General features: G+C 45.5%; 1 protein-coding gene across 1 annotated transcript; it reads right to left on the bottom strand.

The window, feature by feature from the left end:
• Positions 1 to 24,677: 24,677 nt before the first annotated feature.
• SAMTOR (S-adenosylmethionine sensor upstream of mTORC1) lies at positions 24,678 to 125,614 on the bottom strand. The gene is made up of 6 exons (XM_082254453.1): positions 125,409 to 125,614; positions 119,005 to 119,064; positions 78,765 to 78,906; positions 60,556 to 60,708; positions 50,106 to 50,217; positions 24,678 to 26,306 (listed from the first exon to the last, which is right to left on the bottom strand). The coding sequence occupies exons 1-6, from the start codon at positions 125,596 to 125,598 to the stop codon at positions 25,680 to 25,682; spliced, it is 1,284 nt and encodes a 427-aa protein (XP_082110579.1). The 5' UTR covers positions 125,599 to 125,614; the 3' UTR covers positions 24,678 to 25,679.
• Between the last annotated feature and the right edge of the window lie 18,565 nt (positions 125,615 to 144,179).

Genomic DNA, 144,179 nt, shown 5'->3' with positions numbered 1-144,179 from the left:
AACATCAGGTCCTCCATGATCAGATAAAGCTCCCAATGGTCACATATATTATTAGTGCCCATCAGTGCTCATCAATGCAGCCTCACCAGTGCACATCAATGCAGGCTGATCAGTGCCCATCAATGGAGCCTAATCAGTGCCCTTCAGCTCAGCCTCACCAGTGCCCATCAATGCAGCCCAATCAGTGCAGCCTCACCAGTGCCCATCAATGCAGAATCACCTGTGCATGGTGATTAGAGAGAGGAGTGCCCCCGCCAGATCACACAGAGCAGGGATCTCCCGCTGTGGCACAGCATGGATTTATTTGAATTGCTGAAGTCCCACCTCCTGGATCAGCTCCTATGATAGAATTCACACTACTTCAATTTCCCAGCATTGGACCAGTGCGCTGTCTATCATAGGTGGCAGGACTTTGTTTGACTGTGGCCGCCCAGTAGTTCAAATCCCTGCAGTGTCACGGCTGGAGATCTCCACTCTGTGTTATCTGGCAGGGCTCGTCTCTCTAATCCCTGTACACTGGTGAGGCTGCTTGTTTAAATACCAGCCTGGGCGACAACCATGGCTCACATCACAGACACAGTAGAGGTAGCTACCCGGGGCAGGAGTTGTGTTATTTGTAGGATGTCCAGGTAAAAATGAAGGGGGAAAAACTCTACAACGCTACAATAAACCCTGCTCAAAAAAAAAATTAAAAGGAACACCTTTCAATCAGGAGTAAAGCAGCAAGTCAATTAAACTCCTGGGATATTGATCCGGTCAGTTAAGCAGCAGAGGGGGTTGTTAATCAGTTTTAGCTGCTTCGGTGTTAATGAAATTAACAACATGTGTACTAGATGGGCAACGAGACAACATCCAAAACAGGAATGGGTTTACAGGTGAAGGCCACTGACATTTTTTTCCCTAATAATCTTTTTTGACGGTTTTTCATTAGTTTTGCATTTGGCTAGGGTCGGTGTCACTAGTGGTAGCATGAGGCGATACTTGGACCCTATAGAGGTTGCACAGGCAGTCCAACTCCTCCAGGATGGCACATCAATACCTGCCATTGCCAAAAGTTTGCGGTGTCTCCCAGCACATTCTCAAGGGGATGGAGGAAATTGCAGAAGACAGGCAGTTACTTTAGGAGAGCTGGACAGGGCTGTAGAAGGTCTTTAACTTTAACAGGACCGGTATCTTCTCCTTTTTGCAAGGAGGAACAGGATGAGCACTGCCAGAGCCCTCCAAAATGACTTCCAGCAGGCCACTGGTGTAAATGTCTGACAAAACAATCGGAAAAAGACTTCATGGGGGGGGGGGGGGGGCCTGAGGGCCCAACGTCCTCTAGTGGGCCCTGTGCTCAATACCCAGCACCGTGGAGCTCAATTGGAATTTGCCATTGAACACCAGAATTGGCAGGTCTGTGATTTTCACATACACCCTGTTCCAAATGATTATGCAAATGATATTTTTCTCCTTTGCCCAAATAAATGATGTAAATAATAGTCAGCATAATTCACATGTTATCAACTATTAAGAGAACAATTCTAATTTTATTGAACAAACCTCCTAATGATAACAGTATTTTTTTTAAACATAAAAAACTTAACAATGCACTGTTCTAAATTATTACGCACGGTAAGTTTCAAAACACTTTATAGGTTGTAAAGAACTGAAAATTGTAATTTGTTTTGTTTGAAGCATATTTACCGAAATCAAAAGCTATTTTAATCAAACTTATAACAACATTTTAACGTTTTAAACATTTTAACAGGTCACGTTACATTTTAACATAGGACCCCTTATTTGATAGCAGCTTCACAAGTCTTGCCTTCATTGAACTTGTGAGCTTTTGGACAGTTTCTGCTTGAATTTGTTTGCAAGATGTCAGAATAGCCTCCCAGAGCTGCTGTTTGGATGTAAACTGCCTCCCACCCTCATAGATCTTTTGCTTGAGGATGCTCCAAAGGTTCTCAATAGGATTGAGGTCAGGGGAGGATGGAGGCCACACCATGACTTTCTCTCCTTTTATCCCCATAGCAGCCATTGATGCAGAGGTATTCTTTGTAGCATGAGATGGTCAGTGTTGGTCATCTTACTTTAAAAAAGTAATTAGTTACAGTTACAAATTACTTCTCCCAAAAAGTAATTGAGTTACTGACTCAGTTACCACATTGAAAAAGTAATTAGTTACTCAGCAAAGTAACTGAGACTTTTTTTTTTTTTACTATTTTATAATGCAATTACATTCTATAAGACCTTTAATAGTGGTGGCGGTGTGGCACACTGTGGGGGTCTGAGTCCTCCTGACTGTGTGAGTAACTGTATTTTTGTTTTTTTTTGTTTTTTGGTACCTGCTGCCTGGAGTGGCTGGCTGGTGGTGGTGTGGCACACTGGTGGTGGTGGCGGTGTGGCACACTGGTGGGGGCGTGGCACAATGGTGGTGACGTGGCACACTGGTGGTGGCGTGGCACAATAGTGATGACGTGGCACAATAGTGGTGACGTGGCACAATAGTGGTGACGTGGCACACTGGTTGTGGGGGTCTGAGTCCTCCTGACCTGACTTAATTTTTTTTTTGGTATCTGCTGGCTGCTGGTGGTGGTGTCGGTGGCACACTGCCTGGTGGTGGGTGGGTGGCTGTGGCTGGTGGGGGTCCTGACTGTGTCTGTGACTTTTTTTTTTTTTGGGACAAAAACAATCAGCGCAGACAGGTAAATAAAGCTTAGATGAGGACGGAAATGCCAGCTGGACACCGACCCGGTATACACAGCAACTTCCCAGACAGAAATTACAAACAAAATGGTGCAGCGCAAATCCTGTAAACACAATATATTAAGTGTACACGAAGGGCAAAAGTCCCAAAGAAACTGCAGAAAAGTCCTTGGATCCACTAGGTGTTGAAAAGGATGTAGGAGACAGCAACTTTAAACCAGTGATCACCCTGCACCAGACAGCACACATATGCCCTCACCTCATAATTAGACCCCTGTTTTACACATCAATCAGCGGGCTCCAGGTGTATAGGCAAGTAGCACTTAGAGGCTAAGGACCAGGCAGAGAACATATATCAAAAGGCCCAAGTCATTGACAGAAGCTCCGTGGGATATATGTAAAAAAAGAGAGAAGCGGGACCTCTAATGGCAGACTGTAAATAGTTGAAAGCTTTAATAGATGGAAATGCACTTACAATTGCGAGGCTTTAAACAGGCACATCAGCGTCACCAGACGGATGAGACTCCACCTCCCGCACGTCACCCGCTGCTGCTGTCTCGAGCGTGAGCCTGCCCTCTAATTGCGCGCTTCCTGTTGCTGTCCTGCTGTGAGCCTGTGACTGACTGTCCCCGACGAGACGATCGTGAGTTTCCTCCTCTTCTCTCTCCACTCCAGTGCCGCGGACAGCGGTCATAGAGGAGAGGGGGAATACAATTACATCTACTGCCACCTAGTGGCGGTAGATGTAATTGCAGTAACGCAGCCGAAAGTAGCGGCAACGGCGTTACAGGGAAAGGACGAGTAATCTGATAGATTACTCGTTACCCTGAAAAGTAACTGCGTTAAGTAACGCCGTTTACTTAAACGCAGTTACTTACAACACTGGAGATGGTGCATTCTCATGCATGAAGATGATTTTATTACAGAAAGCATAGTTCTACCTTCTGTACCAGGGAAGAAAGTGGTCAGTCAGAAACTCCACATACTTTGCAGAGGTTGTCTTTACACCTTCGGGACCCTAAAAGGGGTCGACCAGCTCTCTTCCCATGATTCCGGCCCAGAACATGACTCCACCACCACCGTCCACCAAACATCCACTACTCAATTCATCGGGACCATCCAGGGTTGCACGGCACCCATCAGTGAACAGGACTGTTTGAAAATTAGTCTTCATGTATTTTTCTGCCCAATGCAGCGGTTTCTGCTTGTGAGCATTGGTTAGTGGTGGCCGAATAGAAGGTTTATGCGCAGTTGCAAGACACTGGAGAACTCTACACCTTGATGTTCGTGGGACTCCAGAAGCACCAGCAGCATCAAATATCTGTTTGCTGCTATGTAATGGTATTTAAGTAGCTGCTCTCTTGATCCGATGCATGGATCGCTGGATAGTGCGATGATCACGCTTAAGTTTTCGTGAAATATCTAATGTTTTCATACCCCATCCAAGGCATTGAACTATTTCACTCTTTTCGGCAGCAGAGAGATCCTTTTTCTTCCCCATATTGCATGAAAATGGTGCTCTGCTTAATAATGTGGAACACCCTTCTTTAGTAGTTTTTCCTTACGTAAATTGGGCTCACCTGGCAATCAAATTATCCCAGGTGTCCGATTGTTTTCAGTGATGAAAAGAGCTCTGATTCACAAAGCCATCCATGAGTTAAACTGAAAAACAAAATATTTAATCTTTGTGACACTTAAATAGAATTTGCATAATAATTTGGAACAGGGTGTATGAGAGCAGGTTCACCCTGAGCACATGTGACCAACACAAAAGGGTCTGGAGAAGCTATGGAGAAGTTTATGCTGCCTGTAACATTGTTCGGTGGTGGGTCAGTGATGGTCTGTGTAGGCATATCCATGGAGGGAATAAATAAAATAAAAAATGCAGTGCTAAACCAAATAAATATGTGACCATGTGTAAATAAAGCATCCAGTGGACATAGGCATATAATACAGAATTTTTATTTTTGGTGGTGGTGTAAAGGCAATGGCATTGTTGTCATGCATTACTAGTTTATGCCAATAGTAAGTTTTGGAGCGAGGAGTGCGAGATCGTATGAGGTTTGTTTTTTCCCTACTCTGCTCCGGCTTAGGAGGAAGCGTTCAGCGTTGCCTGGGTAACTGGTGATGATCTCCTCTCTTCCGGATGCCGTCTTGTGGGTGGGTGGAGAGTGTCCTGCTAGCTACACAGCGGGACTGACTCCCGGAAGTGACGCCGCCCCCATGACTAGCTTCCGTTTTGAGAGCGAGGCTTGGAATGCACGCCGACGCCATTTTGGAGGAAGTGGCGGTGCATTCACAAGTGTTCCTAATGCCTGATTAGAATAGTGGATTAGATAAAGTATTTAACACGCCGGAGAGAGCTATATTATATGGCAGCTTCCTATGATTATGTCTGCTTAGAGGAAACGCATCAGTAACATCATTTATGCCATCAGTTTCTGTATTATATGCCTATGTCCAATGGATGCTTGTAATGCCCCATACACACGTGCAGATTATCTGCAGACTTTTGTCTGCAGACTTACCAAACCGTATAATATGAGGTCAAATCTAAACACTTTCAATTTGTATGCAATCCGGCAGGCCCTTGCACTACATAGAAAAGGTAAGTCTGCAGATAATCTGCACGTGTGTATGGGGCATAAGTGTTTCTTTGGCTTTTTACCATTAAAGTTTTAGCAGTTTTACACTATGTCAGTTTTGTCTGGCTTGTTCCTCCATGTATGACTGTGAGAGATCCACGGCTTCCACTTGAGATGCTCTGGCTACCTTCCTGATCATCCGGTGTTCCAGCCTTTTCTTGGAAGTATACATCAATACCAGCTTGTATGGCCCATATACTATAGGGTATTTTGGGTCCATACCCTCCGGTGAGCGCATTTATTGATCTTTGGTGTGGGGTCCCCTAGCACGGTTCACCATCACCTATGAATTTGGATGCACATTTGTTTCTGTTTTCACTTGAGACTCATTTCATGGATTTTTTATTCTGTATATGTGGCAACACATTTGATCACTATTAGTCACGTTTGGTTACAGATATGATATATCTGATCAATTTATGTATGTCCACTTATTTACACATGGTCACATACGTATTTATTTATTTGGTTTAGTGCTGCATTTTTTATTTTATTTATTCACAACGTATGTCAGTTGATGTGCTGGCAGCTTTTTTTCCTTGTTTTTTTATAGCCTTGGTTAGCGCAGTTTGATATAACGGAATTTTTGTAAAATCTTACCCTAAAATTCCTTTCTCTGAGTCCTCTGACAGTCGCCGCCCACTCATACAGTCTTCACCAATGGGTATTGACCTCTTATCCATAGGAGCAAGCTAGGCATAAGACTTGTTAGAAACAAAGCAATTTACATAGACACACCTGTAGGGGGCTGTCCCACTGGTCCAATACCCCCCTGCTATCAGCATTCCCAACTCAGTTTGGTAGCAAGCAGTTGAAGTCCAAATGAACCCCAAAAGAGGGGCAGGGTCGGCGACTGTCAGAGGACTCAGAGAAAGGAGAAGATTTTACAAAAATTCAGTTTTCTCTTACGTCCTCTGACAGTCGTCGCCCACTCATACAGTCTTCACCAATGGGATGTTCCAAAGCAGTGTAGGACATGAGGGGTGGGAAGCACAACCGTCACAAAGGCAACGCAGCACCCAGGTCAGAGAAAAGAACCTTATCTGAACAGAAAAGGTAAAAACTCTGAGTAACAGAAAAGCTCAACTGGAGCAAACAACCCAGGAAAGCAAATAAACAAGGGGGAAAACACCCCAACAGACAGGGACCAGCCAACACAATGGCCCCCTCAAGGCACTGCCGCACATAGAACTTTGCGGCCAAAGGAGGCATCTGCTGATGCCAAAACATCAAGTTTGTAGAATTTGGAAAAGGTGTGCAGAGACGACCAAGTCGCTGCCTTGCACACCTGGGCCACCGAAGCCTGATGTCAGAAAGCCCATGACGCACTCACCGCTCTGGTAGAGTGCACCTTGACAGGGAAGGGTGGCACCCGCTCCCTAATAGAATAGGCCTGTACAAACGCCTGCCTGATCCATTTTGAAATGGTTGCCGCAGATGCAGCCATACCCTTCCGAGGTCCCTCGGGAAGGACAAAAAGGGAATCCGACTTTCTGAAGGATTCAGTAGATAACAGGTACACACTGATCGCCCGGACTACATCCAAGGAATGCAAGGCAAACTCCTTAGGATGCTTAGGATTCGCACACAGTGAAGGCAAGACAATATCCTCCTTCAGGTGAAAATCTGGAACCACCTTAGGAAGGAAAGCTTGGTTAGGTCGCAGTATCCCTATGAACAACCAGGTAAGGGGAGCGGCATGACAGGGCCGCCAACTCCGACACTCTGGGCAGATGTGATCGCCACCAGGAAGGCAACCTTCCGAGACAGCACAGGCAGAAGAATCTCCCGGATGCTCTCAAAGGGAAGACGTTGCAAAATGGACAGGACCAAATTCAAGTCCCAAGGAGGTAAAGGCGTTCTCCTTAGAGGAGCCAAATGACGCACCCCTTGAATAAAGGTGCGTACCAAAGAGTTTGATGCCAAGGGGCGCTGGAAAAGGATTGCCAGTGCAGACCACTGGCCCTTAATCGTGGTCAGCGCAAGACGCTGGTCCACACCAGTTTGCAGGAAGGCCAACACCCTTGCCACCGAAAAGGAGCGAGGATGGATACAACTGGATTCACACCAAGCAAAATAAGCCTTCCAGGTACGGTAATAGATCTTACCAGATGAGGCCTTCCTAGCCTTAAGCAGGGTAGGAATGACCGCCGACGAGAGACCCCCATCTCTCAGGACCTGGCTTTCAACAGCCATGCCGTTAAAGCCAGCGACCGTATAGCAGGATGGAAATCGGCCCCTGAGACAGCAAGGAGGCTTGACGACCAGTTGTATGATGTCCGCGTACCAAGACCGGCGCGGCCAGTCCAGGGCCACCAGAATCACCAACTTTGGTTCCGAGACCAACCTGCGAAGGAACCTGGACAACAACTGAATCGGGGGGGGGGAAGGCATAAATCAGTCGATACTGATTCCAAGGCCCCACCAGCGCATCCGAGGCGTCTGCCAGAGGATCGCGCGTTCTTGCCACGAACCTTCCTACCTTGTTGTTTAGCCGGGACGCAAACAGATCCACATCCGGGGATCCCCATCACGCACACAGCATCTGAAACACCTCCGGGTGTAGGGACCATTCCCCCTGGTCCAGGGTCTGGCGGCTCAGATAATGGCCTGCCAATTCTCCACACCCTGAATGTGAACTGCCGAAATCGCCGGGACGTGTGTCTCGGCCCAAGACAGAATCTTGGTCACTTCCTGGGCTGCCCGGGCACTCCTGGTGCCCCCTTGGTGATTGATGTAAGCCACCACAGTGGCGTTGTCCGTCTGCACCTGCACAGGACAGCCACGAAGATGATCCGACCAACGGAGCAAGCACAGTCTGATCGCTCGCAGTTCCAAGATGTTTATCGGCAAGGAGGATTCCTCCTCCGACCAAGTGCCCTGGGCAGACAGAGTGCCCAGAACGCCACCCCAGCCCGATAGGCTGGCGTCCGTGGTGATCACCGTCCACAACGGCCGGAAGGACTTCCCCTCCATCATAGCCAGAGACTGGAGCCACCACAGAAGATCCTCTCTGGCTTGGCGACTCAAAGATATCCTCCTTTCCAAAGATTGAGGAAGCCTGTCCCACCTGGCTAGGATCTCCGCTTGGAGAGATCGCGTGTGGAACTGTGCAAACGGTATCGCCTCGAAAGCTGACACCATCAATCCCAGTGACCACATGCAGGTCCTGAGTGACGAGGATTCGCTGTCCCTGAGGGACCTGACCTCGTTCTGCAGAGGCCGGAGCTTGTCCTCCGGCAGAAAGACTTTTGCTTGGGCGGAATCCAGGACCATCCCCAAATAAGGGAGGCTCTGACTGGCACTCGACCTTAACAGGAGATCGTCCAGATATCCCAAGATCGCAACTCCCTGCGCCCGTAACAGGGCTAGAACAGGAGTCAGCACTTTGGTAAACACCTTTGGAGCCGAAGCGAGACCGAAAGGTAACGCCACAAACTGATAGTGTTCCTCCGCGATAGCGAATCGGAGGTACCTCTGATGACCCTCGAAGATGGGGATGTGTAAATACACATCCTTGAGGTCTATGGAAGCCAGGAAATCTCCCGGGCTCAGGGAGGCTACCACCGAACGGAGGGATTCCATGCAGAATTTTTGAACCCGCACGAAGCGGTTCAGAGCTTTCAAGTCTAGAATTGGACGTACCTTGCCCTCCTTTCTGGGCACAGTGAACAGATTTGAGTAAAACCCCCGAAATCTGTCCCGATGTGGCACCGGGACGATTACCCCCTGGGCGAGAAGATCCTGAACTGCCCGATGAAGATCTGACGTCCCCCCACCCCTGGAACGGGTGAGGGCATCCCTTCAGGTCGAGGCGGACTGGGCCGCCGCGCCAGATTGGGCGGCTTTTGACTTGGCCGCCCAAGGCTTCCTTTGGCCGCCATGGCCTTTGAAGGGTTTGCCCTTGTCCTGTGCCTTGAAGGCATGAAAGGACCCCTGATTTGGTTTAAAGGAAGGGCCCCCCTTACCGCAGAAAAACTTACCCTTGGGATTCTGGGGCAACAGAGTGCTCTTGCCCCCAGTGACCCCTTTTACCAATTCGTCCAGGGAGTCCCCAAAAAGGCGATTCCCCGCATAAGGGATGTCAGACACCATCTTTCTGGAAGTCTGGTTAGCCGACCAGCTCTTCAGCCACACCAAACGACGGGTTATCACTGCGACAACAGACAGTCGTGCGGCTAAAGGGGCCTCATCCCAGGCCACGTCACACAGGTACAGGACAGCCTGAATAATCTGGTCCACCACCTCCAAAGTAGTAGGAGGCGCGGAATCAGCCACAAGGGTGCGCCTGAGCACCTTAGTCCAATCCACCACAGCCTGAGAGACCATCACTGAGGCGAAAATAGGTTTCATCAAGGAACCCGCCACCATATAGGAGTGGTGAGCAAGAGATTCCATCCGCCTATCCATAGGGTCCCTGAATACCGGAGAATCCTCCGTGGGCATAAGAGTGGCCTTGTTCAATCTGGACACCGTATGATCCACTTTAGGGGCCACGGACCAACGCAAATCCATAGGAGACGCAAAGGGATAACTGAGCTAAAACAGTTTTGATACCACAAAATTGCGCTTCAAATTGCGCCATTGCTCGTTCACCGTTTCCTGAAACTCAGCAGGACAAGGAAACACCTGTGCCGCCTTCTGGGTTCTACGGGTCTCAAAGGAAGACTGCTTACCCGGTGGGTTGGGCTCATCCTCTAAATGTAATGTATCTTTAACAGTGGTAATAAGCGCAGACATAGCAGCGCGTTCTCTGGTCGTCCCAGGGGGGAATCATCCCCCTCCTCATCCCCCGCCTCCCCATCCGAGTGAGAAGACTGAGACCCTTCAGGGGGTACACTGTCTATGGCAACCATATCAGACTCTGAATCAGAGGAGAGAGAAAGCCTAGGCCTTTTTCTAGAATCCCATTCAGACATCAATAGATCCACCTTGGATGCTAAAGTCGCAAGTGCAGCAGTAATCGCAGAGGATTCAGACATACCCGTATCATCCACCAAAGCTGGGGGGAATTTTCTGTCCTGGGACTCCATAAAAGCTTTTATGATGCTGGCCCTTTAAATCGCAATAGCGGCGATCCCACCGCAATAGGGACTAGACTGAAATACCCCACAGGTAGGAATAAAACTGATAGCCAGGAGATATACCCCAAAAAACAGCAATAAAAGACCCCCAGGAGTGTTACCACGCTTGCTGACGATCTCTCTGCATGAGGAAAGGAAGTGATGTCACACCGCTAGAGGCTAAACAGGACTCGGACTAAAGAAAAATGGCTGCCCATAGGAATCAATGGGAGGCTTCGGGAAAATGGCCGCCAAACACATGTATAAAAGCAAACCGCCACACACAAGATGGCGCCCAAAGGGCGCGATACACTACTAAAGAAAATGGCTGCTGAAGTGCCCATAGTGAAGCCAGAGCAGCCGCCCATACCCAAAATGGCAGCCCCACGGTTTTTCACCGATGCGGGCCGCCCACACATCTGTACCCCAGTAAAAAACACACTAATAGTGCCACAGGGTTTAGGGACCCCAACAACCCCCCTCAGAGCATCCTGGACACGGTAGAGCCCCCACAGGGACCAGGAGGAATGCGAGCCACAGACACACAGACATGAGGGGAGAGAGACACCAGCAGACTGTCATCCCCAGACAGAGGCCCCACACAGAATGTACTCACCGTACCATGATGGCGTGGGCGCCTCTCTGCCACGGGAAGCCTCCCACCCCAGGTGGCGGGGGTGCCGTCAACCAAAACAGGACTCTAGCAACGCACGGAACCGCGGTTGAGGCGTCCTAGCGAGGTGGCCACCTCGCTGGCTTTTGTCCTGGAGCACAGGGACAGGTAGTTTGCGAGGCCAGGGCGTACTCATAGCCTGCTAACCGCTCGATGGCGGGCTGGGATTCCATAAGGTTCCCTGTCCTGGGACACCAGGACAACCAGTCCGATTCCCAGCTCCGCAAATGCTGTAGTCTTCCGACGATCCGACTAACTAAGCGCAGGAACAAATAAAAAGCTAGTAGTGCAAGAAAACACTTGCAGAAAATAAAAGTAATAAAACAGAAAAAAGGCTGAGACTGTAGCCCCAGCACAGGGATAGCCTATCTTACTCCTAACTAGGCAGAAGACAAACTGAGTTGGGAATGCTGATAGCAGGGGGTATTGGACCAGTGGGACAGCCCCCTACAGGTGTGTCTATGTAAATTGCTTTGTTTCTATCAAGTCTTATGCCTAGCTTGCTCCTATGTATAAGAGGTCAATACCCATTGGTGAAGACTGTATGAGTGGGCGGCGACTGTCAAAGGACGTAAGAGAAACTATATTTTTTATATCCATGGAGGGACAAACAGATCTCTACAGGCTAGACAATGGCACCCTGACTGCCATTAGATATAGTTTTAAAATCCTTGGACCAATTGTCCGACCCTACACTGGTGCAGTGGGTCCTTGGCTCCTCCTGGTGCACGACAATGCCCGGCCTCATGTGCTGAGAGTATGCAGCCAGTTCTTGGAGGAGTTGATACCATTGAATGGCCCCATGCTTGCCTGACCTAAATCCAGTAGAACACCTCTGAAACATTATGTTTTGGTCCATCCGACGCTGCTAGGTTATACCTCAGTCTGTTCACCAGCACTCAGTGATGCCCTGGTTCAGATCTGGGAGGAAATACCCCAGAACACTATCCGTCGTCTCAACATTGTCAGGCATGCATACAAGAATACGGGGCCATACAGACTACTAAGTACCATTTTGAGTTGCTGCAATAACATTTCAGAAAAATGGACTAGCCTGCTGCATCATTTTTTCACTTTGCTTTTTGGGGCGTCTTCGAATTCATCCCTCTGTAGGTTGATAATTTTAATTTCCATCAAATAATGTGACATCCCTTTGCTCTTAACACATTACCCAATCAAATAATGTGGCATCATATTGTTCCTAACACATTACCCAGTCCATATCAGTATAGATATCCAGCATTATATTTTTCCCCATTAAAATCTGATGTGTTTTCAAAGTGTTCCTTTCATTTTTTTTTGAGCAGTGTATTACATTTTTGTTTCTGAGTTTATATACCTTTGACATAGCTTTTCCTTACCTTTTGAATAGTAGGACCACATTAAAACAGAAGCATTTGAGGCTAGACTGAAAAGAAAATGTAGGATATATCTTCTGGTTTTACAGAATTTGCACTACATTTTGTATATACAAAACTAAAGAGGCCTAAAAAATGTAAATAATAGTACTTAACTCAGTGAAGGTGTCTGCTGACATCTGGATGACTTGCCGTTTGAATGTAAAGTATTATACTTTTATCCTGAAGAGGGTAGCTTTGATCTTCAAATGCCTGTGCAACTAAAAATTCAAATTAAAAATGGGCTCCTCCTTATCAAAGAAGAGGGAATTGAGTAATTTTTTTTTTTTTTTTGCCGCACGTAGAAAAATTGCATGATTCAAGAGGGAGAAAAATGTGGGCTTCGGTGCGAGTGACTGCAATATCACTGTCTTTCTTTTAAATATGCGCAAGACCTTCTTCTGTGTGTGATGAACTTAAAGTAGTTCTAAAGGCAGGTTTTTCTTTATCTTAATGCATTTTATGCATTAAGATAAACAACAAACATTCTGTGAACAGCAGCCCCCCTCTTACTTACCTTACCCTAAGCCCCTATATCGATCCAGCGATGTTGCACAAGAGTCTTGGCGGTCCAGTACTCTCCCTCCTCATAGGTGAAGAGAACAGCAGGTGGCTTTTTTTCAATCAGGAGAGTAACATAATGTGAAGTCAGCCAACTATCAAATTTTAGGGGACCTCCAAGACTAAAACCGACAGATGCTCAAAAAGGATAGTTTGTGGGGGTCTTTTTTTTTTAACCCCTATGCATTACTAAAGAAAATCTACCACTCTATTCAAACATAATTGGGTTGATTTGATAAGAGGCAAATTGGCGATTAATTTGCAAGATAATTTTCCCTTAGCTTATTGAATGTGGTGAAGCAAAAAAAAAAAAAAAAAAGCAGGAATTTTTTTTTACATACCTTAGGCCAGGTTCACACCTATGCAGGTTGCGGATGATGCGTTTTTTAGGGATGCTTTTTCACATATGTTTTGCATTTTTGGAAGGTTTGTCTGGCAAGAGAAACCAGCAAAAATGCATCAAAAATGAAAGCACTGTGTTAATGCGTTTCTATTGAAGTCTATGACACCAAAATCAATCTGCTGAGGGAAAAAAGGTCCCCAACCCTTTTCAAAAAATGCACAGGTATAAAAGCACAGTTGGGAATGTGACCCAAAGCAAACCATGTTAAATGGACTGTAGTGCTATTCTGCAAAACTGTTAAACTAAAAAACAAATAGGTGTGAAACAGGCCTTAACCACTTAAGCCCCGGAAGATTTTCCCCTTTCCGACCAGGGGGTTTTTTGCGATTCGGCACTGCGTGACTTTAACGGACAATTGCGCGGTCGTGCGACGCTGTACCTAAACGAATTTGACGTCCTTTTTTTCCCACAAACAGAGCTTTCTTTTGGTGGTATTTGATCACCTGTGCGATTTTTTGATCATGCGCTATAAACAAAAAAAGAGCGTCAATTTTGCAAAAATAACTATTTTTCACATTTTTTTTATATGAAATTCCCCCAAAAAATGTAAAAATCAAAATTTTTTTAACATTTTCGGCCAATTTGTTTTATGCTACATATGTTTGGTAAAAAAAAAAAAAAAAAAAATCGCAAAAAGCGTATTTTGATTGGTTTGCGCAAAAGTTATCGCGTTTACTAACAAAGGGAAAGATTGTCATTTTTGTTTTTATTTGTAACGCTTAATGGCGGCGATCTGCAATTTTTTTGCGGTACTGCGACATTGCGGAGGACAGATCGGACCCTTGACTGACATTTTTTGACACTTTTGGGCTATACATATGCACTGTTACTGTAAAATGACACTGGCAGTGAAGGGGTTAACTTTGAGAGGGAGGGGTTGTGTGTCCCTAGGGGCGTGATTCTAACTGTGATTGGCTGTGGCTTGAGGTGTAGGAACAGTGATCAACGGTCCTACATAGTAGAACCGTATGATCACGATTTCTACACAGGGGAGAATGACAGGCGCCTTGTTTAAATCAGCCACCTGCCTTTCTCCCTCTGCACCGACGATCACCGAGTGACCGGCGGACATCGGGTCCGCCGGTCACACGCAAGGGGGAGTCTGTGACCGCGCGGAGCGCACGCTCGCTCCCTAGACTCTTACAGGCTAGCGACATAGTACTACGTCCCTCTGCCTGTGAGGGGCTGACTGCCGCAGTAAATAGTCGTGCGGCGGTCGGCAAGCGGTTAAAGGCTGCATCCTGCAGGACAGTAGAGGACACAGAAGTCAATTCATAGGGCAGGATATACAGAACATGCCAGTTGATTATATCTGGTGAAAAAAATAATAGGAGGCAACTATCACCTAAAAACATTATCATGAAACCGTAGCCTCATGGGGTGGGCAGGGTTATATGGAGACACTAGGGGGCAGGCACAACAAAGCTTTGGCCATTATCCAACCACCTGAGGGTAGTGGCATATAACACATGGTCTATGAACTTGTGTCCTGTATAATGTTTTTTTTCTTTTCTCTTTAATTTCCTTGCATGTGATGGGGTATTCTTTGCGTAGGGAATTTTTAACATATGCCCTAGGCTAAGGAAAAATTCCCCTACAAATTGACCAGACCATTTGTCCTTAGTAAATCAACCTCTTATCAAATTGTTAGTACCCAAGATGAATTCCTGCAGTGGAGCAGTGATGTCAGCTTACTTCTACTGCTGCTCAAATGCAGCACAAGTCATGGTTTGGGAAAGGGTATCCATACTGGTAGGTCAGTCAATTTCCGGTGCCATTTAAGTACATATTCCACTGATTCATTTGAAATACAGTCAGGTCTATAAATATTGGGACATCGACACAATTCTAATCTTTTTGGCTCTATACACCGCCACAATGGATTTGAAATGAAACAATATGTGCTTTAACTGCAGGCTTTCAGCTTTAATTTGAGGCTATTTACATCCACATCAGGTGAAAGGTGTAGGAATTACAACAGTTTGTATATGTGCCTCCCACTTTTTAACCACTTGCCGACCGCCGCATGTACATTTACTGCGACGGTCAGCCCCTCCTGGGCAAAGTGACGTATATATACACGTCACTCGCCCGCGACCCAAAAGCGGGCGAGTGCGCGCCGCCCCCGCTCGTTCCTGCACATCCCCGCGCGTGTGACCGGCGGACCCGATGTCTGTCGGTCACTCGCGATCGTCCGCTGCAGAGGGAGAAAGGCAGGTGGCTGATGTAAACAAAGCCGCCTGTCATTCTCCCTGGTGTAACTGCAGAGACTATACGATCCTGCTATGTAGGATCGTATGTCTCTGTGGTTACATGAAAAAGCCACACCCCTTTACAGTTAGAAGCACGCCCCTAGGGACACATAAAAAAAAAATAAAAATGACAAAAATATTTCCCTTAGTTAGTAAACGCAATAACTTTTGCGCAAACCAATCAAAATAGGCGTATTGCGATTTTTTTTACCAAACATATGTAGCAGAAAACAAATTGGCCTAAAATGTTAAAAAAAATTTTTGGGGAATTTCATATAAAAAAAAGTGAAAAATATTTTTTTCAAAATTGTCGCTCTTTTTTTGTTTATAGCGCAAAATGTAAAAATCACACAGGTGATCAAATACCACCAAAAAAAAGCCCGGTTTGTGGGGAAAAAAAGGACGTCAATTTAATTTGGGTACAGCGTTGCACGACCTCGCAATCGTCCGTTAAAGTCACGCAGTGCCGAATCGCAAAATACCCTCTGCCCCCTGGTCTTTGAGCAGCCAAATCCTCCGGGGCTTAAGTGGTTAAGGGACCAAAAGTAATGAGACAATTGGCTGCTCAGCTGTTCCATGGCCAGGCATGTGTTCTTCCCTCATTATCCCATTTACAAGGAGCAGATAAAAAAGGTCCAGAGTTCATTTCAAGTGTGCTATTTGCATTTGGAATCTGTTGCTGTCAACTCTCAATATGAGATCCAAAGAGCTGTCCTTATCAGTGAAGCAAGCCATCATAAGGCTGAAAAAACAAAACAAACCCAGATAGCAAAAAGATTAGGTGTGGCCAAATCAACTGTTTGGAACATCCTTAAAAAGAAAGAACGCACCAGTGAGCTCAGCAACACCAAAAGACCTGGAAGTGTCCACTGTGGTGGATGACCGAATAATTCTTTCCCTGGTGAAGAAAACACCCTTCACAACAGTTGACCAGATCAAGAACACTCTCCAGGAGGTAGGTGTATGTGTGTCAAAGTCAACAATTAAGAGAAGACTTCACCAGAGTGATTACAGAGGGTTCACCACAAAATGTAAACCATTGGTGAGCCTCAAAAACAGATTAGAGTTTGCCAAACAACATCTAAAAAAGCCTTCACAGTTCTGAAACAACATCCTATGGACAGATGAGACCAAGAACAACTTGTACCAGAGTGATGGGAAGAAAAGAGTATGGAGAGGGAAAGGAAATGTTCATGATCCAAAGCATACCACCTTATCAGTGAAGCATGGTGGTGGTAGTGTCATGGCGTGGGCATGTATGGCTGCCAATGGAACTGGTTATATTGTATTTATTGATGATGTGACTGCTGACAAAAGCAGCAGGATGAATTCTGAAGCATTTCGGGCAATATTATCTGCTCATATTCAGCCAAATGCTTCAGAACTCATTGGACGGTGCTTCATAGTGCAGATGAACAATGACCCGAAGCCTACTGCGAAAGTAACCAAAGAGTTTTTTAAGGGAAAGAAGTGGAATGTTATGCAATGGCCAAGTCAATAACCAGACCTGAATCCAATTCAGCATGCATTTCACTTGCTGAAGACAAAACTGAAGGGAAAATGCGCCCAAGAACAAGCAGGAACTGAAGACAGTTGCAGTAGAGGCCTGGCAGAGCATCACCGGGGATGAAATCCAGCATCTGGTGATGTCTAGGTGCTCCAGACTCCAGGCTGCAATTGACTGCAAAGGATTTGCAACCAAGTATTAAAAAGTGAAAGTTTGATTTATGATTGTTAATCTGTCCCATTAACTTTGGTCCCTTAAAAAGTGGGAGGCACATATACAAACTGTTGTAATTCCTACACCGCTCACATGATTTGGATGTAAATACCCTCAAATTAAAGCTGAAAGTCATTTCAAATCCATTGTGGTGGTGTATAGAGCCAAAAAGATTAGAATTTTGTTGATGTCCAATATTTATGGACCTGACTGTATATAAAGCCATCTCTGCTTTGGGAGCAAATATCTCTCTTTCTCATATGTCGTGCTAGAAATACCTGGGTACCTTTCATTTAAACTTTAACATTTTTACTAAGTTTACTAAATTACAAAGTCTGATTATACTCTGCAGTAACATCACACCCCAGTTTTAACCCATCTGGCTTTTACCGTGTGCTGGTTTATGGACAATTCCCTTTTTCTAAAACAGGCTTATCCAGCTTGCACCAACACACAACCTGGGTCGCCACACTACAATGTATCCCAATCACTTTGGTTTTCACCTAGGTTAGCATGTCTTCATCTTTGAGTATCCCTTCCTTAAACTGCAAGGCAGCACTTGATTCACTGTTGGGGCCAAGTTTCCAGGTCACAATAAAAACTGAATTTTTGTAAAATCTTACCTGTAAAATTCCTTTCTCTGAGTCCTCCGACAGTCGCCGCCATCTTCATATTCGTCACAATGGGGTATTAGACTTTGCTCCGAAGGAGTAGCTAGGCAACAGAATATGTTAATATAAAAACTTTTAACATATCCCACCCCCAGGGGGTGGTCCCCTCAGTCAATACCCTCCTACTTCCTGTATCCATACTTCAGTTTCAGTGGAATAGCAGTAGAGTATACAACCAACCCCAAAAGAGGGGCGGGGGCGGCGACTGTCGGAGGACTCAGAGAAAGGAATTTTACAGGTAAGATTTTACAAAAATTCCGTTTTCTCTTACGTCCTCCGACAGTCGCCGCCATCTTCATATTCGTCACAATGGGGACGTCCCAAAGCAGTGCAAACATGAGGGGTGGGAAACGCAGCCGCGCCTAAGGCAACGCAGTCTCCACATCAAAGAAAGGAACCTTACCAAAAGGAAGGAAACCAGCTGGGCAACATGAGAAAAACTTGCTCAACAGAAGCAATAACCCAGGAAAACAAATAACCTAGGGATAAAAACATATATCCCAAACAGCCAAGGAGCCCAATACAAGAGGCTCTAAGGAACCGCCGCACTAAGAACCTTGCGGCCAAAGGAAGCATCTGCCGATGCCTGAACATCCACTCTGTAGAATTTTGTGAAGGTGTGCACGGTCGACCAAGTCGCCGCCTTACACACCTGGGCCACAGAAGCCCCATGATGACAGGCCCAAGACGTACTCAGAGATCTGGTAGAGTGCGCCTTCACAGGCACAGGGGGAACTTTCCCCTTCAAAGCATAGGACTGTTCAACAGTCTGTCTGATCCATTTGGCGATGGTAGAAGCCGACGCCGCCATGCCCTTCCGAGGTCCCTCAGGAAGGACAAACAAGGAATCCGACTTGCGGAAAGATTCAGTCGATTTCAGGTAAACCCTAATCGCCCGAACAACATCCAAGGAATGCAGCTCCACCTCCTTCGGATGTTTGGGCTTCGCGCAGAGCGAAGGCAGGACAATATCCTCATTTAGGTGAAAAGCCGAAACTCTTTTTGGAAGAAAAGAAGGGTTAGGACTCAAGACCACCTTATCTAGATGGATGACCAGATACGGAGACTTGCAGGACAAAGCTGCCAGCTCCGAAACCCTGCGAGCCGAAGTGATCGCCACCAAAAAGGCGACTTTTTTGGACAACATGGACAACGAGATCTTCCTGATCTGTTCAAAGGGAGCATGTTGTAGCACGGACAGAACAAGATTCAAGTCCCAAGGAGGCAGAGGTTCCCTCCTAGGAGGTACCAGATGTCGCACCCCTTGAATAAAAGTACTAACCAAGGAGTTAGACGCCACAGGACGTTGAAAAAGAACGGCCAGCGCAGACACCTGACCCTTGACCGTAGCCAGCGCCAAACGCTGGTCGACACCCGTTTGAAGGAAAGACAACACCCTAGACACCGAGTATGTGCGAGGTGAAAACCCCCTGGACTCACAACAGGCAAAATAGGCCTTCCAAGTACGGTAATAGACCTTCCCCGAGGAAGATTTCCTCGCGTTGATCAAAGTGTGAATGACCTCCGGGGAGAGACCCCTATCCTTCAGGACCTTGGTCTCAACAGCCAGGCCGTCAAAGCCAGCGACTGTAAAGCAGGATGGAATATCGGCCCTTGAGACAGGAGATCGTCTCAAAGAGGCAGACGCCACGGGGCGTCGACCGCCAGATTCACGAGGTCCGCGTACCAGGACCGGCGAGGCCAGTCCGGCGCCACTAGAATCACCGTGCTGCGTTCCGAGTGCAACCTGCGAAGGAACCTGGACAGCAATTGAATCGGTGGAAACGCATACATCAGTCGGTACTGATGCCACGGAGCTACCAACGCGTCTGACCGAGGATCGTGAGACCTTGCCACGAACCTTTTCACCTTGTTGTTCAGACGAGACGCGAACAGGTCCACATCTGGAAGACCCCACTTCGCGCACAACTTCTGAAAGACATCCGGGTGGAGAGACCATTCCCCCTTGTCCAGGGTCTGGCGGCTCAGATAATCCGCCTGCCAGTTCTCCACCCCAGGAATGTGAACTGCCGATATCACCGGGACGTGAGTCTCGGCCCAAGACAGAATGTCGGCTACTTCCCGAGCCGCACGGGCACTCCTGGTGCCCCCTTGGTGGTTGATGTAAGCCACCGCCGTGGCATTGTCCGTCTGCACCCGAACCGGACAGCCCTGTAGTCTGTCCGTCCAATGTTGAAAGCAGAGATTTATCACCCGCAATTCCAGAATGTTGATCGGAAGGGAGGATTCCTCCTCCGACCAAGTCCCCTGGGCGGACAGAACGCCCAGAACACCACCCCAGCCCGACAGGCTGGCATCCGTGGTGATCACCGTCCAAGAAAGAGGACGAAAAGACTTGCCCCCCAACACCGTCGGGGACTGGAGCCACCACAGAAGATCCCTTCTGGTGCGATGGCTCAATGAAATCTGAAGATCCAGAGATTGTGGTCCCCCGTCCCACCTGGACAGGATCTCCGCTTGGAGACCCCGCGTGTGAAACTGGGCTGGGGATGGAATCGCCTCGAAAGCCGAGACCATCAACCCCAGACATCTCATGCACGTCCGGAGTGACGAGCACGGAACGTCCCTGAGGGACCTGACTTCCTCCTGAAGAGTCCCGAGCTTGTCGTCCGGCAAGAAGACCTTCGCCTGGACTGTCCAGATACCCCAGGATCGAGATGCCCTGGGCTCTCAACAAAGCCAGAACCGGCGCAAGCACCTTGGTGAAAACCCGCGGAGCCGAGGCGAGACCAAAGGGCAACGCCACGAATTGGTAGTGATCCTCCGCAATGGCGAATCGAAGGTACTGCTGGTAAATGGGGATGTGAAGGTACGCATCCTTCAAGTCGATGGAGGCCATGAATTCCCCCGGAACCAGGGCAGCCACCACCGAGCGCAGGGATTCCATGCGGAACTTGCGAACCCGCACAAAGCGGTTCAGAGCTTTCAAGTCCAGAATCAGATGTACCTTGCCCTCCTTTCTGGGCACAGTGAACAGATTTGAATAGAACTCCCGAAATCTGTCCCGACGAGGCACCGGAATCACCACTCCCTGAGCCCGCAGGTCCCGCACCGCCAGGTGCAGATCCCGCAAGCGCTCCGGAGACAGCTGAAGATTTGAGGGAAAAAATCTGCCCGCCGGCCGAGAGAGAAACTCGATCTTGTATCCAGATCGAACGATTTCCTGAACCCACCTGTCCCGAACGCGGGCCAGCCAGGGTTGAAGAAAACAGAGCAAACGTCCCCCCACCCCAGAACTGGGTGAGGGCGCCCCTTCAGGCTGCATTGTTATGGGCAGCGGACCCGGACTGGCCGGACTTCTGCTTACCTGCCCACGGCTTTTTCTGGGAGCCTTGTCCCTTGAAGGGCTTACCCTTATAGTGCGACCGAAAGGCACGAAAGGACCCCTGAGAGGGTCTAAACGAAGCATTCTTCTTACCGCGAACAAACAGACTTGTGAGTCTGGGGCAAAGAGTACTCTTACCCCCAGAAACACCCTTGATCAGAGTATCCAAGGAGTCGCCAAAAAGGCGAGAACCTGCGTAAGGCAAATTAGCCAAAGTCTTGCGAGAAGATTGGTCAACAGACCAACATTTCAGCCAGATCAGGCGACGGTTCAACACCGCCACACTCTGCAGACGCGCAGCCAAAGGGACCAGATCTAGGGCCGCATCACACAAATACATGACACCCTGATGAATCTGATCCACCATAGCCAATGTCGACGGCGAAGCAGAGTCAGCCACCAGAGTGCGCCTGAGCACCTGCGTCCAATCGGCAATAGCCTGGGCTGCCATAATGGAAGCAAAAATAGGCTGCAGCCTAGAGCACGCAACCGTATAAGAGTGACGGGCCAGAGACTCCAATCTCCTGTCTGTAGGGTCCCGGAACACAGGGGTATCCTCAGCAGGAATCGCAGTGGATTTATTCAAAATCGCCACCGCTTGATCCACCTGAGGCGGCACACACCAACGCTCATCAGTAGCTGGTGTAAAAGGATAACGCAGCTTGAACCTACTCGGCACAGCAAAAGGCTTCTTTATGTTGCGCCATTGCTCCTCAACAGCGCGCTGAAATTCCGTAGAGCAAGGAAAAACCTGCGACGTTTTGCGTTTTCTCTGCGTCCCATAAGGAGGACATAAAAGCAGGAGGACATGGTTCATCCTCCAAATGCAGCGTTTGTTTGATAGAAGCAACCAACTCATCCAAGCTCTGTGCAAGCTCTTCAGACGAGCCAGGGGGAGAATTATCAACCCCTTCCACCTCAGCCTCCCCTTCAGACCCCGCAAGGTCTAGAGAAGAACGAGACCCTGAGAAGGGCACTCCAGCCATAGCATCCCCATCGCCCTCTGAATCAGAGGAACTGGACACCCTGGGCCTTTTTGTGGATCGATCAGCCACCAGCATCTGCACCTGAGCAGCAAGGTTAGCCACAATAGTAGCCAGATCAGCCCCCTCGGGGGAAGCAGCAGCAGCCCCCTGGCCCCCTACCAAGGAGGGAGGAAACTTGCTTTCCTGAGAATCCATGCCCCAGTAACTTAGGAAAAAAAGAAGTACTGCCCCTTTAAGGTCGCGGCGATCGCAGCCCACCGCACTCACAAAACACACTGACCCACCGGGCTAGGAATACAAAGGCAAGGAATACAGGAATGGAAGGTAAAACCTGGAGAGGTCACACAGGCTGCTGCTTCATCGATCGCTGTCCTCAGAGCAAAAGGAAGTGATGCGAGACTGACCGCCCCCATAAAGCCTATGTAAGGCTACACAAACATGGCCGCCGGCCGAGGCTGTAGAGGCAGAAACACTGACATGTGGCCCGTGCGATCGCCGCCAAAATGGCGACGTTTGGCGCCAAAACGGCGCTCTCACCACACAGGATCGGCCACCACAAAAAACTGTCACAAAAAAATGGCGGACCGCAGCAGCGGTCGCCACACAGTATGCCCACAACATGTCTCACAATCATGTCCTTCACAGCACACAGCATGTCACACAGCCTGTTACACAGAGCAGAGCAGGAGAGCCCCCCCCTTGCAGCCCACAGAGAGCAGCTATACTGACAGGGAGCTCAACATTATGCACAGACATGCAGGGTCCCACAGTCCCAGATTGACACCCAAGACAGACAGGTCCCCACACAGAAATACACTTACCATCCGGATGGCGTGGGGAGCCTGCACAAGCGATCAAACCGCTACACTAAGGACAGGGAGAGTCGCAGCCAGGACGCAGTGGAATTGCGGTGCGAAACCGCATGGCATCCAGTGAGGTAGCCACCTCACCGCAGCATCCCCGCAGCGGACAGGGATGGGTCGTTCATATTTGCCAGGGAAACCTAGCTGAACGCTCGATGGCAGGCTGGGAAGCCACTGGCCCTGAACCCCGGATAACCAGGGAGGCCAGCCCGAGACCCAGCACCGCACGATCATCTTCATCAGAAGACCTAACTAGAGCTGAAAATAAACAGCTAAGTAAAGAAAGAGAAAAAAACTCAAAATAAAACCAAAAAGAGAAAAGAAGCTGAGACTGAAAAGCCCCAGCACAGGAAACGTCTAACCTACTCCTGAGCTAGACAAATGAAACTGAGGTAGGAATGCAGGAAGCAGGAGGGTATTGACTGAGGGGACCACCCCCTGGGGGTGGGGTACGCTAAAAGCTTTGATATTAACATATTCTGTTGTCTAGCCACTCCTACGGAGCAAAGGTCAATAACCCTATTGTGACGAATATGAAGGGGCGGCGACTGTCGGAGGACGTAAGAGAAAGGTACGTTTAAGCATTTTCCATCTACAGGGTGGTTAGAATAGAAGATAAGAAGGGGATGGGAGCAGTTTTAAGCTTAGTTAGTTGTAACCTGGACTTTAAGTTACGATTTTGACTTTGTAAAAGTGCAATGTGAACACCATGAGATTATTAAACCCATTTTGTACTCAAAGAAAGTGAAATATAGGTGTCTTGGATGCAAAACTTTATATTTTTCTGCTATTAGACTGCCGTTTTTAAAAGAAAGCACACCTGTAACTGGTCTCCGCAGCAAGGAGCATTGGAAGGGCAACGCATATTACAAGACACAAAAAAAGGCCGGGTGTTCAGTGTTCCCCTGTGCCTTTAGGAAGGGGTGGGCTCCCTTCAGGTATATCTGCCCTAACACCTGTCCATTTAAATGCATGTGCTTTCATTTTTGGGGACTCACAGAATTTATTTAGAGTTAGGACCACAGATAATGGGGTGCCTTTTCGGGGCTCTGTGGCTTACGCATGTATTTAGAAATGTGTGCAACTAAACCCGGTTTTTATGCATACTGTCGAACAGATCAATTTGGTTGGTAGCAGACTGGTCGGTAAGAAGAGCTTGGAATCTTTTTGTGTCTGGTTATATGCATTTTTAAAAAAGAAACACCTTTTTAAAACATTGCTGTGAATATTCAACAAATGATGGAATTGATGAAAAATATTTCTATTTTCATTAAATTATTGTACCATATTAGCATTGTTTGATGCCATATTACAGATCACAACTTAAAAAGGCATGTCAACATAAAACTCACGCAGTAACATTTTTATTAAATTGTCATATGCGCCTGACAATTAACATATTACTTCCAGCAATTAGATGATATCAAGTAAAAAGGCAGGCACTTACTTGCTTCGAATTTCCTAACCACTCCAAAATGATTTTTTTTTTTTAATTAAAGAAAAACAAAAACAAAAAAATACAATTGTTTTACATGGCCTACAGTTTTATTAGGAAGACAAACATTTCTGCAAAGCATAATACTGGCATAAACAAAATAAAGTGATTTCTGGATTGTGGTGTTAATACTTGATGTTTTCATAACAAGAAATATCAAGCATTTACAATAATTGTTCGCCACGTGTACTTCAACCGAGAAAAAAAACAAAAAAAAAAAAAAAACTAAAATCATACCAAGAATAAAATGAATAAGTTATTTAGCTTAGAAGAACAGACCAACCAATACTCAGTGCAAATCTCATAACGAGGTATTAAGATGAAAAAAAATAAAAAATAAACAAATCACAAGTACACAACAGATGATAAAACCTTATGTGCAATATACTTCTCCCAAAAACTGTTACAGTTACTAGTTGTGCAATATTATTATTATTGATAGAAACTTACACAAGTTATGTGTAGAAAAAAAAAAAGAAACATTGTTTTTGATACTGTGGAATTTCCTTCCATCAAAAAGGCATTACCCAAAAGGATAGACAAAATATTGCTTTTACTCCAAAACTGAATAGTGCACAAACAATGTACAAAAAAGGTGAACAAAAAAAAAAATAAAAAAAAAAGGAAAAAATAAAGAATGCAAATGTTTTTGCAATAAAAATACTAGTCTTCAACACTACCCAAAGAATAATTATATATACACACAGTTGGTACCTTGAAGGAAAAAAAAAAAAAAACAAGAACTGTTAAACCATTACTACAAAGTATCCAGTTTTCCGCAGCAGTAAAAATTTCTAAAATACAGGAGTAAGAAAATAGCAAACTTTGTAAACGTTTTTTTTTTTCTGGTTCAAGTCTGTATCTTGCTATTGGCAATACAGCCATATTGGCAATGGAAATATTTAGGACCAGGTTAGCTTAGGAGGAGAATAGGATCTTCAAACTCGTAGAAAGACATTGAGCTGGTTTGACTCTCTCCAGAATCGGAATCGTAAGGAGCCTCCGGTAGCTCAGAGAATGTGTATGCTAACTGTTCATCTTCCAGTTCAGATCTGGCACATGAAGGGCTGGAGTTTTCCTCTTCTCCAACATAATTGAAGTCTTGAGGGATGTAAAGCATATCTGGATAGTTCCTTGTAATCAGATCACTTGTAGTTTTTAGTGATGTTTTTCTAAATGCCATAAGATGCATGTGGGAAAATTTGGAGTACGTCATACGCTTAAAACCAAGAGATTCAATGGCAATTTTCCAGCTCTTCATCATCATTGCATGACGATTCTGATGAGAAGAATCTGGGGTAATAATGAGCAGCAAGCCATTCAATGCAAGTAGTTCATGAGCTTTCTTACAGCAAAGCCATCGCTGGTAATGTGATGGGAAATAAGACAGTAGAAGGGAAAAGACAACTACATGGAACAGTTCAGCAGGTAGATAATCTATTGGGTTTTTCAGCTGCCTAAGGAAGGCCTCAATGGCATCAGGTGCAAGCTGAAGTGGTCTCTGGATTTGCAAGTTCAGGAAGTCGCATTTGTAGACCGTCTATTAAATGTAGAAAAAAAAAATCTATTAAAATACCAAGGCATTTGTTCTCACTACCTGCACTGTCGTTCATTTTATGGTATTTCACAACACAAGCATGGGAAGACCCTGCATGGACTCTAGAAAGTAAATAGTTTCCAGTTGGATTCCTTACCAAAGTGACAAACAGAACACTGGTAAGAACAAGGCCTGCAAGATGCCTCTGTATGTATTGTGCTCTATTTTGCCATTCAAGTAATTGGCAATCCTTCCAAAACACAGTACAACACATGTGAAAATAAATGTGCATTTCTATTTGGATTTCAGCAAGAATTAACTTTAATTTAAACCTGTCACAAGCAATTCAGAGAATAGGATATAAAAATGCCTCTGCCACATCTAAAAATTCTAAAATCTGTCCCTTTCAGTGAAGGCAAGACTAAATGATCAATAAGGGAGGCTTGGGACATGAAAATGGTAAGACAAGACATTCTTTGCTAGGAAAAGTCGAGATTTGCATACAACCTTAGCTGCCTGCAGCAGCTTCGGCCTTTTACTTTGTCATGCACGTTTACTAAAAGTTCCACTGATATGCATTTGATCTTTATAAGCGAAGTAGGAATTCACAAGCTTGTGAAAGGCCTTAGTACTTTAACCCACTTGCCTACCGGGCTATATACACACACAAACTACATATATATATATACACATACACACACACACATACATATACACACACACATATATATATATATATATACACACATATACATAATATATATATATATATATATATATACACACACACATATATACACACACACAGTGCCTTGTGAAAGTATTCGGCCCCCTTGAACTTTGCGACCTTTTGCCACATTTCAGGCTTCAAACAAAGATATAAAACTGTAATTTTTTTATTTTTGGTGAATAATCAACTACAAGTGGGACACAATCATGAAGTGGAACGAAATGTATTGGATATTTCAAACTTAGTTAACAAATAAAAAACTGAAAAATTGGGCGTGCAAAATTATTCAGCCCCTTTACTTTCAGTGCAGCAAACTCTCTCCAGAAGTTCAGTGAGGATCTCTGAATGATCCAATGTTGACCTAAATGACTAATGATGATAAATAGAATCCACCTGTGTGTAATCAAGTATCTGTATAAATGCACCTGCACTGTGATAGTCTCAGAGGTCTGTTTAAAGCGCAGAGAGCATCATGAAGAACAAGGAACACACCAGGCAGGTCTGAGATACTGTTGTGGAGAAGTTTAAACCCGGATTCGGATACAAAAAGATTTCCCAAGCTTTAAACATCCCAAGGAACACTGTGCAAGCGATAATATTGAAATGGAAGGAGTACCAGACCACTGCAAATCTACGAAGACCTGGCCGTCCCTCTAAACTTTCAGCTCATACAAGGAGAAGACTGATCAGAGAAGCAGCCAAGAGGCCCATGATCACTCTGGATGAACTGCAAAGTCAAAGTCCAGACCTGAATCAAATCGAGAATCTGTGGAAGAACTGAAAACTGCTGTTCACAAATGCTCTCGCTCCAACCTCATTGAGCTCGAGCTGTTTTGCAAGGAGGAATGGGAAAAAATTTCAGTCTCTCAATGTGCAAAACTGATAGAGACATACCCCAAGCGACTTACAGCTCTAATCGCAGCAAAAGGTGGCGCTACAAAGTATTAACTTAAGGGGGCTGAATAATTTTGCTCGCCCAATTTTTCAGTTTTTTATTTGTTAAAAAGGTTTGAAATATCCAATAAATTTCATTCCACTTCATAATTGTGTCCCACTTGTTGTTGATTCTTCACAAACAATTACAGTTTTACATCTTTATGTTTGAAGCCTGAAATGTGGCAAAAGGTCGCAAAGTTCAAGGGGGCTGAATACTTTCGCAAGGCACTGTGTATATATACATATACACACACACACACACACACACACACACACACACACACACACACACACACACATACATACATATATATATATATATATATATATATATATATATATATATATATATATATATATATATATATATACACACACACAGCTCAAAAAAAATTAAAGGAACACTTTGTAAGCACATCAGATCTCAAAGGGAAAAAATATCATGCTGGATATCTAAACTGACATGGACTGGGTCAGGGCTTGACAAATTTGCTATGAATCTAGGAGCCAGCTAAAAAAAGTCAGGAGACAGTTTTTTTTGGTATCCTTGGTGGTCAGCCCCAGGGAAGGGCATGTAATTTGTGCCTCCTAACCCTAACTTACAGCAGAGTGGCCAGTCAATAACTTCAATGTAACGCTGTTACGTCAGGGTTATAGGGTGGCCAGAAAGAATGACACTAAAAACCTGTTGTTATAGGGAAAACTCCTTATTATGTGAATGAATCATGACTGTGGCATGTAAAATACCCATCTGCTGCCTTTAGTAGCTTAAGGGTGGCCATTGGTGGGTGGCAAAAACATGTCTCTACTGCACATTTTAAGTAAGAAGGGGGGGAGGTGTGGGACTTTAAATGAGGTGCATGGTGGGAGTGCCGTGCGTCCCCATCCCTATTCAATGGATAAAAAGAGAAAAGGTTGGGACTTTGCGTGAGAGACATGAAGCTGGCATTGAACAGTTTACACATTTATTGGTACACATAATCAGAACAGGACATATAAAATTGTTCAATAGTCAAGATATTGAGAGAGCTGATATAGTCCCCAAGTCCAAATACATAAAAATCAGCAAGGCAAAATTCCAAATAGTAATAGTCAAATTATATTCACAGTAACACATATTCCATTTCAAGTAGCAGTGGAGTATTTGGTGTATTCAAAACATTGTAACCTCAACGCGTTTCGTGGCCCATCGCCACTTCATCAGGAAAGAAAGTATGAAAAACTCTAAAAAAAAAAATAAGAAAAAAATGGCACAATGATGATAAATAAGAAAAAAAAGTAGGGGGAAGGGGAGAAAAAGCCTCTACATACCCAAACTTGCATATCAGCTCAGATAGTATGTGGTATGGGAAATGGATATGGCCCCGAATGTCCTCCCCGGGAGCTGAGGGCACACAAAGCAGGCGGACCGGGCAGAGCACGCCGCACACATGGTGAGTGTGGGCTGGGATGAACAAGATGGAAAATGAAGCATGTGGCAGTGTGGAAGGATATCAAAAAAATATTATTGTGAAAAAATATCTATATAGTAGTGATAAAGCATATATTTTGTTGAAGTACCATGGTGCTGCTTACAAGGTGGAGATTGAACAAGTGAGAGAAATAAGGGTGTGCATCAGAGTGGCATGAATGGATAAGAGTCTATACAGCCGACATCAGAGGAGTGAGTGAGAAGCCACATGACAAAGTTGAAAACCGCAAATAAATCCAAAGAGGAGGATAAGGAAAGGTGAGGCCAATGTGGAAACTTGAAAACAGGAAGAAAAGCCAGGGGAAGGACCTGGAGGTAGTGGGGAAACAGGAAGATGAAAGTCAGAAAGGAGATAAACAGAAAGTAGTACCAAAGTGTGGGGCCCAGACTCAAATACGTTGCCTGGTGGTTTCCTGGCGGATGCGCGGCACAGAGTGAGCCAAACGTCACGCCAGTGCATCGAGGAGACAGCTCGAGAACGGTCCACGCCAGCAGGCATGGCCGTCCCGTATGCTGCCAAATATGCACTGAGGGAGGAATCCAGCCGTCGGCGTGATGGCGTCAGAAAGATAGATTTTATTTGTGGTTTTCCACTTTGTCACGTGGCTTCTCACTCACTCCTCTGATGTCAGCTGTATAGACTGTTATCCATTCATGCCACTCTGATGCACACCCTTATTTCTCTCACTTGTTCAATCTCCACCTTGTAAGCAGCACCATGGTACTTCAACAAAATATATGCTTTATCACTACGATAATAAAATTATTATATATATATATATTTTTTTTTTTTTTTTCTTTTCACAATATTTTTTTGATCGATATCCTTCCACGTTGCCACATGCTTCATTTTCCACTCACCATGTGTGCGGCGCGCTCTGCCCGGTCCGCCTGCTTTGTGTGCCATCAGCTCCCGGGGAGGACATTCGGGGCCATTTCCAATACCACATACTATCTGAGCTGATATGCAAGTTTGGGTATGTAGAGGCTTTTTCTCCCCTTCCCTTCCCCTCCTTTTTTTCTTATTGATCATCATTGTGCCATTATTTCTCATATGTTTTTTAGAGTTTTTCATACATCTACTCCTGATGAAGTGGCGATGGGCCATGAAACACGTTGAGGCTACGATGTTTTGAATACACCAAATACTCCACTACTACTTGAAATTGAATATGTGTTACTGTAAATATAATTTATCACTATTACTATTTGGAATTTTGCCTTGCTGATTTTTATGTATTTGGACTTGGGGACTATTTATCAGCTCTCTCAATATCTTGACTATGGAACAATTTTATATGTCATGTTCTGATTATGTGTACCAATAAATGTGTAAACTGTTCCATGCCAGCTTCGTCATGTCTCTCACACAAAGTCCCAACCTTTCTCTTTTTATCTATTGCACATTTTTACCACCCAACTGCACATCCAAATAAAGCCTTCGTGACACTTAAAGGAAGAAATAAGTATCTCAGCACTGCTGATCTTCTGCTGCCTCTTTGCAGCTACTGCCTGCCTATGTGTGTATGTCCCAGGGTGACTCCACTGTGGTGGAGTTGTTGATAATACACAGGGCTTTATCAGAGGACATAAAATGATTCTTTTTTTTTTATATTTCTTTATTAATTTTTCCAAGTAAAAAAAAATTTACAACACTCCAATCACTGGAGAAATTATCCATACACATAATAATAAAATGATTCTTCTAAAGCATACCTGCCTCATCTCCCCTATCTACCTCCCAGCACACCGTAAATAACTTTCCAAGAAGTGCACTATTTGACAGAACACCAGCTCAGCGTTTACCAGCATGGATACAGGAACACACAGCCTAGGCAGCCCCCGTCCTCCACCAGAAAACTTCCCGCTATCTCCAACAGTAGCGACAGTCTGCCTGCTAGTTCGGGTAAAGCACAAAGAGAGAAAACAGGCGCCTGAGTAAAGACTAACATTTAATGAGCAAGGTACATTTAGAAACTTACATCAGAGTAAGTAAATGTGGGTGGATTGGTCCTCCGGCATCCATGTTTGGCATGGGGCGACCGCTGATGGTCAGTAATCCTCTGTGTCCATCCGGTTCCTGTCTCGCAGGAAGTAGGGTGGTGTGTCTGAAGTCAGAATGAGGCTAGGACCGCAGGGTGAGCTGCAGTCACTGTCTATGGATTTTCTGGCATGCTGAGGACACGTTTCGGAGCATGCGCACTGCGGTGGAATACCAGCGCGCGCTCCTTTTTCAAGTTAGATCCAACTTGAAAAAGGAGCGCGCGCTGGTATTCCACCGCAGTGTGCATGCTTTGAAACGCGTCAGCACGCCGGAAGATCCAAAGACGGCGAGTGCGGCTCACCCTGTGTCTGATCCTGCAGTCCTAGCCTCAGTCTGACTTCAGACACACCACCCCACTTCCTGCGGGACAGGAACCGGAAGGACACAGAGGATTACTGACCATCAACGGTGGCCCTATGCCGAACATGGATGCCGGAGGACCCATCCACCCACATTTACTTACTCTGATGTAAGTTTTTAAATGTACCTTGCTCATTAAATGTTATAGTCTTTACTCAGAGGCACCCGGTTTCTCTCTTTGTGTCTTGCATGTCTGGAGATTGCTTCCGCTCCCCACTAGGCTTGCCCTGAGTCCATGGACTGTTTCTCTTCCCACATCAAAGACTATTAGGGCAGCCTACATGGCTACCCCACAGATTTTTTTTAATTTTTTTAAATTTTTAGGGCCTTGTTTACATTGGGTCAGAATCATGACGTTCTGGTCCTCCTAGACCAGTGATGGCGACCCTTGGCACCCCAGATGTTTTGGAACTACATTTTTCATGATGCTCAGCTACAGCACAGAGTGCATGAGCATCATGGGAAATATAGTTCCAAAACACCTGGGGTGCCAAGGTTTAACATCACTGTCCTAGACCATAGAGATGAGCGGAAGCCATCTTTCCTCTACGCATCTCTGTTAGCAGCAGCCGTAACCACCAGATCGGTTCTCGGGGTTACTGATTATCTAGGCAAGCCCAAGAACCACCAGGAAGCAGCAGATCGGAAACTTGCATGAAACTAAGCACAACTTAAAGAGGAGGAAAGAGTTTGTAGCCTCTGCAACTGGAAAAAAAAAATCGATTTTTGTTTTACCATAAAATCCTTTTTGGTTTTTTTTTATGTTCATTGACAGACAGCCCCAGAATCTTCTTGACCATTGGGTTATGCTGCCCCCTACAGGTGTAGGACACTAGGCAGGGAAAAGCTTTACCACACCTATGGGTCAGTCCCAGGGGTATACTCCCACTTCCTGCTATAGGCATCCAGTTTTGTTGCAAGTAGTGTCAGAAGAAAAAATAACTTAATAGAGGGGTGGGTGCTGTGTCCGTCAATGAACATCAGAGAAAAGGATTTTTTTTTTTTTTTTTTTAGGGTAAGCCAAAAATCCAATTTTCTCTTTCGTTCATTGACGGCACAGCTCCAGAATCTTCTTGAACATTGGGACATCCCAAAGCAGTGTCAAACATGAGGGGTGGGAAAAAACAGCAGAAAAAATTCTCAAAGGCTAAACCTAGCCAACCAGGTAACATGGAGCTCAACCAGGAACAACTGGGGCTCACCTGAAATTAATCCACCTATAAAGAGGACCACGTCCTCTCAAACAGCAGCCTACAAAATTTTGCGGCCAAAAGCAGCATCCGCAAATGCCAACACATCTACTTTGTAAAATTTTATGAAAGTTCGCACAGACGACCAGGTGGCCACCTTGCAAACCTGCATCACTGACACCCGACGACGGAAGGCCCAAGAGGCACTGAATGCCCATGTAGAATGTGCCTTAACAGGGAAAGGAGTAACCTGAATCTTGATTGAACAGGCCTGCACTACAGTCTGCTGCGACCATTTCCAGATGGATCAGACAGACTCGGCCAACCCCTTGCGTGGTCCATCCGTAAGGACAAAAAGCGAGCCAAATTTCCTAAATGACTCTGTTGCCGCCAGGTATACCCTGATCGTCCGAACCACATCCAGAAAACACAAGGCAACCTCCTTAGGATGCTTAGGACACAGGGAAGGCAACACAATGTCTTCACTCAGATGGAAACCAGAGACAGTCTTAAGAAGGAACGACTGACAAAGGGAGCGAAGCACCACTTTATCTCTGCGAACCACCAGCTCGGACACCCTGCGTGCGGAAGTAATCGCCACAAAGGATACCTTCTGGAACAATGTAAGCAAGGAATCTCGCAAATATTTTCAAAAGGTAGTTTCTGAAGAACCGACAGTACCAAATTGAGGTCCCACGGAGGCAACGGAGACCACACAGGCGGAGTCAAGTGGCGAACCCCCTGAACAAAGGTGCGACCCAAGGAATGAGTAGCTAAAGGACGTTGAAAGAAAATCGCCAAGGCCGAAACCTGGCCATAGATGGTACCCAAGGCCAGATGCTGTTCCACACCTCTTTGGAGGAATGCCAAAATTCAAGCCACCGAAAAGGAACGGGGAGAAACCCCCAGAGACTCACACCACACAATGTACGACTTCCAGACGCGATGGTAAATCTTCCTAGAGGTAGACTTCCTAGCTTTTACCAGGGTGGGAATTGCAGAGTCAGAAAACCCCCTATCCTTCAGCACCTGGCTTTCAACAGCCAAGCCATTAAAAGCCAGTGACTGTAAAGCAAGATGGAAGATCGGCCCTTGGGCCAACAGGTCTTCCCTGAAAGGGAATCGCCAAGGGACATCGGCGACCAGCCATACCAGGTCGGCGTACCAAGACTGGTGAGGCCAGTCTGGGGCCACAAGGATGACCGTAATTCCTTCTGCCTCGATCCTTCGCAGAAGTCTCGGCAGAAGTTTGGGAGGGGGGAAAGGTGTATATCAGACTGTACTGCCCCCAAGGAGCCACCAGTGGCATCGGCTAGAGGATCTCGACACCTTTCCATGAATCTCTGCACCTTCCCGTTGAGACGAGAGGCCAACAGATCCACCTCAGGAGTCCCCCACCGAAGACACAGTTGATGTATCGCCTCCGGATAAAGTGACCATTCTCCTTGGTCCAAGGCCTGTCGACTGAGGTAATCCACCTGCCAATTTTCCACCCCTGGAATAGGCACAGCCGAGAGAGCTGGAATGGAAATGTTTCACCCACCTTAGAATGCCGGCTACTTCCCGAGCCCCAAGGACACTTTTTGTGCCCCCTTGATGACTGACATATTCCACAGCCCTGGCATTGTCCGATTGAATGTGTACTCGACACCCCTGAAGATGAACCGTCCAATGGGCCAGACAAAGACTAATTGCCCAAAGTTCCAGTACATTGATTGGTAGCCTGGACTCCTCCAGAGTCCAAACCCCCTAAGCACAGTCCATGCCCCAAACACCTCCCCACCTGTACAGGCTGGCATCCGTGGTGATCACCGTCCAATACAGGGCAAGGATAGATTTTCCCTGTCGAAGAGCCAGAGAGCGAAGCCACCAAATCAGGGACACTCTTGTACCCCGGCTCAACAGGATCAGATTGTCCAGAGACTGGATTCTTGTCCCACTTGGCAAGAATCTCCCTTTGCAGAGGTCTCATATGGAACTGCGCAAACAGAACCGCCTCAAAAGGTAGGCACCATCAGGCCCAGCGCCAGCATGCAAGTTCGGAGAGACGACCGACTGCTAAACAGGAGAAGCCGAATTACATCCTGCAGCTTCTGGAACTTGTCCAGCAGGAGAAACACCCTGGTTGAGGCCAAGTCCAGAGTCAGACCCTGATAGTCCAACTTGGTGGACGGAACCAGAGCAGAGTTCTGAAAATTCAGAGTCCACCCGAACTCCTGCCGAGTCTGCACAGTGATGTCCATGTTGCCCTGGAGAGCAGTCAGACTCTGCTCGTAAAAGATGATCGTCCAGGTACCCCAGCACCACAATCCCCTGCTGCATCAACAATACTAACACCGGGTCCAACACTTTTGTGAACACCCGAGGAGCCGAGGCGAGACTGAAGGGTAACACCACGAATTGATCATGCTCCTCGCCCATGACAAAGCGAAGAAAACGATGATGCTTGACATATATTGGGATATGAAGGTAAGCGTCCTTGATATCGATAGAGGCCAGAAGATCCCCTTGATGAAGGGATGCCACTACCATGCAAATGAATTCCATCCATGTACCCCCACAAAGCGGTTCAAGGCCTTGAGGTCCAAGATTGGACGAACTTTGCCTTCCTTCCTGGGAACAGTAAATAGGTTTGAATAAAAACCTCTGAAAGCGTTCCGATTTTGGAACCGGTACAATGAACCCCTTGTAAGAGCAGATGTTGCACTGCCCCGAGGAGACCTTGCAGGCGATCTGGGGACAAACGCAGGTTGGAAGGGAAGGACCTTGCCGGAGGCTAAGATCGAAGCCCCTAAGATCCAAACTCGATCATGTAGCCGGACCGAATTAGCTTGTGGACCCACCTGTCTGGAGAGACCCGCTCTTGGCTTACCAGACCACGGCTTCTTTGATCCTCCTGAGAGGGTTTGAACTGGTTTCGATGATCCCTTGTCCCGAGATCCTGAGGAACAAAAGGGTCACTTGTGAGCCGAGAAGAAAAGGGCCACATTTGCGATGAGACTCCTTGCTCCTGGTAGCCTGCGGGAGAAGAGTACTCTTCCCCCCCCTGTAAGACCCTTAATCTCGTCCATGGAAGCTCCGAACAGGCGATTACCTAAAAAAGAGAGATCAGACAGGACCTTCTTGGAAGCCTGGTCCACAGACCAGTATTTGAGCCATATCATGCGCCAAAGGATCACGGCTGTGACAGAAACCCTGCAGACTAAGGGAGCTGGATCCAGAGAGGCATCACAGATTCAGCTAGGGGTGCCGAATATAAATTGCTGAATTGATGCATCGCGATTCATCCGTCTGCGATTCTGCATCGATGCTATGACCGGCCTAATTCGTGGACGACGTCATCCGGTGCCCTGCCTCTCCTCAAAGCAAGAGGAGCATTTTGAAAGAGGAGCCGTGGGCGTTAGCCGCACCCTCTTTTTTTCCTGCCTCCTGCCTATCCGTTGTTCCTGTGTTGCAGGCTGCTGTGGGAGACCTGAGTAAGCGTCACGACTCCCGGAATACTGGACGCGCTTGTCCTCAGTCCTCCCCACACTCTCTCAGACTGTCATCGGGTACTTGGCAGGTACTAAGGATATTAACCTCCCACGGGTGTCTTTCAATTTAACAATGGCAATATAACAACTGTCATTTACCCAAGGATATGGTAGCAATGGCAAGTAGGTGCAAAACTATCAGCTAAATATTTTAATGCAATTGTTTTTCTCTATCAGCAACATATTTATTTCCAGTAGCAAATACCCAATAGTATATCTACTCAACAGAAATTAATTTACTTTTAGCTGCATACGGTATATCCCCCCCCTTTTCAGTGTATATACTGTACTTCCAGGAGAATATGTACCTTTTTTATTATTATAGTGGGATTTCTTAAGATACTAAAGGCTATTTTTTTCTTGAAAATAAAAGCATATCTTGACCGTCTCCTGTAGTGGGTCCGCAGCCTCTGACCGTCTCCTGTAGTGGGTCCGCAGCCTCTGGCCGTCTCCTGTAGTGGGTCCGCAGCCTCTGGCCGTCTCCTGCAGTGGGTCCGCAGCCTCTGGCCGTCTCCTGCAGTGGGTCCGCAGCCTCTGGCCGTCTCCTGCAGTGGGTCCGCAGCCTCTGGCCGTCTCCTGCAGTGGGTCCGCAGCCTCTGGCCGTCTCCTGCAGTGGGTCCGCAGCCTCTGGCCGTCTCCTGTAGTGGGTCCGCAGCCTCTGGCCGTCTCCTGTAGTGGGTCCGCAGCCTCTGGCCGTCTCCTGTAGTATTTTGGGGGGAGCCTAGAGCTCCTCTTTAAGTTGTTGCCTGCTGTGTTTAGACTTTGCTACATGCAGGGAGTGTAGTCATTTTTTAGAAACCGTTAAAATAAAATAAAAATTAGTTCTTCTGACTGCTTGGATTTTTTGATGAAAACCATGGGCAGTAATCGTGATGCATCTCGGAATTGAATCGTTGACATGATAATCGTAATCAAATCAAATTGCGAGACCAGTGAAGATGCACACCTCTAGATTCATCTCTCTTGTCAAAGGGGTCTTTAAAATGATGGAGAGTCCTCCGCCGGGAGAAGGGGGGCTTTATTTACCCTGGAAACCTGAGAATACACCACAGGCTGTATGGTTACTTTTTTTAATAGGAACTCTTCAAAAAGGATACCTTCTAGCGAAACGCTTAGGCATCCCGACAGAACGTTTAGGGAAACCCCACTGACTCACGACAATGTTGTCAAAATAAGCGGGAAAGGGGAAAACCTTTGCCGCCTTTGAGGATCTGCGGGTACTGAAATGTACTGGCGTTTTGAACGCAGCAGCATCCTCCAGTTTTACAGTTTCCCGCACCAATACAATTAGTGCATCCACTAGCGCTTTTTCATGCGCTGCCGTAGTGGAAAAGGAATTATCCTCACTATCAGAGCACTCAGGCTGCGTGGACATAGACCCAGTAGGGAGACTCACGTCCGCAGTGGCAAGATCAACCTCAGAATCTGAGACAGAGGATGCTTTTTGCCCATCCTGTTTTGCAGGACCATATCTATCTTGGACACTAGTGACTCTAGGACCACTGTCGTAGTAGACAAAGCAGACTGGGACCCAGGGGGCTACGCAGCCTCAGAGGGGGTAAGGTGGTAAGACATGCTCCATGGAATCCATGGGTTAACCCGCGGACCACTAGCAAAAAAAGAAAAAAATACTGTTTAAAACTCCCTACTGCTGCACAAGCGGCACCACAAGTCCCAGCGCACCAAGTTGCTGCTATAGGAGAAAGAGGGAGGCCGTTTTGCACCCACAGGGACTCAACACTCCTGACAACAACCCCCTTATAGAGCAGAATGCCAAAGCTGCACGCCGTGTGGCAATCAGAGTGAAAGAGAAAGTCCAGGAAAGAACACTAGAGCTCTATCGTCGAATCACTGCCCCATAGGCTATAAAAACATTGCCGCCGCTTTATATCAATGGGAAACTACAAGAAAATGGCTGCCGGACTAGACAAACATGGCCGCTAGAATTTACAGCAGCCATCCACGACAAAATAGCGGCTACACGCGGCGCCCGTGCGGCTCCCAGAACCACCAGAAACGAATGGGCAGTAAGGAGGGGCTCTGGCAGGAGCCCCCACCAGGACCACCCCCCACCCCCAAAAAAAACGTGTTTTTAACAGCCGGCGACTGTAACATGTATGGCCAGGAGGTGGGAGCTAGGTGTGGGTAAATGGGGGTTTGTCCACAGGGGGGGCCCGATAAATGGGGGATGCTATGTTGGAAGGAAGGGAATCAGTGGTCCGAACGTCCTAGGGAGGGGCCCAAGTCCACCCCAAAAGGCAACCAGTGGAGGGGGGGGACACTACATGCCACACCATGGAAACCAGGTGGGCACCACTCCAGACAGACCACCGCACCATTGGAATGGGGGTGCTTCAGGCCAGAAGCACTCTGTGGCTCAGGTCATGACCAGGTCTATGCGTCCTCGCGAGACGTTTAAACCACCAGCCACCATCCAGTGAGGCTATGTCGCCATCGACCTAGCCCTAAGCCGAGTACGGGTCACGCTCGCTGGCCGGACTGAGACCATAAGGATCTAGAATATCCAGTCAGTTGCCCAGTCCAGCAGTTGATTGGTAGTTCTCACAGGAACAGAAAATACCTTGAAAAGGAAAAAAAAAAAATCAGTTTAAAAAAAAAAAAAAGACAAAAATGTTAGGACCAGAGATCCCAGCAAGGAACTAAGTCCTTACTCCTGGGTAGGCAGAAAAAAAAACTGAATGTCTATAGCAGGAAGAAGGAGTATATCCCCTGGGACTGCCCCATAGGCGTGGTAAAGCTTTTTCCTGCCTAGTGTCCTACTACTGTAGGGGGCAGTATAACCCAATGGTCAAGAAAATTCTGGAGCTGTGTCCATCAAACAGAAGAGAAAACATTTTTTTTGTTTAAATCTCGTGCATTAGAAGGGGTAGTGTGCGCTGTATTGGAGTGCCCTTGTGGCCTCCAATATGGGGGACGTACCTCTGGGAGCCTCTCAAAACACATGAGAAATACACGCGCACACACATGCATACTATATCAAAAGGGGCTACATGAAAGATAGTGTGTCCAAACATTTCAAGCTGGCTCATGACCGGACCTAGTAAGCTGCAGTTTTGGCAGGTGGATAAGGAGAAGAAAAATTTGAACAGAGGCAATTTTACCATGCAGTTGAGCAAAAAAGAATCATGGCAGATAATTACAAAGCCTCTCAGGGCCTAAATATCGACTCCACTTCTTTATTAGTAATGCTGAAAGTGTTTTCACAAACCCAGGACCCTGCATTCACTAAACCTGGTCTCTCACAATACACAACATGAAAATGCAATAATTATATATATATATATATATATATATATATATATATACACACACACACACACATACATACATACATACATACATACATACGCTATAAAATACCTTTTCTCATCAGCGGTATATAGCAGTCTTGTGACTTCTATTATCAGTGTCTCATTAAAGCTTGTAGGAGGAGTTTTCATTCTACTCTGACTGTCCTATGAGGCTGCATGTCCCCTGACCCTCTGTCTGGACAGTGATCACATGCACCCTCCCAAGAAAAAAAAAAAAAAAAACTCTAGCAATACACACCAAACTGAGCATGAGCAGAGTGCCCCCAAGGCTCGGTACTGTCAAAAGATGGATTGGGGACTGTGGAAGGAGAGGATCAGAGAAGACAGGATCTAACAGCCTTCTTACATAATGCAGGGGATTAACCCCTTAGGTCCCACAGTGGGTATAACAAGCATGCTTTACTGCATATACAGACTGATTTTACTGTTGTGGGTTTAGTAACACTTTAATATGTATGTCAGTTATATACACTATATTATAAAAAGTATTGGGACGTCTGCCTTTACACACACACACACACACACACACACACACACACACACACGCACGCACACACACACACACACACACACACACACACGCACACACACACACACGCACACACACGCACTTTTATGGCATCCCATTCTTAGTCCGTAGGGTTTAATATTAAGTTGGCCCACCCTTTGCAGCTACAGTGGATATGAAAAGTCTACACACCCCTGTTCAAATGTCAGGTTTCTGTGATGTAAAAAAATGAGACAAAGATAAATCATTTCAGAACTTTTTCCACCTTTAATGTGACCTATAAACAGTACAACAAACTTAAATCTTTTGGGTGGAGGGAAGTAAAACTAAAATATGGTTGCATAAGTGTGCACACCCTTAAACTAATATTTTGTTAAAGCACCTTTAGATTTTATTACAGCCCTCTTCAGATCACCCCACAGATTTTCAATCGGATTCAGGTCTGGGCTCTGGCTGGGCCATTCCAAAACTCTGGTGAAGCCATTCCTTTGTGGATTTGGATGTATGCTTTGTGTCGTGGTCATGCTGAAAGATGAAGTTCCTTTTCATGTTCAGCTTTCTAGCAGAATCCTGAAGGTTTTGTGCCAATATTGACTGGTGATTGGGACTGTTCATAATTCCCTCTACCTTGACTCAGGTCCCTGTTCCAGGTGAAGAAAAACAGCCCCAAAGCATGATGCTGCTACCACCATGCTTCACTGTGGGTATGGTGTTCTGTTGGTTATGTGCAGTGTTGTTTATGCCGCAAACATATCTTTTGGAATTATGGCCAAAGTTCAACCTTGGTTTCATCTGACCAGAACACATTTTCCCACATGCTTTTGGGAGACTTTAGAGGTGTTTTTGCAACATTTACCTGGGCTTGGCTGTTTTTCTTCGTAAGAAAAGGCTTCCATCTTGCCACTCTACCCCAAGGCTCAGACATATAAAGAATACGGGAAATTGTTGTCACGTGTACCACACAGACAGTACTTGCCAGATATTCCTGCAGCTCCTTTAATGTTGCTGTAGGCCTCTTAGCAGCCTCCCTGACCAGTTCTCATCTTTTTTGAAGGGATGTCCAGTTGTTGGTAATGTCGCTGTTGTACCATATTTTCTCCACTTGATGACTGTCTTCACTGTGCTCGTTGGTATATCGAATGCCTTGGAAATCCTTTTGTACCCTTCCCCTGACTGATACCTTTTAACAATGAGATCCCTCTGATGCTTTGGAAGCTCTCTGCAGACCATGACTTTTGCTGTAGGATGCGACTAAGAAAATGTCAGGAAAGACCTACTAGAACAGCTGAACTTTATTTGGGGTTAATCAGAGGCACATTAAATGATGGCAGGTGTGTACTGACTCCTATTTAACATTAGTTTGAATGTGATTGCTTAATTCTGAACACAGCTACATCCCCAGTTATATATACTTCTAAAACATTTTCGCTTTTTATTTTTCCTCCTGCGCCCCCCCCCAAAAAAAAAAAAAAAAAAAAAAAAAAGATTTTTAGTTTGTCTTTCAATTGAGTGGAAACAGTTCTGAAATTATTTATCTTTGTCTCTTTTTTTACATCACAGAAACCTGATGATATTTTAAACAGGGGTGTGTAGACTTTTTATATCCACTGTATAACAGCTTCAACTCTTCTGGAAAGGCTGTCGACAAGGTTTTGGAGTGAGTCTATGAAAAGGTTTGACCGTTTTTCCAGAAGCGCATTTGTGAGGTTAGGCACGGATGTTTGACGAAAGGCCTGGCTGGAAGTCTCTGCTCAAATTCATCCCAAAGGTGTTAGATCGGGTTGAGGTTAGGACTCTGTGCAGGTCAGTCAAGTTCATCCACCCCAAACTTGCTAATCCATGTCTTTATGGACCTTTCTTTGTGCACTGGTCCAAATCATTTGGTGGAGGGGGGATTATGGTGTGGGGTTGTTTTTCAGGGGTTGGGCTTGGCCCCTTAGTTCCAGTAAAGCATCAGCATACCAAGACATTTTGGACAATTTCATGCTCCCAGCTTTGTGGGAACAGTTTGGGGATGGCCCTTTCTGTTCCAACATGACTGTCCACCAATGCATAAAGCAAGGTCGAAAAAGACATGGATGAGCAGGTTTTGGGTGGAGGAACTTGACCGGCCTGCACAGAGTCCTGACCTCAACCTGACAGAACATCTTTGGGATAAATTAGAGTGGAGACTGCGAGCCAGGCCTTCTCTCCATCATCAGTGCCTGACCTGTACAAATGCGCTTCTGGAAGAATAGTCAAACATTCCCATAGACACTCCTAAACCTTGTGGACAGCCTTCAAAGAAGAGTTGAAGTTGTTAAAGTTGCAAAGGGCGGCCAACTCAATATTGAACCCAATGGACTAAGATGCCATTAAGGTACAGTATGCGTAGTGTCCCAATACTTTTCTGCTAGTAGGTAGAATTTTATGATTGTATTAATGGCTTAGTTTTTCCAGGATAATTTTTTTCCGCCCATTTTTTGTAGTTTTCCATATACATACCCCATATCCATTCACATAGGGAGGGGGTCTGGGATCTTGGGGGGCCCGCTTGTTAAAGGGGGCTTCCAGATTCCGATAAGCCCCCTGCCGCAGACCCCCACAACCACCGCCCAGGGCTGTCGGGAAGAGGCCCTTGTCCTCATTAACATAGGGGCAAGGTGCTTTGGGGTGGGGGGGGGTGCGATCGTCGGGGGAGAGGGAGAATGTCAGGCAGCTTGTGTAAACAAGCCACCTGTCATTCTCCTCGGTGTAAAGACACTGATCACACGGATCTACTATGTAGATCCGTTGATCAGTGTCCTTACAGCTCAAGCCACAGCCAATCACAGTAGAAAGCACGCCCCTAGGGACACACACAGCCCCTCCCTCCCAAATAAAGTTAACCCCTTCACTACCAGTGTATTTTTACAGTAACAGTGCATATGTATAGCACTGATTACTGTAGAAATGTCACTGGTAACCCCAAAAGTGTCAAAAATGTCAGTCAAGGGTCCGATCTGTCCGCCGCAATGTCGCAGTACCGCAAAAAAAAAAAAAAAAAAAAAAAAAAAAAAAAAAAAAAAAACAATTTTTGTAAAATCTTACCTGTAAAATACCTTTCTCTGAGTCCTCCGACAGTCGCCGCCTCTTCATATTCGTCACATATGGGGTATTAGACTTTGCTCCGAAGGAGTAGCTAGGCAACAGAATATGTTAACATTAAAGCTTTTAACATATCCCACCCTCAAGGGGTGGTCCCCTCAGTCAATACCCTCCTACTTCCTGCAACCATATCTCAGTTTTAGTGGAATAGCAGTAGAGTATACAACCAAACCCCAAAAGAGGGGCGGGGGCGGCGACTGTCGGAGGACTCAGAGAAAGGAATTTTACAGGTAAGATTTTACAAAAATTCCGTTTTCTCTTACGTCCTCCGACAGTCGCCGCCTCTTCATATTCGTCACATATGGGGACGTCCCAAAGCAGTGCAAACATGAGGGGTGGGAAACGCATCCGCGCCGAAAGGCAACGCAGTCTCCGCATCAAAGAAAGGAACCTTACCAAAGGAAGGAAACCAGCTGGGCAACAGGAAAAAACAAGTGCTCAACAGGAGCAACAACCCAGGAAAAGACAAAAAACCAGGGAATGCAAAACGTATCCCAACAGCCAGAGGTCCCCAACAAGGGACCCTAGGAAATTGCCGCACTAAGAACCTTGCGGCCAAAGGAAGCATCCGCCGATGCCTGAACATCTACTTTGTAGAATCTTGTGAACGTGTGAACGGTCGACCAGGTCGCCGCCTTACACACCTGGGCTACAGAAGCCCCATGACGACAGGCCCAAGACGTACTCAAAGATCTAGTAGAGTGCGCCTTCACAGGCACAGGGGGAACCTTCCCCTGCAAGGCATAGGCCTGTTCAATGGTCTGCCTGATCCATTTGGCAATGGTAGAGGCCGAAGCCGCCATGCCCTTCCGAGGACCCTCTGGAAGAACAAACAAGGAGTCCGTCTTTCGAAAAGACTCAGTCGATTTAAGGTAAACCCTAATCGCCCGAACAACATCCAGAGAATGCAATCTCACCTCCTTTGGATGTTTAGGCTTCGCGCACAGCGAAGGTAAGACAATATCCTCATTAAGATGGAATTCCGAAACTCGTTTCGGAAGAAAAGGATTAGGTCGCAAGACCACCTTATCCAAATGAACAACCAGGTACGGAGACTTGCAGGACAAAGCTGCCAGCTCCGACACTCTGCGAGCCGAAGTGATCGCCACCAAAAAGGCGACCTTTTTGGACAACATAGACAACGAGATCTCCCTGATCTGTTCAAAAGGAGCACGTTGCAACACAGACAGAACGAGATTCAAGTCCCAAGGGGGCAAAGGATCCCTCCTAGGAGGAACCAGATGCCGCACACCCTGAACAAAAGTGCCAACCAAGGAGTTGGAAGCCACGGGACGTTGAAACAGAACGGCCAGTGCAGACACCTGACCCTTTATCGTAGCCAGCGCCAAACGCTGATCAACTCCCGTTTGAAGGAAAGACAGCACACGGGAAACCGAGTACGTGCGGGGTGAAAACCCCCTGGACTCACACCAGGCAAAATAGGCCTTCCAAGTACGGTAATAAACCTTTCCCGAGGAAGACTTCCTCGCGTTGATCAAAGTATGAACGACCTCCGGAGAGAGACCCTTCTCCTTCAGGACCTCGGTCTCAACAGCCAGGCCGTCAAAGCCAGCGACTGTAAAGCAGGATGGTATATCGGTCCTTGAGACAGTAGATCGTCTCGAAGAGGCAGACGCCACGGGGCGTCGACCGCCAGATTCACGAGGTCTGCGTACCAGGACCGGCGAGGCCAGTCCGGTGTCACCAGAATCACCGTGCTGCGTTCCGAGTGTAACCTGCGAAGGAACCTGGACAGCAACTGAATCGGTGGAAACGCATACATCAGCCTGTACTGATGCCACGGGGCCACTAACGCGTCCGACGCGTCTGCCCGAGGGTCGCGCGTCCTTGCCACGAACCTTTTCACCTTGTTGTTGAGACGAGACGCGAACAGGTCCACATCTGGAAGACCCCACTTCGCGCACAACATCTGGAAGACAGCCGGGTGGAGAGACCATTCCCCCTGATCCAGGGTCTGGCGACTCAGATAGTCCGCCTGCCAGTTCTCCACCCCTGGAATGTGAACCGCCGTTATCGCCGGGACATGAGTCTCGGCCCAAGACAGAATGTCGGCCACTTCCCGAGCTGCTCGGGCACTCTTGGTGCCCCCTTGGTGGTTGATGTAGGCCACCGCCGTGGCATTGTCCGTCTGCACCCGAACCGGGCAGCCCTGCAGCCGGTCCGTCCAGCGATGAAGACAGAGACTTATCGCACGCAATTCCAGAATGTTGATCGGAAGGGAAGACTCCCCCTCCGACCAAGTTCCCTGGGCGGACAGAACGCCCAGAACACCACCCCAGCCCGACAGGCTGGCATCCGTGGTGATCACCGTCCACGAGACAGGACGAAACGACTTGCCCCCGGACACCAACGGGGACTGGAGCCACCACAGAAGGTTTCTTCTGGTGCGATGACTCAACGAGATTTGAAGATCCAGAGATTGAGGTCGCCCGTCCCACCTGGACAGGATCTCCGCTTGGAGACCCCGCGTGTGAAACTGGGCGAAGGGAATCGCCTCGAAGGCCGAGACCATCAATCCCAGACATCTCATGCACGTCCGCAGAGACGAGTGCGGAACGTCCCTGAGGGACCTGACTTCCTCCTGAAGAGTTCTGAGTTTGTCTTCCGGCAGGAAGACCTTCGCCTGCACCGAGTCCAGAATCATTCCCAGGTAGGGAAGACGAACCGACGGACTCAGTGTCGACTTTGGAAAATTTATCGTCCAACCAAACTCCTGCAGAGTTTGCATCATTACAGACAGGTCCTCCTCCAGACCCTGGCTGGTCGCAGACCAAACCAGAATGTCGTCCAGATACCCCAGGACAGAAAAGCCCTGGGCCCTCAATAATGCCAGAACCGGTGCAAGCACCTTGGTGAAGACCCGCGGAGCCGAGGCGAGACCAAAAGGCAACGCCACGAACTGGTAGTGATCCTCCGCAATGGCAAATCGAAGGAACCTCTGGTGACCCTCGAAAATGGGGATGTGAAGATACGCATCCTTCAAATCGATGGAGGCCATGAATTCCCCCGGAACCAGGGCAGCCACCACCGACCGCAGGGATTCCATGCGGAACTTGCGAACCCGCACAGAGTGGTTCAGAGCCTTCAAGTCCAGAATTGGACGAACCTTGCCCTCCTTTCTGGGCACGGTGAACAGATTGGAATAAAACCCCCCAAATCTGTCCCGATGAGGCACCGGAACCACCACTCCCTGAGCCCTCAGGTCCCGCACCGCCAGGTGCAGGTCCCGCAAACGCTCTGGAGACAGTTGAAGATTTGAGGGAAAAAAATCTGCTCTCCGGCCGAGAGAGAAACTCGATCTTGTAACCAGACCGAACGATTTCCTGAACCCATCTGTCCCGCACACGGGCCAACCAGGGCTGAAGAAAACCGAGCAAGCGTCCCCCCACCCCAAAACTGGGTGAGGGCGCCCCTTCAGGCCGAACTGTTATGGGCTGCAGATCCGGATTGACCGGACTTCTGTTTCCCAGACCAGGGCTTCTTCTGAGAGCCTTGACCTTTGAACGGCTTGCCCTTGTAGTGCGGCCGGAAGGCACGAAAGGACCCCTGAGGGGGCCGAAAATTAGCATGCTTCTTCCCAGAAGCCCCCTTAGCCTTGGGGAAATGGGGCAAGAGAGTGCTCTTACCCCCGGTGATCCCCTTAATCAACACATCCAAGGACTCCCCAAAAAGGCGAGACCCATCATAAGGTAGATTGGCTAAGGTCTTACGTGAGGACTGGTCCACCGACCAACATTTTAACCAAACCAGGCGGCGAGACAACACCGCCACGCTGTGCACACGTGCAGCCAACGGAACCAGGTCCAGATCACACAGATACATGACACCCTGGTGGATTTGATCCACCATATCCAGGGTCGCCGGCGAGGCCGAATCGGCCACTAGGACGCGCCTAAGCATCTGCGTCCAACTTGCGATCGCCTGGGCCGCCATGAGAGAAGCAAACAGAGCCTTAAGCATAGAACCCATAACAGAATAAGTATGACGGGCAAGAGACTCCAATCTCCTATCCGTGGCATCACGGAACACAGGGGAATCCTCTGCAGGAATCGCAGTGGCTTTGTTTAAAACCGCAATTGCGTGATCCACTGGGGGAGGCACACACCACCTTTCATCAGTGGAAGGGGAGAAAGGATAACGCAGCTTGAATCTACTTGGTACAGCAAAAGGTTTGCGCAGATTGCGCCATTGTTCCTTAACAGCGCGCTGAAAATCATCATTGCAGGGAAAAACCTGCGGCGTCCTGCGTTTTCTCTGCGTCCCATAAGCCGCCAAGGCGGCGGGGGGACACACTTCATCCTGCAAACGCAGCGTTTGCTTTATGGAAGCAATCAACTCATCCATGATTGCAAGCTCTTCAGGCGAGCCAGGGGGAGAATTATCAACCCCCTCAACCTCAGCCTCCACCTCGGACCCCACTAGATCTAGGGAGGAGCGGGACCCCGATAAGGAGGCCCCCGCCATAACAGCCCCATCACCTTCACCCTCAGAATCAGAGGAAAGAGCAACTCTGGGCCTTTTAGTAGATTGAGCAGCCACCAGCATCTGTACCTGAGCAGCAAGGCCAGCCACAATAGTGGCTAAATCCCCCCCTGGGGGGGAAACAGCGGTCCCCTGGCTTTCCACCAAGGCGGTAGGAAATTTGCCCTCCTGAGAATCCATTGCCCCTGTAATGCTGTACAATAAAGGGTTAACTGCCCCTTTAAGCAAGCGCGGCAAGCGCAGCCCACCGCACCACACTCAAGCACAATGAGACCCCCACAGGGAATATGCAAACTGAACACAGGCAATGGATAGCAAGAACAGAAAGATAAAACCTGAGGAGACCTTCGCCGCTGCCTCGATCGGTGTTCCTGGAAAGAGGAAGTGATGCTGCCAGGGCGCTCTATGAAAGCCTATGGAGGCTACAAGAAAATGGCCACCATGCATGTAAAACATGCGGCCGGAGCGAGTGTAGGCAAAATGGCGCCATTTGGCGCCGAAACCGCCGCTCCACAGTGCAGTAATGCACACATGACATCCCTGTATAAGAATACATGTCAGATCGCCGCAGCGATCGCTGTATATGCCCAAACATGCCCCACAGCACACAGCTGCACACACTGATCAGACTGACACACACAGTGTCACACAGCTCCCCCCCCCCTTGCAGCCCACAGCATGCAGCCGAGAGATAGGGAGACAAGCAGTGTGAGTAGAGGCAGGTTACACAGTCCCAGACTGACACCCCCCCAGACAGACAGGTCCCCACATAGATACACTTACCTCACAATGGCGTGGGGGACCCGCACAGGCGAACAAGCCGCTGCACATGAGGCAGGGAGAGTCGCAATTCAAGACGCACAAAATGGGGGTTAAGAAACCGCACAGCGTCCAGTGAGGTAGCCACCTCACCAATCATCCCTGCACCGAACAGGGATGGGTCGTTCACTGTGCCAGGAGCGTTACCTGGCTGAACGCTCGATGGCAGGCTGGGAAGCCACTGACCCACGACCTGCGACCAGGGGGATCAGCCCGAGACCCAGCCCGCATGATCCTCTTCATCAGAAGAACTAACTAACGCTGACAAAAATAACAGCTAAGTAAAGGTAGAGAGAAAACTCAAACAAAATTTCAAAAAGAAGAAAGAGTCTGGGGCAGAAAGCCCCAGCACAGAAAAAGCCAGCCACTCCTGACAAGCTAGACATTAAAACTGAGATATGGTTGCAGGAAGTAGGAGGGTATTGACTGAGGGGACCACCCCTTGAGGGTGGGATATGTTAAAAGCTTTAATGTTAACATATTCTGTTGCCTAGCTACTCCTTCGGAGCAAAGTCTAATACCCCATATGTGACGAATATGAAGAGGCGGCGACTGTCGGAGGACGTAAGAGAAAAAAAAAAAAAAACGCAGATCGCCGCCATTACGCGTTAAAAAAAAAAAAACCAAAAATCTTTCCCTTTGTTAGTAAACGCGATAACTTTTGCGCAAACCAATAAAAATACGCTTTTTGCGATTTTTTTTACCAAACATAGGTAGCATAAAACAAATTGGCCGAAAATGTTAAAAATTTAGATTTTTACATTTTTTTTGGGGCATTTCATATAAAAAAAATGTGAAAAATATTGCTATTTTTGCAAAATTGTCGCTCTTTTTTTGTTTATATCGCGTGATCAAAAAAAAAAAAAAAAAAAAAAAAAAAAAAAAAAAAATCGCACGAGTGATCAAATACCACCAAAAGAAAGCTGTTTGTGGGGAAAAAAGGATGTCAAATTCGTTTAGGTACAGCGTCGCATCACCGCGCAATTGTCCGTTAAAGTCACGCAGTGCCGAATCGCAAAATACCCCCTGGTCTTTTAGCAGGAAAATCCTCCGGGGCTTAAGTGGTTAAACAGCAGCTGCAAAACGCCATGTGTGCATGGGGCCTTATACACAGTATATTCTTAAAATAAAAAGTCTATGATGTACATTACGTATATACTATACTTCGCATTCATCTTATGCGTTTGCAATGAACCGCAATTTTTTTTGCACACACAGGTGGTTACCTAAACTTCAAAATTCATTTTTACCTCAACAGCAGGCACAATATCGATACCAACAGCCAGAAAATCTTCATATTTTACAAATGGATTATAGCAGCTTCCTACATCAAGTAATCTGATCTTCCCAGGAAGGTGAAATCTGTTGGAAAAATAATTGAAAGGTATCAACAAAAAAACATTTCTGATGATTCGATAATCACAAGTTTTTTTTACCTTAATGCATTCTATGCGTTAGGATAAAAAGCCTTCTGGGTGTAAAAGCCTCCCCAGCACCCCCTAATACTTACCCAAGCCCCATTTTGTTCCAGCGATGTCCAAGAGTCCCTCGGCCGTCCGGGACTCTCCCTCCTGATTGGCCGACACACAGAAGCGGCACCATTTGCTCCCACTGCTGTCAAAGTCAGTCAGCCAATCAGGAAATAGAGGGGGCGGGGTTGAATGGGAGCTCTGAATCTGACAGAGCTGCAGCTCGCCTTGGGTGCCCCTATAACAAGCTGCTTGCTGTGGGGGGAACTCGACAGTAGGGAGGAGCCAGGAGCAGCGAAGAGGGACCCCAAAAGGAGGCAAGTATAACTTTTTTTTTTTTTTTTTTAAAAACCACAAGATTTTACAATAACTTTAAACACAATAAAGGAATTTTACAGGTAAGATTTTACAAAAATTCAGTTTTCTCTTACGTCCTCCGACAGACGCCGCCACCTCTAAGTCATCACTGTTGGGATGTCCCAAAGCAGTATAGACATGAGGGGTGGGAGACACAACCGTAGACAAGGCAACGCAGTACCCACATCAGAGAAAGGAACCTTACATGCACAGTAAGAGAACCTCTGGGCAACAGAAAAAACAAAGCTCAACAGGAGCAACAGCCCAGGAAAGCAAATACCAACAGCCAGGGACCCAGAAAACAAAGGTCCTTCATGGCACTGCCGCACTAAGAACCTTGCGGCCAAAGGAAGCATCAGCTGATGCCAGAACATCTACTTTGTAGAATTTGGAAAAGGTGTACACCGACGACCAAGTCGCAGCCTTGCACACCTGGGCCACCGAGGCCCAATGCCAATAGGCCCAGAACGCACTCAAAGATCTGGTAGAGTGCGCCTTAACAGGGAAGGGCGGAACCCGTTCCTTCAAGGCATAAGCCTGCTCAATGGTCTGTCTGATCCATTTGGCAATAGTTGCTGCCAACGCAGCCATGCCCTTCCGAGATCCCTCAGGAAGGACAAACAGGGAATCCGTCTCCCGTCTCCCGAAAGGATTCCGTAGACGACAGGTAAACCCTGATCGCCCTGACAACATCCAAGGAATGCAAGGCAATCTCCTTTGGATGTTTAGGACAATGTCCTCATTAAGGTGGAACTCAGAGATCACCTTGGGAAGGAAGGATGGGGGTGGTCGCAAAACCACCTTATCCTTGTGAATTATCAAGTAAGGGGAGCGGCAAGACAACGCCGCCAGCTCCGACACTCTGCGAGCCGAAGTGATCGCCACTAGAAAAGCAACCTTTTTCGACAGCAGAGGCAACGATATCTCCTGGATGTTCTCAAAGGGAGCACGCTGTAACACGGACAGAACCAAGTTCAAGTCCCATGGAGGTAAAGGCTCCTTCCTGGGAGGAGCCAAATGTCGCACACCTTGAATGAAGGTGCAAACCAAGGAACGAGACGCCACAGGGCATTGGAAAAGGATAGCCAGTGCAGACACCTGGCCCTTTATCGTGGCCAGCGCCAGGCGCTGATCCACACTAGACTGGAGGAAAGCCACCACTCTTGACACCGAGTAAGAACGAGGGGAGAACCCCCTGGACTCACACCAGGCGAAATAAGCTTTCCAGGTACGGTAATAGATCTTACCAGAGGAGGATTTCCTAGCCTTGATTAGGGTAGGGATAACCTCAGGGGAGAGACCCTTGTCCCTCAAGACCTGGGTCTCAACAGCCAGGCCGTTAAAGCCAGCGACTGTAAAGCAGGATGGAAGATCAGACCTTGAGACAGGAGATCTTCCTGCATTGGCAGTCGCCACGGAGGCGCCACTGCCAGGTGAACAACGTCGGCGTACCAGGACCGGCGAGGCCAGTCCAGAGCCACCAGAATCACCAGGTGCGGTTCCGAGACCAATCTGCGGAGGAACCAGGATAGTAACTGAATCGGAGGAAAGGCATACATCAGACGATACTGATGCCAAGGGGCCACCAACGCATCCGAGGCATCCGCCAATGGATCGCGCGTTCTTGCCACGAACCTTTCCACCTTTTGATTTAGCCGGGATGCGAACAGATCCACGTCCGGGGATCCCCACCTCGCACACAGCATCTGAAAAACCTCCGGGTGTAGGGACCAATTCCCCTGGTCCAGGGTCTGGCGGCTCAGATAGTCGGCCTGCCAATTTTCCACACCCGGAATGTGAACTGCTGAGATCGCCGGGACATGAGTCTCGGCCCAAGACAGAATGTCGGTCACCTCTCGGGCCGCTCGAGCACTCCTGGTGCCCCCCTGGTGGTTGATGTAAGCCACGGCGGTAGCATTGTCCGTCTGTACGCGGACAGGTAGGCTCCGGAGACGGTCCGACCACTGGAAAAGAGAGTTTGATCGCTCGCAATTCCAGCACATTTATCGGGAGGGAGGACTCCTCCTCTGACCAAGTGTCCTGGGCAGACAGGTTGCCCAGGACTCCACCCCAGCCCAACAGGCTGGCATTCATGGTAACCACCGTCCACACCAACGGACGGAAGGACTTGCCTTCCGCCACCGACGGGGACTGGAGCCACCACAGAAGAGCCAATCTGGTCTGACGACTCGAGACACACAGATCCAAGGACTGAGGCAGTCCGTCCCACCTGGCCAGGATCTCCGTCTGGAGAGCCCGCGTGTGGAACTGAGCAAAGGGTATCGCTTTGAAGGCCGAAACCATCAACCCCAGGCCCCGCATACAGGTCCTGAGTGACGAGGACGGGTTGTCCCTGAGGGACCTGAGCTCGTCCCGCAAAGTCCGGAGCTTGTCCTCCGGCAGGAACACCTTTGCCTGAGCAGAGTCCAGAACCATCCCCAGGTAGGGGAGACAAAGCGATGGAAACAACGCCGATTTTTGAACGTTGATGGTCCATCCGAACTCCTAGAGCGTCTGTACCGTGATGGACAAATCGCGCACAAGGTCCTGGCTGGCACGTGATCTCAGAAGTAGATCGTCCATGTAACCCAAGACCGCAATGCCCTGGGACCTCAGCAGGCCCAGAACCGGCGCCAACACTTTGGTAAACACCCTTGGTGCCGAAGCGAGACCGAAAGGTAACGCCACAAACTGGTAGTGATCCTCCGCGATAGCAAACCGAAGGTACCGCTGATGACCCTCGAAAATGGGGATGTGTAGGTACGCGTCCTTCAGATCTATCGAAGCCAGGAATTCTCCTGGACTCAAGGAGGCCACCACCGAACGGAGAGACTCCATTCGAAACTTCCAAACACGCACAAAGCGGTTTAGCGCTTTTAGGTCCAGAATAGGACGCACTTTGTATCCCGATCGAACAATTTCCTGAACCCACCTGTCCGATATCTGGAGCAGCCAAGGTTGGAGGAAACCACGCAAACGTCCCCCCACCCCTGAAATGGGTGAGGGCGCCCCTTCAGGCAGAGGCGGATTGATCCGCCGAGCCGGCATTGCCGGGCTTCTGCTTACCCGCCCAGGGCTTCTTCTGACTGCCCTGGGCCATGAAGGGCTTTCCCTTGGATTGGTTCCGAAAGGACCCCTGATTGGATGTAGGCGCAGAACCCCGCTTGCCTCGAAAAGACTTGTTCTTCGGGTTCTGAGGCAGCAAAATGCTCTTGCCCCCCGTGACGCCTTTCACCAGGGCGTCCAACGCCTCGCCAAAAAGGCGAGAGCCAGCATAGGGAAAAATCAGCAACAGTTTTCCGTGAGGACTGGTCGGCCGACCAGCTCTTCAGCCATATCAGTCGCCGGTTAAGCACCGCGACACTAGAGAGGCGAGCCACCAAGGGGGCCTCATTCAAGGCTGCATCACACAAGTACATGACGCCTTGGTGGATCTGATCCACCATTTCCAGCCGGGCAGGCGGAACACCATCAGACACGAGATTGCTCCTAAGCATCTTAGTCCAATCAGCCACCGCCTGCGCCACCAGAACGGACGCGAAAACGGGTTTGAGCAACGAACCCGCCACCGTATAAGAAATGGCGAGCTAGAGACAACCGCCGGTCCGTGGGATCCCGGAAAACCGGGGTATCCCCAGTAGGAACCAAGGTAGCCTTGTTCAACACGGCCACAGTGTGATCTACCTGTGGGGGCACACACCATTGTGATTCCGTAGCTGGCGCAAAAGGATAAAGCAATTTGAACCGACTAGGTACCAGGAATGGACGTTTCAACGTGCGCCACATTTCATTAACAGTGTAATGGAATTCCGCTGGGCAGGGGAAAACCTGCGCAGACTTGCGGGTCCTGTGCGTCCCAAACGAGGACACAACGCCCGGAGGACAGGGCTCATCCTCTAAATGTAAGGTGTCCTTTACAGGCACAATCAACTCATCCATGGTCGCCCGTTCTTCAGGCGACCCCAGTGAGGAGGTATCAACCCCCTCCATCTCAGCCTCCCCCTCAGACCACGGGGGGTCCAAGGATGAGCGGGACCCTGAAAAGGGCACGCTCGCAGCAGCAGCCATATCCCCATCTGAATCAGAAGAGAGAGACAATCTGGGCCTCTTTCTCGCAGCACGTTCAGACATCAGCATTTCCATATTTGCCACTAAAGTCGCCACCACAGCAGCCAGATCGGGTCGCAGCGGGGCCACAGGAGAACTGGGGCCCCCCACTAAAGCTGGAGGAAACTTGCTTTCCTGAGAATCCATTGCTCAAGTTATCAGAAAACAAACTACAGTGCAATACAATGTACTGTTCCCTTTTAGAACGCTGCAGTGTGCGCAGCCCACCGCTACAGTGATAAAAGACCCCAAAAAGGAGAAGAGAAACTGAGCCAGAAGCGATAACAGAGGAAAATTGAGAGTGATAACCTGCAGAGCGTTGCTACCGATGTCCTGCTGCTGATGGAAAGGAAGTGCTGCTGAAGTAGGCTGGACTATATAACAGACCCTGGGAAAATGGCTGCCCCATAGGGATTCATTGGAGGCTACGCCAAAATGGCCGCCGACATGCGGCCGGACCGATCGTTCCACTGCCCACAAAATGGCGGCGGATGGCTCCAAAATGACATGTAGGATCGCCCCAGAGGAGCTACACATGTTTGCTCATAGTTAAGATGGCGGACCGCGCGAAAATGCACCGCTGCGGTCGCCGTATAACCAAAAACGTCTGCACCCCCAACAATGCACCCAAGTGACACAGGGACAGGAACCCCCGGGCAACATACAGTATCTGCACAAGCGATCCCCACAGGGAGTCACACAGGCACAGACATGGGGAACACACAGCAACACAGACTGCCACCCCAGACAGAGGCCCCACACAGAAGTACTTACCTATACCAGATGGCGTGGGAAGACTCTATGCACGGAAACCGCTGTCCTCATCTGACAGGGAGTGCCGTGAGCCAGGGACATGACGCTGCAGCACTGCAGACGAGTCCTGTGAGGTAGCCACCTCACGGCTGCATCCCTGCAGCGAACAGGGATGGGTCGTTCGTAATGCCAGGGCGAACCATAGCTGAACGCTCGATGGCGGGCTGGGGGTCCATCTGACCCTCTGTGCCCTGGAGAACCAGGGAGGTCAGTCTGAATCCCAGCACCGCATGATCCATCTTCATCCGAAGAGAAGACTAACACTAGAAGCTGACAAAATAAACAGCTAGTAAAGAAAGAAAAAAACTGACATTTTTCAAAGAAAAAAATCAAATAAAAGATTAGGAAGGCTGAGACTGAAGCCCCAGCACAGGGAAGCCTGACTACTCCTGACGCTAGGCAGATTAAAACTGAGTTGGGAGTGGTGATGCAGGGGGGGGGGGGGGGGGGGGAAGAATTGACCCGATGGGACAGCCCCCATGGGTGTGTATATGCTAATGTCTTTGGACTAAGTCTATATGCCTAGCTACTCCTGCGGATGGGAAGTCAATACCCAACAGTGATGACTTAGAGGTGGCGGCGACTGTCGGAGGACGTAAGAGAAATATACATTTTTAAGTTTTTGGGATATTATAGGGAAGGGATTTCCCTATAATGATATGGTTTGGTGTATGATTTGTTTTGCTGTCTGTGTGATATGGTGTATGATTTGTTTTGCGGTCTGTGCCCCTGTTCAGAAGATTTCACCTCACTTTCTGTCCTTATGACAATTGGATTTTGAAAATTTTGTGTTGTTGTGGAAACAAGGATTGGTGATAAAGCTTCAGTGGAGGCACATTTTTCTCATGATAACTCTTACAGGAGTGAATTTCCCTTCCTAGGGGGATATTTCTCCTCACTTCCTGTTGTCTCTCTCCGTTTGTAAGTCGGATGTTTGTAACCCGGGAACCGGATGTAAATAGAAAATCCATTGGAGAGAAAGATGAGAAAAGACAGGAGAACATATGGAAGACTAAGTACCAGGCATACATCCTCCTATGCAGTGTGTAGGTGTCTCTATCCAGATCAGGAGGGTTCTGAAAGGTTTTTCATCCAGGAATTCCATTTTTTCTTGAAGTAGGCCTGCTTATCCTGAAGGATAGCCACTATTCATTGATCCCAATCCATGTAATTATGCCTTTAAAAGTTCAAAAGGAATCGTGGGGGACCTCCAGGATCTGGTGTGATGGAAATCTGGAGATCTGGAGAAGAGACTGAGGGGGGACATGATAGCAATTTATAAATATCTTAATGGGGATCTCAGCTTAGGAAAAAAACTGTTCATTCGAAGGAATTGCATGAGGACTCGAGGACATACAATGCGATTAGAGGAGAAGCGTTTTAACCTCAGGCAACGAGGAGGGTTCTTTACTGTTAGGGCTACAAGATTGTGGAATTGTCTACCACAAGAGGTGGTTTCTGCGGGAAGTATGGTGGCTTTCAAAAGACTCTTAGACTTACATCTCAGGGATCAGGACATTAAGGGCTATGTGAGATGATTACGACCACACACACCTACACAGGTTGAACTGGATGGACGATTGTCTTTATTCAACCTCACCTACTATGCAACTATGGAAATCCTAGCTGCAGTGAATATGAATGTGATTAGGCGTCTCACATATCCCAGAATCCCCTCCACCGGCCTCCCTAAGAGGGCCTGCTTTTGAATCTGTTAGGTTCACTTGGGGGAGGGAATAGATAGAATTACAAGTATGGATCCAGAACCGCCTTACTTTGCTGCACGTCCATCAAATATGGGAGGACTGTTCGTGTGTGTGTGTGTGTGTGTGTGTGTGTGTGTGTGTGTGTGTGTGTGTGTGTGTGTGTGTGTGTGTGTGTGTGTGTGTGTGTGTGTGTGTGTGTGTGTGTGTGTGTGTGTGTGTGTGTGTGTGTGTGTGTGTGTGTGTGTGTGTGTGTGTGTGTGTGTGTGTGTGTGTGTGTGTGTGTGTGTGTGTGTGTGTGTGTGTGTGTGTGTGTGTGTGTGTGTGTGTGTGTGTGTGTGTGTGTGTGTGTGTGTGTGTGTGTGTGTGTGTGTGTGTGTGTGTGTGTGTGTGTGTGTGTGTGTGTGTGTGTGTGTGTGTGTGTGTGTGTGTGTGTGTGTGTGTATGTATATATATATATATATATATATATATATATATATATATATATATATATATATATATATATATATATATATTTTTTTTTTTTTTTTTTTTTTAAACTAGAAAATTACTTAAGCAGGCCATAGATGATTGATGGGGGAATCCCTCCCGCAACGCTATGGTTTTCTGCTGGTGGGCGGATGGGGCATGGTGAGCCTTCCTAGCTACAAGAACACAATGATTACGGCTAAAAGGCTGTAATCAAAAATATTTTAAATCTGACAGGCTGGTTGTACTGCAGTTATGTGATGGATTGGCTTCAGTACAACCTGCCTGTCAATACCTGGATCAAATCTCGGCTGGTCCCTGACTAATTTCGATCAATCTATGGTCCGCTTTAGAATTCCTAAACATTTTCTGAAAGCAGAGTAGTATAGGGTGGCTGTTGCAATTATTTTGGTCACATTTACACACAGTGAGTGCAGCTTCCTCCTCTTCACAGCATTTGATGGTCCGAGTCACTGTGTGAAGGGGAAGAGATGAGAGAAGAGATCCAGCCATACACAATGCTGGATCCATTGAGGACTCAAGAATTAGGGAGGTAGGGGAACACAGCAAGCTGTAAAATGTTTACCTTAGTGCAGGAAAGGCATTAAGGTAAAAACTTTGAATTTAGAACAACTTTGAACTGCAAATTATGGCCCTAGGATTATTGCTCTCACTTCAAAATTAGTGAATACATCTCAAGTGTGTGCTGCAATCATAAAATTACATACTGTACCAAATCTACGTGTACATTTGTATATACAAACTTCACTATCAGTTAATATATAAAAATCTGCTTGGTATCATGTGGGATAGTAAAGCATGTGGGAGTTGGATTTCCTTGCTCTGAGCAAAGTGGGATCAACCCAGTCAAAAATACCTCCATCCCCTTGGATTTGGGTTTCAACAGCCATGATGTTAAAGCCAGTGACTGAAAAGCAGGATGTAACCCTGGACCTTGAATTAGCAAAGGCTGGTCCGATTTTCCTCGGTTTCACAGCAAGTCGGAACCGAGGATAGAAATGGATGTACGAAAATTCTTGCACGACAAAAGGCATCTTTTGTTGTTTATGGTTTCTGATCATGCGCAGTCTTTATAGTTTCAGATTTTTCTCATATGGAAACGGTACACATTGAACGATGGATTTTCGTTTAATGTGCAAAGTGTAAACCGGATGTCGAACAGTTGTGCCTCGTTCATAGTGTGTACCCTCCTTAAGTCTGGTCTGTTTGGAACAGGACAAGGCTTGTCTGTCTGAAGTCGAAGTATGTCTACCATGTTCTTTTGGGCCAATTTGGTGCAATCAGAATCACAGGGAGCTTTTCCCCATCTATCTTGCGCACCAGTTAAAGAATGATCTTTACCAGAGTAAAGGCATGAACAAAATGGAGCGGAGTCCAAGGAAACACCAGAGCATCTAATGTGAAGACTAGAGAATCCCTGGTCTTGTCTACAAATCTCTTTAGCCTTTTTTTTTTTAATAAACCTAGAAGCCAGAATGTCTACATCTGGTTTTCCCCACCTTTGACCGAGATTTTGAAAGAGCTGTACTAACCAACATCGCAAAACTAGTACAGCGGCTCCTCCCGAGCTCTTCAGTTTTTTTTTCATTTGTACCATCGTAAATCGTGTGTACTAGGCTTAAGGTTGTGTCCAAGATTAGACCCAGGTCCTCAAGATGGTAAGTGTCAGACTTTGGAAAGTTGATTACCCAGCCAAAAGGTTTGAAAGAACTTGATGGTCCTTTGTATGTTGGCAGACAAAGTCCTAGCTTCGGAATCCAGCAGGAGGTTGTCCAGGCAACCGGTGACCACATGTCACAGGTTGCCCTGGGTTCCTAGAAGATACAGATTGGGGCAAAGACCTTTGTGAACACTCAGCGTAAAACTAAGAGCCCAAATGGCAGTGCCAGAAATTGAAGTGCACATCTCCCACAGCAAATGCAGGAAGCGTCAGTGTAATGAAAAAATGGGTACATGGAGACAGGCATATTGTAAGTCTACTAATGCAAGTTCTCCCTTGTCTGAGAGAAGTAACGACCGATCTTTAAGATTTCATTAAGAATTTTGGAACAGAAGAAAATAGTTTAGGGATTTTAGGTGGGCTGATGTCCCCATTTGGTTTTGGGACTGTGAGCCTCACTTAAAAGGACACTAGCAAAAAATGGAGACTCATGAAGCAGGCATAGTTAATATGGATGGACCTCGCAAAAGTATTTGTCCAATCACATGAAGGTAGCAGAAAATAACCCATAGCCCATGAATACCAGTTCATGTGTCTTGCACTCTACTGTACAATTAGGATACATGCATATTTCGTGATCAGGATAAAAAAAAAAAAAAAAAGGAGGCGTGTGAATACTTTTCAGGAGAGACTGTGGTGCATGAGACAGACAGATCTGCTTATTACATAAGGAGATTTTTCCTACTTTGAATGCTATGCATCGGTCATGCTTTGCTGCTCCTTCGCACAATACAGGTCTACAATGTGATTACTATGTAGCTAGTTTCTCTGACGTTTTAGGCAAACAGTCACTGGCTGCACTGAGCCACTGACAGCTGTAGCATGATCTACAAATCTCAGTATATTTAAACACAATGACAAAAATACAAAATAGCAGCAAGTTAAAATGTGAAGATCAAAACATTACTATGCTAAAACGGTGCAAAGCCTCAAAACATACTATACACTATGATTTTATAAAACCACTCTAGAAAAAAATATAGGTATCAAAGAAATATTAAAGAAAATTAATGAAGGGGGGACATGTAAAAATACTTACTCTTGATTTGGCATGTTGCCATTTGAAATGCTAAGGCCAGAAGCAAGCATTTGTTCACAAGCAGCAGACTGATGATTGTTTAAGGCCGCTCTCCTTGCATCTTTTTCAAGCACTTTTCGCTTTCCTCCATTGAAGAAATATTCTTGGCAAACCCTATGAAGACAAATATTACATTTGCTCAGGCTTGTCATTCTAATTCAAAGAAAAAAAAAAAAAAAAATAGTACTTTTACTGTGGGGTATCCCCGCTGACAGCAGAATGCAAACAAAAAAAGGCAATTTTTTTTTTTTTATATATAAATAAGGTGTGAGGTCCCCCCAAAATCTTTATCAGACCCTTATATCTGAGCATACAGGCCAGGGGGTGTTTTGAACCAGTGTGGGTCACCCCCCTCCCGAACCATACCAGGCCACATGTCCTGAACATAAAGGTGGGGGCATTGGGGCACTTGATGAGGACAAGGTCCTCTTCCCCATGAACCTAACTCTGGATTCTCTATCGGAATCTGGAAGCTCCCTTTAACAAGAAAGCCCTAGATCCTGGCCCTCCCCATGTGAAACAGAAAGAGAAAAAAAAAAATGTTCCCCCATCCATTGTCAATCACATCTTCCGGCTATGTATTTACATGTCAATCGCAATAAATGAAGACCGAAGGCCAGCACGAAAGATTGCCTTCCCTGGCAATGCCCTCCCACCACATGTTGAGGGCAGGGGGCCTGGTATAGTTTGTGGAGTGGGGGGGGGGGGGAAGAATGCTTAGCCTACCAGGCCACACGCTTGGATAAGAGTCTGGTACAGATTTCTTGCTGTGAGGTCCCCCCAAAAGCCATACTAGACCCGAAGTGCATGTAATTTTATAGGGTTTTTTTTTTTTTTTTTAATGGCAGCTGTTTTGTTTACATTTTGCTGTCATAGCAGGACCACTGATAGCAGGGATGAGTCATGGTTATTAGCCACTGAAACCTTTTGTTCTGACATTTGTTTACAAGTTTAAATCTGTATTTTTAGCTAGACAATTACTTAGAACCCCGAAACATTATATATATTTTTTTAGCAGACCCCCCCCCCCCCCCAGAGAATAAAATTGCAATTTTTGAAATTTTTTATGTGACATGGTTTTAGTGCAGCAGTTTTTTAAAGAAAAAAATTGGAAAATTGGATTTTTGTACTTATAGTAAAATCCATTTCTCTGAGTTAATCGACAGACACAGCGATCCATAAATCATAACTAGTGAGTTATACTGCCTCCTCCAGGAGCAGGACTAGGCAGAACAAAAAACACCTGGCTATGCTCATAGGCTGTCCTCAGCTGGCAATTAAACCCCCCTCTCTGTTCTAGATAATCAGTTTAGTAGCAAGCAGCATTAGAAGTATTAGAGCTCCATAGAGGGCTGGGTGCTGTGTCTGTCAATTAACTCAGAGAAATGGGTTTTAAGGCAAGTACAAAAATTCAATTTTCTCTTTCATTTATCGACGGACGCAGCACTCCATTAATCCTAACTAGTGGGACGTCCAAAAGCAGTGCCAAAAGGAAAAGAAGGAGTGGGGAAAATAACCCAAGGCTAAACATAGGAGCCCTTAAACACGACCCTTAAGCACGACACAGGAGCCCCGTCTTAAAAATAAAAGTTTAAAGAAAAAACACCCCTCAAGATGGAACAGCCGCTCTTAAAAACAGCAAAACTTTATGGCCAAAAGAAGCATCTGCAGATGTCAAAGTATCTACCTTACAATTTTGTGAAGGTATGCACGGACAACCATAAGGCCCAAGAAGCACTCAGTGCCCGAGTAGAATGCGCCGTGGCAGGGAAAGGTGGAATTGACCTTTAATGGAATAGGCCTGAGTCCCCATCTGCCTGATCCATCTGGGGATGGTAGCCAAAGAAGCGGCCAGCCCTTTTCTTGGTCCGTCCGTAACCCCAAAAAGTGCGTCTGACCTCCGAAAAGACTCAGCTGCCAGATACACCTGAATCGCACAAACCCCATCCAAAAGGTATGCAAAGAAAATTCCTTGGGATAAGCCGGCTTGGGACACAAAGGAAGGCAACACAATGTCCTCATTTAAATGGAAGTTAAGAGACAACTTTGGGCAGGAATGATGGACAGGGACGAAGAACCACTTTATCCCTATGGACCACTAAATACAGGGACTGAGACAGGAGGTAATAGCCACCAAGAACGCCACCTTCTTGGATAACTTAGGCAAGGGAATCTCCCAAATATTCTCAAATGGAGGTTTCTGGAGAACCGAAAGTACTAAATTTAAATCCCATGGCAGCAAAAGAGACCCTACAGGTGGAGTCAAGCAGGATGGTAGATCAGCCCTTGGGTCTTCTCTGAGAGGAAGCCCCCAAGGGATGTTTACAGCCACCAGGATGATTGGAAGATTCTCGCTCTCGATTCCTTGCCGGAACTGTGGAAGAAGCCTTAGCTGAGGACAATACTGGCCTTATTGTGGCCCTTGGATGCCTGTCAGAGGACCCCGTGACCTCGTCACGAACTTCGGTATCCTCTTGTGGAGCCGAACCTGCTAAAGGAGCTGCATGTGAGATTGTGCAAACAGAACTCTCTTGAAGGTGGATAACACCAGACTCAGAACCTGTATGCAAAATGGGAGAGAGAAGTATTTGTGTGACAGCAGCCGGCTAATTACAGCCTGTGGTCCCTGAAGTTTGTGCAGAGGAAGAACCACCCTGGTCAGAAGAAAAAAAAAAAAAAAAAAAAAAAATCAGACCTAGGTAAATCAATTCCTTGGACAGGGAGATAGGGGGGGGGACCTTAGGTAGATCTGACACCACCTGAACCCTTGCAGGAATTCAATTCGCACAAGAAGACTCAGGACCTAAAAAACCTGAAAAGGACAAGCTTTGTCCCCGTTTCTGGGTACCCCCCAAAAGAAAAATTTAGCGGATCTCCTTGACGCTCAAAGAAGTCCATGGGGCTGGAAATCAGTGAAGATATCATCCCCCCACCCCAATAATGGGTGAGGGCAGACCTTCATGCTTAAGAGTCTTGTCTTCTGGTCCGGGGAAGCTAGCTTCAGGCTTACCAGACCAATGTTTCTTGAAAACTCCCGTGGAAGATTCAAAAGATCTATTTCCCTTACTCTCCGTCTGAGAAGCACAAAAACCTACCGTTAGTTTACCGGTAACGGACTTTCTTACGAGCCTTCCAGGACGGCCCAACGTGAGAGATGACAGGCTCCTCCCTACAGGAAACACAATCCATTAACATTTGTTAAAAGGCCCCACCCTTCCCTCTGCCCTTCAGTTGCAAAAGAGTATTCTTCCACAACCAATTCCAAGGGAAGTGTTCTTTATAAATCTATAGGTACTTACCACCTAAGTTTATCCGTATTCACACCCTCTTAACAAGGGCGGGTAGGCGGCCGTCCTGGAAGGCTCGTAAGAAAGACCGTTACCGGTAACTTAACGGTAGGTTTTTTTCTCCTCGCCTTCCAGGACGGCCCAACATGAGAGGATCAAAGATCATGCCTACCTTAGGGTGGGACCACTGCCTGTAAGACCCTTCGGCCAAAGGCTAGGTCTTGTTGAGACAGGACTTTTACACGGTAGTGCTTCAGGAAGGTGTCGTGACTGGACCAGGTGGCTGCACTGTGGATCTGTTCCCATGATGCTCCAGCTTTCTCGGCCCAGGATGTAGCAATGGCTCTTGTTGAGTGCGCTTTTACTTTGGTTGGAGCAGGAACACCCGATAGCTCATCGGAGGTGGTAATTGCTTGCCTAATCCACCTAGCTAGTGAAGGCTTAGAAGCCTGCAACCCCTTTCTTGGCCCAGAAGGAAGGACTAAAAGGCGATTTGATCTCCTGAAGGTTTTGGTTCTTTCTAGGTAAGTGAGAAGGGCTCTTCTTACATCAATAGAGTGGAATTCCCATTCCTTCCCATTCGTTGGTTTATCACAGAAAGATGGCAGCATTTTTTCGTGTGACCTATGGAAAGAGGATGCCACCTTGGGTAAATCTAGAGGATCTGGCTTTAAGACAATCCTATCTGGAAAAACCAACAAAAAAGGTTCTTTAATGGAAAGAGCTTGTAGATCACTTACTCTTCTTGCTGTAGTAATGGCTAGCAGGAAAGCCACTTTCAAGGACAAAAGTTCAAAGGAGGAGATTTCCTTTAAAGGTTCAAAAGGGTCCTTAGATAGTGCCTCTAAGACCCTAGTCAGGTCCCAAAGGGGGGAACCTGTTCCTAGTAATAGGGGTGGCCCCATGCCTAGCTAACAAAAACCTTTTAATTAACGGCTCTTTTGCCAGACTAGTGTACACAAATACCGAAAGAGCCGCTATTTGTACCTTAAGGGTGTTTGTCGCCACACCCTTATCTTCTCCGTCCTGTAAGAATTCTAGAATCGTAGGAATAGGAGGTAGAGGCAAACCCCTTTTGCCTCTGCCAGGCAAATTTTTTTTCCATATTTTAAAGTAAATTTTTCTGGTGACTGGTTTTCTGCTCAGTAAAAGAGTCTCTATTACTCTCTCTGAGCATCCCTTTGCAATTAAAAGTTGGCGCTCAGTAACCAAGCTGTCAGATGAAAATTCTGGATTCTGACATAGTATTGGTCCCTGAAACAATAGGTCTGGGAGATTCGGGAGCTTCCAAGGGCGAGCTATCGACATGGCTTTCAGTATGGCAAACCAAGGCCTCTTGGGCCACCAAGGGGCAATTAAGATCAATTTCAGGTTCTGAGATTGGCTCAACTTCTGTAGGACTCTGGGAATTAGCACCAAAGGGGGGAAGGCATAGGCTAACTTGAACTGCCATTGTTGGGCCAGAGCATCCAGGCCCCTCATTCCTTTGGACCGTGAGAGGGAGAAGAACTTTTCCACCTTTTTGTTCTGGGCGGAGGCAAATAGGTCTATCTCTGGCTGACCAAACTTCTCTACTAGAGAAAAAAAAAAAAAGAGGTTGGGATTTAGCTCCCATTCTTCTTCTCTTACAAGGTGGCGACTGAGGAAGTCTGCTTGCAAGTTGTCCTCTCCTTTGATGTGACTGGCCATCAGGGAAATAATCCTTCTTTCGGCCGAACTCAGGATGTTTTGGGTCAGGGCAAGGAGGGGTTTTGACCTGGTTCCTCCCTGTCAATTTAGATAGGCCACCGTTGTGGTATTGTCTGATAGGATCAGAACTTCTCTGTTCAGGATGAACTTTTGGAAGGTCTTTAAGGCTTTTCCCACTGCCATCAACTCCCTGAAGTTGGATGAAGCTTGTGCTGTTGCTTGACTCCAGACTCCCTGAGAGTGAGCTCCTTCTAAGTGGGCTCCCCAGCCCTGGGTGCTTGCATCTGTAGTAATCCGAATGGGGTTCCACTGACCCCAAGCTCTTCCTTCTTTTAGGTTGTTTGGATTTGTCCACCACCTCAAGGACAGCTGTACCTGTGTGTTGAGACTCACCCTTTCGTCTAGAGATTCCGTCTTTTTGTCCCAAGAGGACAGATGGAAGAAGAGAAGTTCTCTTGCGTGAAGTTGTGCCTATACAACTGCTGGGATGCTGACTGACATAAGTCCTAGAACTCTTAAGATTTCTGTCCTGGAACAGGTTTGAGCCTCCCTTAAGGCTAGAACTGCAGACCCTATTTTTTCCCTTTTTTCTTTGGGCAAAAATAGCTTCTGTGAAGCTGAATCCACCTGGAAGCCTAGGAAGGTTTGCATTTGGGTTGGAAACAGGGATGATTTTTCCAGGTTTATGAGCCACCCTAGCTTCTATAGAAAACTCATGACCTGTTGAGTGTCCTTGCTTACCTGAGCTGCTGATTTGCCAAAGATCAACAGATCGTCCAAGTAAGGGATGACTGCTATCCCTTGCGTGTGTAGGTGTGCTACCGCTTCTGCTAGAATCTTCGTGAAGATTCTTGGACTGGCTGCCAGTCCAAAGGGTAGAGCTCTGAACTGCCAATGCGTTGTCCCTTCTTGGGTCACTACCGCAAACCGGAAAGGCCTGGTGTTCCGAGTAGATGGGAACATGTAGGTATGCATCTCTGAGGTCTAATGTGGTCATGAAAACGTCCTAGTAAGTTTTTTCTCACCGAGTATATGGTTTCCATAGTAAACTTCTTGTAGCGTAGAAACTTGAGGTTCTTCAAGTTTATTATGAGGCGGTATTTGCCTGAAGGTTTTGGAATCACAAACACGTGAGTAAAAACCCTGAAGGATCTGATCTTCTGGGACTGGAACTATCACTGACTGTTCTGCCAGTTCCTGGATCCCTAGCAGAAGGGCTTCTCTTTTCTGAATGTCCTTGGGAAGCTGTGTAAGGGTTACTGTCCTGGGGGGGGGGGGGGGTATCTCTATAAATTGTAGTCGGTAGCCTTCTTTTATGAGGGAGTAAATGTATGAGGAGACTGCCATTTCCCTTCACTTGGACAGAAATTTGCTCAGTCTGCCCCCTACTTTTACTTTGATGTCACTTGCTGGTTTTTGAACCGGAAGAGGAGGAGAACAGCAGGTTGTTCCTCTGCCTTCCTTTGCGAAAATTCCAAGTTTTAGAAGGCTCTCTTTTGTCCCGGGGGCCACAAAACAATTTCCTGTTGCCCTCTCTTTTGTGCATTGTAGGGAATCTATTTCCTTTTTCTGAGGATCTGGTTAGGACCTCGTCTAATCCAGAGCCAAACAAAAGGGACCCTTCAAAAGGTAACCCACACAGTTTAATTTTTGAAGTGACATCACCATCCCATTCTTTTAGCCAAATGGCTCTTCTGGCAGAATTTAGGAGAGCCCCTGCCTTAGCCGAGGCTACCACAGATTCTACCGCCGCATCTGCCAGGTAGGCCACAGCCTTCCCTATCACTGAATGTGAATCCTGAAATGTCTGAGGTTTTGGTTTGAGACAGGTTTTTACTTAGTCTATCAATCGAAAAGAAGGTATTTCTTGCCACACAAGAAGCCTCTAAGGCTGGGGCCAAGGCAGATGCATTGGCATCCCAGGCCTTCCCTACCAAGGACTCTGCTTTTCGGTTCATGACATCCTTGATGCTCCCAGTATCAACAAAGGAGAGGTCTGTCCTTTTGGTTACTTGTGCCAAAGGGGCATCTAATTTAGGCTTCTTAAGAAATTTCCCTATTTCTTCCTCTTTAAGGGGAAATCTTTTCCAAGACCCTGCCTTATTTAACCTGCTTTCAGGTAGCTGCCATTGTTGAAGGATGAGATCCTTAAGGGAATGGTGAATAGGCAGAACTCTAAAAGGGCTTTTACCAAGACCCTTGTAGAGTTTGTCCTGAGCTGAGGTTTCCTTGGGTATGTCCGGAATCTCCTCTGAGATATAGATGGCTTGGAGGAGAGCCTGCATGTTTTCTAGCCCAAACAGACCTCTTGCCGGTCCTACCTCCTCAGGACTATCTGAGTCCCTGTCCCCTTCACCTTTCGAACAGGATTGGGAATCTGAGCGGTTCTCCTGTGGTGATAACCCCGCTTCCTCCCTAAGCTGTGCTGAGGAAGGACCCTGGGAGGATGGAATATGCCCTGAAGATTCTATCCTGGGTAAGGAGCTTTCTTGAGAAGAAGTCCCTTCTAGTGGAGAGAGATCCTTTGGATCTGTAGTACATGGGGTGCCTACTGAGGAGCGTACAGTCCTTACAGTAGCCATCATTTCTTCACGTAGTTCCTTCATTAAACCTGAAGTTTCCCTTCCTGCTAATTTGTAGATACATTTGTAGCAGAAAGGGTATCCAGTTCCCACACCAAACCTATCGCCACAATTACCACACTTCCTAGGAGCGACAGGGCCAGCTAGAGCTGGGGTAGTAGTAGCAGATTCTTGTGAACCGCTCAGGGACTCTGGAAGACAGGATACAAAAACAACATAAGTATCACTCTTCCCAAACACATAGAATGAAAAGAACCTGGAAAGGACACTCTTCGTCCAACCATGGTCCGGGAAATGACAAATGTTTAGTCCAGGCACAGTTCTTTAAGTCGGTACCAGCAGACTCTAAGGCAAAAACCCAGTTCAAAGAGAAGTCTCCGCACTTACCTGCTTCCGACCTGGGTTTCGCTACCGACACCTGGACCGGCCTCTCCTCCTCCTTCCCCGGAGGATGAGTAGTGGAGGGCTTCATTTCCCCCGCAGCTGTCCGGGCACCGATAGCCTGGGAGCATGCATCACCGCTGCGAAGCGGTTCCGGCATCTCCTCCATGCTCTTCTTCTTCCGCATTCCCTCTGCGCCTGACGTTGCCCGGAAGTTCCGGTCTGAAGGCGAGGTTTAAAACGCCCGTCCGGCAGGAATTCAAAAACTTTCGGTGGAGGAGAGCTGCTGGCACCGGATACAGGCCTGGACAGACATCCCAGGTGGCCGACGGCCTGAAGATCTTTGGGCGACCTGTGGGAAGCCAAGAAAGGCGGCAGGTAGAGCTCAGACTTCACCTCCTTTGCAGGAGAGGCAATTTGCTGAACCTGGCCCACAGGGGTAGCTTTCGACAGAGTCTGCAGGTTAGTGAACATAAACTTGTCGTTGGGGAAGAAACACAATCTAAAACTGAAGGGCAGAGGGAAGGGTGGGGCCTTTTAACAAATGTTAATGGATTGTGTTTCCTGTAGGGAGGAGCCTGTCATCTCTCACGTTGGGCCGTCCTGGAAGGCGAGGAGAGAAATAATTTTCTATGGGCTGAGGAGGGGGGTCCCCGCCTGCGGCGAGGCTCCTTCCCTTTCCTTGACTGTAGCAGTAAGGTACTCTTCCCCCCCTCCTCCCCCCGTGATACCCTTAATGAGGTCATCCAGGGTAGTCCCAAACAAGTAATCTCCTTGAAAGGGCAGATCAATGAGAGCTTTCTTGGAGGCTTGGTCTGCAGGCCAATTATTAAGCCACAGCACGTGCCTAATCACCACCACTGAAACAGAAAGTATGGACAGCACAGGAGCTGTATCCAAAGCTGCATCTCAAATAAACTGCAGCCCATGGACCAACTTGTTCCGCTGAATCAACATAAGCAGCAGGGTTCCTGCTCACCCCCCAGACCCTGGCGCAAAAGCTTGGCCCATTCAGTTAGGGTCTGAGACAGACTGGCCGCAATACCAAACCAGCCATAGTAAACATGCTGCGTGCCACAGCCTCAGCTTTCTTGTCAGCCGGGTCCTTAAAGGACGGGGATTCCTCTGCTGGGATCATGGTTGCTTTATTCAACATGGAAACAGGTGGGTCCACCACAGTTGGACTAGTCCACTTTTTTTTAAAAAGGGACTCCTCAAAAGGGTAACACACAGCAAAACGTTTGGGTAATTTTGGTTGTTTCCATTCCTTACAGGAAAACCTGTCAAAATAAGGCACCTAAGTATACACCTTTGGAGTACGGTGCGACTTATGCGTACCAAACGACACAGTCAGGTCCGTGGCTACATCAGCCACATCCTCCACCTTTAAAGTCTCAGGCACTGCAGTAATAAGTGTGCCTACCACCGGCTTTTCATTCGCTGCTGCTACCATGGAGGAATCATCCTCACTATTGGATGGATCAGGGAATGTACAATTAACTCCCCCTGGATGGGCCGCGTCCACGGAGGCATCCGGCTCAGAATAAGATGAGACAGACTGAGCAGGGGAAGCCTTTGCCCACATGCGCCTTCATCCGGGACACTAAGAACTGCAGGACCGCTGTCAGGGAAACCATGGGAAGCTGGGGTTTCCGAGGGACCTGCCACCTCAATGAGGGGGTTAGTGGGGGAGATGTAACCCTGAGGCTCATAAGGAAAGGCAAAACTTGCAGTACAAAAAATATCTTTTGGCACCACTAAAGGATCCCCTAAAGACTCACAGTACTATCAGCAGAGAGAGAGAGATAACAGGGAACCCCAAAGACTCACCCTACCGACCATAGGAGCGCCGAGAATATGAACCCAGCATCATCATTGACGCCATCTCTGGTCATATATCCCCGAGCACAGGTAGAGCAAGAGGAGCTTCGGAATCCCCACGAGGCTTCAGTTGTCGCCGGCATCTCCCAGACTAAGGGAAAATGGCCCTCATGACATCTTCCGACTACACAAACATGGCCGCCAACCGGAGACCAGCCAGACTAAAGGAATACGACCACCATCAGCTACAAACACTGATGCATGCTGCCAGGATCTTTCCTGCACCCTCTGCAAGGGGACCCCCCCTGAAGGTAGGACACACATTTAGGGGAGACTCTGCACCGGTCTCTGCACTGGGATTCCCCTGCACTATAGCCACACTGCAAACCGCAGGGCATTCACCTAGGGGGTCTCCTACACTGGGACCCCTCCAGCCAACCAGGAAGGGACACACACTATTCCAGGCCCCAACAGAGTGAGGGATAGCAGGGAAGACGCCAGTGGTCTCTGCTGCATTCTCTGCCCTGGGACCCCCACCAGACTTGGTCCAGACAGGGGGAATGGGATTGGGGGAAGCCCAGCTCAAGTGAGGGATTTAAGAATGGGAGAAGTGAACCTGCAGGGAGGTCCGACCGTTCCTAGAGGTTACCCACATCCACCCCAAAGAAAACCACCAAAAAGGGGAGAGGGGGGGAACTGTACTTACCCTTCCATGGTGCGGGTAATTCTCCAGACAGAACTCCTCACCACCAAGTAGGGGAGCTGTCGGCCAACGGGCCGCTGCGACTCAGACCCAAGCCTGGTTGGATGCGACCCTGCGAGATCTTTAAGTCGCAGCCAGCCTCTGCCCCTGAGGCTATGTCGCGGCTGACCTAGGGCGTAGCTGCGATGGGCTGGGGGGGGACCACTGGACCTAGATTATCCAGCCCATCGCCCAGCCCGGCAGTTGATTGTAGATCTCCCGAGAGAAAAAAAAAAAAGATGAAGGGAGGAGAAAATTGCTAGGATCAGAGATCTCAGCCGGGAGCCTAGGTCCTTACTTCTGAGTAGACAGATTAAAACTGATTACCTAGAGCAGAGGGGGGTTATATACCAGCTGAGGACAGCCCATGGGCATAGCCAGGTGTTTTTTGTTCTGCCTAGTCCTACTCCTGGAGGAGGAAATATAACCCACTAGTTATGATTTATGGAGCGCTGTCTCAGTTGAACAAGAACTCATAATACACAAATCAACGCTTTAAAAAGGTCTACAGGTTACCAGTTTAGAGTTACAAAGGATGTTTAGTGCTAGAATTATTGCGCTTGCTCAGACGTTCTCAGCGATACCTTACATGTGTGGTGCAAACACCGTTTACATAGCTGGGCGTGACCTACATATGCATTTACAACTGAGCAAATACAATACAGCATGACAGGTCCTCTTTATGGAGAGACCGGGGTCTAAAAACCCCAAATCTCTCCTCTACCCTTAAAAGCAAAAAAATTAAATAAATTTTTATCTTTTGCTTTAAGAAAAAAAAAAAAAAAAAAAAAAGAAGGTTTGCATTGGCTCGAGAACCGGAAGGGAAATCCGGTCCTCCAAGGGCATAGAGATAAGTGGTGGCTATCTTGCCATAACTCATCTCTGTTGAAAAACCCTGCCGACGTTGGATGGTTCCCAGGCTCAGCAATCAAGAACATTAGCCCGGGAAGCAGCGGGAGGGGGACCTCTCCCGTCACGTCTAAAAGTGATCTTGCGGCAAATCCGCTGCTAGGATCACTTTTTGTAAAGCAAGCCGCCTAAGGGAAAGAACAATACCGGGGTTTATGGCACCTAGCTGCAGGCATAACCCCGGTATTTAACGTACAATATCACAACGTACATTCCCAGTTAGGCGGCTGGCAACTGAACTGAACACTGATGAAAAAATTGATGTAATCTAATGAAAAAAAAGTGACTGAATGGATGACGCTCATGTGAAAACGGGCCTAATGCATAACAAGTATACAGTGGGTACGGAAAGTATTCAGACCCCCTTAAATTTTTCACTCTTTGTTATATTGCAGCCATTTGCTAAAATCATTTAGGTTCATTCTTCTTCCTCATGAATGTACACATAGCACCCCATACTGACAGAAAAACACAGAATTGTTGACATTGTTGCAGATTTATTAAAAAAGAAAAACTGAAATATCACATGGTCCTAAGTATTCAGACCCTTTGCTCAGTATTTAGTAGAAGCCCCCTTTTGATCTAATACAGCCAGGAGTCTTTTTGGGAAAGATGCAACAAGTCTTTCACACCTGGATTTGGGGATCCTCTGCCATTCCTCCTTGCAGATCCTCTCCAGTTCTGTCAGGTTGGATGGTAAACGTTGGTGGACAGCCATTTTTAGGTCTCTCCAGAGATGCTCAATTGGGTTTAAAGTCAGGGCTCTGGCTGGGCCATTCAAGAACAGTCACGGAGTTGTTGTGAAGCCACCCCTTCGTTATTTTAGCTGTGTGCTTAGGGTCATTGTCTTGTTGGAAGGTAAACCTTCGGCCCAGTCTGAGGTCCAGAGCACTCTGGAGAAGGTTTTTGTCCAGGATATCCCTGTACTTGGCCGCATTCATCTTTCCCTCGATTGCAACCAATCGTCCTGTCCCTGCAGCTGAAAAACACCCCCACAGCATGATGCTGCCACCACCATGCTTCACTGTTGGGACTGTATTGGACAGGTGATGAGCAGTGCCTGGTTTTCTCCACACATACCGCTTAGAATTAAGGCCAAAAAGTTCTATTTTGGTCTCATCAGACCAGAGAATCTCATTTCTCACCATCTTGGAGTCCTTCAGGTGTTTTTTAGCAAACTCCATGCGGGCTTTCATGTGTCTTACACTGAGGAGAGGCTTCCGTCGGGCCACTCTGCCATAAAGCCCCGACTGGTGGAGGGCTGCAGTGATGGTTGACTTTCTACAACTTTCTCCCATCTCCTGACTGCATCTCTGGAGCTCAGCCACAGGCTGAGGCTCTTCTCCCCCGATAGCTCAGTTTGGCCGGAAGGCCAGCTCTAGGAAGGGTTCTGGTCGTCCCAAACATCTTCCATTTGAGGATTATGGAGGCCACTGTGCTCTTAGGAACCTTAAGTGCAGCAGAAATCCTTTTGTAACCTTGGCCAGATCTGTGCCTTGCCACAATTCTGTCTCTGAGCTCTTCAGGCAGTTCCTTTGACCTCATGATTCTCATTTGCTTGATATGCATTGTGATCTGGAAGGTCTTATATAGACAGGTGTGTGGCTTTCCTAATCAAGTCCAATCAGTATAATCAAACACAGCTGGACTCAAATTAAGGTGTAGAACCATCTCAAGGATGATCAGAAGAAATGGAAAGCACCTGAGTTAAATATATGAGTGTCACAGCAAAGGGTCTGAATACTTAGGACCATGTGATATTTCAGTTTTTCTTTTTTAATAAATCTGCAACAATGTCAACAATTCTGTGTTTTTCTGTCAGTATGGGGTGCTATGTGTACATTCATGAGGAAGAAGAATGAACCTAAATGATTTTAGCAAATGGCTGCAATATAACAAAGAGTGAAAAATTTAAGGGGGTCTGAATACTTTCCGTACCCACTGTATCTTGCATAGGAAACGGACTAACATAGCACATAAAAAGTGAAACTCACACATTTTTTTTTTTTGTTTAGCATATAATGTTGTATGGTTTTCAGTATGTTTTTAGCACATATATGTTAGTTCTAGGACTGATAAGCAGAAGTGACTGCACATATATCTTTGAAAGTGTTCACCCCATCCTCAAATGATCTTTCAATGTTTCATGCTTTCTAGCAGTGATTACATATCGCTGGCCACAACTCGCTTTTACCTCCTCCTTATGATGGGTGGCCTTACTAACCAAAAAAGAACAAGCCATCTTTAAAAACACATGAAAATTACAGTACATGCATGCACAGGACATTAGCTATACAGAACCTCTCATTAATGCAAAGAATAATGGTTTGTATAATTCAGCAAGCCACGGCAACTAGATCTGGTGTTCTGTGGTCAGTCCAGTGAAAGGTGCATCTGAAAGATTCTTATGGCTTGTATATTGCCTGAACTAAAAAAAGTGTGAAAGTACATTTACATTAAGATAACCACGTATGACCGTGATAAAAGATAATGGAGAGAAATGGGTCAGTGCTGCCCACAGCAATCAATCACATTCTTCCTGTCATCAATGGCTTTTACCGAGAAGACTTTTCTCCCTTTAGAGTGAATTATTTGCATACATTTCACAAGGAGCAATGAACTTTTAATGCCAACAAATTTTTTTTCATTTAAATTTTAAGCTGTGCCGGAAAACATGCAGAACTTGAGCCGATGCTACAGAAAACTTTGGATCCCTATTTTTGAATGAGGTTTTGTTTTAGGACACTGCAAACACCAAGAATGTTATATATAAAAATATCTGATATGCAACTAAGACTGTATAAAGAGACAGGCACATTTATTTGCACTGGTGGGTCTTGATCTGTGCTGCAACAGCCATTCTGTGAGAAGAAACTCCGAGCTGGATTCAAGCTCATGTAGAGACAGATAGCAGTTCCCATTCAAACAATGGTACTTTGGCGACTGGAGAAAGAAGAAAATGGATATTGTCTGTTTGGCATTCAGCATTTGTTAAAGTGAACTGAAACAATATACGTTATCAATGCATTAAAATGGTACCTTTACCATTATAAAATTAGTTATCCAGTCAAGTGACTGTGCCTAGACCTAAGGGGAACAATTAGGAAAAATTAGGTAAAATTAGGAAAAATGTCATCAGACTACTGCAGGTAGGAGAAGAGCAGTTTCAGTTTACCATACACTAGGATTTTCTCACCAACACTGCTGTAAAACTGTAGCTTTTAAGATTAAAAACAGCAGGGTGCCTGAGTTGCATGAGAAAAAAAAAAAAACGTATTTACACAGCCATGTGTCACCTCTGGCACAGCCAGACATATTGGAGTCAAGGAGATTTACTTATAACTGTTGCCTTCGTTAAGCCTAAATACCATGTTGCCTAAAGCTGTTCTAAAGGCAGAAGGTGTTTTTTTTATCTTAACCATTCTTTGTATGTAGATAAAAAAAAACAACTGTGCAGCAGCCCCCCTAATACGTACCTGAGCCCAATCTCGATCCAGCGATGTTGCATGAGAGACTGCTTTCCAGGACTCTCCCTCCTGATTGGCTGAGACACAGCAGGGGGCGCCATTGGCTCCCGCTTCTGTCAAAGTCAGTAAGCCAAAAAGGAGAGAGAGGGGCTGGGGAAAAAAGGAGAGGGGCTGGGGAAAAGCCGCTGCACCGTGTCCAAATGGACACACAGAGCAGAAGCTCAGCTCAAGTGCCCTCATAGCAAGTGACTTGCTGTGGGGGCACTCGGCAAGAGGGGGGCACCAAGAGCCCCGGCAAGGGACCCAAGAAGAAGAGGATCTGGGCTGCTCTGTGCAAAAACCACTGCACAGAGCAGGTAAGCAGAACACATTTGTTATTTTTAAACAATAATAATAATACTAATAATAGACTTTAGTATCACTTTAGGGGAGAACTACACAGTGTGCACAATTAGACGTGTATTTTGACCATAACATCATTTTTATGTATATTGTCCAACTCCAAGCTGTATAAACTTGATTGCTTATTGGATTTAAGCACATTAGGTGATGCTTATTTGTGTAATAAGGGAGGATGTGGCCTAAGGAAATTAACACCCTTATCAGTGGTCTTCAAACTATGGCCCTCCAGTTGTTCAGAAACTACAATTCCCATCATGCCTAGTCATGTATGTGAATGTCAGAGTTTTACAATGCCCCAAGGAATGTGTAGTTCTGCAACAGCTGGAGGGCCGTAGTTTGAGGATCCCTGCCCAATATCAAGGTGTGCATAATTATTAGGCAGATTCTTTTTCTCAGGCAAAATGGGCCAAAAGAGACTTCAACTCTGAAAAGATAAAAAATTGTAAAAAAGTCTTTCAGAGGGATGCAGCACTTTTGAAATTGCTAAGATATTGTGGTGTGATCACAGAACCATCAAATGTTTTGTTGAAAATAGTCAACAGGATCACAAGAAACATTGAGAAAAAAAATCCCCAAATTAACTGCCAAAGATTTGAGAAGAATCAAAACGTGGAGCTACCAGGAACCCATTATCCTCCAGTGCCTTCATATTCCAGAACTGCAACCTACCTGAAGTGCCCAGAAGTACAAGGTGTTCAGTGCTCAGAGACATGGCCAAGGTAGGGAAGGCTGAAACCCGACCACCACTGAATAATACACATAAGTTTAAACATCAAAACTGGGCAAAGAAATCTCTGAAGACAGATTTTTCAAAGGCTTTATGGATGGATGAGAGGAGATTGACACTTGATGGGCCAGATGGGCCTGTGGCTTGATTCGTAATGAGCACAGAGCTCCACTTAGATGCCAGCAAGGTGGAGGTGGTATACTGGTATGGGCTGAGATTAATAAAGATGGAGCTAGTTGGACCTTTTCAGGTTGAAGATGGATTCAAAATTAACTCCCAAACCTAATGCCAGTTTTTAGAAGACCCTTTCTTCAAGCAGCAGTACAAAAAGTCTGCATCTCTCAAGAAGACCATGATATTTATGCAGGACAATGCTCTATTGCATGTTTTGAAGTACTCCACTGCATGGCTAACCAACGAAGGCCTAAAGATGAAAGAATAATTACATGGCCCCCTTCCTCACCCAATGTAAACCCTATTGAGAACTTGGGTGCCCTTCTTAAAACGGGATTGGAACATTGGACCGAAAAGGGGCCACCTGTCAGTTTTTCAGGCAGACCTCTATGGGGAGGTGGATGTCAGCAGACGTGTTGGCTGAAACCCACCTGGCATCCAATCTGACAAGATCTGCTGAAACCAAGACGTATGGGGATAGGTTTGCCATCCATCCAGCAGTCTAATCGGATAAAATCAAACAGGTGGGTTGTTTTCATCCGATCTCCCCATAAAGGAGAGCGGGACTCTTGACAGGTCCATCTCTGCACAGTGAGCGGAGATGGACCTGTTATCTGCCTGCTCAGCGGGGATCAGCGGAGCAATCCCTGCTGAGCAAATGGGAGTCTGTCCAAACAAATCCACCCCTTGTGAAAGGGGATTAACAAATTAAAAAAACAAACAAGTGAGATGGGAAATTTTTGTTTTTCATTTAGTTGCATAATAATTCTGCACACTAATAGTTTCCCAATAATTGTGAACACAGATATTCTCCTAAGAAAGCCAAAACCTCACTTTTACTTTCTTAAATATTCAGGTTTGAGGTTTATTAACATTTTGAATTGCCCGAGAGCACTGTAGTTGTTCAATAATAAAATGAATCCTCAAAAATACAACTTGCCTAACAATTGTGCACACAGCGTAGGTTTTCAATAGGCATTTTAGCTGTAATCTCAATATCCACTCCTAAATTGTTTGAATATTGTACCCTTCCTCCTTACGAATTTTTTTTTTTTTTTTTTTTTTTTGTTAAATGTACATGTATTTTCTTCCTCTCAGGCTGGAAGGCCATCTTCTGTTTCAACTCACGGTTAATAACTTATGACCTTCTTGCAATTGTCAAGGGTGCCGTCAGGAATACATGAAAGAAACATTATAGATTTTAATACACCACTTTGACCTCCTCCAGCAGCCTGGATATAGTGTCAGTGGTCAACTCTGATCTAAGGTATGAGATAGGTAAACCTTCATTGGAGCCTTAGAGCCAAGGGGCATTTGTGTTGTGTCAGGAATAGGCCTAGTTTACAAGGGCTTACAGTGCACGCCCATGCAAGGGGAGTGTTTACCCAGGTGTTCCATGCATCCTTCTAAGCCAGCCCCAATTATGTTAATTGGGACACAGCAGCTTCACAGACAGACACTGCACCCAATTTGACATCTGTGCAGGTGCAGAGCACCGACATGAATGGCACTGCCTGAATGGGAATGCACAGAACAACCTGTATATCCCCATGCAGGTAAACATGACCACTGCATGGGTGTATGCTGTAATATGCCCATGTAAACGAGGCCAAAGCATAAAGGGGAATCAAAGCAAACTAAGGTAGCCCATAGAAGATTAAATGTTCTTTCCTTTCACCATGGGTGGTGTGAGCCTTCCCAGCCAGAAGAACATGATTACAGTACTGCTATTGGCTAGTAATTGTATGTAAAAAAATCCAACAGGCCGTTTGTATCCAAGTTATTCAGCCTGCCCATACATGGATCAAATCTCATCCGGTTCCTGCTGAATCGGCCAAATTTCAATCCATGTATGGCCAGCTTAGGGAAAAATCCAATGTCTGAGAGGTAAGGAAACAACTTAAGAGTGGAGATCTTACATTTTTACAAGAGAGATTGTCAGAGTTTTTCATTGCAAAAATGCTAAAGACTATGCAAATTAATAATTACCCAAGGCACCATTCGATGCGGCCTTCTCCTTCACACTTCTTAGCCCAGTGACTACCCGCCAAATTTTTCATTGCAGCAGCATATTCAAAAAGTTTCTCTTCATCTTTGCAATGTTCTTTCCAGATTTTGTCAAAATCACCAGCTACAAAAAAAATAAATAAATAAAATACATTTTTTTTTTAAAGGACTATGAATAATACATTAATTAAATGAGTACTCTTAACAGATACTGTAGGAAAGGAGAAAGGAAACTAAAAAAAGGAGTAACTATAGTAAACCTAAGGGCCTATTTTGTTAATTAGCCAATTAGAGCATAGGAAAGCTGTCACGCTACACAATCTGAATGGCTATACTAAGAGTCGGTTCACACTAGCGCGACTTGTCAGGCGACTTGTCAGCCTGACAAGTCGCGCTCCCTCGCGGCCCATTGACCGATACAGGACCCGTTCTAATAGGAGCGACACAAGTCGCTCCGACTTAGAAAAAGGGTCCTGTACTACTTCAAAGTCGTGGTGCATGGTAATGCACAAGTCGCCCCCCCAAGTAGTAAGGAGTCGCGTCATCTCAGTGTGAACCGGCTCTAACTCGAATGTAAAGCACACTTCAAAATGACTATGTACTGGCACCAAACTAAACTAATACATAAGCTGTATAACGAGCACAATTAGCCGCATCCAAATATACATGAGAAGTCCGTGCTAAAATAGAATGCCTAATGTGTTGAAATAAACAGCTGATGTGCGAGCATCAAAGAATATTTTTAAAAAACACTATAATCAATCTGTGTGTGCTATTAATATACTCAATGTGCAAATATCAAAAATCCCAACTAAAAAGGAAGTGTTATCCGTGCTAAATTCGTGACTACTATAAAAACCACCAAAAAACAAAATGACAATGTAAACATATCACCCAGTGCTTGGCACTATAAACATAACTAATGTACAGATGGCAATTAATTAATCATACTAAAATCGATATAGTGCAAATACAATCTAACCATGTGCAAACACAAAGCATATAATGTGCAAACCAAGCTGTGCATATCCAGTTATACATGATGATTAACCACTTCCGGACCGCCCACTGTATATTTACGTTGGTACTTTGACGTTTAATACCAGGTAATGGCAGCAGATAGCTGCCATAACCCCGGTATTTTTATTTTTTATTTTTTTTTTTTTTACACAGCCGGCGGTCCTCTTTCACATAAAAGTGGCCCCAGTTGTGGATTCGCTGTGGGATCACTTTTATGGGCGGCGAAAGAGGTTTCCACCCCCCTCCCGCCGCTTCACGGTCATTTTCTCCGCTTATCAGAGCCGTCGGTAGCGGGGGAAACAATCCAGGTCCATTGTAATCCTAGGCAGGCAGTCAAGTGAGGGCAAGATGGCCCCTACTCGACTATGGCCTTGGAGGACCGGAGCAACATCATGCGTTGCTTCCTCCCAACGGCCTTAAAGGGCCCATTTTTTTTCTTACTGGGATTTTTGACTTACTGTAAAATCAATTTTTCTAATGTTCATTGACGGACACAGCTCCTGATATTCATAACCATTGGGTTATACTGCTCCCTACAGGAGTAGGATACTAGGCAGAAAAGAATTCTGGCTACACCCATGGGCAGTCCCAGGGGGGTATACTCCCTCTCTGCTATAGCCACTCAGTTTTGTTACAAGCAGTGTCAGGATAATTATAACTCCATAGGAGGGGTAGGTGCGGTGTCTGTCAATGAACATCAGAGAAATGAATTTTACGGAAAGTCAAAAATCCCATTTTGTCTTTCGTTCATTGACGGACACAGCTCCTGATATTCATAACCATTGGGACATCCCAAAGCAGTGTTAAACATGAGGGGTGGGAACAACAAAAATATTCCCGAAACTAAACAGTAGCCAACCAGGCAACAGGAGGTCACCCAAACAATTGGAGCCCACCTGAAAAAAAAAAAAGAGCTACACTCGAACTCTAAACTGGTAACTGTTAAAAAATTTTAAAGCGTCACCTATTGAGATCTCCATTGACTGTAGTTTGTCGCCATCCCACGGGGGGGCGCAATTTTAAACCGTAACATGTTGGGTATCTATTTACTCGGCGTGACATCATCTTTCACAATCTACAAAAAATGGGCTAACTTTACTGCTTAGTATTTTTTAAATGCAGTGAAATGTGATTTTTCAAAAATTTTCCCCCAAAAAAATGGCGTTTTAAAGACCGCTGCGCAAATACCGCGTGACAAAAAATATTGCAATGACCGCCATTTGATTCTCCAGAGTCTTTGCTAAAATAATATATGTCATTTTTGGGGGTTCCAAGTAGTTTTCTAGGAAAAAATACTGATTTTATCTTGTAAACAAAAAAAGTGTCCGAAATAGGGCTGGGGCTTAAGTGGTTAACAGTTCTGTATGCTTTTGCACAGGTGTAAAATTAAACAGACAAATTATACCAAAACAAACAATTCAGAAATATGCCACAAAAAAAAAAAAAAAAATAGATATTAAAGATCAGGTTTCAGTGATTTGCAAACAGAATTCAGACATTTGAATCACATGATATCATGGTAGAAAATGCAGTCCAACAAAGAGAGTCTGCTGTCTTATCAGGGTACAGACTGCTTTGCAAATGACTAATTAATGAAGTCAGCGATGCATGGATAATACTAAAATGGCTGCTAAATTACAAACACAGATGCTTTCAAATGAATACGCAAAACAAAAAGATAATAAACCTTATCTTACAAGCTAATGTTCAGAGCATTGCTCGATGCAACAATACAGGTAAAACAAGACAGCACAACATGAAATCCATTACCAAAACATTTCTGGATATAATGTGGGAAAACTCTTGATCATTTGACATATAAATTTAAGCTCTCACAATCCAGGACAAAACAGATTGCATGATGAAAACATGTACAAGCAGTAATTAAATGTTGAAGCCTGCACGTCAAAATAATCAGCAGATCCAAATGTAAAGGCAGAACGACCTGCTAATCTCCAATTTACCTGTTGCAGTTCAAGTAAATCTGGCCATGGATTTATGGAATCTTTAGCAAAAAATTACTAAAAAAAAAAAAAAAAAAAAAAAAATTCTCGAAACATTTGAATGTCGTTCAAAAGATTCCATTTACTTTTAACATCTGTTTTTTGGAATGAATGGCAGGCTGATGAGCGAAACCAAATAGGTTACCCCATCCTCACTAAACATGGATGGAGGAATCTACACAGTTGCAGCTCTTGCAGTTGCCTGGCACCCACGGATCGAATTGTAGATAATTCTGCAGGAATAGGATGAAAGTTGAGGTGCGTATGGCTAGCCTAATGCCCCGTACACACGTGCAGATCGGCGGCCGAATGATCGGCCGTCTTTTGTCCCCAGGCTGTCGTGTCTGTTGAAAAGTGCAAAAGACTGCACAAGAATTTTATCCGCCGACTGCAGAAGTGATGTCATGTAATGGTTAACTTTCCCTGTGTTTTTTTCTTTTCTGAGCATGCCCAGTCTTGCAAATCTGCTGTCTGTCGGCCGAATTCTGTATTGACTGGCGAACAATCGGCCGCTCTGTTGTCGGCATACAAAAATTTTAATGCTTGCACGACAGATTCTGTTCGGCCGAAAGTGCGCTGTCGAAAGCATCATATTAACAAGCCTACAATCGGCCGACAACCTGCACGTGTGTACGGGCCTTAAGGTTAGTTCCGACATTAGGGCCTCCTAATATGTTTAGAAGCAGTAAGGAGCTGAAAGAGGTGGGAGAAGCAGTTACAGTTCCTGTAACAAAGAACTACTTGTATTTCAGAAAACAGTGGGTCTTGAGGCTCTCAAGGTACTCCTAAAGATTTTATAAAAAAAAAAAAAAAAAAAAAAAAAAAGGTATTTGCAGACAAATGGGAGTGCCTACATTTGGCCAATCTGCAACATAATGGTACATGAAAGGGGCAGGGGTGTTTAGGATTTGGTATGTTTTACAGGCATTAGCATTTATCCCTATGGAAGGTGCATTTTGATAAAAGTGAGGGTGCTTTTTTTTCTCTCCACTGAGGAAGAATGAAGTAGGAAAAACCCAAGTTCTTTCCAGCACAGTGTACACTTACTCAGAAACAATCTTTCTGATGCAGAATTATGGTTATCCAAGCCTCTTTTCCTAGGACTTTCAAGAATCTGCACCATTGTGTGTGGGAGAACATAATGCCTCTGTGATTAGGAGTATAAATTCATTTGATTATATACACTACTGATCTCCAAGCATTTTCTTTTTAAAAGACGCCAATTAAACCAGTCACAAGGGCATCGCTTACTAACTGCAAACAGGTTTAGAAAATCATGCAGCTTGCTAAGCAATGAAATAGGGGGGAGGGGGTAAACTCGAAGGTAACCGTGAACATTTTGTACACACTTTAGGCCTCATGCACACAGGGGAGAAAAAAAAGCAGCGTAAAAAACGTGCCTAAAGCTGCATTTTACAAGTGAGTTTAGGCATATCAAGTGCTTGGCCATTTATCAATTTCACTGTTCAGAATATTAAATTTATTCCGGCCATTGGAATGAACAGACAAGCGCTTGATGCGCGTTTAGGTGCGACAAATGGGTTTTTGATGCTAAAAAACTTCTCCTGGCCCTGGTTTTGTTGTCTGCTTCTAAACAACTGTATATGCCTATGTGTGTATGAATACACAGGGTAACATTGAGGGGCATTTAGCATCAGAAAAAAATGCAAAACTCCTGCCTGGTGTGCAGGAGGCCTTAGGCTAAGTTCACATGTAGGCGTTTTTGGGGAGTTTTTCTGCTCTAGGATCAGCTCAAAAAATGCCCAACAAGACAAATCCCATGCATTTCAATGGCCCCTGTTCACATCTGAACGTTTTAAGAAAAACGCCCAACGCTCAAAAAAGTACATGAGCTTCTTTTTGGGCAGATTACAGGCGTTTTTATTTTTTTCCATTGGTTACTAGTCAACCTAAGAACGCCTGCACAAAAACGCCTGTAAAAACACCTACACGTGAACTTAGCCTTATACAGACCCAACCCGATGTTACCAATTTGTATGATGCAAAAGGTAAACAAAAGAATTGTTTAGAGCAAACCGTAGAAGTCCAATAAACATGGAACAAACACTCTACCTATGGTCGATTGACAGTCCACAGCCAGAATTCCCATCTTCTATATGGAGCGATTTCATGTTTCAATCAAAGAGGGTATTAATAGTGTGTAAGTGGGTAGCCTTAGATGAAGTGAAGTGCTCGTTCACACAGTGCAGCACACTGGATAAACAACAGTCACCACTATTGCACAAGCAAAACTGCTGCTTTCTTTGAGCCCTGTCAGCATTGCAATGCATGTGATGGATTAAGCCAAGGTAAAATGTAGACATGTTACATTTTACGGAAGCGCATAGGCAGGCACAGCAACAGGAAAGAAGTGTCACATTGCTTACACCAAATAAAGTTTAAAGTTAAAAAGTAAACAGTGTGATGCTCTGACATATACATCAGACTGCCCACTCACCGCAGCTCACTGCAGAGTGTTTACTGTGTGGGCAGTTTAAAATGGAAAAAAAAACAAAAAACACACACAAAACACACGCCCCACTGTATGTAGGGAAAACCTGTATAAATATTCCATGGTAAGAAGTAGGTGGAAATCTTTTGTGAAACATTTCTTTGCTTTTGGCCTTGGCACTGAACTCCCCAGTAAAGGGATTTTCCGCTGATATGGACATTTCCTTGAAACATGTATTTTTATTTATTTTTTCCAACTTCCCAAGGCCAAGTACCTTGTACTGTAGGTTGAATGCATTTCAAACCAATCAACCTTTGAACACACACAAACCACTTCAAAATCTTCAATAAGTCATTGTGAACGTAGCAATAAGCGACATCTTTAAACAATTTGCACACTTTTGTATGAGATAATATCCTAGTTTTTAGAATATTACTGACTATTCAGACTATTAGAAGCAAGCACAACAGTCTTCAATAGGACTTCAGACACATGTTAAATTACAAAAACAACTGTTAAGTATATGTTTATGCAACTGAATCTTACCTACCCAAAAGCGAATGCCCCCATAAATTACTTCCACATCCCATCGAGGGAAATCTATCGCCTGCAAGATACAAATGCTTGTGGTGTCCAGAGAACAGATTAGAGTGCATCTTTACATTTTTTGTCTGAAAGAGGGAGGACCTGGCTTCATTTCTGCAGGAGGTACTCTCACCAGAGCATACAGACAAAAGCAGATCATTTTCATGGAGTTCAGTAAATTGCTGTAATCACAACCTGTCACCAATCACAACAATCACATAACCTTTTGCCCAAGAGCTTTAGTAGAAAATGGTGGGACTCCGGTACACTGATCTGGCCAGATTTCTCAAAACAGTAGAAGTGGCCTTCATGGAAAAAGGTTGTCCAAAAAGTCATACCTCCGATTGGGAAACAAGACTAAGCAACTCAGCTATGCTAGAAAACAGAGGAACTGCGGTACAGAAAAATGGCAGCAGGTGCTCTGGACTGAAGTCAAAAACTGGATTTTTCCCAGAGCAGTGACATCCCAAAGCAGTGTCAACATGAGGGGTGGGAATAACACAGCAAGGGGAAAAAAAAAAAAAAAAACAAAAAAACACTTCCCAAAAGGCTAAACAGCCAACCAGGCAAAACAAAAGCTTAACCAGGAAGTTACAACTAGAGCTCACCTGACAAAAATGAATACACCCTCAAAGAGAACTAAACCTCTCCAATAGCGGCCTGCAAAACCTTGTGTCCAAAAGAAGCATCCGCAGATGCTGCTAACACATCCACCTTAAAAAAATTTGTAAAGGTGTGCACAGACGACCATGTAGCCGCCTTGCATACCTGCATCCCTGACGCCTGATGACGGAAGGCCCAGGAGGCACCAAGCGCACTTGTGGAATGTGCCTTAACAGGGAAAGGAGGATCCAGACCCTTAATGAATGGAATAGGCCTGCACCACCGCCTGTCTGATCCATCTGAAAATGGTCGCAACAGACGCGGCCATCCCCTTATGGAGTCCATCCGTAAGGACAAACAGAGAATCCGGTTTCCGTAATGACTCAAGTCGCTGCCAGGTTCACCCGGATTGCCTTACATTCTTTGCATGTGGTTCGGACAATCTCTTCAGAATGCTTAGGCTTAGGACACAAAGAAGGCAACACAAGGTCTTCATTTAAAAATGGAAACCAGAGACGACTTTAGGAAGGAACAACTGACAGGTACGAAGCACCACCTTGTCTCTGTGAACCACCAAGTAAGGTGAATGACAGGACAATGCAGCCAGGAAGTAATAGCCGCCAAGAAAACGACTGTGTGTCAAAATGAGCAGAGGAATCCCAAAAACATTTTCTAAGGGAGGTTTCTGAAGAACTGACAGCACCAAATTGAGGTCCCATGGGAGGCAACAGAGACCTCACAGGGGGAGCCAGGTGGTGGACCCCGTTAAACATTTTAACCAAGGAATTTGTGGCCAACGAGCATTGAAAGAAAGTGCCGATATCTGGCCTTTGATGGTACCCAAGGCCAAACACTGATCTACACCTCTTTGGAGAAACTCCAAGACACGAGACACAGAAGGAAAAAGGAACGGGGGAGAAACCCCCTTCCCGAGACTCACACCAAGTAATGTACGCCCTCCAGATCCGATGATAAATCTGCCTAGAATTAGATTTTCTAACTTTTTAGGAGGAATCACCGATTCTGACACCCCTCTATCCTTCAACACCTGGCTTTCAATAGCCAGGTCGTCAAAGCTAGCGACTGTAAAGCAGGATGGAAGATCGGTCCTTGAGTTAACAGATCTTCTCTGAGAGGGAGTCTCCAAGGGACATCGGCGACCAGCCGCACTAGGTCTGCGTACAAGGACCTGAGAGGACAGTCCGGTGCCACTAGGATGACGGGAATCGGTTCTGCCTCGATCCTTCGCAGAAGTCTCGGCAGAAGAGCCAGCAGAGGAAATGCATACATTAGACAATATTGGCTCCAAGGCACTACAAGAGCGTCCGTGGCATTGGCCAGAGGATCCAGAGACCTTGCTACGAACCTCTGCACCTTCCTGTTGAGATGAGAGGCCAACAGGTCCACATCGGGAAAACCCACAGTTGATGAAACACCTGGTGGAGAGACCATTCTCCCTAATCCAACTTCTGCCAACTGAGGTAATCCACCTGCTAATTTTCCACCCCTGGAATATGCACGGCAGAGATGGCTGGAACAAAGCGTTCTGCCCATCTTAGAATGCCTGCTACTTCCAAGGCCACTATGGCACTTTTGGTGCCCCCTTGATGATTGACATGCCCCAGCCATGGCATTGTCCGATTGAATCCTCACAGGCGCCCCTGCAGATGATCCATCCAATGAATTAGGCAAAGTCTGATCGCCCGAATTTCCAGAATATTGATTGTCAGACTGGACTCCGCCCGAGTTCAAACCCCCTGAGCTGGATCCGTACCCAAGACACCTCCCCATCCTGAGAGGCTGTGCAGAGGGAGAAAGGATTTTCCCTGTCAAAGCGCCAGGGAGGGAAGCCACCAGATCAGGGATCTCCTCATACTCCAGCTTAACAGGATTAGATTGGCTAGAGCCTGTGGATTCTTGTTCCTTTTGACAAGGATCTCCTCTGTAGAGACCTGGTACTGAACTGAGCAAATGGAACCGCCTCAAAAAGGTGGAGACCATCAGGCCCAGCACTTGCATGCAAGTCCTGAGGGATGATTGCCGATTGGACAACAGGAGCCGTGTCGCATCCTGGAACTTCTTGAGTTTCACCTTCAGAAGAAACACCCAGGCTAAGGTCGTGTCCAAGGTCAGGCCCAGAAAGTCCAGTTTTGTGAATGGAACCAGAACAGATTTTTGGAAATTCAGTTTCCATCCGAACTGTTGCAAAGTTTGCATCAAAATGTCCAGATGGTTTTTAGGGCATTCAGAGACACTGCTTGCAGAAGATCATCCAGGTACCCCATCACCGCAATCCCCTTCTGCCTCAGTAAAGCCAACACTGGGGCCAACACTGTTGTAAACACCCGAGGCAAACCCAAAGGGTAATGCCACGAATTGATAGTGCTCCTTGCCCACGGCAAAGTGAAGGAAAGGCTGATCCCCAACATATATTGGGATATGAAGGTAAGCGTCCTTGATATCGATAGAGGCCAGGAAATCAGCTTGATGAAGGGATGCCACCACCGTGCAGAATGGAATCCATTCGAAATTTCTGAACCCGCACAAAAAAGTTCAAAGCCTTGAGATCCAGAATGGGACGGACCTTCCCTTCCTTACTGGGAACAGTAAACAGGTTTGAATAAAATCCCTGAAAGCTTTTAGATTCCGGAACCAATACAATGACCCCCTGTGAGAGCAGATCCTGTACCACCCCAAGAAGACCTTGTAGACGATCTGGGGACAAACGCAGATTAGGAAGGAAAGAACCTTGCCGAAGGCAAGGACCCAAACTCGATCTTGTACCCAGACTGAATCAACTCGTGGACCCAATTGTCTTGGAATCCAGGAGGTCCACGGATCCGATAAGAATCGAAGACGTCCCCCCACCCCAAGTATGAATGATTGTCCCCCTTTAGGCAGAAGTGAGCTTTTCTGCGGTCCCGGAGGGGCCCGCTCTTGACTTACCCAGGCAGGGTCTCTTGGAACCCGCTGTGGGGTTACGGCTGGACTTTGATCCCTGGTCCTTAGATCCCGAATGACAAAAGGACCGCTTATGGGCACAGAAGAAAGGACGAGTCTCTTTACTCCTAGCAGACTGCATAAGCAGAGTACTCTTACCTCCTGTAAGACCTCTAATGATCTCCTCCACGGAAGCCCCAAACAAGCGGTCTCCTACAAAAAAGGGAGATCAGTCAAAATCTTCTTGGAAGCCTGGTCGCAGACCAGTATTTCAGCCATACCATGCGGCGCAGAGTCACCGCCGTCACGCACACCCTGCAGGCTAAGGGGGGGGGGGGGGGAGAGGGGGAGCATCCAGAGAGAGAGTCATCACAAATATACTGCAACCCCTGGACCAAATCCCGGCGCAGGAGCTTAGTCCATTCCGTTAATGTCTGTGAAACCAAGGTTATGGCAAACACTGGTCGCAGAATGGAACCGGCCATGGTGAAAAAAGATATCATCATACCAGATATTAAGCTCTCTTATCAAAGGGGTCCTTAAAGGATGTAGAGTCCTCCACCAGAAGGAGGGTGGCTTTATTCAACCTGGAAGCCCGAGAGTCCACCACGGGTGGTACTGTCAGTTTCTTTTGCAAGGACTCTTCAAACGGATACCTTCTAGCAAAGCGCTTAGGGACCCCGACAGTGTGTTTGAGGGAATCCCACTGACTTGCGACAATGTTGTCGAAATAGGCGGGAAAGGGGAATACCTTTGCCGCCTTGGAGGTTATGCGGATACCAAATTGCACCGTCGCAGCAGATGCAGTAGTAGCTGCGTCCTCCAATTTTAAAGTTTCCCGCACTGATACAATCAATGCATCCCCACTATCAGAACACTCAGGGTGTGTGGACACAGACCCAGTCAGATGACTCACATCCGGAGGCCAAAATCCACCTCAGAATCTGAGGAGGCAGAGGATGCAGGTGAAGGCGGAGGATGCAGGTGAAGGCGGAGGACGCTTTTTACTTGTTCTATTCTGGAGGGCCAAATCTACTTTAGACATCAGGCATGGCTAGATATGGGTGAATATGGGGGGGTGGTCCGCAGAGGGACCCAGATATTGAGGGTGGGAGTGTAAAGTGGGAAGGAAGAGAACTCCGGGGGCCCGACCAACCCAGAGAGGGGCCCACGTCCATCCCCGAGGGGCCACCAGAGGGGTGGGGGGAGACACTATCTACCGCACCATGGAACCAGATGGGCACCACTCCAAACAGACCACCCACCATCCTGGCATGGGGGTCATGCGGGTTAGAGGTACGCTGGGACTCAGCATGACTAGGATCATGACTAGGGTTGTGACCAGGGATATGTGTCCTTGCAAGACGTTAACTCTCCAGCCAACCCCCGTCCAGAGGGGCTATGTCGCGGCCAACCCAGCGCGTTTCGTCAAAGAGCTGCATTTCTGCAAATGGAATTGTAGATTTGGTCAGGATCAATGGTGTTCTCAATGCTGAGAAATACAGGCAGATACTTATCTATAATACAATACCATCCCATCAGGGAGGCGTGTGATTGGCCCCAAATTTATTCTGCAGAAGGACAATGACCCCAAGCATACAGCCAATGTCCTTAAGAACTATCTTCTGTGTAAAGAACAAGGAGTCCTAGAAGTGATGGCTTGCCCCCACAGAGCCCTGATCTCAACATGGAGTCTGTCTGGGATTACATTAAGAGACAGAAGGATCTGAGTCAGCCTGAGTCAGAGGAGCTGTGGTTAGGTCTCCAAAATGTTTGGAACAAACCAACCTGCCGAGTTCCTTCAAAAACTGTGTGCAAGTGTACCTGGAAGAACTGATGCGGTTTTGAAGGCAGAGGGTGGTAATGCCGAGCATGAATTTGGATTTCATTTGCTTTCCATTTAGTTAATTGATTAAAAAATATATACCAGTAATATTTCAATTTCAGAAAGTGTTCATAATTTACAGCATTTTTTCACGCCTGCCTTTTAAACTCTTTGCACGGTATAACTGCACATTGTGCCCCCTGCGTACCCAAAGATACCAAACACTCAGAATCTTGGACTTACTGAACTAAAGAAATAGCCAAAAAGCAAATAAAGGCAATATCACACTTAAATAAGGAAATATATTTAAATACCACAGATCTTCCAGAAAATAGCAGGTTTAAAACAGAAGTAGTGATAATAAAACATTGTGAAACAGAAACCCATGAAATAGCAGTTGAACAAAAATTGAAATGTGCCTCCCCCACCTCCTCCTACCCATTTGTAAAGACAGAAACATTGAAATGGGCAGCCTTAACAGAACAATTTGTTCTTTTCATGGTCAAAGTATATTTCTATGTTTAAGCACTGTAACAAAAGCTTTTTTCATCACACTGACAGCACATTTCAATTTTATAGGGTTAGAAACTGGTACATTGTGTAAGCACCAAGAGCTAAAACTGTTTTGAGAGCAAAAATGCATGCTTCCCAATTCTGCCCTCTACTATAGAAAATGCTAGCTGCCTGGCTTTCACACTAATCCCTGTGCTTCAACAACCACCTGCATCAAGTATGCAAGAATTTGACTACACTGCTGACATATTTTTGCTGGTCGGTGCTTTAAAGTGGTTCTAAATGTTGGATTTTTTTTACCTAAATGCATTCCCTCCATGAAGGTAATAAAAGAAAATGTCCCTTTATTTATATGCCCCTCCCCTGTAAACTAACTTGAATCCAATCTCAATCCAACATTGTGCACCTCTGCAGTGGCTTTCTCCAATATATCTGCGTGAGCCATTGGCTTCTGCTGCTGTCAGGAAGCAAGAAAGCGTAGCCGCTCAGGTGTATGTCTGATAACCTGGTGCAGGTCGGAGCCGTAATCCAGGAGCTTGCAAAATGTAGAAAGATTGACCGCACTCAGGTGAAGATATTTCTTGAAATCAAAGATGTTTCCTTTATTATTCCAATAAAATCAGATGACAGACAGTGTACAAGCAGACAAGGTTGACGCGTTTCACGACATTACCAGTCGCTTACTCATAACTCATCGGTATTGTCAATTTGTCAGTATGGTTATGAGTAAGCGACTGGTAATGTCGTGAAACGCGTCAACCTTGTCTGCCATCTGATTTTATTGGAATAATAAAGGAAACCTCTTTGATTTCAAGAAATATCTTCACCTGAGTGCGGTCAATCTTTCTACATTTCTGCTGCTGTCAATCAAATCCTGCGGACAGAAAGTGGGGGGGGGGGGCGCAGGGCTGAGCCAAGCTGTTTAGTTCAATGGACCCACACAGCCCAACCCGGGAGCAAGCATGCAGGTGTGTCGCCATAGGAAGCCGCAAAGAAGATGAGGGTTGGGGCCGCTCTGTGCAACACCATCAAACAGAGCAGGTAGGGAGAATGTTTATTATTTTAGTAAAATAAACAATCACTTTAATAAAAGGGTCAAAACCACTAGATTAGCGTGACAGCAAAGTAACTAGCACAAAGGTTTAGGGCTCATTCAGACGGGCGATAAAGCCCATGTAAGCCCCATGCTCTGTGCAGGTACATGCCCATCCACCTCAGAGTTGTGTGCAGGCAGCTCACAGAAGTGGATGTACACGCAGCGGCTGCATGGACGGAAAACCTTGGCGTTTGAATCACTGCACTCGCTCCTGCTTGCATGTCAAAGTTTTACAATCATTTGTGTTCATACAGCTAGTGTGTCTGCATCCATTTTCTATGGGCTGCCTGCACACAGCTCCAAGGTGGATGCACATGCATCTGCCAGTGGCTCTGCATGGAGGGCAGGCTTAGTCAGCCATCTGAATGAGCCAAAATACAGCATGATTTGCTGATCCAGAAGTTAACATAAATGTGAACAAAAATGTGCAACATAGGAAATGGCCATCAGTTCAGTGAGATAAGGAAGAGGAGAATAGTATTAGAGGTATTAAACCCAAAACTAATGTAATATTGCAGCTTACCAATCCTTTAAGATTTGGTGGGTGCATCCCCCCCCCCTATATTTTAAACAGGTTTTGTGGCCAGTAACACAACTCCTGTATTAGACGTGCCCCTACCCTGCATGAAGGAGTACAGGGGGCACCTATGGACAGCAGCATTGGCAGTCTGGGGAGGGGGAGTTAGATATACAGACTTCGATATACAACAGATTTAGATACACTAACAAACTGAAGCCAAACTTCAGCTCACTCTGAGATAAAGACTTACTAGCTGGATCACGAGCTGAAAATAAAGGAAGGAAATAAAACCTAAAGAGAGAAAACGAATGCAACCATCAAATCTAAGAAGCCGCAAAATAAAAAAATCTTTCCTTTTGGGATCAATACCAATTAAAAGGCCCAAATTAGGATAGATAGATAGATTAGATAGATAGATTAGATAGATTAGATAGATTAGATAGATTAGATAGATTAGATAGATTAGATAGATTAGATAGATAGATTAGATAGATTAGATAGATTAGATAGATAGATTAGATAGATAGATTAGATAGATTAGATAGATAGATTAGATAGATAGATTAGATAGATAGATTAGATAGATTAGATAGATAGATTAGATAGATAGATTAGATAGATTAGATAGATTAGATAGATAGATTAGATAGATAGATTAGATAGATTAGATAGATTAGATAGATTAGATAGATTAGATAGATTAGATAGATTAGATAGATTAGATAGATTAGATAGATTAGATAGATTAGATAGATTAGATAGATTAGATAGATAGATTAGATAGATAGATTAGATAGATAGATTAGATAGATAGATTAGATAGATTAGATAGATTAGATAGATAGATTAGATAGATAGATTAGATAGATTAGATAGATTAGATAGATTAGATAGATTAGATAGATTAGATAGATTAGATAGATTAGATAGATTAGATAGATTAGATAGATAGATAGATTAGATAGATTAGATAGATTAGATAGATTAGATAGATTAGATAGATTAGATAGATTAGATAGATTAGATAGATTAGATAGATTAGATAGATTAGATAGATTAGATAGATTAGATAGATTAGATAGATTAGATAGATTAGATAGATTAGATAGATTAGATAGATTAGATAGATTAGATAGATTAGATAGATAGATTAGATAGATTAGATAGATTAGATAGATTAGATAGATTAGATAGATTAGATAGATAGATAGATTAGATAGATTAGATAGATTAGATAGATTAGATAGATTAGATAGATTAGATAGATTAGATAGATTAGATAGATTAGATAGATTAGATAGATTAGATAGATTAGATAGATTAGATAGATTAGATAGATTAGATAGATTAGATAGATTAGATAGATTAGATAGATTAGATAGATTAGATAGATTAGATAGATTAGATAGATTAGATAGATTAGATAGATTAGATAGATTAGATAGATTAGATAGATTAGATAGATTAGATAGATTAGATAGATTAGATAGATAGATTAGATAGATTAGATAGATTAGATAGATTAGATAGATTAGATAGATTAGATAGATTGATTAGATAGATTAGATAGATTAGATAGATAGATTAGATAGATTAGATAGATAGATAGATTAGATAGATTAGATAGATTAGATAGATTAGATAGATTAGATAGATTAGATAGATTAGATAGATTAGATAGATTAGATAGATTAGATAGATTAGATAGATAGATAGATAGATAGATAGATAGATAGATAGATAGATAGATAGATAGATATAGACACACACATACATACATAGATAGATAGAGAAGGTGAAAAGTCAAAGCATTTGTTACCCCAACACTTCATATGCCTAATATGTGCCTGCTGTACCATGTACTTGTATGAGAAAGTATCCCATTCTCCTTGACTTGCTTCATGTGTGAAATCCCTGGTGTTCCTGCTAGTCCCTCCGCTTTCCTTTCCTATTAAAAGCTGACCACACTAAGCAGGAAAGCACACTCTGGTCAGTTCTGTAGCTATGCTGGGAACTCAGCCGGCTCTCCTCCAATATTTATACTTTTCCTGACACGCCCCAGCCATTCACTAGGAAGCTCAGTGTGCTGCCGCTTCTCTTCCTCGTGTGACTTTTAGGTCGCACAAGTGTGAAAAGAGCCTTAATGTAGTTATATTGCCTGTGCGGTTTATATCCCTCACCTTGATTTTGATGGGCTCACATGTTGTGGCTAAAAAGTCAGTGATGTCATGGTTGATTGGTTTCTCTATGTCCATGTATTTGTAGAGCAAGTCTGCCTTGTCCCTTTGGTGAATAGGAACAACTTCCTCTTCCGGGTCACACAGCACCCAATGCAGGCTTTGCCACCTTCGTGCCACATTCAAAATGTGGAGGTACTAGCATATAAAAAAAAAAAAAAATTCCAGTTGCATCTGTGAGCACTCTGTGCCTTGTTGTGCTGTCAGATCTAATCACTGTTTAGAACTCACCGGCATTAGCACTAGCCTGAGACCCAGGGTTTGGGGATATATAGGTTCTTCAACCTTCAGTTACACACTATAGACAAAGGCTATGAAATACCTTATGCAGTGCCATGCCAAATATCTCATGCTTCTAAATTATCTGACACAGGAATGAAAAGATTTTACTATAGACTGTGTGTACACAACAAAGACACCATAAACTACATGATCAATGCACATCTTATGAAAGTGAAAAAACACAAGGTTCAGGCAGGGTGGTTTATACAGCCTTTAAAAAAAATAACTTTAAGCATGTTGTTCTAGGGCCCTCAAGGGTAGATTCCATGGCATGTTCTACCTAAAAGACCCATGGGTGCTACTTTGTGATGACAACAAGTATCTGAAAAAGCAACACTGACAATGTTTTGCTGGTGATTTAATAAGCTCAGGTTGAAAGGTTTTCTGTGCCATTTCCCCAGCCTGCTGGAAATATGTGGAAGAATGTTCCTCCATATATGCTAGTTTTGTCCCAAGGTTGTCAATTACTGGCAAGAAGTCATATAATAGTCTATGGGCATATTAAAACTCAACTTGTCTGCCTTTGGGCCACTTTACACCTGATGCAGTTAAATGCATATAAGGCAATGGTGGATGCTGCTGCATAGCACTGTTCACCATTACTTGTTGGCTACAATTTATTGTTCTAACTGCCCCATTGACCTTTCTTGGGTGGATGAGCCTTGACAGGGGGGGGGGGGGGGGGTGTCGTGTTTCTAGTGTAATGCTCAGCTAAATAGTTTCTGAGAAATACCAACATGTTACGATATCCTCATTATCCTATGGCACAGGTGTGGTGTTTTCCACGCTTCATCCCATACATGACCTAATAAAAGCGAAGGATGCTTGAAATGATTACATCACTAGTGCCAATATTTACTTGTGTGCTCTTCCTCTACTTAAAGCTGGCATTAAAACACAAAGAAGTCATTTTATACAGTTTGTACTGCAGCAGCAGAGTTCTGCATGCAGGAAGCATAATTAAATACCATCCAGATTCAAGTATACTGTAGCTAATTTTTTTCTCCACAAACAAAAAACAGCAGAGATGAAGGCAACATTTTTTTTTTTTTTTTTTTACAGCTGTGAATACAGAAGGCACATGGAGCTATAAACTGAAAATTTCCAACCCAGAAACAGCTATCCCAGTTTCTGCTATCTCTCAATAGCAGCAGCGTGTAGCCCACCATACAGTAGGTGTAACCCCCCCCGCCCCCAAGATTTTTAACCTCTTACCCAGTGGGCACTTAAACCCCCTTTCTAACCAGACCAAATTTCAGTGCTCTCACATTTTTAATGAAAATTACTCAGTCATGCAACACTGTACCCATATGAAATGTTTGTCCTTTTTTGCACACAAATAGAGTTTTCTTTTGGTGGTATCTAATCACCACGGCGTTTTTTTTTTTTTTTTTACGCTATAAATGAAGAAACAAAAAATGCCCTTTTCTTCATTTTGGTTTTAAAATTTTGCAAAATGTAGTAATTTGTTTTCCATACATTTTGCCCAAAAGCTATACTGCTACATATCTTTGGTAAAAATAACCCAGAGATTATATATATATATATATATATATATATATATATATATATATATATATATATATATATATATATATACACATTTTATATATATATATATATATACACATATATATATATATATATATATATATATATATATATATATATATATATATATATATATATATATATATATATATATATATATATATATATATATATATATATACACACACACACACACACACACACACACACACACACACACACACAGGTCCATAAATATTGGGACATCAACGCAATTCTAATCTTTTTGGCTCTATACACCACCACAATGGATTTGTAATGAAACAAACAAGATGTGCTTTATCTGCAGACTTTCAGCTTTAAAGTGAGGGTATTTACATCCAAATCAGGTGATTGGTGTAGGAATTACAACAGTTTGTATATGTGCCTCCCACTTTTTAAGGGACCAAAAGTAATGGGACAGATTACCAATCATAAATCAATATCACTTTTTAATACTTGGTTGCAAATCCTTTGCAGTCAATTACAGCCTGAATTCTGGAACGCCTAGACATCACCAGACGCTGGGTTTCATCGCTGGTGATGCTCTGCCAGGCCTCTACTGCAACTGTCTTCAGTTCCTGCTTGTTCTTGGGGCATTTTCCCTTCAGTTTTTGGCCATTGCATAACATTCCACTTCTTTCCCTTAAACTCTTTGGTTGCTTTTGCAGTATGCTTCAGGTCATTTGCATTGCTTTGGGTCACTCTGGTACAAGTTGATCTTGGTCTCATCTATTCATAGGATGTTGTTCCAGAACTGTGAAGGCTTTTTTAGATGTTTGGCAAACTAATCTGGCCTTCCTGTTTTTGAGGCTCACCAATGGTTTACATCTTCTGGTGAACCCTCTGTATTCACTCTGGTGGAGTCTTTTCTTGATTGTTGACTTTGACACACATACACCTACCTCCTGGAGAGTGTTCTTGATCTGTCCAACTATTGTGAAGGGTGTTTTCTTCACCAGGGAAATAATTCTTCGGTCATCCACCACAGTTGTTTTCGTGGTCTTCCGGGTCTTTTGGTGTTGCTGAGCTCACCGGTGCATTCTTTCTTTTTAAGGATGTTCCAAACAGTTGATTTGGCCACACCTAATGTTTTTGCTATCTCTCTGATGGGTTTGTTTTGTTTTTTTCAGCCTAATGATGGCTTGCTTCACTGATAGTGACAGCTCTTTGGATCTCATATTAAGAGTTGATAGCAACAGATTCCAAATGCAAATAGCACACTTGAAATTAACTCTGGATCTTTTATCTGCTCCTTGTAAATGGGATAATGAGGGAATAAGACATACCTGGCCATGGAACAGCTGAGCAGCCAATTGGCCCATTACTTTTGGTCCCTTAAAAAGTGGGAGGCACATATACAAACTGTTGTAATACCTACACCGTACACCTGATTTGGATGTAAATACCATCAAATTAAAGCACATCTTGTTTGTTTCATTACAAATCCATTGTGGAGGTGTATAGAGCCAAAAAGATTAGAATTGTGTCAATGTCCCAATATTTATGGACCTGACTGTATATATGGTCTTTTTGAAGGTTATAGAGTCTACAAGCTGTGGTGCCAATCATTGAAAATTGATCACACCTGATGTACTGCCGGCCTCTCATTTCCTGAGACACTAAACACGCCAAGAAAGTAGAAATACCCCCCAAATGACCCCTTTTTGGAAAGAAGACATTCCAATGTATTTAGTAAGAGACATGGTGAGTTTTTGAAGTTGAAGTTTTTTCCCACAATTTGCAAAATGAAGAGATTTTTTTTTCACAAGATGGTCAAATTACCAAGTTATTTCTTACGCACTGTATAAGCATCATTGCAACTACACCCCAAAATACATTCTGCTACTCCTCCTATGGCGATACCACATGTGAGACTTTTACACAGCCAGGCCACATACAGAGGCCCATCATCCAAGTAGCACCTCCAGGCATTGTAGGAGCATAAATTACACATATCATTTCCTGACAACCTATCACACCTTTAAAGGCCCTGGAGCACCAGGACAATGAAAACTCCCACAAAATGACCCCATTTAGGAAAGCAAACACCCCAATACATAATCTAGGAGGCAATAGGAATCTTTTGAACATGTAATTTTTTTTCCACAAGTTTTTGGAAAATGTGCAAAGAAAATGAAAAACGCATTATTTTATTTATTTATTTCTAGTTGTCTATGTACAAGATTCTAAACACATAGCATGTACATAGCAAAAATTACACCCCAAAATACATTCTGCTACTCCTCCTGAGTATGGAGATACCACATGTGTGAGACTTTTACAGCCTCATACAGAGGCCCAACATTCAGTGCTTTAGGGACACAAAATTACAAATTTACATTTCCTGACTACCCATTACACTTTTGTGAGGCACGAATGAGGCACAGGTGAGTGGTGCTACAGTCTCTCTCCTCTCATTGCCCGCTGTACCAATCGCTGTGTACAGGGTGCGAGGAGAGAACTGAACATGCGTGGGTTTGTTGACAACTGATCGCCCCGTCATTGGATGGAGCAATCACATGCTAAAGGGCTGCTGTCATTGGCCCTTTACCATGATCCATGATGCGCCGGGTCCTGTGGACCCAGCGAGCACGGACACTTCCGGGAAACGTTGATACTGGGAAGACATCCCTGTACGCCCTCCCAGAACTAGGTGACCGCACAGTAGCAGTCATTCGGCTATGGTCCGGTTGACAAGTGGTTAAAAACTATTATTAATATATTGCCACTTTGAAGAACACTTTTTCGTGGTCCAAAAACTATGGAATACCAGTGAGAGGGAGCCCAGGACTGATATTTGGGACCACAATAAAAGTTGGGCACATCTGTTACAGTCCAATTCTGTCAAAATCATAAGAACTTATTTAATGCTTGAAAGTAAATGAAGAATTAAATTAGAAGTTCAGTCAAATATAACGAAGGCTAAACCTACTCCCACCCCATTCTTAGACTATTCTATCTACCCTGTAAAAGAAAAGACTCCTATATTTACCTATTCTGAAGCGTCTCTGGTTTGGTCACACAATCCCTCCAGTGGTGGCTTCTCCTCATTTACCAAGCTCAGTCCTGTATAATTAAATATCTAATAAAATAATGTGTAGCGCTAACATTGGTGATGTAAAACAATAGACTTGGGGTGTGGTGAACGGTGAAACAAGTCCACCAATTCCCACAATAATTGATCAAATAACTGAGTGAATGTCCAAATGAATATAAATGAGTGATAAAAGTAATAAATCCTCCAATAAAGTTATAAAGTCCAAGGTGAAACCTCATAATAATAAGTGTCACAACATAAAAGGAACCACAAGTCCCAGCAGATGTTGATGTTCAGAAGACCTCTTCCCAGTGTGAATAGAAGAAAGGAAAAAAAAAAAAAATCACCCTTGGAATGAAAAACATATAGGTAGCCGCTTACCAAAAGGCTGTGGCCACATGTACTAAAGACACAGCTGATGTAGTGTCACCATCATCATGATGCATCCATTAATAATGATGGCAAACTCGGCATCAAAAAGGAGATAAGAGGCACATAGTGTAATACTGTATAAAACTAAAATATCATTTATTTAAAAATTGCACTTACAATAGGCAAGGAGAAACGAGCATGTCACAAAAGCCGATACACAAGCCGATACACAGCAGATATGAATGAACCGCGGCGTCCCACGTTCACGGAAGTATCAACAAGGCGGCATCCAAGGGGGCGTGGTAACGTCACTTCTGACACCGCCCAATAATTAAATATCTGTCAGAGTGACCATGGGGTTCTTTGTCACCTTCCCCCAATTGCTCAGTTTGGCTGGGCGGCCCGCTCTAAGAAGAGTCCCGGTGGTTCCAAACTTTAATGTGGCCACTTCACTAAGGTCATTGTGCTCACTGGGACCTTCCAACACTGCAGAACTTTTTCTGTACCCTTCCCCAGATCTCTGCATCAATACAATTACTTGGACTTCATGGCCTGGTTTGTGCTCTGAAATGCACTGTAACTGTGGGACCTTAAATAGGCAGGAGTGTACCTTTCCAAATCTTGTCCAAGTAACTGAATTTACCACAGGTGGACTCCAATCAAGTTGTAGAAACATCTCAAGGATGATCAGTGAAAACAAGATGCACCTGAGCCCGATTTTGAGTGTCATGGCAAAGACTGTAAATACTTAGGGCTCTTTCACACGGGCGATCCGATCAGATCCGCCTGTCAGTTTTTTTAGGCGGATCTGATCGGATCCTCCATGCAGCTCTATGGGGCAGCGGGCGTCAGCGGAGACACCTCCGCTGACACCCGCTGCCATCCGTATCCGATCCTGTCTGTGAAATCTGGACGGATAGAAAAATGGATTTTTGTAAGATCTTACCGTAAAATCCTTTTCTCTTAAGCTCATTGACAGACGTAGTCTTCTTGATTCTCAAGAGCTGGGTTATGTTGTCTCCGCAGGAGTAGGACTAGGCAGAAAGACAAAACGTTCTGGCTCCACCTTAGGGGCAGTCCCTGAGGGTATATCCTCCCTCTCTCTGCTACAGGGAATCAGTTCTGTTCTAAAGCAGTAACAGAGAATTTAACCCAACCCAACTCAATGATAGAGGGGCGGGTACTACGTCTGTCAATGAGCTTAAGAGAAAAGGATTTTACGGTAAGATCTTACAAAAATCCATTTTTCTCTATCGCTCATTGACAGACGTAGTCTTCTTGTTTCTCAAGAGCTGGGACATCCAGAAGCATGGGGTGGGATTGACAAAATCAAATCCAATCTAGAAGGCCCAACCGGTGCCAAACTAGAAGTTTTAAAGGCTCATTATAAACAAAGAATGAGACTAAAGAAAAATTTTCCAACGGAAAAAACCCTCGAGGCAGACCACTGGTCTCCTCAAATTGCGGCCTGCAAAACCTTGCGGCCAAACGAGGCATCAGACGATGCCATTACATCAACTTTATAATGTTTAGTAAAGGTATGCACCGACGACCAGGTAGCCGCCTTGCACACCTGGACCACTGACGCCTGATGGCGAAAGGCCCATGACGCACTAAGTGCCCGAGTGGAGTGCGCCTTAACAGGGAACGAGGGCTCCCGACCCTTAATAGAATAAGCCTGTACTACCGTCTGTCTGATCCATCTGGAAATGGTCGCGGCAGATGCAGGCAACCCCTTTTTGGGTCCATCTGGGATCACAAAAAGTGAATCCGTCTTGCGAAACGAGTCTGTCGTTTTCAAGTATACCCTGATCGCCCGGACCACATCCAAGGAGTGTAAAGCAAACTCTCGCGGATGACTGGGCTTAGGACACAGGGAAGGTAACACAATTTCTTCATTCAGATGAAATTCTGAAACCACTTTTGGTAGGAAGGATGGATTCGGACGAAGAACCACCTTATCTCTATGAACCACCAGATATGGTGAACGACAAGATAATGCGGCCAGTTCTGACACCCTGCGTGCAGAAGTAATAGCCACCAAGAAGGCCACCTTCTGGGACAACGTAGGTAGAGGAATCTCCCTAATATCTTCAAAGGGAGGTTTCTGAAGAACCGACAACACTAAATTAAGATCCCAGGGGGGTAACGGCGCGTGCACTGGCGGAGCCAGATGTCGCACCCCCTGGATGAAATTCCGCACCAAGGAATGAGTAGCCAAAGGCTTCTGAAAGAAGATAGCTAATGCTGAGACCTGACCCTTGATAGTACTCAAGGCCAGTTTCTGCTCAACCCCTTGTTGCAGAAAAGCCAATATTCGACTAATCGAATAAGACCGAGGACGGAACCCCAAAGGTTCACACCATGCAATGTAGGACTTCCATGTGCGATGATAAATCTTTCTGGAAGTCGCTTTCCTTGCTTCAACTAGAGTAGGAATAACTGAAGCTGACAAACCTTTGTCCTTCAGCACCTGGGTCTCAATAGCCAGGCCGTTAAAGCCAGCGATCGTAAAGCAGGATGGAAGATCGGTCCCTGAGACAGTAGGTCCTCCCTGAGAGGAAGTCTCTACGGGACGTCCGCCACCAGTCTGACCACGTCGGCGTACCAAGCTCGACGAGGCCAGTCCGGAGCTACCAGAATTACTGGAATTCCTTCCTCCTCTATCCTGCGAAGAAGTCTTGGCAGTAACGCGAGAGGAGGGAAGGCATACATTAGCTGGTATTGCCCCCACGGGGCGATCAGTGCGTCTGCGGTTTCTGCTAGAGGATCGCGGGAGCGAGCCACGAATCTCTGAACTTTCCTGTTGAATCGTGATGCCAACAGATCCACATCCGGGGTGCCCCACCGTAGGCACAACTGGTGGAAAACGTCTGGATGGAGGGACCATTCCCCCTGATCCAGAGTCTGACGGCTGAGATAATCTGCCTGCCAATTCTCCACCCCCGGAATGAACACCGCAGAGATTGCTGGAACAAATCGTTCCGCCCAGCGAAGAATGCAAGCCACTTCTTTGGCCGCTCGGACACTCTTGGTGCCCCCCTGGTGATTGACATAAGCCACGGCCGTGGCATTGTCCGACTGGATCCGAACCGGGCTGCCCTGGAGCTGCTCGGTCCAGTGAATCAGACAAAGTCTGATCGCTCTCAGTTCCAATACATTTATCGGTAACCTGGATTCTTCCGGGGACCAAAGTCCCTGGACAGATAACTGACCGAGAATTCCTCCCCATCCGGATAGACTGGCATCCGTGGTCACTATCGTCCAATATATTGGCAGAAATGACTTTCCCTGGCTGAGCATCGGAGACCGAAGCCACCAGACCAGAGACTCTCTGGTCTGTTTGCTCAATCGGATCTGATTGTCCAGGGATTCCGGATTCCGATTCCATCTGAGAAGAATCTCTTGCTGAAGAATTCGGGTATGGGACTGGGCAAATGGGACTGCTTCGAACGAAGCCACCATCAACCCCAGAACCCTCATGCAAGTCCGAAGGGAAGACCAGCTGTTGGACAGTAACAACTGGACTGCTGATTGAATCTTTCGGAGTTTCCCTACCGGAAGAAAAACTCTTGTCCTGACTGTGTCTAGAATTAGACCCAGATATTCGAGCCTCTGGGTGGGAACCAGAAATGACTTCTGCTGGTTCACCAGCCACCCGAATTCCTGTAAAGAAATCATAGTAATTTCTATGTTTTGTAGCAAGGTCTGAGGAGACTCTGCATGAAGCAGAAGATCGTCTAGGTAACCAAGGATCGATATGCCTCTTTGGCGCAGAAGTGCCAACATTGGGGCCAACACCTTAGTGAAGACCCGCGGAGCCGTGGCGAGACCGAAAGGTAACGCCACAAACTGATAGTGGTTCTCTTCTACGGAAAAGCGTAGAAACCGCTGATGTCCTGCGAAAATGGGAATGTGAAGATAGGCGTCCTTGATGTCTATGGACGCTAGGACATCCCCTGGATGCAGGAAGGCTGCTACTGTGCGAATGGACTCCATTCTGAATCTTCTTATGTTGACAAAAGAATTGAGTGCTCTTAAGTCCAGAATTGGACGCACTTTGCCCTCTTTCCTGGGTATTGTAAATACGTTTGAATAAAACCCTTGAAACCGTTCTGTCCAAGGAACGTGGACTACCACTCCTTGTAGTAGTAAATCTGTGACTGTTCTCCGCAGATCTTCTAAACGATCTAAGGATAGTCGGATATTGGAAGGGAAGAATCGCGCCGGTGGGAGAGATCGAAACTCGATCTTGTACCCTGACCTTATGACTTCGCGAACCCATTTGTCCGGGATTCTGGAAAGCCATGGATCCGGGAACCGGCGAAGACGTCCCCCCACCCCAGTTATGGGTGGGGGCGCACCTTCAGGCTTTGGACGGTTTATCTTCAGGTCTGGAGGGGGCGGGCTTTTGCTTGCCCGACCAACGACCCCTGACGCCTCCTGCAGGAGCTTTGGAGGACTTAGTTTTTTCACCCGCGGGACGAAAAAACCTCTTGTGAGCAGAAAAAGAAGGCCCTCGTCTTTGACGAGTTCCTTTACCTTTAAAATTTTGCGGTAAAAAGGTGCTCTTTCCACCCGTAAGATCCTTAATGATCTCATCTAAGTTGGCTCCAAATAGACGCTCTCCTAAAAAGGGGATATTAGCCAATGCTTTTTTGGAACCTTGGTCGGCTAACCAACCTTTTAGCCACAGTGTACGCCTGAGAACCACTGCGGAGACTGATGCTCGCGCCAATAATGGAGTGGCGTCTAACGCCGCATCACACACAAACTGTAACCCCTGTATCATTTGTTCCAACAAATCTGATACCGCCTGAGGGACCTCTTCTAAGTCCCGGCGTAACCACTTGGTCCATTCAGTTACAGCCTGCGAAACCAGACCAATAGCTATTATAGGTCTGAAAGCTGATCCAATCAAGGAAAACATGGTGCGAGACATAGCTTCTATCTTGCGATCCACTGGATCTTTAAAAGACGGAGCGTCTTCTAGAGGAATAACCGTGGCTTTATTCAATCTAGCAATAGGTGAATCCACCACAGGTGGTTCTGTCCATTTCTTAATGAGGGTTTCCTCAAACGGATAACGCCTGTCAATGCGTTTAGAAATAGTAAAAGTGCGTTTTGGCAGACGCCATTCTTCTTCGATTGGATTGCCAAAACATTTGGGCAATGGAAAAACCTTCGCCACTTTGATGCGTTTTTTAGTCCCAAAAGGGATTTCAGTTTCAGCTATTTCCGATGGAATACCCTGTAACCTTAAGGTTTCTTGAACAGATACAATGAGTGCGTTTACCAACGCTTCCTCTCGGGCTATGGCGGATGCCGAAACATCCTCCTCGCTCTTTGAAGAGACAGGACCCGAGACACCAATCCCAGATGAAGTACCTGCAACTGCAGAAATAGGCTCAGAGTCTGAATCCGAGGTTTCAGATAATAAGGGGTTAGGCGGGGGTCGCTTTCTTGCGCCCTGTCCCTGACAAGCCACTTCCACCCGGGACACAAAAGTTTCCATAATAGCTGACAATGATTCAATTGTCAGTGGGGTGCTGGAGGATCCCGCAGACCCCTCGAGGGGATCCGGAGGAGATACATGAGTGGCAGGGTCCATGTTAATTCAGGACACCTTTGCCAGCAAAAACAAAAAAACTTTTTCTTTTTTTTTTTTTTTGTGTGTCTCCCCCTAGCGCAATAGCGCCCCTCAGAGTACCTGCTTCTCGATCCCACAGAGAGAGAGAGGGACCCCCAAGGCTCACCAACCGATGCAGTGCAGTTTCCAACCAACTGCAGTCAGCGTCTGTCTTACACAGACTGGAAGGAGCTGTTGCTTTTTCCCGGGTAGAAGGACGTGGCTCCGCCCCCTGTGTACGCCTTCCGGCGTTCCCAGCTCTCCACGAGGTAGCTGGGCTCACGAAACATGGCCGCCCCCATAGAAGAGACATAAGACTCCAAAAACATGGCGGCCGGCGTGACCTGAGGACATACATGCACTTGGTCTACGGCAAAATGGCGGCGGACCGCCAAAATCGTTTTCCCAGCACATCCACCTGCATCTTCTGCTAAGAGGCGATATATGGATCTACAGGAGATACACTACAAATAAGGTAGGATTATACCTCCTATGTCTGCTGTAATGTTACAGTCTGCTGGGTAGAGTGTTAGCTCTCAAACCAAGTCCACTTCCCACAAACACATGCTGTATTACAAGGGGGACTTGTAAGTATCAGATATATACTGACCATATATGGAGGGGCCCATAATACATACTGCCTCATAACGAGGAAAAAAGGGAACGTTTACTCACCATACCGAACCGACAGGCACCCTCTCTTTACAATACCCTCTCCACCGGGGTGGGGGTTTGTGGACCACTCCGGACGCCTCGACTCTCTGGTTCCTGGCGTCCAAGCGAGACTTTTAACTCGCAAGGTCAGTCCCTCCACTGGGACTCCGTCGCAGCCGACCCAGCGCGGAGCTCTGGTCTGCACGCGCTCGTAGGCAGAAAACCGGGGTGACCACTGGATCTCAACATCCAGCCCGTCGCCCGGCCCCGCATACTTACTTGAATGTGTCGCGGCCGACCAAGCGCAATGCCATGGTCTGCGCGCGCTCGTAGGCCGGCTGGGGTGACCACAAGTGTCGCCCAGCCCGGCATTTTTGCTTGAAGATCTCACAGGAAAAACACTGGAGAAAAACTACCTAAAAAAATGTCTTTTTCTTAAAGAAAAAAGTCTTGCCAGGACCAAAAGATCCCAGCAAGGAACTTAGGTCCTTACTCCTGACTAGACAGAAAAAAACTGATTCCCTGTAGCAGAGAGAGGGAGGATATACCCTCAGGGACTGCCCCTAAGGTGGAGCCAGAACGTTTTGTCTTTCTGCCTAGTCCTACTCCTGCGGAGACAACATAACCCAGCTCTTGAGAATCAAGAAGACTACGTCTGTCAATGAGCGATAGAGAAACCCTATTTTTCCATCCATTCAGTAATCGGATCGGATCTGATGAGAGCGGACAGTCGGTCCACTCTCATCCGATCCCCCATAGAGGCCAGCGGGGGCTGAGACACCTCCCTCTCCGCTCTGCAAGCGGAGACGGAGCTGTCATCCGCCGGCTCAGCGGGGATCGCGGATCGATCCCCGCTGAGCAACACGGATCCGCCTACGGAGGCGGACCGTGTGAAAGAAGTCTTAGGTGTTGGAAGTGATGAGCCATAACCCCAGAATTTTGTTTTTCAGCTGGCTGTCTCATTAACCACTTGCCGACTGCGCACAGTAGGGCTGCACGATATTGGGGAAAAAAGTATATTGCGATATTTCGTTTTTAACGATATATATCGCGATATTTCTCCAGACAGTCTCCGGAGGAGGGAGCAGTTAGCAGAGCTCAGCTTTCTGCCAGGGGATCCACCACACTCCTAGAACTTCTCCCGCCCGAGCCTTGTGTCGGAGCCAGAGTGTAGAGGAAGCGGGCTGTCGGTAGCAGCCTTTGTAAGGAGCACACTGATTGGCTGGGAAGACTCTAAAGAGGAGCCTGTGTGGTGCTATGAAGAGTATATCTTCGCTCAGTGTATATACTGTATACAATGATCAGCTGGGGGGTGAATACACCGTACAAAAAATCGCACAGGTGATCAAATACCACCAAAAGAAAGCTCAGTTTGTGGGAAAAAAAGGACGTGAAATTAGTTTAGGTACAGCGTCGCACGACCGCGCAATTGTCCGTTAAAGTCACGCAGTAAAAAAATCGCAAAAAACCCCCTGGTCTTTTAACAGGAAAATCCTCCGGTGGTAAAGTGGTTAAAGTGATCAGAGCAGGTAAACATTTTTTTTTTATCTCTTTTGCTTTTAGCCTAGGCTCACACTGGTGCATGCGGAACACCACAGGCAATTAATTTGCACAGGAATCCCACCATGTCCCTGTGCACATCACATGCTATGTCTGTCCGGGGCAATTTGATCTACACACTTTGTATGGCTCAAATCACATTGCATCCACACCAACATGGTGCAGGACCCTTACCCTCCCCTGAATTGCATAGCATAGGTGTTCACACCCATGCAATGTGATTCTGGCAATCCCACTGCGTTTTGAAATCTTTTTCAGGGTGTCATTAATACAACATTGACACCCACAGAAGATCACATGAATGCTGTGCGAATGCTTTGGATTGCAATGAAACATAGCACACCTTGTGTGTTTCCCACATTACATCAGTGTGAACCAGGGCTTAAAAGTAAAAGGAGAGATTTGGGGAAATTTTGAACCCCGGTTCCCTTCATAAAAGAGTATTGGTCATCCTTATTCATAAACAAGGGATGTACATTCCTTGTAATAGGAATAAAAGTGATAAAAAAATAAATTTAAAAAAGGGATATCGTAAAACGAAAATAAAGAAAGAAATAATTTAAAGCGCCTTCATCCCTCCGTGCTTGTGCGCAGTAGCATACGCAAGTTGTGCGTGCATATGTAAACGGTATTCACACCACACATGTAAGGTATTGCCACGAACGTTGGAGCAAGAGCAATAACTCTAGCACTAGACCTTCTCTAACACTAAACAGGCAATCTGTAGATTTAAGTACTGTTTTTTGCCTTTCCATGAGCGTGCGCAATTTTAAAGCCTGTCATGTTAGGTATCTATTTATTTGGCATAACATCTTTTGCATTTTACAAAAAAAAAAAAAAAAAAAAAAAAAAACGGGGTATATTTTTTTGTTTTTTTTATTTCCTTCAAGTAATTTTTCCAGAACCATCATTGCGTTTGCAAAAACCACTACGCAAGTACCAGGTGACATCAAAATTGCAATGATCGCCACTTTATTCCCTAGGGCAGGGGTGTCAAACTCAATTTCATTGCGGGCCGCATCAGCATTATGGTTGCTTTCAAAGGGCCGGTTGTATCTTTTAAGCTGGATACACACTGTACAACATTTGTTGTTAGATTTCCTTTAGATTTACCTTTACTATGTAGTACAAGGGCCTGCCAGATTGCATACAAAATGAGAGTGTTTAGGTACTTTGACCTCATATTATATGGTTTTGGTAAATCTAAAGGAAAAAAATCTAAAGACAATTGTATAGGTGTATGGCCCATAAGACTAGATGTCTAAAGCACCCCATCCCCCTTACATCAGATGTCAAGAAACCCCCCCCCCCCCCCCCCACCATTAGAAGTCAAGTCCCCCAACCTCCCTTACATCACAATGCACCCTCCCTTACCTTGTGTTGCTACGTGGAAGGAGCTGGGGAAAAAGCTGTGAAGCAGACAGTGCATGGTCTGGACTGGAGTTAACTGCCAGAATTTGCTAAATGCTGGGACCGAGGAAGAGGCGAGGGGATGCTGGGGCAGCACAGAGCCCTCCTCTTTGCGGAGAGGGGGGTGGGCAGAGATGAGCCTCTCCGTGGCTACACAGAGATAAGCATGATCTGGCAGAGGAGTTTTGTCCTCTCTGCTACCGACTGCCGAGACAAGGTAGGGGCAGAAAGAAGGGGGTTGCTGCAGGAGTGGTGTGAGGAACACCTAAAATGGCCTGGAGGGCCGGATTGGCCCGCAGGCCTTGTGTTTGACACGTGCCCTAGGGTCTCTGCAAAAAAAGAAAATAGTATAATGTTTGGGGGTTATAAATAATTTTGTAGCAAAAAATACTGATTTAAACTTGTAAACAAGAAGTGCCAGAAAAGGCTTAGTCCTCCTCCAGTGGTAAAAGTATCTGTAAACCTCAGACATGAAATATGAACAAAGCATATCTCTCTATGCTGTGTACTTGTCTTGATTAGGAGCACTAAGAGTCATTTCTGTCTGTCTTTGTTCCTCTGCTATCAACATGAATCACTTCTGACAGGTTTTGCTGACACTAAAGGCCCGTACACACGTACCAATCGTCGGCCGAAAAGCTTCGGCCGACGACCGATCTGCCGATTGTAGGCTTGTTAGTATGATGCCTCCGACAGCGCACATTCGGCCGAAAAGTATCTGTCATGCAAGCATTAAAATTTTTGTATGCCGACACCAGAGCGGCCGATTGTTCGCCAGTCGGTACAGATTTCGGCCGACAGACTGCAGATTTGCAAGACTGGGCATGCTCAGAAAAGGAAAAACACAGGGAAAGTTAACCATTACATGACATCACTTCTGCAGTCGGCAGACAAAATTCTTGTGCAGTCTTTTGCACTTTTCAACAGACACCGACAGCCCTGGACAAAAGACGGCCGATCGTTCGGCCGACGATCGGTACGTGTGTACGGGGCTTAAGAGAAAAAAAAGGTGACAGGGGGAGGGATCTCCAGCAAATTGACAGCCTAAGTTCTGTTCCTGTGATCTGTGTCTTCAATCCAATCAGCTCTCCTCACTGAGCTCTGCAGTGTGTAAGTGAAGTTCTCTGCCCCCTTTATTCTGAGCTCTCAGACAAGTTTATACATTCAGCACTTTGAACGAATGTAGAGAAGAGAAGAGAAGAGAAGAGAAGACTACCGATACAACTTATGTAGGATGGTTGGTTTCCTCTCCATATATCTCCTGAAGAAAGTCCCTTCACTGGGTGTATGTAAGGGCTTAGTTACAACCACTTTCAATTAAAAAAAAAACAACATTTAATAATTTTGCTGCTAGAGTTTTAACTATTTCCTACTCTATGTAAGGAAAAAAAGGTTTTGGCTTTATATACATTTTATTTTACAGTACCATTGAGACTTTCTGCTTTATCTTTAGAAGAGTGAAATATCTTAACCAATAACAATTTCATGTATGTGTATGCTTACTGCCTCTAATTTAATAAGGGAAAGAGCAATATGCAAGCAAAATAACTTACAAAGCTCTTTATGAAACCACCGAAAGTCAGTTGGCTGCAAGTAGATACTGGGCTGTTGCCTCATGCACATGGGAAGGCTTTAAAAGAATACTGAAGTCATCAGCGAACAGAATCAGCTGTTTACATTTCTTGCTGAGCTTGCCTGTTTTCTCAAGTGTGGTGATAATTACAACATTCTAAGTACAGTCTCTAATCTATGACCGCTCTCTGATTAGTTAAACCTCAGATGAGTAAGGAGTTTATGTATAACACACTGGGGGAGACTAATGCCCCGTACACACGTACCGATTGTCGCCCGTAAATATTCGGCCGACGACCGATTGTAGGCTTGTTAGTATGATGCTTCCGACAGCCGACAGCGCATTTTCGGCCAAACAGAATCTGTCGTGCAGGCATTAAAATTTTTGTTGGCCAACACCAGAATGGCCGATTGTTCGCCAATCAGTACAGATTTCGGCTGACAGACAGCAGACTTGCAAGACTGGGCATGCTCAGAAAAGAAAAAAAGACAAGGAAAGTTATCCATCACATGACATCACTTCTGCAGTCGGCTGTTGTTGGCCGACAAAATGCGTGTGCAGTCTTTTGCAGTTTTCAACAGACACGACAGCCCTGGACAAAAGACGGCCGATCGTTCGGCCGACGATCGGTACGTGTGTACGAGGCTTTAGAATCTGGTGCAGCTGTGCATGGTAGCCAATCGGCTTCTTACTTCAGCCTGTTCAATTAATATTTCACAATAAGTGCCAGTTCACATCGGGCCGACTTAACATGTCAAATTGCATGCCAAATCAGAGCCTATTGCTGGCAATTGCACCGTCCGAATCAGTGCAACACTGACTTTGCGGTGCTACACGGATTCCCAAAAGTAGTTCCTTCGCTACTTTTGGTGACTTGGGGAGCGATTTCAATGGACATCTGTGCATGAACCCGCACAGACATCTCTAAATCACCCCCAAAGTCGGACTAAAATACTGGTTTGAAATTGTGTTTCAGCTCGATTTCAAACCCGCATTCAATGTGAACCTGGGCTAAAACCTGGAAACCAGTTTCCATGCACAGCTGCACCAGACTTTGCACTCTCCAGTTTTAGTAAATAACTTCTATTGTTCTATAGCAGGGATCCTTAAACTACGGCCCTCCAGCTGTTGTGGAACTACAAGTCCCATGAGGCATTGTAAAACTGAAATTTTGGCATGATGGAAATTGTAGTTCCTGAACAGCTGCAGGGCCATAATTTGAAGACCCCTGTTCTATAGCATTAATAAATTGCGCATGTTTCCACAATGCACAAGAGTTAAAATGAATGGGCTGCCCTAAATGCAACAAGCAAAATGCACACGCTGTTGCAGCTGCATACAGTTCACCGCTCTGAGGGTAAATGGCATGAATAGGTACAGTGAAAAGTCCCCGCCAGGTACACTGCATACCCTCACTGAAAACACACTCCTGGTTGTGGAGAAAATCCTGCATTACCATTTGTTGCTGCTAGTATTATATCTTTATTTAGGTGATCAAACAAACCAATACTTGAAATACTGTCAGATATTTAGTTGAAAAATGCAGATATTTTCTTCCATCTAAAGAACAGGACATACCACCAAAGCTCATTTTGCAGAGGCAAGGAAAATACTTTTATTTTAATCTCTAATTTCTTGGCCACGTGACCGCCTCTTCTGTTAAGCATGGCCCTAGTCAGGGGCTGGGCTAAGTCGCAGCACTAAAAAGTGTACCTGTGAAGTTTCAGCTCTGTAGCATGTCCAGAACCATAAAAAAAAAAAAAAAAAAAAAAAAAAAAAAAAAAAAGATTGTTTGTATTTTGTCACTTATAGAACAGGTTAGTGGTGGCTTCTCTCTTTTCACAACTTGCCGGTTTAGTAGCAGGTGTTTTTTGGGCATTTTTGGGGTCTTTTCAGGCAGGCAAAACATCTGAACTTGTGTATACGGGTATATATACACACACATTCTTATATGTATATATACTCCTAGACATATATAGGTGTGATAGTAGCAGAAATATATGCTTGCGCTAATGAAATAATTAACACCAATATAGTTACGCTCCTATCACACCTATATATGTCTAAGTGTAAAATACATACAAGTATGTGTGTGTATATATACCACTATACACAAGTTCAGATGTTTTGCCTGCCTCCAAAAACCCCCAAAAAAATGCCCAAAAAAAACAGGTGTGTTGTTGCAGGCATTTTTTTGGGTTCTTTGGAGGCAGGCAAAACATCTGAACTTGTGTATAGTGGTATATATACACACACACACATACTTATATGTATTTTACACTTATACATATATAGGTGTGATAGGAGCGTAACCATATTGGTGTTAATTATTTCATTAGCGCAAGTAGTGTTTTCTGCTCCTTTCACACCTATATATGTGCAGGTGTATATATATATATATATATATATATATATATATATATATATATATATATATATATATATATATATATATATATATATATATATATATATATATATATATATACACATACACACACACACACACACACACATATATACATATATACATACATGGGTGTGTATATATACCCTCTATACACGTGTTCAGATGTCATACCTGACTCCAAACATGTGCTCAAAAAATCCCTATAGACGCCTGCAGCCAAAAAGCTAGCCGACAGGGGTGAAGCCATATTACTGCAGCGAAAGTGACTTCAGAGAAACTAGCTTTTCTCTATAGCGGTCACCCTGATATGGAAGGGTTTGGTCACCCTGCACTACACTACGGTCACCCTGGCACTTAACACTTTCCCTACAGAAACGAAATTATTAAAGCTAACTAAAGTGTAAAAGAGCACCCTAACTACACTAGCTATCCCTTTCCTCACACTAATAAATGCTAAATGACACTTTGTAGCAGAAGTCCACGAACTGCTTCCACTCTCTTCCATGTCCCTGTATAACAATACTAGGAATTTGGCGGGGGCCATCTTATATACTGGGGGCGTATTCACGAATGATTGGCCTATGGACCCCCTAGTCACTCCAATCACATTCCTAGCATTCTCCTGCCCCCTCAATTGGCTTTTGCTAATGGTTCTGGTCCAATCATGGGCTTTTAAAGCCCATTTCCTGTCCCATTGCATTTTGGTCGGTTCTGGTTGCCGAATTCCGAACTTTTTGGGCAAAAAGTTCTAAATTCGGCCGAACCTCGAACAGCCAATGTTCGGGTCGAACCGATGGTCGACCCGAACCGTTCGCTAATCCCTACCCCCCACCATATTTTTATATTCTATATACTGTGGGCTATGTGGTGTGCACAGCTACTGCATGGCCATGTCCTGCCTTTTTGTGCATTTGTGCTTTTTTTTTTCCCATTAAAATAAAAAAATAAGTTATACCTTCCCTTACCACACTGGAGCGTTTATCTCAATGCATAGAATGCAAGGAAATAAAACATGCTGTCTTTAGAACCCCTTTAATTCCAGCCAATTTAACCATTTTAAGACCACCCACTGCACATATACTGCAGCAAAGCAGCTGCTCTGCATCAGATCACATACCTAGTATGCGGGCCCCTGGGGACCCACTGTGATCAGACACAGTGGGCGCTGATCTGCAGGTACTGTGGACTCGATGTCTGCTGGCACCCGCTGATCATTTGGCAAAGAGCCAGAACGGCGACCTGCCTAAGTAAACAAGGCAGATAGCTGTTCTGTCAGTAGGGAAAGAATTGATCCTGTAAAAGCAGGAATATGGATCAATGCCTTGCCATGGTAAACGCCCCTCCGCCACAGTAGTAAAACACAGGTCAGGTTAACTATTTTATCGCCCCTGATGTTTAACCCCAGTGTCATTAGTACAGCGACAGTGCATATTTTTTAGCACTGATCACTGCATTAGTGACACTGGTCCGCAAAAAGTGTCAGTTAATGTCCCAACTGTCTGCCGCAATATCGCAGTCCTGCTATAAGTTGCAGATCGCCACCATTACTAGTAAAAAATAATAATATCCCATAGTTTGTAGACGCTATAACTTTTGCGCAAACCAAATCAATATATGATTTATTTTTACCAAAAATATGTAGCGAAATGCATATTGACCTAAATTGATAAAGAAATTAATTTTTTTTCATTAAATGTGTTTTATAGTAGAAAGGAAAAAACAAAAACAAAAAACACCTCCATTTGTTGGGGGGGGGGGGGGGAGACAAAAGTTTGTTTGGGTACAGTGTCGCACGACCACACAATTGTCAGTTAAAGTAACGCAGTGCTGTATCGCAAACAATGGCCTGGTCATAAAGTGGGGTAAATATTTTGGAGGGCAAGTGGTTAAACTGAACGTGCTGCCTTAACTCAATGCATAGTGTGAACGTTCCCCTGAGGCTCCTGTGTTTAGGCCTATGTTTGCTTCTTAGCTGCTTTTCTACCCCATACAAGTGAAATTCGAAAGTAAAATTTTGTCCGATCAACGATCTGCCGATTTTCGGATCGTTAGTATAGTGCTTTAGACAGCGTATTACAAATTCTATGACAACAAAAACTGGATGTGCAGGCTATAAAAATGTTTTATCTTACGTGAACAGGTCGTCGAATTTTCATTTAATTAGTACAGTTGTCGGCCCAAAGAAATCGCAAGAGCAAGACTAGGCATGCTCAGAAACTAAATACATACAAGACAATTCAACAAATTACATCACTTCTGAATTTGAATTCTGTCATACGAGTATTTTCGTATAAAGTACCCTCTTCACTTTTGATACGAGACTAGCATACAACAAAAAAGGGATGAAAATTCGTCCAATAATCTCATTGTGTGTACGAGGCTTAACTGCAACTCCTGGAGCAACTGGAGTATAAAATAAAGCAGCTCAATTGGAAGCCAAACATCTCAGAAGCACCTGATTGGATTTAACGCACTTCTGAAACCGTCAACACAATCCCTTACTATGCAGAAGAAAAGTGCCAGGGAGACGTATCGCCTCAAATAACAGCTTTTTATAATCAGGCTGAATTAGTATGTTTGTACTCCAATGTAGCTAAACATTCACAGCCAGTTGTGAAACCTAGAATTACACTTTCTGAGAAGGTTCCACAACACTTAAAAGAGTTGTCCCCTCTGAGACCGGAAATGGCAATATTAAAAGGCTTTGTGCCATCTGCCAGGGTGCCTGCATCACAAGAATGACTGAACAGAATCACTATTCCTTTGGCAGATCCCATATATTTAATTCAAGTGTAAATGTGGTAAACAAAAACTGAACGAGAACTAATTTCCAGTAAGCCCTTGTAATAAGCCTACTCGCCTACTCTATTTGTTAAAACATAAAAAACAACCTTAGGCCCCTTTAACATGGTCATTGTCCAGTCTGATATGTGAACAGACCCCCTACTTAGAGCAGAACAGATGTCACTTTTGGGACATCCATGTCCATTCAGTTTTGTACTGTAGGAACTTTCTGGCTATGGCAGACAACCTCTGATCCGTCACATTTAGGCCAGTAAAAATGAAAAGGAGGCAGATTTCTTTTTGTGGATCTGGCCAATTAATTAATTGTAAATGAACACACCTACAGTACCTTTGCATCCCCCTGGCTATAAACTTACATGGGGCTTCCAATCAGGTCTGCCTGAAAACCTGACAGGCAGACCTGATCACACTTCTCATGTGAAAGGGCATTCTGACGCAATTATAAACAAAAAACTAGCGCAAGTGGCGTGCATCACATTAAACAGAGCAGATTGAACTGTTATGGGCCATACACACTATACAATTGTCTTTAGATTTTTTTCCTTTAGATTTACCAAAACCATATAATATGAGGTCAAATCAAAACACTTTCAGCTTGTTTGCAATCAGGCAGGCCCTTACACTACATAGCTGAAGGTAAATCTAACAACAAAAGTTGTATAGTGTGTATCCAGCTTTAGGGTCTATCTGCACCACCCACACCAGTTTCTTCTTCTGAGTGACAATGCAGACATTACTGAAGGGATGAGAGACACATAACAATGCAGACATTAACCACTTGCCGACCAGTCACATTGACTGTACTGCGGCAAAGTGGTTAGTTATCGTCCAGCGACGTAGACCTACGTCGCTGGACTCCTCCCCTTGTGGGTAGCGCGTGCGCGCGCCGCCGGAGGCTCGCTCCCGCTGTATTCAGTCACAGCAGGAGTCGAGGCCAGGGGAGGAGCGGCGGTGACCCGATCGTCGGGGAATCGAGTGTGGAGATCCGCCCGCTTGTGTAAACAAAGCGGGCGGATCTCCTAAGTGACAGACAGGGTCAGATTGCAGGGTTCAGCATAGCTGAACATCCGATCTGTCCTTGTGTCACTCAGTCACCTCCCCCCACACACGTCAGGCATACATTAACCCCTTAATCACCAATAAAAATTAACCCCTTCCCTGCCAGTGTCATTTTTACAGTGACAGTGCATATTTATAGCACTGATACCCCCAAAAGTGTCAAAGATGTCAGTCAAGGGTCCGATCTGTCCGCCGCAATGTCGCAGTCCCGCAAAAAAAAAAAAAAAAAAAAAATGGCAGATCGCCGCCATTACTCGTTTAAAAAAAAAAAAAAAAAAAAAAATGACAGAAATCTTTCCGTTAGTAAACGCAATAACTTTTGCGCAAACCACTCAAAATATGCTTATTGTGGGGTTTTTTTACCAAAAATATGTAGCAGAAAACAAATTGGCCTAAAATGATGAAAAAATTTTGATTTTTACATTTTTTGGGGGGAATTTCATATAAAAAAAAATGTGAAAAATATTGTTATTTTTTCAAAATTGTCGCTCTTTTTTTGTTTATAGCGCAAAAAGTAAAAATAGCAGAGGTGATCAAATACCCCCAAAAGAAAGCTCTGTTTGTGGGAAAAAAAGGATGTAAATTTCGTTTGGGTACGGCGTTGCATGACCGTGCAATTGTCAGTTAAAGTCGCACAGCGCAGAATCGCAAAAAGTGGCCTGGACGTAAGACAGCAAAATCCTCCGGTGGTAAAGTGGTTAATGAAGGGATGAGAGACACCTGTCAATGCAGAGATTACTGAAGAGATGAGAGACACTGCACCCTACTAGCTCAACAGGTGAGCAGGAATATGAACGGCCCCAGTCTGGAACTACTCCTAAGCCCCACCCCTCTGATACATTTCACCCTGCCCTCAATGAACATAGTGGGTGGGGCAAATTGCATAATATTTCATCATTCATATTCCTCTCCAACTGGTAAACTAGTGAGTGTGATCCCTTCATTGCTTTCTGGATCAAGCACCCTTATACTGCTGTAAGACACCAGATTCTTTACCAGCAGAGCACCATGAGCGGCACTACAAGTGGTTACAAGGGTTTGTGTGCACAGACGTTAATGTTTACACACTCTTTACGTCTAGATTTTGTCTCCAAATATGGAAAGATTTCTTCACAGTAAGAGCTGTGAAAATGTAGAATAGACTCCCTCCAGAGGAGGTTCTGGCCAGCTCAGTAGATTGCTTTAAAAAAAAAAAAAAAAATAAAAAAAAAAAGAAGGCCTGGGTTCTTTCCTGGGTGTACATAATATAAATGGGTACTAATATTTATAGGTAAAGTTGATCCAGGGAATATCCGATTGCCTCTCGGGGGATCAGGGAGGAATTTTTTTCCCCTGCTGTAATAAATTGGATCATGCTTTGCTGGGGTTTTTTCGCCTTCCTCTGGATCAACTGCGGGTATAGGACTGTGTGTATGGGATTGTATGGTTGGGTTTTCTTTACAGTTTTTTATTGGTTGAGCCAGATGGACTTGTGTCTTTTTTCAACCTGACTATAATGTTGATCCCAGGTGATGCCTGAACAAAGATGGTGCTGGCCTTCTTGAGAGAGAAAGGAAGAGGACACAGTACTGTGGTTGTCTTGAGACATGATAAATACCTGCATGTTTTTACACTTGCACACACGGAGCACGCGTTCATACACAGTGCTCTTAAACCAAAGTAGAAAAGAAAGAAGAAGAAGAATGTAAGCTTACCCTCCTTAGAGAGAGTGTTGAAGGCATCCTTTTCTTTGTGCAAACTTTTCATTCTTAAACTGCTACTAAACCCAGGAGCCTGCATTCACTATATCTGGTCTCCCTCAGTACACAGAACATGGAAATGCAATTATTTTAGTAAATATAAACTGCTACATACCTTTTCTCATCAGCAGTTACAGCAGTCTTGTGACTCCTGTCAGTGCCTGGGTAAAGCTTTTAGGAGTTTTCATTCTCCTCTGATTGTCCTAGGAGGCTGCAGGATTCCTGACGCTCTGTCTGGACAGTGCTGATTGGCCCTGTGCTGATTACATGCACCCCCCCCCCCAAAAAAAAAAAAAACCCCACACACACTCTCTAGCTATACATACCAAAATGAGCCTTTGCAGAGTGCCTCCAAGGCTCTGTTCTATCAGGAGATGGTTTGGGGACTGTGGAAGAAGGGGAGGATCAGAGAAGACAAGATCAAACAGCCTTTTTAAACAATGCACAGAATTAACCCCTTAGGTTCCACAGTGAGTATAACAAGCATGCTTTACTGCATATACAGACTGATTTTACTGTTGTGGGTTTAGTAACCCGTTCATCTGTTCATGTTGCTGGCAAGGGACTTTCTGTCCCAGGGTGACAAAGCTCAGTATGTGTCTGTGCAAGCCTTTGAGATATCTGCAAACGTACAGCCCACATATAGACGCACATTCTGCCAGGCTCCCTTCTCTGATGGTGCAATGCATGTCTGTGCTATAAAGGCTCCAAAGGCATTATGGGACCTGAAGTTCTAACTGAACTTGCTACATCGTTGCCAGGAGGTGCCCATTCCGGAAGAGCCCGCTGGGACCCACAGGGCACAGGACATGGCTTTGAAGCTCAGTAAAAAGAAGTTTTAAAACACAATTTTTAAATGTAAAATATACGCTTTCTTTGGTAGTAGATGGCCTCACATAAAAATCGATACAGTGGAACCTTTCATCAAAGGTTTCCTTGTACTTTAACCTGAACACATATTTAATGTTAGGTTTGGGTCTTAAACTTTCAGTTTGCGTTAACTATACTTCAAGAAGAGTTCCAGCGTGTTAAAAATATAAGGACACTTACCTGTCCAGGGAGCCCACGATGCCGGCACCCCAAGCTGATCCGTCCATCAGCATCGGGTGCCGGCATCTTCACTAAGGGAAACATGAAGTGAAGCCTTGCAGAAACGATTGCGGTGATCTTACCCAGAAGTAGGAGCGGGTACCTGGTTTTGACAGGTATCCACTCCCCCCTCCTCTGCTGCCACATTTGGCACCTTTGGGGAGGGGGGGGGGGAGCAAACAAGAGATGCTTCCCCTTTTGGGTGGAGCTCCACTCTCAGTTAAAGGGATTCTAAAAGGAAATAATTTAAAAAATAATAAACATGTTATACTTGACTGTTCTGTGCAATTGCTTTGCACTGAGCAGCCCCAATCCTCTTCTTTTAGAGTCCTGTGCTGGTGGTTCTAACCCCCGCCCCCCCTGCCAATAGCAGGCCTCTTGCTATAGGGGCACTCAAGCAGGCTACCTCCCAAGCTGCTGCTCTGTGTGTCCATTCACACAAGGAGCGTGGCTTGGCCTCAACTCCCGCTCTCTACCTGCTGTTTGATCCGATGAGGAGGGAAGAGAGACCCAGGAGAACTGCTGCTCTCATGCACATCACTGGATCGGCTCAGATAAGTATAAGGCCCCTTTCACACATACGGTCCGTTTGTCCGTTTTTCATCCATCCGTTAACGGATGAAAAACGGATAACAACTGACGAAAAACGGATGAAAAAAGGATAACAACTGACGAAAAACGGATGAAAAAAGGATAACAACTGATGAAAAAAGGATAAGGGTCCTTTCACACGGCCGCCCCGTGTGTCCGCAAATCATCCCATCCGTTTGCGGATGATTTGCGGACATAATGTAAGTGAATGGCACTGCGGATGTCAGCGGAATACCATCCGCTGACACCCGATTTTCCTCCTTTCAGTTCTGTTCCGTTTTTACGAATGGAACAGAACCCCATTTTTTCTTCCGTGTAAAAAACGGAAAGGAAGGAAAATCGGATGTCAGCGGTGTTATCCGCTGACATCCGCAGTGCCATATACTTACATTATGTTCGCATATCATCCGCAAACGGATGGGATGATATGCGGGCACACGGAGCGGATGACAGAAATGTCATCCGCTCCGTGGGAAAAAAAAAGTCCCGCAGCGGACCTTTCACACGGAGCGGCCGTGTGAAAGGTCCCTAACAACTGATGAAAAAAGGATAACAACTGACGAAAAAAGGATAAGGGCTCTTTTACATGGTCCGCCTCCGTAGGCGGATCCATGTTGCTCAGCAGGGATCGATCCGCGATCCCCGCTGAGCCGGCGGATGACAGCTCCGTCTCCGCTTGCAGAGCGGAGAGGGAGGTGTCTCAGCACCGCTGCCCTCTATGGGGGATCGGATGAGAGCGGACCGCCTGTCCGCTCTCATCAGATCCGCTCCGCTCCGATTACTGAACGGATGGAAAAATAAGGTTTCCATCCGTCCAGATTTCAGCACAGGATCGGATGCGGATGGCAGCGGGTGTCAGCGGAGGTGTCTCCGCTGACACCCCCTGCCCCATAGAGCTGCATGGAGGATCCGATCAGATCCGCCTAAAAAACTGACAGGCGGATCTGATCGGACCGCCCGTGTGAAAGAGCCCTAACAACTGACGAAAAAAGGATGACAACTGACGAAAAAAGGATGACAACTGACGAAAAAAGGATAACAACTGACGAAAAAAGGATAACAACTGACGAAAAAAGGATAACAACTGACGAAAAACGGATGAAAAACGGATGAAAAAAGGATAACAACTGACGAAAAACGGATGAAAAAAAGGATGAAAAAAGGATAACAACTGACGAAAAACGGATGAAAAAGGATAACAACTGACGAAAAACTGATACATTTTGACGTGACTGAACTGATGAATTGAACGGACCGTATGTGTGAAAGGGGCCTAAGGGATGGGGGGGGGGGATGCTGGTAAGAGAGCAGCATTCAGAAGGTATTTTATCTTAATACACAGAATACATTAAGGTAAAAAAAAAAAAAAAAACTTGAGCCTTTAGAGCTACTTTAACCACTTCCAGCCTAAGGACATCATATAACATCCTCAACTTTTAGTGGGGATATCTGAAGGATTCCTGCAGCTACAGACATCATTCAGATATCATCTTTTGCAGCCAGTGATCCCCTTCACCATAAGAACAATCATAGGGGCAGTTCACATTATACAAAAGAATTGGACAAACTTTAGTGGGTTTTTTTTCCATGAAACCATTTTTTTTTTTTTTCAAAAAAAAAAAGGGTTTGAAAAATTGCTGCACAAATACTGTGTGACAAAAAGAAAAAAAAGTTGCAACGACCACCATTTTATTCCCTAGAGTCTGTTCTGAGTAATTTTTTAGCAAAGAAAAAAAAAATTGATGATTTGTACATAGGAGAGGTGTTAAAATAGGCCAGGTCTGGAAGTGGTTAACGACTTGATATCTGGAAGATTACCCCCCCCCCCCCCCCTTCCTGATTAGACCATTTTTTGTAGTAGGGCACTGTGTTATTTTAACTGATAATTGCGCGGTCACACAAAGCTGTACCCAAATAAAATTTGTCTTTTTGGTGGTTTTTGATCACCACTGCAGTTTCTATTTTGTTGCGCTATAAACAAAGAAAACCCGATAATTTGAAAAAAAAAATAAATATATATATATATTATATATATATAATTTTCTTACTTTCTGCTATAAAACATATCCAATAAGGAAAAAAAATTGTCATAAATTTAGGCCAATAGGTATTCTGCTACATATTTATAGTAAAAAAAAATAAAAAAATCCAATAAGCGTTTTGGACAACAGTCAGACACTGACACTTTCTTGGGTACCAGTGACACAAATACAGTGATCAGTGCTAAAAATATGCACTGTACAGGAAGGGGTTAAAACATCAGGGGTGATCAAAGAGATAACTGTGTTCCTAGCCTGTGTTTTTGTGTACTGTGAGAGGGGCTTTTACTAGGGGAAGACATGGATCCATCTCCCTGCTTTGCAGAGACACAGAATCCATATCTTCTCTCCTGTCAGAACAGCGATCTGCCTCTGTGCTCTGCCTCTGCCTCTGTGCTCTGCCTCTGTGCTGGATGATCAGCGGGGTGACGGCAGACATCAAGTTCGTGGTACCCGCAGGTCAGCTCCCACTGTGTATAATCACAGTGGTAGCAGGCCAGCGTGCAAGCTCGCCCCCAACCCAGAAGTGTTGGATCCCGTACTAGATACGTGTCCTGGCGCAGCAGTGCCACCTTGCTGCTGTATAATTAAAGCGGAACTCCACCCAAAAGCGAAAGTTCCGCTTTAGGAACTCATCCCCCGCTCCTCTTGCACAATTGGCACATTTAAGGAGGGGGGGGGGGGGTAGCAGGTACTTAATTTCGACAGGTACCTGCTCCACTTTTGTGCCGAGCGCCGATCTGCAACGGAGGTTCTCCTTCCTCCCTGCCCCCCTGCAGTCTTCTGGGAAACTGACAGGTCCCAGAAGACTGCATCCACCAGTCAGGATGCGCAGCCAGACTCACGCATGGGCAGTGGCAAGCTGTCACAGCCAGGTGCCCATACTGAAGATGCCAGGGTCGCCGAGGGAGGACGGAGGATGAATATGGCTGGACCGTGGTACAGGTGAGTGGCTGTTTTTTTACACTTTTTGTAGCTGCTGACTTTTATTTTGATAGGTGCCTGGTGCTCCTCTAAGTTATACGGTTGGCAATCGGTTAAGAAAATACATTGAGGTCTGACTTCAGGCAAAACACAATGGTGACCTGCAAATCATTTAAAGTGGAACTTTTGTATTGCGGATGGGACATACTATGCCTGCAATAAAGGCTTCTCACATTTCCCCTCACAAGATTCCAAAGGTGGAGAGGCCAGTACACCACCCAGGAGCTGTTTATGTATCTGAAGAAAGCAGCTATTTTTAGTTTATGAAGACACAGTGGCTGTACAGACCTACCCGCATATCCGAGTTTGACAGACATGCAGGAACTGTGTACCTGTCAAACTTAGATGTGGGGGGGGGGGGTGGAAATCTGTACAGCCCAGCACCTCCATTGACTGACACAGGCTGCCTGAACACATCCACAACTTTTTTGCGACCTTAGAACAGGGGTAGAAAACCTCAGAACTCTAGCTGTGATAAAACTACAAATCTCATCATTCCTCTGGCAATGCCTCATGGGACTTGTAGTTCCAAAACAGCTTGTAGAGCCGAGATCTCTACCCCTGCTTTAGAATGCAGACTGAGCTACGCATGCGCAAGAGTTACACCACAATGGCTGAAAATCTCCAACAAGGAAGATGTCAGCGCCAGTATAGAAGACTGCATACATTGCATCACTGGAGAGGAGGATTGAGCTCTGATTTAAATCTCACCGCACGTTACAATCTGATTGTTCAATTTCCTTTACAGCTACAAGCAACTATGTAGTACAAGGAGCCACTATATTGGACAGAGTGGGGGGTCCTCATATTACAAAATAGGGGGGGGGGGCTCGTATTATAAAATAAGGGGGGGAGGTCCACGTATTACAAAATAAGGGGGGGGGGTCCACGTATTACAAAATAAGAGGGGGGGGGGTCCTCGTATTACAAAATAAGGAGGGGGGGTCCATGTATTACAAGATAAGGGGAGGGGGTCCTCGTATTACAAAATAAGGGTGGGTCCTCGTATTACAAAATAAGGGGGGGGTCCTCGTATTACAAAATAAGGGGGGGGGTCCACGTATTACAAAATAAGGGGGGGTCCACGTATTACAAAATAAGGGGGGGGTCCACGTATTACAAAATAAGGGGGGGTCCACGTATTACAAAATAAGGGGGGGGTCCTCGTATTACAAAATAAGGGGGGGGGTCCACGTATTACAAAATAAGGGGGGGGTCCACGTATTACAAAATAAGGGGGGGGGGTCCTCGTATTACAAAATAAGGGGGGTCCATGTATTACAAAATAAGGGGGAGGGGGTCCATGTATTACAAAATAAGGGGGGGGTCCTCGTATTACAAGATAAGGGGGGGGGGGGTCCTCGTATTACAAGATAAGGGGGGGGGGGTCCTCGTATTACAAGATAAGGGGAGGGGGTCCTCGTATTACAAAATAAGGGGGGGTCCTCGTATTACAAAATAAGGGGGGGGTCCACGTATTACAAAATAAGGGGGGGGTCCACGTATTACAAAATAAGGGGGGGTCCATGTATTACAAAATAAGGGGGGGGTCCTCGTATTACAAAATAAGGGGGGGGTCCTCGTATTACAAAATAAGGGGGGGGTCCTCGTATTACAAAATAAGGGGGGGTCCTCGCATTAAAAAATATTAAGGGGGTCCCCGCATTACAAAATATTAAGGGAGGTCCCCGCATTACAAAATATTAAGGGGGGCCTCGCATTACAAAAGGGGGGCCACGCATTACAAAATAGGGGGGCCTCGCATTACAAAGGGGGGGGGGGTTCTTCTACTACAGAGTGTGTGTAGGGGGGGGGGATCTTGAAGTACAGTGTTGGTCATTCCAAAGGAGATTGTACAGAGGGATTGTATGTGTATGGTGATGAGTAAAGTGCTGACATTACACTCCCATCTCCCACACACTTAGCAGACAACAGCAGTGTATAGAGAGAAGAGCCCCCCAGGACTAGGAGCTGGCCCTATACTAGTCTGGGGATGTGATATGAAGGAAGGAAGGCCCCACACATACCTTCCAGATACTTCCTCCGCAGACTCCGGTGCACACTCTTCACCACCCCGGACAGCTTCTCCTGCTCCCTCTTCATGTCCCGGACAGTGGGCACCGACATGGGCGCCGTGCTCTCTTCTTCTCTCCCCCCCTCACAGCTCACACTCCTGCACGGCTCCATTGCTCTTCCCCGGCTACAAACAACAGCCATCCACACCCCCCTTCAATTCTACAGCCCAGGACAGCAACAGCCGCGTCATCAGGAAGCGGGCTCCTCATTGGGGGAACAGTGTGTGCAGGCACCCCCGGCATCCCTCCGCCTGTGCTCCAATAGACACAGAGTCCCGCCTCCGTCACCTCCCCCATATCAGAAGGTACACAGATAACTCTGAGATTTACTCCGCTCTCTCCTCAACTCATCCGAATGCCTCCAATTTATAACCACTTACACCCCCTTCATGCCAAGACCAATTTTCAGCTTTCCACAATGTTACACTTTGAATGACAATTGCGCGGTCACTGTACCCATGTGACATTTTTTTTTTACACAAATAGAGCTTTCTTTTGGTGGTATTTGTGGAAGATCAAAACTTTAAAAAAAAGGTTTCTCTTATAAAATGTTCTAAATTAGTCATTTTTCTCCTTCACTAATGTGCGTGTTGAGGCTGCACTGATGGGCACTGAAAGGCTGCACTGATGAGGCTGCACTGATCGGCACCAATTGACTGCACTGATAGGCACTGATGAGGTTGCATTGATTGGCACTGATTGACTGCACTGATAGGCACTAATGAGGCTGCACTGATCGGCACCGATTGACTGCACTGATAGGCACTGATGAGGCAGCACTGATCGGCACTGATTGCACTGATGGGCACTGATAAGTTTGCACTGATGGGTACTGATAGGATGCAATGATGGACATTGATGAGGCTACACTGATGGGCACTGATGAGGCTGCACTGATAGGCACTGATGAGGCTGCAATGATCGGCACCGATTGACTGCACTGATGGGCACTGATGAGGTTGCACTGATAGGATGCAAAGATGGACATTGATGAGGCTACACTGATGGGCAATGATGAGGCTGCACTGATAGGCACTGATGAGGCTGCACTGATCAGCACCGATTGACTGCACTGATGGGCACTGATGAGGTTGCACTGATGGGCACTGATAGGATGCAATGATGGACATTGATGAGGCTACACTGATGAGCACTGATGAGGCTGCACTGATAGACACTGATGAGGCTGCACAAATGGGCATTGACATGCATTGATGGGCACTGTCGAGGCTGTACTGATGGGCACTGATAGGTTGCACTAATGGGCACTGATGAGGCTGCACTGATGGGCACTGATAGGCTGCCCTGAGGCGGCACTGATGAGGCGCCACTGATGGGCATTGATGAGGCTGCACTGATAGGTGGCACTGATAGACATTGACAGGCAGCACTGATTGGCAACATTTGTGGGCACTGTTGGGTCTGCACTGATCATCAGGACACTGATGATCAGTATCCTAATTATCAGTGTAGATGTCCCCTGTGTAGATTTGTCGGTTATAGGCTCTCCTCTTCTTACGCGCTGTTAGCAAGAGGAGAGGACTGCCGGTGTTCCGTGAGAATTACCTACCCGTGAGAAAAACCTACCCTCGTCACTTCCGGTTGCACGGCACTGTATGTAATTCGGCGTTTACATTAAAACAGCTGTGCTGCAATACGAGTGATCTCCACTCCTGTCCCGGTCACTTCCCTGATCTCGGCTAGTAAATATAAAAGCGGCGGCGGGTGTATGAGAACATAAATCACGGAGCCCAGACCCGTTTTTTATATTTACTAGCCAAGATCAGGGGAGTGACAGGGACAGGAGCGGAGATGACTTATATTGCAGCACACTTGTTTTAATGTAAGCGTCGCGTGGGTAGGTTTTTTTCACGGACACCGTGATAATTTCCTACTAGTGCGCATGCGAGGGTAGGTTTTTCTCAGGGGGTAGGTAATTCTCACGTTACACCGGTAACCAGCAAATCCTGTTTACACTGTGATCAGCTGTGATTGGATACAGCTGGTCACATGGTATAGAGCTGCTGTGATTGGCTCTTTACCCCGATCTGTGATCAGCTGTGTCTGAAGGACATGGCAATCTCAGATCCCTGCCGATGTGCATCGGATGCGCGATCACGGCAGGATGTCCATAAACACTCCTGGCAATGTGACCTTGCGCTGTAGCTGTCTTAGGGCTATAGCACAGCTGGGAGGTGGTTAAGCATTTTCAGCAGCTGATTTCATTACTTCCAGAGTATCATCTTTTGGGCCACTTCACACCATGTTAGTGCGTCTGAGCGTCAGTTTTTGCAGGTGCGACTTTTAAAATCACACTGCACCAAACCGCTTTGTACTACAATACCATGTGTTTTGGTGACCTTGAATGCGTTTGCAAGATGTGTGGGGTGCCATTAAGAATTAAGAACAACCCCAATTCCAAAAAAAGTTGGGACGCTGTGTAAAATCTACATAAATTCAGAATCCAATGATTTGCAAATTTCATAAACCTATATTTTATTACCAATAGAAAACATATCTAATCTTTAAACCATTTTAACCACTTAAGCCCCGGAGGATTTGGCTGCTAAAAGACCAGGGGGTATTTTGCGATTCGGCACTGCGTGATTTTAACGGACAATTGCGTGGTCGTGCGACGCTGTACCTAAACGAATTTGAAGTCCTTTTTTTCCCACAAACAGAGTTTTCTTTTGGTGGTATTTGATCACCTGTGCGATTTTTTAATCACGCACTATAAACAAAAAAAGAGCGTCAATTTTGCAAAAATAACAATATTTTTCACATTTTTTTATATGAAATTCCCCCCAAAAAAAAGTAAAAATCTAAATTTTTTAACATTTTCGGCCAATTTGTTTTATGCTACATATGTTTGGTAAAAAAAAATCACAAAAAGCGTATTTTGATTGGTTTGCGCAAAAGTTATCGCATTTACTAACAAAGGGAAAGATTTTTGTCATTTTTGTTGTTTTTTTTTTTAACGCGTAATGGCGGCGATCTGTGATTTTTTTTGCGGTACTGCGACATTGGGGCGGACAGATCGGACCCTTGACTGACATTTTTGACACTTTTGGGGTTACCAGTGACATTTCTACAGTAATCAGTGCTATATATATGCACTGTTACTGTAAAAATACACTGGCAGTGAAGGTGTTAACTTTATTTGAGAGGGAGGGGCTGTGTGTGTCCCTAGGGGCGTGATTCTAACTGTGATTGGCTGTGGCTTGAGCTGTAGGAACACTGATCAACGGTCCTACATAGTAGAACCGTATGATCAGTGTTTCTACACAGGGGAGAATGACAGGCAGCTTGTTTACACAAGCTGCCTGCCTTTCTCCCCCTTCCCCGACGATCGCAGAGTGAGCGGCGGACATCGGGTCCGCCGGTCACACACGCGGGGGGGGTCCGTGACCGCGCGGGGGCGGGAGCGCGCCACCGGCGGCGCGCGCTCGCTCCCCAGAGCCTCACAGGCTAGTGACGTATATATATACGTTACTTTGCCTGTGAGGGGCTGACCGCCGCAGTATATCTACTTGCGGCGGTCGGCAAGCGGTTAAGAAAAAAATAGAAAATAACAAGGAAGAGCTGGAAGAACATTTTGCAATCAATTAGGTTAACTGACAACAGGTCAGTAACATGATGAGGTATGGAAAGAGCATCTTAGAGAGTCAGGGAGGGAGATTTACTAAAACAGGTACAGCTGTACATCAGCTGAAACACAATATTGGATTCCCATGATCTTCGGACCCTCAGACGACACTGCATTGAAAACAGGCATAATTCTGTGATGGGCATTACTACATGGGCTCAGGAATACTTCCAAAAATCACTGTCTGTGAACACAGTTTGCCTTTCCATCCAAAAATGCAAGTTTTAAATCTCTATCATGTGAAGAAGAAGCCATATCTAAACAAGATCCAGAAATTCTGCTTTCTTCTCCGGGCCAAAGCTCATTTTAAAATGGTCTGTTGCAAAGTGGAAAAGTGTCCTGTGGTCAGATGAATCCAAATTTGACCTTCTTTTCAGCAACCTAACCATGGGTGCCGTGTTCTCCGGACTAAATAGGAGATGGACTTACAGCTTGTTATCAGCATTTACTTCAAAAGCCTGCATCTCTGATGGTATGGGGGAGCATTAATGCATATAGAATGGGCAGTTTGTACATCTGGAAAGGCACCGGCAATGCTGAAAGATATATCCAGATTTTGGAGCAGCATATGTTCCCATCCAGACTACATCTTTTTCAGGGAAAGCCTTGGGATTCTCAGCAGGACAATGTTAAACCGCATACTGCATCTATGACAACGGCATGGCTTCATAGTAGAGGGGTTCAGGTGATTATTTGGCTGGCCTGCAGTCCAGACCTTTCACCTTTTGAATATATTTAATATCTTGAAAAGAAAAATACACAAAGAAGACCCAGGACTAGCAGTTAGCACCCTATATCAAGCAAGAATGTGACAACATTCCTCTCTCAAAACTCCAGCAACTGGTCTCCTCAGTTCCCAGATGTTTACAGTGTGTTGGTAAAACAAGAGGGGATGCTACACCATGGTAAACATGGCCCTGTCCCAGCTTTTTTGAGGCATGTTACTGACATCAATTTCAAAATGACCTTATTTATTTCTTAAAACGGAACATTTTCTTACTTTAAACATTGTATATGTTTTCTATTTTTTCTATTGTGAATAATATATGGATTTATAAGATTTGCAATGTATTGCATTCTGTTTTATGTAGCTTTTTCATGGAGTCCCAACTTTTTTTGGAATTGGGGTTGCAGCACCTGTGCACGTTTGCAACTGGTGGCACGTTCCTAATTCCCATTTGGTGTGAATCAGCCCTTAATCCTTGCCTATGTTCCAGTATAAGCTTGTGCCATAACTGCTGCCCCAGGCTTCCTGTTTCAGGGTGACTTGTTTCTTTAAACAGCATCCTATGGAGTCACCCTAGCATGCAGGAACTAGAGTCGTGTTTCCCTGTGTAGCACCCCCTGTGTACATGTGTAGATAGTGTAGGTAAATTTAGTTAGGCTCTGCTGTAGCCAGTGGAGCCAGGATTAATTGGGCAGTTTATGGTTTCTGGCATGCTCTGAGGGCTGAGTCTCTGTCGCCTCCCCCTGGCTTCTAGAATCTTTCTGAAGGTTCTAGAACTTAGAGGGAGGGGTAACAGATAAAGGTCTGAATATTTATGGGATCTCTACCATTCCCTGGGGAGGATAGCCCAGAAATTGGAGAGATAGCCCTTAAGTATTGTAGAGCCTGGCCATGTGGAGAGAGAGTCCAGGATCCAGATGCCTGGAGAGGACCCTTGTGCTGGGGGGAGGGGTGCCTGCCCCGAGGCAGGAAGGCGCCAGAGAGGAACTGTCGGATTGGCTGCCATACACACGGGCCAAATGTTTATTGAACCGGCCGATGTCACCTGGTATTTGGCCTGTGTGTACGGGGCTTTAGGATGTCCCTGCTCATAGAAGCTTACAATCTAAAGGTCAGAGGCAAGTGATACAAAAGGTGAGGAGATGAGTTGAAAGTACATAGACAGATATGCGTCCCTGGACACAGACACAGCTCCTGATCAGAAGCCATGACCAGGAGGACAGCCTTCCCAGAAGAGTTGAAGCTGTTATAGCTGCAAAGGGTGGGCCAAATGAATATTGAATCCTACGGACTAAGACTGGGATTTCATTAAAGTTCCCGTGCGTGTAAAAGCAGGTGTCCCAATACTTTTGACAATATAGTGTATTTGTTTTATGGTCAGCAAGAGGTAAAAGTGATAGTAAACCACAGCATAGAAAAAAAAAAATCACCCACAAGACAATGGCATAATGTGCTAGTACGCATTACATACTAGCACATTATAAAATACTTACCTTAGAACGAAGCCCTCCAGTGGCACGCTGTCACAGCTGACAGGGCTTTCATCTTCACTTGGTCTTCCTTCCGTGTTTGTGGGCTCTGGCAGCTTAAATGGGCAAGCCGCAATGACATCACTCCCGCCCATGCATACCGTAATCATGCCCATGGCAAAAAGCTCTGGAGGAACAGCTTCAAAACGCATGTGCCGATGGCGTCACCAGCTGCCAAAAGATCGAATATCTCCTAAATGTGCACCGTTTATTCATTTTACCTACAGGTAAGCTTTATTATAAGCAGGGCCGGTGCTACCACTAGGCGAACTAGGCAGCCGCCTAGGGTGCACTGCCACCTAGGACGCAGCCATGGCCAGTGCCACATTCCTCTCTTGTCACCTCCTCATCCCCGGTGGATGTCACATCTAAAGGGGGGGGTGTGTACAGGAAGGGGGGTGTAGGGTTAAAGGGGGGCAGTGTGTATAGAAAGGGGGTGTAGCATTAAAGGGGGGCAGTGTGTGCAGGAAGGGGGTGTAGCACTAAAGGAGGGCAGCGTGTGCAGGAAGGGGGTGTAGCACTAAAGGAGGGCAGTGTGTGCAGGAAGGGGGTGTAGCGTTACAGGGGGGCAGCGTGTGCAGGAAGGGGGTGTAGCGTTAAAGCAGTGTGTAAAGGAAGGGAGGTGTAGGGTTAAAGGAGGGCAGTGTGTACAAGAAGGGGAGTGTAGGGTTAAAGGGGGGCATTATTTGCAGGAAGGGGAGCAATAAGTACAGATTTTATTTTGGAGGTGGGGGGAAGGGTGCAAGTAGCTGGTCTTGCCTAGGGTGCAAAACAGTCAAGCACCGGCCCTGATTATAAGCGTACCCGTAGGTAAAAATCACAAAGTGGTCTATTAAACCCAAAAGCAAACATTTATTATATTGCAGCTTACCAATCCTCAGATTTGATCGCTGCATTCATTTTCTTTTTTAGTCCTTTTATTCTTCTATTTTTATCTGGTGATCCAGCCAGCAAGTCTGTTTTTCACAGCACAAACTTTCCAGTAAAATGTATCAGTTTACATGAATAAGGCAAACCACTTAACACTGGCTGGGTTGGTAAAAATGATCAGCTTTGAATTATTTATGCAAAACCTTTATCTACATAAAACAGGAAAAATAAACAGTACCTCCTGATGAATTTACTGAAAAAATATCACTTTAGTAAAGTTATGAATGACCGACACACCCTATTGGTGGTGCCCACCCCTTCAAACTCCAGAACACAATTCAAACTGAAAAGGAAACGGGGAGAGCCCCAGCAAAAGGAGTTCCATTTAGGAGGAAGGGGAAATGGGAAATTACGGTATATTCAAAAACCTTTAGAGCCGGTTCACATAGGGGCGACCCGACTTGCCGGGGCAACCTGTGTGCACCGCGACCTCGGAGCGACATGCAGGGACTTCATATAATTGAAGTCAATGCAGGTCGCTCCAGGTTGCCCCAAAGTAGTACAGGACCCTTTTTCTAAGTCGGAGTGACTTGTGTCGCTCCTATTAGAATGGGTCCTGTGCTAATCTATGGCAGGCGACCCACGGTGACTTGTCAGGCGACCAAGTCGCCTGACAAGTCGCCCCAGCGTGAACGGGGTCTTACCCCAACAAGAAAACAAAACAGCTGTAACTGATTATAAAGTGTAAGCTGGAGTTTGGCTTCAATTTGTTAGTGTATCTAAATCTGCTAATACGTTTACCACTAACAGTCTCCCCAAATCCCTTCCCTCCCCAGACTGACAATGCTGCTGTCTGCTTAGCCTCCTATGTTCATTCCTCCAGAGTTGTGTCTTACTAATACAGTAGGTGTGTTACTGGCCAGATCACTAGGTGTAAAGAGAAAGAAAAGAAACTGGTGCAGCCATCACATCTAATGATTAGTAGGCTGTAATATAATATGTTTTTAGTTTTAGGTTTGTTACAGCTTAAAACAGTACAGAGATGTCTTCTTGGAACATAATACGGCTGATGTGAGCCAGTATACATGTCTAAAGGCATGTCCCTGATGTCTTTTATTGCATAACTAATGGGGAATCCCCTGTGATTCTCCATGGATCTGCCTTCCTGCAACTGGGTCATGCAACTTCTGCTAATAACTCGCTGGTAAGTGAGGTCAGATGTCTACAGAGAGATTACTTGGGTTCCTTTTATTGGCTTGTTTTCTTTCTGTCAAAGCTGTATGGCCGTTTTATCTCCTGCCTGAGCCCAGTGTGGAAAACACACTCATAAAACCGCCATCAAAAACAGGTGTGTCAAATGAGTATTTTCTCAGTCACATGGGGCCATCTGGCTTCTTCTCTTCCTTATAGAATTTTGCAACTTTAAGCAAAACTCTGGAACTACAGTATATCTTTGCACCGAGGCCCCCGCACTGCAATGGTTAAATGCTTGCTAAGAGTCTTTGCACACTGCCGCGCTGCAGTTTGACTACAGCGCAGTGTATCTGCGATTTGACCACAACGCCGTGTACCTGCGTTTTTTGTGTGCAGGTAACACGCAGTTTCTCATACACCTTCTATTAGATTGTGTGTTTATGTGTTTTCTGAAAGTGCACCAAAAGTCCTGCATGCTGAGTATCTGGTGCACATTTAGAAAACACACCAAAAACACGCAATTTATTAGAAAGTCTATGGGAAACTGCACAAAAACCACAGATGCATCTGCGTGGCGGCAAAACCGCAGCAGTGTGAAACGGCCCTAAGTCTAGGGGTTAGAAAAGGCTGTAATATTTACATTATTTCTTGATTTCCAATCCAGTAGGTACTGAATTTTGATCAGCATGTGGCTTCCCTCGCCCAACACAAGTTGGTTGTTTAACCGCTTTCCGCCGCGCTATAGACAAAAGACGGCTTCCAGTGCCCAGGAGGGCATCAATTGACGTCTTCCCGTGATCGTGCTGCTCACACACCCCCTGCGGCCCACGGGCGGCGCACTCTGTGGTCGCAGAGTCCTTCGTTGATCACAGAACAGGGTAGTGGGCCAATCACAGCGGCCCTTTGCCATGTGATCAGCTGTCAGCCAATGACAGCTGATCACAAAAGTAAACAGAAGCCAGTTGTTGGCTTTTTATCTCCTCACAATCAGTGTGAGGAGAACAGAAGAAAGCCAGTAACTGGCTTCTGTTACAAGGACATCAGTCCTGCTCTGTGCCCACTAATCATCTCTGTATCTTTGGTTTCAGCAGTCGATTCTCTTTTTTTTTTTGTAAAAGCGATCCTGGTGGCTACTTAGCCACTGGACTGCTTTTACAGGTAGCAGGAAGGGGGTTCTCCCCTCCCGCTGCCTTCCCAGGCTCTCCTGTACCCCCGGAGCACCCGGGATCGCAGCCAGCGGTCTAGCCGCCTGACCATAGAGATTGTCGATGAGCTCTAAGGTATAGTTGTAGTACTTCCCTGGATCTCCCTCTGATTATCCTGCAGCCAGTTGCTTGGGTATTTTTACATAACCAGGTGCACACTCATCTGCTCGCTATCCAATGAACAGTCCAGGGGATTTGTTTTTTTTGTATTTAATGGTAGAACTTGGATAGGGTGCAACTTGGATATGACTGTGGCTTTGACCAGTGATAATGGAAAAATGTTGCACACTAACTACATTGTTTAACATTTTTATGCAACTTCTAAGGGTTAACATTGAAGTCTATGGCCCCCAAGTTGTAGAAAGTCAGACCCAAAGTAGTTCATGCATTACTTTGAAGTTGCTACAACTTTAAGTCACGCATATATGAATGGTTATCATTGGAAAACATAGGGAACAACTAGTCATGCAACTTTGATGTCCAAAGTTGCATGACAAGTCGCATAAGTGTAAATAGAGCCTTACACAGGAGGTCTGGTGCTAGAATTATTGCTCTCATTATACTGCTCGGGGTGATACCTCCCCTGTGCCGACCAGAGTCCTGAACAAAGCCGGATTTGGCTTTGATTGGGTCTCTGTTGTAGAAACCCGGAAGCGATGTCATTAAAACACTTCTGGTTACTGGGGCCTTGAAGGCACCAGATTTAAAAAAAATTACCGTATTCAAAACAGCCAAACTTTGCATTTTGAGGCTGGGTTCACACTGGATTGCGGAGCGGCCCATTCACCGTTTCAGCTCCGAATTCGGACCTGAAATGGACCAGGAGACGCACATGAATTTCCTGCAAACAGTTCCGCAGCCGTCCCAGAGCTGTGTGAACCGGCTCTATTGAGAGCCGATCACAGTCTCCTGGCACGCGAATTGGATGCAGGTAAACCCGCATCCAATTCTCACCAGTGTCAACCCAGCCTGAATGCTTTTAAGTGCAAAGGAGAGATTTGGGGTCTTCTAGACCCCCAGATCCCTCCATAAAGAGTATCTGTCACTCCCTATTACTTTCACAAGGGATGTTTACATTTCTTGTGATAGCAAAAGAAGTGATTAAAAAAATGTAAAGGTACAATGTAAAAATGAAAAAAATAAATAAAATAAATAAGAAAAAAAAAAAAATTAAAGCACCTCATCCCTCTGTGCTTGTGCGCAGAAGCGAACGCATACGTAAGTCGCGCCCCCAAATGTAAACAGTGTTCAAACCACATATGTGAGGCATCACCGCGATTATTACAGCGAGAGCAATAATTCTAGCACTAGACCTTCTCTGTAACTCTAAACAGGTAACCGTTAAACATTTTTAAAACATCTTCTATGGAGATTTTTAAGTGTCAGAGTTTGTCATCATTCCACGAGTGTGCGCAATATTAAAGCATGACGTTAGGTATCTATTTACTCGGCATCTTTCACATTATACAAAAAAATTGGGGTAACTTTACTGTTTTGCTTTTTTTTTATTTTATGAAAGTGTATTTACGATTGAAAAAAAATTGCATTTGAAAGGCCGCTGCGCAAATACAGTGTGACATAAAATATTGCAACGACCGCCATTTTATTCTCTGGGGTCTCTGCTAAAAAGATATATATTTAATATTTGGGGGTTCTAAGTAGTTTTCTAGCAAAAAAATACAGATTTTTTCTTTTTCCAAAGAATTTTATTGAGATTTTAAGTTTAGACCTAGGTGTTAACCAGATTATCATAACAGTACACTTAAAGCGGAGTTCCACCCTAAAATGCAAGTTCCGTCTATCTTCATGCCCAGGGTCACCTGAAAAACGAATGGATAATCGCAATTTTTTTTTTATTTTTTACTTACCTTGTTTAGAAGATAATATACTTACCTTACTTCCTCCCCTTGGCGGCCACGGCCCGTCGTCACTTCCTGGCTTGCAATGATTCCTGGGAGCTGAACGTCATCGCTCCCAGGAATCAATGCGCCTGCACCGGCCCCGACGTCAGTTCCGGTACAGGTGCCATCATACCTTGCAAAACAGCTTCTGGGCATGCCCAGAAGCTGTGGAGGGATGAAGCGCGCGCACCGGAAGTGACGGCGGGGCCGGTGCAGTGCATCGTGGGACCAAAGAAGACGGAAGAGGAGGCAGAAGAGGATCACGCTGGCTTCAAGCTGCCCATACCTGAGATGGCAGCGCTGGACAATACATTTTCAAGGTAAGTATTTCTTCTTGCAGGTAAGTGCAACCCAGGACAGTTCAGAGGCTATCCATTGTGGAATGTACTAGCCCTGACTGTCCCGGGGGGATTTTTATGTATTTTTTTTGGTTTTAGGTGGAACTCCGCTTTAAGACATCAAATGGGGTTTGTACACCTGCAGTGAAAGGTAATACAGTGGATGGAGAAGTCAATGTACAGAGAACATGGTAACCTAATAAATAGTATTGAATGTTGGACATTTCCCCCTTTCCCATGTGCCTTCCTTAACCACTTGCCGACCAGCCACGGCAGATATAAGGCGACAGGTCGGCAGGTTCCCGCGAATCACCGAACCTGTACGGCTCTTCACTGGAGCGATCACGGGGGCAGGTGCATGCCTATTCGCCAGCGGGGAAGTTGATTCATGGGGCCAGGTGGACGTGATTGCCGTCGGGCACCCGCGATCGCTCCCCGTGGAGAGAGAACGGCAGTCTGCTGGCGTAAACACACCAGACCGTTGTTCTCTCAGCAAACATCACAGGGCTTCGGTGTTCCTCCTATTTAGGAACAGAGGTCCTTGTGTTGATTCCCTAAGCCCATCCCCGCCACAGCTAGAAGACACCCCCTAGGCATACATTTAACCCTTTGATCGCCCCTGGATTAACTCCTTCCCTGCCAATGTTATTATTACAGTAACAGTGCATATTTTCAGCACTGATTACTGTGGAAATGTCACTGGTCCCCCCCCCAAAAGTGTAAAAAATGTGAGTTAGATGTCCGATCTGTCTGCCGCAACGTCGCAGTCCCACTAAAAATTGATCGCCGCCATTACTAGTAAAAAAGAAATAAATAAAAATGACATAAATCTTTCCTTTTAGTTTGTAGATGCGATAACTTTTGTGCAAACCAATCAAAATACGCTTATTGGGATTTTTGTAGCAGAACACAAATTGGCCTAAAATTATGAAAAAATGTGATTTTTAATTTTTTTTTTTATTGGGAATGTTGTATAGCAGAATGTGAAAAATATATGTCCGCTGACATATGTCCGCTGACATCTGATCCGATCCTGTCCGTCAAATCCGGGCGGATGGAAACCCTATTTTCCATCCGTCTGGCGGATCAAATGAGAACGGACAGGTGGTCCGTTCTCATCCGATTCCCCCATAGAGGACAGCGGGGATCTGACACCTCTGTCTCCGCACACAGAGCCGAGATGGAGCTGTCCTCTGCCTGCTCAGCGGATCCATCCCAGTTGAGAAAAATGGAGTCTGCCGATGGAGCGGACAGGTGTGAAAGGGGCCTTAAGGAGAAGAAAAGAGAAGAGGGATGTGGTGGGGTAGGGTCGTGGAACCCAAAAAAAAAAAAATGGGGGTGGGCCACCTCCCCCTCTAATGTTTATAGATTACCATGCAAGGATGTTTATTGGCGAGCCATGTCAAAATAAAACTGATTTTAACTTGTAAGCAACAAGTGTCAAAAAAATAAAAAAGGCTTAGGCATGAAGGCATACCTCCCAACTTTTTGAGATGGGAACGAGGTACACCTATTAGCATAAGTATGCTGGCATAGGACACACCCCTTTGCCACGCCCCCTTAAAGGGGAATTATACAAAAAATGATTAGTTACACCCACGTTTTTTTTTTTTTACTACTATTTCTTTATACTGTCTTTTGAAATTTATTAATGCAGCAATTTAGAAATTGGATGAAAATTTTAGCTCTGGGAAACACTTTCTGAAAGATAAAATAAATTGTTATTTTTATACTATATAGAACAAACCAAAACGAGAGACAAATGAGGAGGACAGAGGGACTTTGTTCCAAATCAGGGACATTCCCTCAAAATCAGGGACAGTTGGGAGCCATGATGAATGGGGGTAACCATTTGCTTCCCAAGCTTACTCTGACACTTACATTTAAAAATTATATTCCAGCCCCCCCTGAGCAGAGAGCACAGGAAAACATATGCTGAGGCTGGGAGGGAGGACAGGGACAAGGAAGAGGTACATATAAAGGGATGCCAGGGATGCCTACTTTCATCTCAGCCTAAATCCTTCCTCCACCAATAGCAGAGGACACAACAGGTTCCTCTCACAGCCTTGCTTTCCAGCTTTGCAGCATCCTTGTCTGTCTTCCACAACACAATGACGGTTAGCTGGGATAGTGACCTCATTGGGTGGGCGGTGCTGATTAAGGAAAGGGATGCTAGAACGTCCAATCAGAAGTAAAGAGCACGCCCCTTTGTAGAGCACACATGCCTTCTTTGTTTCTGTTACTAGGCAGGCCTGTGCCTCATCATTCTATGGATGAGATCATTGGCTGGTGCAGCGCTCAGGTCACGTGGATGCAGCATCTTGGAGTGTGTTTTTCAGGCTGTATATAATGCTGCAGTCTTCTGTGGCTCAGTGCAAACATTTGCTGGGAGGGGGTTGTTTGCCAGAGCTTTACTGTGCAAATAGTTTAGTATTTGTGTTGAATAGTGACAAAAAAATAATCAGAAAGCAAAACAAGTGATGTCATGTGTTAGCCAGGGATAAATACACAGATAGAGGCAGCAATAACTACTGTCCACACCTGTTATTGCATTGCTACAAGTAATAAAAAATATATCAGCATTCAGAACATTGGGATCCTTCTTCCGATATACCCACAGCTAAAGGCATAGCCCACCTTTACCCACTTCAGCCCCAGAAGGTTTTACCCCCTTAATGACCAGGTCATTTTTTGCGAAACAGCACTACGTTGTTTTCACTGACAATTGCGCGGTCGTGCAATGCTGTACTCAAATAAAATTGATTTCTTTTTTTTCCCCCCCACAAATAGAGCTTTCTTCTGGTGGTATTTGATCACCTCTGCGGTTTTTATTTTTTGTGCTTTAACCACATAACGACCGCCCAAGGCAGATATACTGCGGCAGGCAGCCGCTGCTGGGCAAAGTGACATAAGGGTACGTCACTCGCTCAGCCGCCTGTGGGGGGCGAGCACGCGCCCCTGGAGGTGCGCTCCTGCCCCCGCTCGTTCCCTGGGGAGCTAGCGCGAGTGACCGGCGGCTCCGATGTCCACCGGCCACTCGCGATCTCCCGCTGCAGAGGGAGAAAGACAGACGGCAGATGTAAACACAGCCGTCTGTCATTCTCCCTGGTGTAAGAAAAGAGGCTATGCGATCCTGCTATGTAGGATCGTATGTCTCTGTGGTTACATCACAAGCCACACCCCCCCACAGTAAAGGCCCGTACACACGATAAGAAAATCTGATGGGAAAATTCGTCCGACGACCGATCTGCCGATTTTCGGATTGTTAGTATGGTGCTTTCGACAGCCAACTCCGACTTTTCCTGATGTGCAGGCTATAAAATTTTTGTTGTCCGTAATACAACGTCCGATTTTCGTCTCATTAGTACAGATTTCCAGGAAAAAAATCTTAAGAGCAAGACTAGGCATGCTCAGAGGCGAAAGAACACATACAAAGCAATCCAACACATGACATCATTTCTGAAATAGAATTCTGTCGTACGGGAAAATTTGTATGAAAATAACCTCTTCACTTTCCACATCAGACTATCATGCTACAAAAAAGGATGACAGATCGTTCGATAATCTGATCGTGTGTACGGGGCTTTAGAATCACGCCCCTAGGGACACACTTAACCCCTTGAGCACCAATAAAGTTAACCCCTTCCTTGCCAGTGTCATTTTTGACAATAACAGTGCATATGTATAGCACTGATTACTGTAGTAATGTCACTGGTACTCCCAAAAGTGTCAAAAATGTCAGTCAGGGGTCCGATCTGTCCGCCAAAATGCCGCAGTCCCACAAAAAAAAAAAACGCAGATCACCGCCAAAAAACAATAAAAATTACATAAATCTTTCCCGTAGTTAGTAAACGCAATAACTTTTGCGCAAACCAATCAAAATACGCTTATTGCGATTTTTTTTTTACCAAACATATGTAGCAGAAAACAAATTGGCCTAAAATGTTAAAAAATTTTGATTTTTACATTTTTTTTTGGAGAATTTCATATAAAAAAATGTGAAAAATATTGTTATTTTTTCATAATTGTTTATAGCGCAAAAAATAAAAATCGCACAGGTGATAAAATACCACCAAAGGAAAGCTCTATTTGTGGGAAAAAAAGGACATCAATTTCATTTGGGTACAGCGCCGCACGACCGCGCAATTGTCCGTGGTCTTTGAGCAAACAAATCCTCCGGGGCTTAAGTGGTTAAACAAAATAAAGAACAATTTTGATAAAGAAAAAAACTATATTTTTTACTTTCTGCTATAAATCATACCCAATAAAAAAAAATTAAAAATTTTATTTTTTCATCAGTTTAGGCCAATATGTGTTTTGCTACTACTTTTTGGTATAAAAAAGAAAATCTTAATGTATATTAATTGGTTTCCGCACAAGTTATAGCGTCTACAAACTATGAAATAGATTTATAGACTTTATTTTTTTTTTGCTTGTACTAGTAATGGCAGCTATGAGTAAGCGACCCCCTGTGTCGTGAAACGCGTCAACCTTTTATTGTCCCATGTCTCACCAGTCTTATTTTTGATGCCTGTGATGAAGAATAAAACTACTCATTTTTGATTTGAATTTTCGGAATGCGGTCACTTTCTTCTATGTTTGACTATCTATCCGGATGGCGGATCCGACCTGCACCTGAATTATACCTCACATAGAGCGGTCCACCTGTGTTTGGATTCTAGTAATGGCGGCAGACAAATTTGACACTATGTGACACTTTTTGGGGACCAGTGACACCAATACAGTGATCAGTGCTAAAAAAAAAAAAAGCACTGTTACTGTATAAATGACACTGGCAGGGAAGGGGTTAACACCTGAGATGATCAATTGGTTAAGTGTGCTCCAAGGGAATGTTTTCTAGCTGTGGGGGGGGGGGGGGAGTGGGAGTGAATGCACTAGAGGAAAAGAGAGATCTATGCTGAAACACAAGATCTCTCTTCCTCTGTGACAGAACAGCGGTCTGCCTTGTGTACATAGGCAGGCTGCCATTCTGTCATTCCGTCTATTGATCGGCTGTGATTGGACACAGCAGGAGTGGCGCTCTGGCGGAACGCGCGCGCCGCAACATCTGCACAAAATCACGTACATGTATGTGTTTTTGCGCAGCTAGGCAGTGGGCAGTCCAGGAGTGGTTAACAAAAATTCAACAGATGCATCCATATTAACCACTTCAATACTGGGCACCCTCACCCCCTTCCTGCCCAGGCCAGGCACTGCATTACTTTAATTGACAATTGCGTGGTCATGCGATGCTGTGCCCAAATAAAATATATGTCCTTTTCCCACAAATAGAGCTTGCTTTTGGTGGTTTTTGAACACCTCTGCGTTTTTTTATTTTTCGCACTATAAGGGAAAAAAAACAACAATTTTGAAAGAAACAAAACAATATAGTTTACTTTCTGCTATAAAACATATCGAATAAAAAAAAAATGTAAAAAAAAAAAAAATCAATATCTTTATAAATCTAGGCCAATATGTATTCTAAAAAAAAAACAAATTATGGTATACTGTATATACTGGTAATGTTGGCGATCAATGACCTATGACAGGACTGCGATATAGCAGAGGACAAACGGACAACAACTGAGACTTTTTGGGATTTAGCAACACTAATACAGTGATCAGTGATAAAAATATTTCACTGTACTAATGAAACTGGCTGGGAAGGTGTTAAATAATTAGGGTGCTCAAAAGGGTTAAATGTGTGCCTAGCCAGTGTTTTGGTGTATTGTGTGTGGTGCTTTTACTAAGGGAAGTAATGGATTTTATTCCTTGCTTTGCAGGGGAAAGAAAATCCATTATTTCCCTGCTGATAGGATGAAGCTCTGCCTTGTTTACATAGGCACGGCTCTGTCCTGTGTGCCTTCCTGACGATCAGTGGGTGCCGGCGGCCATCCATTAAAAATCACAGCACAGCCAGGATTCTGGCGGCACGTGTGCCCCCACGGAAGTTCCACATCATGTCTCTGGCGCAGGAAAGCCACCTTGCCACCATATATATGTAAGCAAGCGGTTAAACCCCAAGTTTAGTCAAAGTTTAAGAAAAAAAAACAATGCAATGTGTCCATTGTGTTGCTGGATGGAGCTTTAGTTAAAATCCTCTGTCCTCTGATTCCCACCCTACACCTCAATCTTCTGATGTGGTGGAGGTTATTACAGTTTAGCATTCATACATTTAATGGCTTCATTGTTTTTTTTATTTTTTATTTAGGCTTTCTTTCCTTTATTTGCACTTAGTGATCCTGCCAGGAAGTCTGTTTCCTGGCCCTACCTCATGTCAGCACACAATGGGTTAATGCCTCCTCTGGAACTCAAACTCACAGAAACACCTCCCCCACTGAAGTGTTTTTTTTTTTTTTTGTCATGGTTTGGTTGCTGCAAGTATATCCCCCCTACTGCACCGCCCCTCCAGGTTCAGCCTCTCCTGGAGTTGGAAGACCCAGAATGTTGGAGGTAAATCTTCCTGAATCTGGGCTTCCTGTGTGCCGGGCCGCAGGCAATGTTGCCTAAACAGCCCAAATATTCTACAGGTGTGGAATTACTAAGCTCTGCAATTTCATCATTGGCCTCTCCCTTGGGGTTTTCCTGTCTTGTATTGACTAGCAACAGCATTAAATGCGATGTTTAAAGCCTTAAGAAATGGCCTTAAATTTAAAGTGGAACCAGGAGGAGTTGGCATTGTTCTGAAGGGCTTGAAACTGACTGCTGGCTTTTTGTGGAGGCTTCAATAGACCTATTACTAGGGCTGGCGCATTCTGCCATGAGAGCATGTAACATTCTCCAGGCCGTGATGCTCTTTCATGTAAAAGCAATCCTAGCAGCTAAATAGCGACTGCTTATACATGTGGCAGGAGGGTTCCCACCACCCTCAGCCGGTATTCTGGGCTCTCCTGTCCCACCGGGGAGCCTGGGACTGAAGCCGGCAGTTCCTCTCGCTTACCATACAGAGGACGAAAATGTCTCCAGGATGTAAACAGCCCTTGTGACAGCAATAGGCATTGACAGGTACTCTTAATGGATAGATTTGGGGTCTATTAGATCCCAGATCTCTCTCCTGCCATTAAAAGCATCTGATTACACTGAGATCTGTGTGATCAGATGCTGTACATTTTTTAAAATGGCGCTGGTTTCTAGGGAAACCGAAATTGACAAAGTAGAGGTCGCGTCTGGTTTCCTGTACCATAGAGCTGATAGAGCATCTTCCAGTGCTTGAAAAGCTCTATGGTAAGTCAGTGGAACCGCCGGTGTAACGTTAAAAAACCCTACCTCGTGAAAATTCCCTACCCTCGTCACTTCCTGTGCACATACGTCAT

This window comes from Pelophylax lessonae (genome assembly GCF_965119305.1).
Source record: "Pelophylax lessonae genome assembly, chromosome: 4".
In the NCBI taxonomy this organism is placed as follows: domain Eukaryota; kingdom Metazoa; phylum Chordata; class Amphibia; order Anura; family Ranidae; genus Pelophylax; species Pelophylax lessonae.
The sequence above is the reverse complement of the archived record's forward strand: the minus strand, read 5'-3'. Positions and strand labels throughout refer to the sequence as shown.

Coding starts and splice junctions, on each gene's coding strand:
- SAMTOR (XM_082254453.1), bottom strand. CDS start 125,598: ATGGCTGTTGTTTGTAGCCGGGGAAGAGCAATGGAGCCGTGCAGGAGT. Junction 119,065..125,408: donor GCGGAGGAAGTATCTGGAAG/GTATGTGTGGGG, acceptor CTTCTTCCACAG/TCCCCAAACCATCTCCTGAT. Junction 26,307..50,105: donor ATATTGTGCCTGCTGTTGAG/GTAAAAATGAAT, acceptor TACATTTAATAG/ACGGTCTACAAATGCGACTT.